The sequence below is a fragment of the Pongo abelii genome, chromosome 11, assembly GCF_028885655.2.
Source record: "Pongo abelii isolate AG06213 chromosome 11, NHGRI_mPonAbe1-v2.0_pri, whole genome shotgun sequence".
In the NCBI taxonomy this organism is placed as follows: Eukaryota; Metazoa; Chordata; class Mammalia; order Primates; family Hominidae; genus Pongo; species Pongo abelii.
In genome coordinates this window covers 42,326,204-42,470,382 of record NC_071996.2, presented here as the reverse complement: position 1 = coordinate 42,470,382, position 144,179 = coordinate 42,326,204, and the positions used below count along the sequence as shown (strand labels likewise).

Sequence of the window (144,179 nt, the reverse complement as noted above, 5' to 3'; positions counted from 1 at the left end):
TCTCCCATTATTAATGTGTGGGAGTCTAAGTCTCTTTGTAGGTCACTCAGGACTTGCTTTATGAATCTGGGTGCTCCTGTATTGGGTGCATATATATTTAGGATAGTTAGCTCTTCTTGTTGAATTAATCCCTTTACCATTATGTAATGGCCTTCTTTGTCTCTTTTGATCTTTGTTGGTTTAAAGTCTGTTTTATCAGAGACTAGGATTGCAACCCCTGCCTTTTTTTGTTTTCAATTTGCTTGATAGATCTTCCTCCATCCTTTTATTTTGAGCCTATGTGTGTCTCTGCACGTGAGATGGGTTTCCTGAATACAGCACACTGATGGGTCTTGAGTCTTTATCCAATTTGCCAGTCTGTGTCTTTTAATTGGAGCATTTAGTCCATTTACATTTAAAGTTAATATTGTTATGTGTGAATCTGATCCTTTCATTATGATGTTAGCTGGTTATTTTGCTCGTTAGTTGATGCAGTCTCTTCCTAGTCTCGATGGTCTTTACATTTTGGTATGATTTTGCAGTGGCTGGTACCGGTTGTGCCTTTCCATGTTTAGCGCTTCCTTCAGGAGCTCTTTTAGGGCAGGCCTGGTGGTGACAAAATCTCTCAGCATTTGCTTGTCTGTAAAGTATTTTATTTCTCCTTCACTTATGAAGCTTAGTTTGGCTGGATATGAAATTCTGCGTTGAAAATTCTTTTCTTTAAGAATGTTGAATATTGACCCCCACTCTCTTCTGGCTTGTAGGGTTTCTGCCGAAAGATCCGCTTTTAGTCTGATGGGCTTCCCTTTGATGGTAACCCGACCTTTCTCTCTGGCTGCCCTTAACATTTTTTCCTTCATTTCAACTTTGGTGAATCTGACAATTATGTTTCTTGGAGTTGCTCTTCTCGAGGAGTATCTTTGTGGCGTTCTCTGTATTTCCTGAATCTGAATGTTGGCCTGCCTTGCTAGATTGGGGAAGTTCTCCTGGATAATATCCTGCAGAGTGTTTTCCAACTTGGTTCCATTCTCTCTGTCACTTTCAGGTACACCAATCAGACGTAGATTTGGTCTTTTCACATAGTCCCACATTTCTTGGAGGCTTTGCTCGTTTCTTTTTATTCTTTTTTCTCTAAACTTCCCTTCTCGCTTCATTTCATTCATTTCATCTTCCAGGGCTGATACCCTTTCTTCCATTTGATCGCATCGGCTCCTGAGGCTTCTGCATTCTTCACGTAGTTCTCGAGCCTTGGTTTTCAGCTCCATCAGCTCCTTTAAGCACTTCTCTGTATTTGTTATTCTAGTTATACATTCTTCTAAATTTTTTTCAAAGTTTTTAACTTCTTTGCCTTTGGTTTGAATATCCTCCCATAGCTCGGAGTAATTTGATCATCTGAAGCCTTCTTCTCTCAGCTCGTCAAAGTCATTCTCCGTCCAGCTTTGTTCCGTTGCTGGTGAGGAACTGCGTTCCTTTGGAGGAGGAAAGGTACTCTGCTTTTTAGAGTTTCCAGTTTTTCTGCTCTGTTTTTTTCCCATCTTTGTGGTTTTATCTACTTTTGGTCTTTGATGATGGTGATGTACAGATGGATTTTTGGTGTGGATGTCCTTTCTGCCAGTTTTCCTTCTAACAGACAGGACCCTCAGCTGCAGGTCTGTTGGAGTACCTGGCCGGCCGTGTGAGGTGTCAGTCTGCCCCTGCTGGGGGGTGCCTCCCAGTTAGGCTGCTCGGGGGTCAGGGGTCAGGGACCCACTTGAGGAGGCAGTCAGCCCGTTCTCAGATCTCCAGCTGCGTGCTGGGAGAACCACTGCTCTCCTCAAAGCTGTCAGACAGGGACATTTAAGTCTGCAGAGGTTACTGCTGTCTTTTTGTTTGTCTGTGCCCTGCCCCCAGAGGTGGAGCCTACAGAGGCAGGCAGGCCTCCTTGAGCTGTGGTGGGCTCCACCCAGTTCAAGCTTCCAGGCTGCTTTGTTTACCTAAGCGAGCCTGGGCAATGGCAGGCGCCCCTCCCCCAGCCTCGCTGCCGACTTGCTGTTTGATCTCAGACTGCTGTGCTAGCAATCAGCCAGACTCCGTGGGCGTAGGACCCTCTGAGCCAGGTGCGGGCTATACTCTCCTGGGGCACCGTTTCCTAAGCCCGTCGGAAAAGCACAGTATTCGGGTGGGAGTGGCCCGATTTTCCAGGTGCTGTGTGTCACCCCTTTCTTTGACTAGGAAAGGGAACTCCCAGACCCCTTGTGCTTCCCGAGTGAGGCAATGCCTCGCCCCTGCTTCGGCTGGCGCATGGTGCACTCACCCACTGACCTGTGCCCACTGTCTGGCACTCCCTAGTGAGATGAACACGGTACCTCAGATGGAAATGCAGAAATCACCCGTCTTCTGCGTCGCTCGCGCTGGGAGCTGTAGACCGGAGCTGTTCCTATTCGGCCATCTTGGCTCCTCCCCCGTCCCCGCTTTCCTCCTTTTATAAAGACATCAGTCATTGGATTAGGTTCCATTCTAATGCAGACCTCATGTTAACCTGATTGTGTCTTTCCAAATAAGGTCTGATTTACAAATAACGTCATGTTTTGACGGTCCAGTTTCCTGACATGAGACAGGAATTTTGGGAATCACTATTTACCCAATACTGATGATAACCGTTTCTTCCACAGTTTAGTTATGATCACTGTGTTATGAAAATTTTATGTGGGAAGGATATATATATACACATAATGAAAACAATTATAAAATTATGTTTTAAGGTCCTATTTTCTGAATCCCTCTGTAAGAGTGGAATAGAATTTTTGATGAGGCTATAGGCTTTGTGATTAGACCTAAAGTCTCCAAATTCTTAGCTCTGAGATCTCAGGAAAGTAACTAAACATCTCCTACTGTTTGATTATCTGTTTATATGGTATACAAAGCAACTGGACAAAATAATAAATAAACTTCTGGGCCTGTAATCCTGGCACTTTGGGAGGCTGATGCAGGAGGATCCCTTAAGCCCAGGAATTCAAGACTGCAGTGACCAGTGATTATGCCACTGCACTCCAGCCTGGGCAACAGAGGGAGACCTTGTCTCAACAAAATTAAACAATAACAAAAGCAAGTGAGTAAACCTAAGTAGGCCATCAATTTTTTAATTGTCAGTTCGGGTTTTCTATTTTTTTTTTTTCTTTTTTTTGAGACTGAATCTCACTTTATCACTCTGTCACCCAGGCTGGAGTGCAGTGGCGCAATCTCGGCTTACTGCAACCTCTGCCTCCTGGGTTCAAGCGATTCTCCTGCCTCAGCCTCCTGAGTAGCTGGGACTACATGCACCCATACCAGGCCCTGCTAATTCTTGTATGTTTAGTAGAGACAAGGTTTCAATATGTTGACCAGGCTGGTCTAGAACTCCTGACCTCAGGCCATCCATCCACGTGCACCTCCCAAAGTGCTAGGATTACAGGCATGAGCCACTGTACCCGGTGGAGTTTCTGTTTGTTACCAATTTTGTGAATTAGATACACAATATATACTTCTCATGTGTTTGTTACTGCTTTCCCCCTACCTCCCTCTCCCTATAAAAATGAGTATATTTATTTCACATACTAATTGATGACTGTGCTCATTATAAAAACTACAGTTTTACAAATGACCCTACTAGTCTGCCACAATATAAAAAAGTTTAATTCAGGACTAATTTAGAAACAAGAACCACAAATTTAATATAGAGTTCAGATATAATATGCTCTGAAGAGCATTAGGAATTGAGTAAGTAAGCTTTGCTAGTCTTATGATATTAACAAGTCATTTCCCCTATATAAGCCCTAGTTTCTTCCTGTATAAATGATAATAACTGTCTTTCAGGCTTGTGAGATGCCAAGAATTAAAGACAGGTGCATAAGGTAGATAGAACAACTTCCAGTGTAACAAACATGGGGAATTGTTGCTCAGTGTCATTGGGGACTCTTTCAAGTGTGTCTTCCTGTACAGAAAAGGTAAAAATAATAACATCACTTACATTTGTTATATACAATATTTTATAAGATAATAACATCTCAGACTTCCGTGCAGCTAGAGTTCTGTTTGTTTTTTAAATTCAGTCAACCAGGGACATTTATTTGTAATTTGAAAGATACATTTGAGGTGAATATCATACTTTTACGATTTCTTCTGACAAGTGTGATATTAACATTGTGTGTGTGTTTGTGTGGTTGAATTATCAGGATCACTACCTTTGTTGTTTGAGTGCTGTGTTAGTCTGTTTTCTGTTGCTTGTAACAGAATTTCTGAAGCTGGGTAATTGATAAGAAAATGGATTTATTTCTTAAGTTCTAGAAGCTGAGAAGGTTGAGAAGCCGTATCTGTCGAGTGTCTTCTTGCTGGTGGAGACTCTCTGAAGAGCTCTGAAATGGCACAGCACATCACATAGCGAGGGGGCCGAGCATCCTAGCTTGGATGTCTCTTCCTCTACTTATAAAGCTACCTGCCCCACTCCCATGATAATCCATCGATTCATCAGCCCATGAATCCCTTAATCCCTGAATGGATTGATCCAGGCTCTGCCCTCGTGACCTGATCACCTCTAAAAGGTGATTAATAGCACCTCTCAATACCACCACGTTGGGGATTACACTGGGAATCAACATGAATTTTGGAGGGGACAAATATTCAAACCATAGCAAGTTCTTATTGTGAGCTATTTCCCTGGCTTTAGTGCTAGGTGTTAGACGTTGGTTCATATCTCCTGTATACTGGCAAGTAGCTTAAAACTTAGGGTGACAACTGATGAGACAGAGAAGTATACAGAGTTTCTTGTGAGCACAGAGGAAAAATAGCACATTTAAAAAATTCCAATAAAAATAGAGAAAAAACCATATCCTTAAAATCAAATAAACCAATTTTGGGACAATAACAAAAATAAAGTAACATACAGGTGTTATAGTTTTAAACTAAACTAAACAGACTAAACAGATTAAAAATTAATTCTAAAATCTTATGAAGCCAATAAAATAATGTTCTGATTCTTTTCCATTACTTCCAAATCCTGTTATTAAGGTTTTCTCTGATTTATTCTGGCGATATCAGTCATTTTGGGGTAGTTCTACTTATTGTCACATATTCAGTCAAAAATCTAATTCTCCCTTGTCTCATATATTTGCAATAAGATATTTAAATCTTACTCAGTTCAGAATTTTAGTCATATTAATTTTGTTCCCAAATTATAATATAATTTACTAAAATTATTTAAATACGTGAGTCTCAAAATGAACTATAAAATTTATTTTCAAAGCATAATCTGCAAGGCCCATCAGCAGGCACAAGCTGTAAAGGTTATCCTCAGCAAAGAGTTTAAAAAGGCAAATCCTTTCTTCAACTCTCAAGGGTTAATGCCACACAATCTTTTTTATGCCTGTGTTAATTTCTAGTAATCTACCAAGTGAAATTTTTTTGTTTCTATATTGTGGTGTTTGTAAATTGCTTTTTAAAACCCTGTAGCCTATAGAAAAGGCTGATTGCTGTACAATATTTAGCAACTTTGTAAACATTTAACATAACATGAAGAATCAGTTTCTCCAGTCAGTCACATGAGAGATCTTACTCATTTTAAATTTTCACTAACAATTTCAAAGTTTGGGATAATTTTGAGGAATAAGTAAGAGCAATGGAGCCATTCTGGAATTCCAACCTACCTCATCAACTCTTCTGCTTCTCTCATGACTTGTTCTGGCCCCCCAGTTAAGAGATAAAGTTTATAAATGAGAAGTGTAGCCTTATTGCATAGATGAAATGAGCTACTTACATCATGAACACCTTCATTTTATCCTCTAATGGCGGCTTGGAGTATGGGGCATTTTCCAGAGAACCATACCTCGTAAATTCAGAGATTTAGTTTGTTTTAACACAAGCAATCCTAAACAACCCAGACATGTTATGCTAAAGACATTCCATAGATAATTTTCCACTTGTTACTGTTGGGTTTTTTTGTTTGTTTGTTTGGTTTTTTTTTTTTTTTTTTTAGTTTTTTAATTCTAGAAGGTCTATCAGTAGCATATTACAAGGAGATTAGACTGAGACTCCTACCTTCTTTTTTTCCTGGGAGAATCTTTTACCTGCATTTGGGTTAACTTTTCAATGTTTAGAGATGTATATGTTTAAAGTTTTGGCCAATAATTGCTCAGTAACTGAATTTTAACATATGTGCATCATGTATGCCACCCTTTAAATATAAATGATTTATATCACTCTTGCTAAAACAGATATAAACTTGATCTCCCAAAATTTACTTATGGATCCTTTCTTATGGGGCCTACATTAAAAAAAAAAAGTATTTAAATTGCTTTGTATGTTCTATCAAAATTGGTAAAATTAAAATATCTGTTGTGTTTTTTAGTCATAAGTCATGTAATTTCTTATGAAATGATCAGTAAATGTTTTATGTCTGGTTCTTCCCAATTCTTTGTTATTACACCTTATTTTTTCCACTTGGTCATAAGAGAAGGTGAATAAACCTTATTTAAAAAGATTTAAAAATAATTGGACTAAAGTGTCGTTTGCGTTATAACTTACATTAGCCAAAGCTAATTTTAACAATGTCATCTTTGGTATGTTACAGAAAAATAAAAAAATTAGAAATAAAGCATTCTAGCTCAGCTTTCTTGAGGGTATGATTTTTCTATAAAAATCCGCTGAAAGATGCTGTTTTAGCAGGAAAGCAGTGCTCAAGTACTACTTTCAAGGAAATAAATCTAGGATTTATTAATGCTATTTCCTCAAGCAATAATTGATTGCTGGCAAATATAACCTGAGTCTCTTATTGAGTTTAGTTTGCTTTATTTATTTATTATTTAAAAATGCATTTTTTAATGAGGTCAGTGTGAATTCGTACCAAATGAACTACTTTAACTCTCCACTTCAAAAAAGTTGCCTAGATTCCTTTTGGCTACATCTGATGGTGTATTAGTAAATAAAAAATTCCAACTGATTTGGACAACTATCCACTTTTAATCTGCTTTTTAAAAATAAGAATAAACAAATAAACACATACATAGATAAAACTAAATCATAGGTGGACCTTTAATGTGTTTTGCCTTCTTTTTGTTTTCAGTTGCAAATGGTTGACCAGTAGCATTTCATCTGAGAGTTAAGTTTTTTTCTAGTTTTGTTCTGTATGTTGTTTTCAAAAATGGGTAAGCGCTTCATCTATTTGACTATCTTCATTTTTAAACACTGCAGAAGAAAAATCAATCACAGCGGAAGTTTATTCAGGCCTTAGAGGTCACTTATGTGTCTTGCAGGCGTCACCTTTTACACTATGGGTTTCCTTTGGTTTTTAAAATATTGTAACTAACAAGCTTCTTACCAAGACTAATTAGATGACTTAGAAACCTCAAATTGTAAGCAATTTCACTCAGTTAATTTAAGTGAGTCTCTAAATATTCACAAGTATTCATGCCTTTCTTAATAGTGTTAACATTTTTAAAACGCATTGAACAAATCCTTAATAAACTGCTTACAATCCTGGCTCTAGCCATACCAGATTTGTAGCTTGCATTCTCCATATCTCTAAGGATAATCTATTTTTTTCCTCCTTTGACCTTTTCATTTGAAATATTACATTAATTTGTACCCTAATTTTAAATATATATTCACTATTATAATATCTTTTCTCATGCTTCTTTTCTTATTAACTTGATATAGAGGTCAATTTGATTTGCATTTTCTTTTTTTATTTCTTTGTTATGTGAGAATGAACTGTACTTTTCTTCTGAAATATCTAAATCATGCTTCAATTTATGGTTATACTAGTTTTGTAAAAGTAACTGGAAAGATTTCATTTGGTTTTATATTTTAGTTTTCCTCATATAATTTATGCTATGAACAATCAGGTCACCCAGGTGGAATGTCTTAACTAATGGACTAATAATATCTGAATATTTACTATTTTTTTACAGAATTTTTAAATCAAAACTAAGATGTTCGAAAATAATTTTCTGTTTGGTATTGTATTTTCAATGATACGAAATGAGAGCTAATTTGGGTATATACATTACCAAATATCAGAGTACAGTTCACATCTAAAATATGATAACCCGAGTGACATTTTTCAAAGAAAACAGTAATCTTGAAGAATTTTGCTGATATAATTACCACTTTAACTTCACTACTTAAAAAAATTATTTCATAAGATCCCTTTCTATATGAGTGAAAATGTCAGATAAATGTCACTTTAGGCAGCTGCCTGAGCAGTAATGAAGTCTTTTTATTTTGAACTCTAGCTAAACTAAAAAGAGTCTCTCTTTCTTCCTGATTATAAAAAGTTAAATCAGCCTTACCAGGAAGTTTAAGCATTACATTCATTATTTTTATTGAGAATGTTGAATACGTTCTTTCCAGCAATGACTCCAAGCATTTATATCATGACTCTTTAATTGTGTTCCTGACTTAACACCTAACATATGTAGTTGTAAAAGGAGTATTTTGTGTTCATAGTGACTATTCATATCAGCCAAGCTATCAACATGCTGTCTCTCTGCTTTGCAATGTAAGTCCTTGGATTTAAGTAGAAATTACTATGAATATTATATGAATATGAATTTTATCATGATATGAATTATAAATGGTTATATTTGAGAGTGAATATTAATGCTCTTACTTAAGCTTTATAGACAAAGTCAGATCACAATAGTATGGATGTAATCAGCTTCTTTAAAAAGTCAGTAGGTTTTATATTAACATTTTTCTGAGGACCCATAGTCTGGAGGATGGAGAGTTTTGTTCAAAATGCACTAAACATTCTTTTCTTGAGGGATATATTGGGAAATATATTTTAATTGGGAAATAAGAACAATTAGAAGTGTAAATACTATTCAAGGTATATCTCACTTGAAACAAACTATCATCTTAATTAATAAAAACGAATTCAAACTAATTTAAAGAAACCAAAAGCATAGGAACTTGAGGCCATTTCATGAAGGAATACACACACACAATTGTTTTATAGAAAAAGTTCATTGATATTTAAGGTGCAGTTATTGGAAAGCTTAAAAGACAGTCACAAGAAGCTGCATAAGAAGGAAGGAAAACACACAAACTTGTTAAGACATATTTTGTCCCCAAATATGCAAAAAATTGCCTTGGCAAATACAGTGTAATACCTTAAAAATGTGGAAAATAGGAATGCACAGTGAAGAACACATTCATTTATTAAATGTTTATCATATGCTTGGACATCAGTGTAAAGCACTTTCTTGTATATTTTTCCTGTTTTACTCTCAAATGAAATGATCTGTTGTCTTAATCTCCTTTAATATATAAAGAACCTGAGACTCACAGAGATAAATAACTTCCTCAAGGACATATGACAGTAAGCAACAAATCGGGGCTTTTTGAGTCTTATGGTTACTTTGCTTTCTAGAGAGTTCTGAGCTGCTGAGCTTTTCCTATAAAAGCAAATCTCAGATTGTGTTCCTTATTATATCAGATTTGCTTTCCTCTCATGCTTAATCCCTTGATTTTGGTTTTGTATTCTATTTATCGTGTTGTATCTACTTTTCACTATGTAAAAACTTCCTTCCAATGAGAAAGAAAATCAGAGTTTTGGCCTTACAATTAACATCCCAAAGCTTTCTAGAGATCAGAGTTGCATGACATTATAAGTTGCTGCCATTTTGAATCACCGTGGACCATGGATATTTAGCAAGAATAAAGGTGCTAATCTCATTTTGTCACTTACATGTTAGATTTTTCAGTGGTTAAAGACCAGTGGTTGAAACAGTGTCAAAATTAATCTTATGTTAATTGTTTTATTTATCAGCTTAAGTGATTAGATTTAAATTATTTGTGTGTGAGTGAGCATGCAAACATCCCTGTGAATTCTTAATAACAAAATGCTCTTTTTGGACACATCATTGTTAATGACTGCTCTACTTTCCTATCTTCTAAAGACTCTTTTACCTCACTCACTCCTACCCCCATTATGATCTCAATTAGAACACTGCCCTTATGCTCACGTCAGCCTCAAACCATTGACTTTAAAACTTCCCCATGTTTATATTTGGATGCTTGCTATTTCCACTTACTCTTTCTTGATCCAAAGCACTTCTTTCAATTCTCAGATCTTCTTTAATCACAAACTGTGTTTTGGCATAGCTCTGACCTGGGATACCTTCCTACTGCATTACTGAATTACAAAACCTGATTTCCTAAAAGCTCACTTGTGAAGAGGAGGAGACATTTCTGCACTTTCATGATAATTATTTCCAATTATAAAACCACTTAGTTCATATCATTGCCTCTAGGAAAACTCTCCTCACAAACCTGGGATCATAAGAATTTACCCATTTTCTTGGATCCTAATTGAATTATTAGTCTCTTTTTCATATTGTTTAATAGGTAAAAATTTAGTTTCCCCAGAAAATCAACATCTTCAGGTCCAAATCATTCCTTTATGCTTTACTTTTATTGCATTTCCTGTTATTTCATATTTGTTCAAAATAATGAGTGAATTATAATTGAGCCAGCTGAGTTTACTCATATTAAGAATTAATATAGATTTTTCATTCTGTTTTTCTTTCCCTTGGGTATTAAGTAGCATTAGCTGCATGCACTCAGAAAAGCCACATATGTAGATAAAGCAAGAGGTACTCTGCTATAATGGTGTAAATTATCTCTTCTGCTGCATTAGCATCTGAGAGTCCAATTGAGGGGTTAGAAAACAGACCTTTCACCTCTTTGTATCTCTTATAAACACTTTTAATCATGGGACAACGAGAACTCTCAATAATTGTTGTTGGATGAATAAGAATCTGTGCTCCTTAGTTTATCTGAAATAGAGTAGCAATGAAGTAAATTTGTACTCTAGAAAAGTACAAAATGGAATAATTACTGCAAAAGTCAATATGTTGTACTAAAAATGGAAAGTATCAGGCATTCTAATCCCTGCAATTAAAAGAATATTATCTTGTGGTCTACTGAGAAAAATGAAGGAAGTTTTAAATTGCTTTCCTAAAACTAATTTGCAATGAAAGACATTTAAGGATTGATAATTATTAGTTTGTTGTATTATGGTAAAATATAGCAGCCTGAAAGAACTGAAAAAAAGAGCAAATTCCTTTTTCCTTTAAACTTAATATTTAAAGTAAATTACGCAAACTGAATAGTAGTCTACTGAGGAAAAGCCTATTGTTTTATTACCCAGCTAAGCCCATAATTGAAATAATAGTGATTGCAACCAAATGCTCTGTAAAGAGCTATCACATTTTTGAATTGGGAAAAAGTATATGAATCAATATATTGTTAACCTGCATAGCAATTGTCCATTTTCTTGTCAGAGAATTTAGCATTGTGTTTAGTCTAAAATTCTACCTAGTGGACCTAGATTTTTATAAAGAGAAAAGGCTGCTTCAAAAAATTTCATTGTCAAGGTTGTATTTGTTATCTTTTTTCCTCTGAGGTAATTGCATGATGAAATTATGTGTGAAAAGAGAATTTTCAGCTACTACCTTGAATAAAGGTTAGGGAAAGGTTATGTTTAGCATAACTCCATTTCCAACACACTGTTGCCCTATAGGCGGAATAATCTAATTTCATTTCTTTTCTGATTCCAATAGAGTACTGTATCCTCAGTCTTTTTTTGTGCATATATATATATATACACTATATATATACACACTATATATATACACTATATATATACACACTATATATACACACTATATATATACACACTATATATATACACTATATATATACACTATATATATATACACTATATATATATATATACATGCTATATATATATATATTTTTAATTTTCCCTTATCCATATTTGCATTCCTTCCACTGATTGTGTGGACAAATAGGATGATATGAATGCAATGTTTTGGGAATCACTCAGTATTTTTTAGAATCCCTTTATTTTCCCATATTTCCGTTTATACTACCATGAGTTACCTCCCAATGATAGTTTTTCTCTTTAAAATCCTAAATTAGTCTCTTTCTAAGATGTTGCTCAATTTGACTGGGAAAGAAAAAAAAAATTTCGGTTTTATTTTTGTAACACTGGAATAACATAGTGTCAATATGGGTATTGACCATCCAGACCAAAGAAATACTTTATGCCTATTATGAATATATTATTTCCTTCAAATAAATGAAATATCTAGTTTTTCATTCATTCATGTGCTACTAATTACTTGCTATGTACCAAGCATTATTTTACAAAGATAGCCTATAAAGAATTATTTTTAAAACATAGGCGTATGAGTTGAGAATTGTTCCACAAAATGACTGAGCAGTACTCCTCAAAACTAACAAGGTCATCAAAAACAATGAAAGTCTGAGAAACTCACAGCCAAGAGGAGTCTAAGGAGACATGACAACCAAGGCAATGTGGTGGTATCTTGGATGGGATCTGGGAGCACGCAAAGATATTAGGCATACAGTTAGAAAATCTGAATAAAGTACAGACTTCAGCTAATCATAATGTATCAGTATTGGTTCATTAAGTGTGACAAATGTGCTATCTCAATGTAAGATGTTAATAATAGGGGAAATGGGTGTGAGGTATATAAGATTTCTCTGTACTATCTTGACAATTTTTCCATAAGTCAAAACTGTATTAAAATAAAAACTTTATTTTAAAAAAGCTGGGGAGAGTCTTAGCCATAATAGATTTAGCCCTAAACTCCTCATTTTATAGAGGAAAAAAACTAAAGGTCATAAAGTTTGTATAGCTTTTCTAGAGTAGTATACAGCTTATGAATTAAGGAACTGAAACCAGACAATAGCACCTAACTGAAATGAATTTATTCTTTAGCATAACTAAAAACAAAAACTGTAATATTTTATTACACCATGAAAATAAATGTATCAATCTTTACAGAAAAAATACCCTTAGTACATATTTTTTGTTCACTAACTTCATTGGTGCATTATATTAATGAGATCCGATAGCCTCTTTAACCAATAGTATCTTGCAGTGGCTTAAAATGTGTGTGTGTTTTCTGTGCCCTCTAAGTACGTTCTGGATGTTCTTTCTCATCTTATCACTGATCAATGATCCATTCATACACTTTCTTTGTCTCTACACAACTGATATCTGTTACACTTAATCTCCTTTATTTCTATTTATTTTGAAAAATTTTAATTTCTTGTTGTATGAATAACTGCAGGACAGAGATTTTATTACAAAGTCAGGATGAATGATCTTTTACACTATATTGAGCTATGTTTGAGCTCTGCTGAAATAAAGCCAAGAGAGTGTGATTAACAAAGCTAAATGTAAAACATATATATATGTATGTGTATATATGTGTGTGTGTATATATATATATACATATATATATATACACAAATTATTTGATCCATATGCCCAGTTACCAAGAAGGTTTAAAAAACATAAAAGGATAATCCCTTCATACTCACTTTCTGATGTCCAACTACAGTTGACCCTTGAACAATGCAGGGGTTAGAGGCGCCAACCTTGTGCGTAGTTAAAAATCTGTGTATAACTTTTGACTCCCTAAAAGCTTTACTACTAATAACCTGCTATTGACCAGAAACCTTACTGACAACATAAACAGTTGTAAAACATGTATTTTTGTGTTATATGCATCATATATTGTATTCTTACAATTAAGTAAGCTAGAAAAAGCAAATTGTTGTTAAGAAAACCATAAGGAAGAGAAAATATATTTACTATTCTTTAAGTGGAGGTGGGATCTTCATATAGGTCTTCATCCTCATCACCTTCACATTAAGTAGGGTGAGGAGGAGGAAGAAGAGGGGTTGGTTTTGCTATCTCAGGAGTGGCAGAGGTGAAGAAGGTAGAAGGAGAAGCAGCAGAGGCAGGCATACTCAACATAACTTTTATCATGCATAAGTGGACCTGTGCTGTTCAAACCCATGTTGTTGTTCAAGGGTCAGCTGTGGTTTATGTTGATCTATAGAAATACCATCTGGCACCTATCAGACATGTGGAAGGATCCTACCAGCTATATTGAGACTATTGTTCATAGGTGATTATGATATTTGTGGGGGGCTCCCTGACTTCCTATTTTATATCATTTATTTTAATGCAAAGAAATGTTTGACGTGCTTGAGTAAATGCAACAAAACTAGAACTGAGTGTGAGTAAAAAAGATGAGATAACCACAGCCTGATAAAGTAAAATCTCTAAGTAAGTGTTTAAAAGACACTAGAGTAAATGGGGGATTGAGGTATAGTTGCAGAATTTACTGTTTTGGCACAGATAATAAACTTTCTCGAGTCTGTCAGTTCAAGATGTACCATTAAATAGTAGAAATTATACTATATCTGGATATAATCAAATCTTATTTTATTGAACAGAACAAGATCCCAACATAGTTGAAACCCAAGACATAGGAAAAATAAACAATTTTTTGATTTTTTTTTTTTGAGACGGAGTCTCGCTCTGTCGCCCAGGCTGGAGTGCAGTGGCGCGATCTCGGCTCACTGAAAGCTGCACCTCCTGGGTTCACACCATTCTCCTGCCTCAGCCTCCCGGGTAGCTGGGACTACAGGCGCCCGCCACCACACCCGGCTAATTTTTTGTATTTTTAGTAGAGACGGGGTTTCACCGTGTTAGCCAGGATGGTCTCGATCTCCTGACCTCGTGATCTGCCCGCCTCGGCCTCCCAAAGTGCTGGGATTACAAGCGTGAGCCACCGCGCCCGGCCAAAATAAACAATTTCAAACAGGTGAAGAAGAGTAATACAGAGAGAGTAACAATACGGTATCAGGCAGAGTTACTCATGTGTCTGTGGAGACACACTGCATGTTAAGTCTATACCTATATTAAGTGTTTTTGTATGTTAGAAAAAAGTGTGGATAGGTTGCATTGCACATAGTGACCAGATGAGGATTACAGCTTTTGATATTTGCAGGGAGTATAATTGGAAAAACATTACCATATGTTATTAGGACCACGGACAGATAATGAGAACTGTGAAAGAGTCTGTGCCGAAGTCTCAGTAATGTGATCAAATTAACAAATGGAGACAGAATAAAATTTGAAATGAGCAGAAAGGAAATGCTACATGTCATTCCAACAGCTGTTTTTACCAGGCATAAGAAAGTGGTTGAGGGTAAGAGGGTTGCTGACAAGCTACTGTCTTGAGGAAAATGAGGGAGAGAGAATTGGTAACTGCACAAAAGATATGTGCACTTACTTTTTCACCCACCCTGGATTTTCAATACTTCTCACTTGACAAGTAAAAAAGCAATAAGGATGTGGGTAAAGCTTTTTATCCCACTAAAAATTATTGGACAGAACTTTTCAGGGACATCTGCTCTCACTTTTAGAGCAGAAAGACAGAAATGTTCAACATTCATAAGCACCTTGGAAAATGGGATATATGACAATTTCTGCCCTGTTTCTCCTCTTTATGTGCGGGTAGCTTAGAATTTGTTGATTTCGCATAGATAAGTTCAACAGGTTTAAAGCTAAAACACTTTTAGATTCAAGCCTGTCTATAAAATTTCCTTGATAATGAGAGAAAAAAAATTTAAAAAGGAAAGGTGTGGCAATTAAATAGATTAGTATACTACTCCATTCCATGTACGCGATTTGGGGACTATTATGAAGTAACCACTTCATAGTGGTAATTCCTTATCACTTAAATCACTGTGGAAATTTGCTCCTTCAAAAATGGGCATACAATTCTCTAGTAATGACAGCTTTAGCACTCAGGAGACCAAAAAAAAAAAAAAAAAAGGAAGATAGCAGGGATTTTCCGTACTGAGTTTTGCTCCAATTTTAGAGCCAATAAGCTAATTTCTCTCCTTCATGCTAATAGGTTTTCAAGTCACTTAGGTATTTAAAATACTACTTTTGGATTACAGAACTGGAAGAGATAATAGATTTGACATTTTTCAAACTACCTTTTTTAGATGTGCCCCCAAACTCATCCTGCCAAACGCAGGTTGAAATAAAAATCTGAAGCACTTTTTCAGAAGAATCACTGATGCTAGTATTGCTTGGGTATAGTTGGAAGGATAAATTTGCAATAGATTCTTATCAAACTCCTTATTGCAATCAATGAGAGGGGGAAGTATGTAGGGGGCAAGAAAGAGATATTTTATAGTATTCAACACTTCCCTGGCAGCCTAATTCTGCAGTAAGTCAGGTGAACCAAGAGCCTCACCTCACCTGCCCTAACTTACTCCTTAACTTCTCAATATTGGCAGGCTGGACCTACCCCAGCCCTTGTCCTGGAAGAACCCTATCCTTTCCCTCATATTCACTCTCTTAGATAAGGTTCCCCAGTGAAATCATATGGTTACATTTTTTAAATCTGCTGCTACATTTTTAGTGCATGCAGTCCCAGGGGGCAAGAGTGAGGAAGGAATGCAACAGGGAGGAATGGAGAGCACATGCCAGAACACAATATTCAAAGGCCACAATTTGGTACAGAGTGTGACTGATTGCTCAAGCTCATAGGGTCAGCATCTGAGATGCTTCAGAAAAGGCTGCTTATGAATGCCATCTCAAGGTCATAGTGGTACTTAAGTAGCAAGTACCACCAGCTTTCAAAACAGAAGCCCAGGAATTTAAAACATCTGTTGTTCTATATTGCTGACACAGTACTAGCAATTTTACAACTGTCTGTTCTCCTGGAAATTAATTTCTCCCAGTTCTCATTTCACAATTTTAAAAACTTTGGCTTTATTTTCTCAACCCATTTTCTGTTTTCCTACATGAATTACCACTAGTTCATGTGTCCACATTGCTTTCTATTTTGATTCATACAGATTGACTTTGTAATTCATTTTTCATGCTCCTCAGCCACCCCAGGTTTGCACACAGGTTCTTATAACCAGAATGCATGAGTTTCGATGTTCTCTAATTTGCTGGCCGTAGGCAAGGGATATTCTCCCAGTTTCTGTTGTGTTCCGAGATAAAATCTTAAAGATCTCTCTAGATAAGTGACATACTCATACAATATTTTTTACCTACTTGAATTGCACATATATATATGTGTGTGTGTGTGTATATATATATATATGTGTCACTTAGCATTTTATAAATTACTTTCATATATTTTCTTTTTAGACTTCACCATCAATTCATACAGCAGATATCATCATACACAGTCCAGGTGTGAAGACTTGGGCTCAGAGAGACCAAGTAAGTGAATTGCCTAAAGACACATTGTTGGTGAGTAACAAAATACGGGGACCTGGAGCAATACTAATTTCACAACCTTATTTACTGTCTTCTGGAAAGTAAGAAAAAAAAAAGGTATGGCTTTGGAAAAAATTGATGAAGTTCCAAGGTGTCAGATTAAAGCATAATATTGGAGAAGGGGAAACTCTGTTCATCACCCAGTGAAGTGGATTTGGGGATTAGATCTTTCTCTGTTAGTTATAGCACATTATTCAGGGCAGATACTGTGCCAGACCATGTTGATCAGATAAAGCAGATGACCATTAAAGTTGCCTATCACAGTATGAAATATGACTGTATGTTCTGCTATTCCTATTTAATGGAGAAATGTGAGAAAGCTGTTCCTTGTTGGAAATAAGCTCACAAAATAAACAAATAACATTGTATCTATCAACACTAGCAAATAAGAACAGAAAATAGATGACTGAAAATCATACTTTTTAGCATAACATATGAATGATGCAAATTCCTTGGGGGTAAAAAAAATTAGCAATCTGTTCATATTGGTTGCCAGAAAGTTCTTGAATTTTAAATATGAATACTTCTATTGTGACTGTGAAGGCTGACAGAGCTGTACATCTGAAATTTAATCTAACCAGTGAGGTTAGGATATAAGAGCAGATATTCTGGACTTGAAGTGGGTACTCATCAATACAAATACCATAGTGAGGTGTAATAAATATCTCCTTGTCAACTTTTTTCTATGATGTCACTATGAGCTTTATGCAAGAATATTTGTTACTTTATATTTTAAAAACCTTTAAAATAAATGATATATGGAATAAAAGATTAGCAGTAGCAGATAAATCATCACCATTTGATCATTTATATTTGGCGATGATAGAGTGATAGCCTTAATGTCATTCCATGCATGTGAAGCACATTTAAATTATTACCAACATATCAAGAATTCTGAATGAAACAACACAGTTAAATCTGAAGTCTTCTCTCTACTCTCCTTATCATTTAATGCTATGTATATCTGGGCTGTCTAATTACAAACTCGTCTAGTTAGATGAGAAACTGTTATTTCCAGATGATGCTGTGCAAAATTCTTGGTTAGATTTGAGTGTAAGGTCTAAATGAATGCTATTAGTATATTATGGAGGGTGTCTGGTTTGGAATACAGTATTGATGTACTTTCTAGAAACAGAATTAGTAGGAACGAAACTTTTCTGTAGGACATCTGGAATCATTGAGAGGTGAGAAATGTCAAGGTCACATGTCCAGTCTGAGAACCTGAAGGAGAGAAGGACCATAGAAACAGAAAGCCTGATTCTTTCCTCTGCACAAACTTGTCCAAGGTACTTCCTAACAACAAGAAATTGGTAGAACCTGAAAAAAAGAAAGTTCGTAAGTTTGAATAGCAGGAATGGAATCAAATTAAACATCAAAATGCAGGGTTCACAAAATTGTTTTAAATATATATATATATTTTAAGCGAGCAACATTTGTCTGCACTGTTGTGTGTGTATGTTTATGTGTGTGTTTTGCAGTAGGCTGGTAATAAGAAAGAATAAAATCACTTGCTTGGCTAAAAGAGTCTGTTAATAAGTAGAGGAGAGAGACATGTTCACTACATGGATAAACATAATATGATGAAGACAGACCATGTGCTAAAGGAAGGATTAGAAGAGTGTCTGTGAGAAAGAATGACAGCCTGATACTAATAAAAAGCATTTATTAAGGAGAGCAATGTCTTTTCTTCAACTTGAGCTACTGAGTTTAATATTTGCTCTTTCTGACTATGCTGAAATCAGAACACTAAACTTTTCCCTAGCCAGATAGTTATTAGAGAAACACTGAGCTCTACTGGTGAATCTACAATCACCACTTGATGATGGCAAATGGGATTTATAATTAGACTATGAAATAGATAAGAGGATCTTTAACTATCTTTGAGGAGTACATGGTTGTGCAGACAGGTAAGGCTGTGGTCCTTACCTGTCTTAGACAGGGATCCTGCCTGAGGAAGACTGAGTTACAGCCAGGATGCCTGTCTAGAACAGCTGCTTAGAAGGAAGAGGTTGGAGTAGCGGACAGGGGTGTTGTGTGAGGTTACAATAAGAAAAATGTCGTTTGTTTGTGATACTCACTGGCCAACCAGAGCAGGCCTTTTCAGTGCTGCTCTGAGTTGTTTTTTATTTCATTTTTAAAGCTTAAAATCCTGTAAGGGACTGCCTAACCATCCTGATTCATACGTACATGAATAAGTAAGCTCTTGTTAACATGTGTGATACATAGTATTTGACAGTGTTTCCAGGAATTTAGGACACTACTCAGAAGCTTATTAGATGTGCTATGCTTCATGAAAACACCCAAATTATTTCTCATTAACTCTCACGTAACTGGAGAGGAATATTGCTGAAAGAAATTAGATTTTCCAGGGTAAACTGAAATTCATTTATTTGATTTTGAAATATCTTTTTATTTCTTTTTCTTCCTTTCTTTCCTTTCCTTTTCTTTTAATTAACCTTTGAGCAAATATTTTTTCTATAACAAATGACTCTAAACAGTAACCTTTGGCTACTTTTTCTCAGTACAAGATGATTTACGCACAGTAAATATATTCAGCCAATGATGTGACCAATTATTTTTTTGAAATGTGATTTTTAGAAGGGAAGGTGTTCTCCAGACTGACTGATTGATGGAGATGAACTACCCCTGGTCCAAAATAAGCCACCGGCATCTTCTGCCAGCCCATGGTGCAACTTCCTGTTTTCTTTCTTTCTTTTGCAGAGCTCTGTGTCTTCTTGACTAACACATGAGGCCACCTCCCAGGGCTGTTTGAACTGTTCACGCTGATAGGGGCGGGCATTTCTCCAGCCCTGCTTCTAGACTCCCTCTTAATCTTCAGATGGCCTCTCACCCAGTTGCACATTGAGTTATCCTTTCAAAAGGTAATTTCACAAAAATGTACAAATATGATCTTTTGTAAGTTATTTGCAATGAATAGGTGGGCCAAAAGCTAAGGTGAAAGACACAGGCTTTGAATGCTAAATCTTGTTGAGTTTTAAGGATATATTTTTATAGTGTACGGATTTCTGCTAAGCAGAGATGGTCTCACAGCAAAAGATTAATGTTCCAGACATGGAGGTTGCTGAACCCAAACTATCTCAGGAAGAAACTATTCTTCACACATAGCTATCCAGGTTGCCAATTTAGAATGCATTTTTATCTAAGCAGAGTATATGTGTGGACATATTTCCCGTAACTTCTGCAACCACAGATATAAATATTTTCTGATTAGTATTTCTGTGGCCAACTTAGTTTCTGACCCTACCTTATCAAGGAATAAGGTTTACGTCTCAGTCTGTGACCCACTTTTTTGCCAGCATGGTCACCTGTGATCTCAATTCTGCTCTCAACCCTCTACAGACATAATTCTGGCCAGAGGTCAGAGATCATAGGCCAGTTTACGAATACTGCATTTATTGTTCTAATTTTTAAACAGTGTATATAGTTATCTGTGGCTAAGCAGAGAGAGAAGAGTAGATGTGACACCAGCTGGGGCAGACAAACTCACCTTGTCAATTACTTGGCAATTTCATGCAGAATAGCTCTTATATCTGATTTTACCTGTATCTTATTTGGAAAACTTTTAACCCAAATTACTGAAAACACTTTCCCTTATTGTAATCAAAATGTAATCTACATGTGTCAAACTGTAAACATTAATATATACAGCTTACCAAATAGAAATAGAACAAGAAATATCAGCAACATTTATTTTTTAATCACATTCTTATCAGCACAAAAATTTTTAGTAACTTTCATATTTGCATATTGCTTTATAAATTATATATAGAAACTTGGGTGTAATATTCATCATAAAGCATTCTTAAAAATAGAAATTAAAAATGTGAGAAGCTAGCAAATGAAAGCGAAGCTACAATATTTTTTTCTTATACTGATATAGTTTGGATATTTGTTCCTACCCAAATCACATGTTAAATTCAATCCCCAATGCTGGAGGTGGGGTCTGGTGGGAAATGTTTGCTTCATGCTGCCTTCCTGATAGTGAGTTTTCTTGTGAGATCTGGTCATTTAAAAGTGTGTGGCACCTCCCCCATCCCCTAACTCTCTTTCATTCCTGTTCTCACCATATGAGATACCTATTCTCCTGCTTTGACTCCAGCAGTGATTGTAAGCTTCCTCAGGCCTCTTCAGAAACAGATGCTGCTATGCTTCCTGTATAGCCTGAAGAACCGTGAGCCAATTAAACCTATTTTCTTTGTAAGTTACACAGTCTCAAATATTTATTTGTAGCAATGCAAGAACAGCCTAATCCATAAAACACAAAAGATTCTGTCCTGGGAAGCAGGTTCCTTCCCTTTGGAGTTGCTTGTATGGATCATCATGCACAGTTGCTTCTTTCTGTCTTACTGATCTCAAGTTGAGGACACTCGTTGTCTTCTTGGTTGCTCTCTATTAACTTGCTTCATTATATCTTATTGATTTCTGAAGTCTGGTATGTAGATATTCAGAACTGATATGCTCTTCATACATTTTTACTTCTCCCATAGCTTAGAAGACAGTTGTGTAGATCTGGAACGTTTTGTTTAAAGTCTCAGACTTCGTTCAGCTCTGGCAGCCAACTTCTTCTAGTCTGCCTTGTCCAGTGGGTGCCAACAAATGGACATGGTATGTGTAACTAAATATTTACAAATTGTTATGTAACAAGTGAAAATCTCAGGTCCTCTATCTCAATGTAAGCTATTACATTATGTAGTGTGGATCCTTTTGGCACTAACTTTTCATTATCCTTTTCATTTAAGTGATGTCAAGTTTTATAAGTCTCTGTTGAAGAGAAACAAATATGGTTTATATCTGCATCCAATCCTGACATGGAAATATAGTCTTTTAAAATATAAAGTTTCAGTTTCTGCTGGTCTTTAAAAATACAAAATTACAGTGTCTGCTGTTTGATACTATTTGTCATATTCATTTGTCATGACATGCTGAGAATTTTTCTCTCTGTGATGACTGACTCTGAGGTTGGCCAATCTTCTGCTGTGCTGTCTTAGTATCACTCCATTATGCTTTGTGATCTAGAGATCAGAACCACTGCTTTGTCTGCATGTCTTACAGATAATTGCCCCATTGCATGTGTATGTGTGTGGGTATTTGTGTGTGTGTGTGTGTTTAACATTAATACTTCTAGATTTTTTATTTTGAAATAATTTTAAGCTTGGAAAGTTGCATAGATAATACTTAGAATTATCATGCAACCTTCACCCAGCTTTCCCAAATGTTGACATTTTACATAACCATAACCAATGATCAAACCCAGAAATTATCGTTGACACAATACTACTAGCTAAGTGAATTACCTTATTTAAGTTATATTAATTATCTCAGTAAAGTCTTTATAAAGTGTAACATCACTTTAATCTCTTTTCATCTGGAACACTTCCTCAAATCTTTCTTTATCTTTCATGGCTCCTTGCCAATTGCTTTGTAAGCTATCCTTCAAATTGTGTTTGACATGTTTTCTCATGATTAAATTCAGTTTAGAAATTTCTGGAAGAAATAACACATAAATGATGGGTTTTTTTTTTCCTTCCTCAGTGTATTACATCAGAAGTTACATGATATAGTTATTTTTTACCTCTGGTGACATGAACTATGATCACCTATTTAGGGTGGTGGTTAGGTCTTTCCTATAAAGTTATTTTTCCCTTTGCTTTTATCTTCAGAGACAGCTTTCTCTCTTCCCATGTTTATTTCTTTGTTTAATTGTTTACTTATTAATATGGGCTCATGGGTATATGCTTGATTTTAGGTTATAATTAATTAATCAATCAGTCAGAGTATAGGTTGTCATGCATTACTATGATCATCTATTTTCTTGCTCTGATTGTCCTAAAATTAGACATGGGAGACTCCTCATGCTGACTTTTGTTTTTTTTTTTTGACATCTCCACCACTTTTTAAGACTTCCTTACTTTCTGAGACCACAAAATGTTCCAGTCTTACCTTGTCCATTCAATGTATCAGTCTGGTAATATAGCTTGCTCTAAAAAGCATTCTTTCTTTTTCTTGGAGAATGGTGTTTAGAAACCATGATCTGGATAACAGGCATTCTTCTTGCACTGGTATGTCATTGTTTCTAGGTCTTCTTAATAAAAAGAGCTAGTAAATATATGTAAAGAAACACATAAACACATGCGTCTCTATATTTTATATTTATCTATTTAAAAAACAATTACTTTATCCTAATACCTGTATTTCTAATCCTATACCACAGGTTTCATTCTAGATTATTTAAAACTCTTTCATTTAACAGTAAGAAATCTGGCTCTCATTATCCACGTTATGTTCACATATTTGCTCAATTCTGTAATACACATAGTCTCAACATTAGGCATTTACATTTATGTAAAAAACAGTTTACTAACTAGAGTATAATAGTTGTGTAGCTTTTTTTTTTTTTTTTTTTTAGATGGAGTCTCACTCTATCTCCCAGGCTGGAGTTCAGTGGTGCAATCTCAGCTCACTGCAACCTCTGCCTCCTAGGTTCAAGCGATTCTCTCACCTCAGTCTCCCAAGTAGCTGGGACTGCAGGCGCCCGCCACCACACCAGCTAATTTTTTGTATATATAAATATATATACACATATATATATAAACATATATACATATATATAAATATAAACATATATACATATATATAAATATATATACATATATATATATATATTTTAGTACAGATGGGGTTTCACTGTGTTAGCCACGATGGCCTCGATCTCCTGACCTTGTTATCCACCTGCCTTGGCCTCCCAAAGTGCTGGGATTACAGGCATGAGCCACCGTGCCTGGCCAGTTGTGTACAGTTTTAATTCACTTAAAATACATAGTCAAAATACTGTTGTCTAAAATTAATTAGGTTAGTTATTTTCTTCTACATCTCCTTCAATGTGTTTATGATATTTATTTGAAATATAGGAACATCTCTTTTTTGGCCTCATTTTCTATTCCTTCATATGACCTGTTGATTTAAATTAATTCTTTTAATTTTTTTGAGAATATGAAATATTAACATGGTTCTAAGAATCATACCACAAAAGGCATATTTACAGAAGTTTCACTCTCCTATTGTCCCTTCTACTGTGTTCCCATTTCTCATTCTTTCCATCCCATTCTTACTCATAAGCTACAGGCAAACAAGCTCATTCATTCCTGTTAGTTTTTCCTATTGTTCTTTTTTTTTTTTCACAAAAGGGATATATGTATATATGGAAAATATATATATGTGGAAAAAAGATAAATAGATATATTCTTTTTGCCTTACATGACAGAGAACTTACTGCAAAGTCTCTCTCTCTTTTTATTTTTTCACTTAATGGTTATGCCGTGGATATTACTCCATATCAGTTCATAGAGTTCTTCCTCATTCGCCTTACAGCTACATTTACATTGTGTATATTGTTTACTAAACCATTCTCCAATGTATGGGAATTAAGATTGTTTCTAAGATTTTGCACTGACAAACAATGTGGGAATAAATAATCTTCATTTTTTAATCACTGGATGCATATCTTCATAGTTTCCCATTTTCAATGTGTCATGTACTGATTCTTCAGTATCTTTCTAGAGTACATGCTTTCTCTGTGGAAGCTGTAGCGAATTTCCAGACTTGGCATCAGGTGGCTTTTGATGATTTTCAAAGATAATATTCATCTAACATGAATATATTTTACTACTCCTGGGGACACTTATAAGAATGCCCCACTGTGGCCGGGCACAGTGGTTCATGCCTGTAATTCCAGCACTTTGGGAGGCCAAGGAGGGCAGATCACCTGAAGTCGGAAGTGTGAGAACAGCCTGACCAGCATGGAGAAACCCCATCTCTACTAAGAATACAAAATCAGGCGGATGTGGTGGTGCATGCCTGTAATCACAGCTACTCGGGAGGTTAAGGCAGGTGAATTGCTTGAACCTGGGAGGTGGAGGTTGCAGTAAGCTGAGATTGCAACACTGCACTTCAGCCTGGGCAACAAGAGCAGAACTCCATCTCAAAACAACAACAACAACAACAAAATGCCCCACTGCCTAAAAATATATCCTAAACACGAAGTTCAAAAATGTTTTAATCAATGAAAGCAAAAATAAAATGTGTGTGGAGTTTCCCAAAGGTAAAACATTGCTTAGCAAGTATTAATTTTCTCATTAAGACAAATTGTAAGTAATTGCTATTTATTTTCTTTGTTATATACCAACTGTTTCGTAAAAGTATCTTTTTCATAATTTTTTAAAAAAGTATGCAAATCTCCCCTCACATATAAAGCTCAATGTATTTTCACAAAGTTATATATATTCAGAAACTGGGGCAGGGTAAGAAATACACTGCTCACATTTGACATCTATCACTTCAGTTCACTTACCAAAAAACTACACAAAAGCATTTTGTGTCTCCTTTTACACTTTGCCAACTAAATTTACAGTCCTGTCCATGTTCTGGTAAATGGAGCCAGATTGTCTCAGCTTTATTCCCAATTCATGTTCACTGAACTACAGCAAAGCTCTACATCAAAATAGACCATAAACATGTTTCTTCAAATGTAAAACAGAAGTAATTATATTCTGCACAGTAAGAAAAGATTAATGAGATAGTGCCCATAAAGTATTCATTTAAAAAGCTCTGGAAAAAAAAATAAATTCAAAAATACATTTTCATGACCCCTTAAAAATAAAATTAGGGAGCTCTCTAATGAAGTTGAATTTTGTATTTGTTTGTTCTTAACTATATATTTGCTGAATGAAATTTCTTTTTCTTTTTTTTTTTCTTTTGAGACAAAGTCTCACTTTGTTACCCAGGCTGGAGTAAGTGGAGTAAGTGGCGTGATCTTGGCTCCTTTGCAGCCTCAACCTCCTAGGCTCAAACCATCCTCCTGCCTCAGCCCCTCATTAGCTGGAACTACAGGAGTGTACCACCACACCCAGCTAATTTTTGTATTTTTTGTACAGACTGGGTTTCGCCATGTTGCCCAGGAGGGCCTCGAACTCCTAAGCCCAAGCCAACCACGGGCCTTGGCCTCCCAAAGTACTGGGATTACAGGCATGAGCCACCGCACCCAGCTGTGAACGGTATCTTACTATTATCTTTCTTTCACATTTAGCGTCTTATTTTCATTACCTCCCTAGGTTTTTTTTTTCCATATCTTTTCTACTAAATTTTCTGTTCAGTGCCTTTCCTCAGACTTTCTTGTCTTTGTCTTGTTTTCTTTCTCATGACCTCTTTCTGCTCCAACAAGCAAGGCAAAACATTTCCCGATTCCCATTAGTGAGCAATTTATTTATGCTTAATTTGAATTTGATATTTTATGGAGCAAAGGACCTTGCTTTGTATTTCATGCTTTTAAATATTCTATCTCTGATTATAATGTATAACAATAAGTAAGAATTTTTGAGGTACATGAATGTTCAGTATTCATTTATTTTAAATTATCCAACCAAATAACAGCACTAAAAACCTGCACATTTTAATAACTATTTACTATCAGATGCATGTAATCTACTTATTACTCTGAAAAAACATCTTTGGTCATTGTCAGAAAGACGGCATTTTTGATATGGTAATCAAAGAGCACTCGCTTGCGTAAAATTATGTCACAAATCACATTATTTTATTCTGGAAACATCTATATTCTGCTGATGATTCGCCAGAAAATCTTAAAACACATTCAAAAATTCTATTTTAGGTGTTTTATAAACAGAAGTTGTGTGTGTGTGTATCAATTAAAAGGCTGCAAAATGACAGTTTGTATAGTACTTTCAAGATCTTCCTTCCCCAGGGGTTAATCAGTTCTAAGAAACTGAATCCTATTTTTGTTGCCAAGTTAATAAAAACAGGCATACCTGTTGCCCAGGGCACTATTATTCCTTCAGACAGCCACAGTGCGGGAAGAGATTTCTTTTCTTTTCTTACCTAATTAAAATGAAACAAATGAGCTATACTAGAAATCATAAAGTCACCATAGGATATTTCCTTGGGCTATCAACTTTCCCAGATGGTCATTAATACCCAGATTATAACACATAACAATTCTCATTATTTTTTTGCTATGCACTACATCTTGAAAACAGGCTTATTAAATATTTGGAAAGTATCTAATATTGGAAAAAATAATCATATCCAGTGATGACTCTTAATTGGTTTAAGGATTTATTATTTAGAATTGAGGAATGCTTGGGACTAAAAAATCAACATACAAACAAAAATACAGGGAACTATTATTATACGAGACAACAGGCAAAATGTTGCAGTGTTTTGGAAGGAATATGAGTAGAGTTAGCCAACTGAGTATGAATTGACTGCTTCTAGTATACCTTTTACTTGCTTTGTGCTTTTGGAGATATAAGGAAAAGAGGACCACAAATTTTCTGTGTTTAAAATCTGAGAAGAGATTCATGTTGTGTACCCGTGTACAATCAAGAGTTAAGTAGGGTACTGAGGAAACTCAATTGTGTAGCTAACATTTTCTCTAGAAGCTCTTGTTCACTTTCTACCTCCAAACAAATGAAGAACCAAAAGTCAAAAAATAGTATGTCAACATTTGATTATAAAAATAGTGAAAGTTTTGCAAATTCACCTGCATGGATAGTACAATTGATTGTTCAGAAATTGGTTATGATGCTAGAAAACACAATTTAATTTAAAAGTTAATCAAAGGTCTGTATATAGAAATTGCTACCATAAAAATACAGGAGAAAGGTGTCTTCAAATCTAGGAATCTTTATTTACATTTTTAGAGGTATATATGTCTATCTGAAGAATTCAGTAGCATTCATCATATTTAAATTGCTTGACATTAGCTATTAGCACTTGGAAACCATTCCCCACTATTGTGGTTCTTAAATGCCTTCAATATTTCACACACTGAATTCAGAAATGCAATTAGAAAGCTGAATAGCATATCAACATTTGATAATTGCACCTAAAATATACAGCAGATTATGCAGTTTTACTCTGAAAAGGCTATTCCTTTATTCACTCCTAGAAACTGTCCATTCTTTTTGGTGTGTTTTATTTTCCTTATTTATGCAAAAGAGATGGTGCTGAATGCTAATGAATTGATTCTTGGTCAAATCTCAAGCAGTTATGTTCAAGTAATTAGTTCAGGCTCTTGCGTTTCTGACATTCTGCAAACATTTTGTTTGAAATCCTAATTTATCTTTCCTTAATAAATCAACAGTTGACCTTTAGTAGATGCTTGTACTAGGGAATATAGAGAACAGGACAAATGTGTCTTTTTTGAATGGGCTAGTAATAAGTTCTGCCAGGTTTTTAGTCTTGAATATTTTCTGTGGATACCCTTGAAAGTTAGCCATTTGGCCAAACAACATGACTGCTGGCTCTAATAGACATGACTCACATTTCCACATTTACCCACCCAATATTGCTCTTTCTGGTGGGTAAAGTGGTTGGGAAATTTACCAAGAGTCCAGGTGTCTTAGTCAATGAAACTCCTTTTGTTTCTCCCGGATATGTTTGAATTGTGCCCCAGTGCTGTGACAACTTCTGTTTTTTGGGTCCCACTTGCTGCTGCCCACACAATTCTTTCTATAGCTATTGCTCAAAGCCAGACCTATAGGACTTCTTACAGGAAACTGTGGTAGTCTTTTCCCTGTTGAGATTCTGAAGATTGACTTCAGAAAAATCACAGATAATCTTTGCAAGCAGCAGAAAGAATATTCCTTTACTGGTATTTTAGTAACTTCAAAACTCATGAACAATAGACACCTTTGGGAAAACATACTATTTCAGATGTTTTCTTCAAAGCTGAGGGAACAAGATGGATATCTAAGGTTAGTGAGAGTCATTAGCCTCAGAAGAACTGCTATTTTTACCCGTCTCCCAGAGACCTAAAAACAAGATTTTCTATTATTAAACAGGCATATTTAAACCTGCCATATTTCTCATTTTTAAATTTTCTCTTATTTGACCATCAACACTGCAGGGTGCCTTCATTCCTCACTAATTCATTCAACAAATTGTTCTAAAGACTTAATATGCCAGACACTATATTATGCATTGGAGTACAGATATCAAGAAGATACGGTTTTTGCCAAAATTTTACTAAACTCATGATCTGATTGACACACAAACAGTTAAAGCGGCCATTACAGGACACTGGTGCCTGGAAGGATGAAGAGCAGCAGGGGGCATGGCAAGATCACAAAGAAGAAACATGTGAAATTAGGCAACAGGGGAAAAGGGAGATAGGTGATAAAGAAGATACCTTTCTTTTAGAGGAGGTGGGTTCATGCATTTAATTTTAAATGATAAGGAAAATAAAATCAGAGAAAGAATATTCTACCCAGAGGTGAAAACATCTGACACCAAGATATGGAGGCACTATGAATCATGGAGATGTTTGCAGCATAGTAAAATAATTGAAAACATGAACTCCAAATTAAAGGTCTCTGGGTAAGATTAACATAATGGGCAAAGGACCTGAGCAGACGTTTCTCCAAAGATGATATAAAAATGCCCACCAGATAAATAAAACAGTGCTCAACACCAGTCCTCATTAGGGAAATACAAATTAAAACTACTTTGAGATATGATGTCACATTCTTAAGATGATTATTATTAAAAAGACAAGTGGTAAGACATGTTGGCAAGGATGTGAAGAAAAGGGAACTGTAATACACTATTGATGGGAATGTAGATTGGTACAGCCATTATGGAACACAGTATGGAAATTTGTAAATAAATTAAAAATAGAATTGCCATATGACCCAGTCATCCCTCTTCTGGGTATATAGCCAAAGAAGATGAAATTGTGTCTGGAATTGGTGGGTTCTTGGTCTCACTGACTTCAAGAATGAAGCCGCGGACCCTCTTGGTGAGTGTTACAGCTCTTAAGGTGGCGCTTCTGGAGTTTGTTCCTTCTGATGTTCGGATGTGTTCGGAGTTTCTTCTTTCTGGTGGGTTTGTGGTCTCGCTGGCTCAGGAGTGAAGCTGCAGACCTTTGCGATGAGTGTTACAGCTCATAAAAGCAGTGTGGACCCAAAGAGTGAGAAGTAGCAAGATTTATTGCAAAGAGCAAAAGAACAAAGCTTCCACAGTGTGGAAGGGGACTGGAGGGGGTTGCCACAGCTGGCTGGGGCAGCCTGCTTTTATTCTCTTATCTGGTCCCACCCACATCCTGCTGATTGGTAGAGCCCAGTGGTCTGTTTTGACAGGGCGATGATTAGTGCGTTTACAATCCCTGAGCTAAACACAAAGGTTCTCCAGGTCCCCACCAGATTAGCTAGATACAGAGTGTGGACATAAAGGTTCTCCAAGGCCCCACCAGAGTAGCTAGATACAGACCGTCCATTGGTGCATTCACTTGGGTGCTGATTGGTGTGTTTACAAACCTTGAGCTAGATACAGAGTGCGGATTGGTGTATTTACAATCCCTGAGCTAGACATAAAGGTTCTCAAAGGCCCCACCAGACTCAGGAGCCCAGCTGGCTTCACCCAGTGGATCCCGCACCGGGGCTGCAGGTGGAGCTGCCTGCCAGTCCCGCGCCGTGTGCCCACACTCGTCAGCCCTTGGGTGGCCCATGGGACCGGCGCCCTGGAGCAGGGGGCGGCGCTCATCGGGGAGGCTCGGGCGGCACAGGAGCCCACGGAGGGGGTGGGAGGCTCAGGCATGGCGGGCTGCGGGTGCGAGCCCTGCCCCGCGGGAAGGCAGCTAAGGCCCGGTGAGAAATCGAGCGCAGCGCGGTGGGCTGGCACTGCTGGGGGACCCAGTACACCCTCCGCAGCCGCTAGCCCGGGTGCTAAGCCCCTCATTGCCAGGGGCCGGCAGGGCCTGCCGGCTGCTCCGAGTGCGGGGCCCGCCAAACCACGCCCACCCGACCTCCCTGCAAGCTGAGGGAGCCGGCTCCGGCCTTGGCCAGCCCAGAAAGGGGCTCCCACAGTGCAGGGGTAGGCTGAAGGGCTCCTCAAGTGCCACCAAAGTGGGAGCCCAGGCAGAGGAGGCGCTGAGAGCGAGCGAGGGCTGTGAGGACTGCCAGCACGCTGTCACCTCTCAAAATCACCACCTTGTAAAGTTATTTACACTTCCATGTTCACTGCATCACGATTCACAATAACCAGAATATAGAAACAAATGAAATGTCTATTGATGGATGAATAGATAAAGATGGGCCTGAAGAACATTATGCTAAGTAAAATAAGCCAGACTCAAAAGAAAAATATTTCACAATCACACTTATATGCACAATATTTTTTTAAAAAGGTCAAATACATGGAGATAGAGAATAAACCAATGGTTACCAGTTTAGGGGAGTGGGAGAAAGAAACAGGAGTGATGTAGGTCAAAGAATACAAAGTAGCAGATATGTGGTATGAACAAGTTTAGATATCTAATGTGCGACATGGGGGTCATAGTTAATAAAATTGTACCATACTAGGGATTCTTGTTAAATAGGTAGATTTTAGCTGCTCATGTCACAAAAAACTGTAACTGTGTGAGATGATAGATAGGTTAATCTGCTTCACTGTAGTAACTATTTTACTATGGATATCTCATAACATCATCTTGCAAACTTCAAATATAAACAATAAAATTTGTTTAAAAAATAAAAATTAGAAGAGAAAATAAATACAGGCCAAAAACAATACACAGCAAGAATAACAACAGAAATGTCTCTGGATTAGATTTTTTCTTACCATATGTTGTACAATTGTAAACAGATTACTTCTTTTTCATATTTGTGTTTCCCCATTGGCAAAAAATAGTAGTCATACCTTCCTCAGATATTTGTTGTAAGAATTGAATGAAATAATGAAATAAAGTGTTTAGAACAATGCTTGGCAAAATAAATGCTACCACGACCTGCAACTGCAACTGTTCAGGTTTCTGTGAAAGTCTCTACATAACCATAAATCCCAGAGTGAAGTTTTCAACTTGGGAGAATAAAAGGGATAAAGACAAATTAGTCATTTATAAATGTGTCAAAGTCATCATTCAAAGATAAAATACAGGATGTAAGTGAGCATAGCTCAATTTTTTCTTCCATTCTTGATACTAAAATTCCTATAGGCTTTGAAGAAAAATTGCAGTCATATTATATCCTAGAGTGTTTAGCAAGTGCTGAGAAATATGGGGAACTCATAGAATAGAATCCCCTCCTTGAGGACTCCAACTTTGGGGAATTTGAAAAAAGGAAAAATCAGTGCTTCAATGAAACTATGTGGCTCTTATACTCCAAATGCCGGATGAAAGCTTTTAGGGACACAGTGGCAGCCCATTGGTAATCCCCAGTTTCTAAAAGGCATGTCATATGGCCGTTCCCATAGGTTCTGAATGAGGCATTGTATTTAAGAAGGGAAACGGGAGGCAGATGGGAGAGAGAGGGGCAGACAGAAACAGGAAGACGGAGAAGATACAGGACACATTTGCCAGAGTGCTGGCTTGGAATATTAATGTAGCAACACAGAGGTCACTCATCAGAAGGCTTTGATGTAGACAATTACCTCTGGAAACTGGAGGTGTGCAGGACTGTCCTCTCCATAGACCACCATCACTGAAAAGCTAATACAGCTACATCAGCATACCTGGACTGTCCAAGTCGCCTAAAATAGATTAGCTCACCTCCAGTGGAGATTCAGAGACCACATCCAGAATTAGAAGGCCAATGTGAACCTGCAGCAGATGGAGCACAAGAAGTTGAAGCCCTTTTTCCTAAAGTGTTGTGTTGGCAATTGCATAAGGCCCTTCTGTCGTCCTCCCTTGTTCTCCCATAGATTAGACTCAACTTCTATAGGAGAAGCAGTGCAAAAAAATGAGAATATGAGGGTTATAGTCTTTGATGTGACTGAAATATAAATCTTAATTGACTGATAAATCACTAAGTCGGATTGAGTTTACATTAAAGTGATTAAATTGATTCTGAGACAGATAGATGTAGTTTGGAATCTGAAAATCAAATGGAGTTATAAGAAAATAAAGTTAAAAACTTGTACAATGGCATTTGTGACTGTGAGTGTCTGTACCCCCTACGTAATAAGAGTTTAAACATCTTCCTAAGGGCAATTAGATGCCATTGAAAGATACTAAGCTGAGAGGTGGCATGATCAGATTTTTATTTTAGTAAAAAATCACTTAGGGAGAAAATTAATTGGATTCAGTGGGAGGAAAAGCAGCAGGGCGGAGATAAGGAGCCAGTTAGAAGAATATTGCTGAAATTCATACAAGAAGATTTAAGTTGCCTAAATAATGCAGTGGCGTGGATGAACCTGAGGGATATTAAGTACAAAGAATTTATAGGACATAATGGCTGCATATGCTTGAAGTGATGTGGGAGGAAATGGAGGACACATTCATTCATTTAATATTTTATCAGCATCTCTTGTGGGCCAGGCACCGTGTTAGATGCAGGGAACACAGGTGTGAGCAAAAAGGACAAATCATGACTTTCAGCAACTTTACAGGCTAAAAAGAGATGCAGCTATTAATCAAACAGTCACATGAACAATGTGACTCTGATAACTGTACAATTTAGGGGTTCACATTGTGAGAAATGTTTTAACCAAGAGAGTGAGGTAAAGGAAGGTTTACCCCAAAAGGGAAAGCTGAGCTTTAAGGAAGGGTAGGGAAGGGTCAATTTAATTACTAGTAAAGAAGTATCTGTCTGGAATTTCAAATAATTCTTATCATGACCATTAGTAGGAGATGCATTTTAACTAATGACTTAGTACTTATACACAGACATAACAGTCTCACACACACATACACAGACACACAGAAACACACAAGCATGCATGCACACAGACAGAACAAAAGTTTTGGATATTAAATTTACTCTAACTACTTGAGTGTACTCTGTTGAGCTGTTAAGTATGCTGTTAGTTATGCTGTTAATAAAATAACTTTATTATTTTAATGTTTCGGACAGCTCATTCAATTGACTTCATGATTCACTCAGAAGTTGTCATCTGTAGTTTACAAAATACTGACTTGCTTACAATATTTATTGAATGCACGCCATGCTGAATGTTCCTAGCGATTACAACAACCCTACCAGTACATAGTATCATTAGTTACAGTTTACAAATGAGTCAACTGAGGTTACTGGGCTAAAGCTTCACAGTTACAAATGGCAGAACTTGAATTATGTATAAAGCTAAACCCACACACTTAATTTTCTTACGGCTTACCTGATGGATGGGAATGTCACTTAATAAAGATAATAAGCCTGGAAGTAGAAGCAAAGAATGTGGTTCCTCTCACAGATTGATTTTACTTTTCCATATCCGTAAGAGCAGACCACAGCAAAGAAAAACTGACCAGTATGACATGCCACTGCCCTTATCAATGATGCTGAATGTTTCCAAAGAAATGAAAAAAAATGGAACTGAAATTATTTGATTTGCCAAATATCGGATTTGGCATAGAAATCTTTCAGATTTCTAATATCTTCTTTATGCTTATATAAAATTATGAAAAAAATAGCCTCAGAAACATGTGAATTGTGATGTGATGAACATAATGACTTGGTATATATATATATTCACCCAAATTTCCGAAAACAATGTTTATTCTAATTTTGTTTGATGTATTATAGTATTTTCCATATTCTTTTAATTTTTCAAGATTCTAGGTCAGAAATCATTGCACTGAGGTTTGCTTCCTTGCATATACATCTTCCTGAGCATCTGCTACCTTTTAGTGTCATTTATTTGAGCCATGGCTGTGTTTTCCGATATCTTCTACCAAAAATTCAGTTGTCCTGTGTGAATAGTGACACTTTCATTCATTATTGGTTGTTGACAATTTAATGGGAATTAGAGTATCAGATTCAATTCAATGTAACAAACACTTATTTAAAATCAACTGTAAGATTCTGTCCAAGTTTTAAATCACTAATTATCTTAGGAAGCTGATTGCAAGGGCAGTGAAGAAACTGGACACAGGTAAAGAACTTTTCATATGGGGAAGGGGAAAAGATGGTTCTGCCCTGCTGTCCGATGGCTAGCTTGTTCAGAGCTGCTAGAGTGTGGAGACCTGGGCATTTTGAGGTCCATGAGATCCTAGGGAATTATGAGGAAGTGCAGTTGGCAAAAAGGCTGGTATCGGAAGCAATGACACTCCAAGAGCAGTGAGCATACTCAATAGTCAGATCTTACTATCTAAGACTATTCCCCCATAAGTGGAACAAGTTCCTCTTGTAGAAATGGCCAATTATGGGGCTGGGGCAAGATGATTGTTGAGTATCTTGTATTTGCAGAAAGTAAGGAAGTATTTCAAAAATTTCTGAAAACTAAACAACCCACAATGATGAGGGGATGTAAAAGGGATATAACAGCCAACTCAATGAACCCCAATGGCCAAAGCTAAAATAATTTAAGCTGTAAAATAAATAGCATAGCATTGGATTATAACCCAAAGTATAAAATAAATATCTTTAAGTCCATATTGGTGTAAATAAGTGAATAAATAAGTAAATGGCTGGGGGGTTGACAAATATCAAGCATTAAAGAATTCCAAATAATTTGTGTAGACATTCTACCCTCAAGGAGATAGAGCAGAAATCCATACAAGTTAACTGACTTCCTTCCTGAGAATGAAGTATGGAAAAGAAGAAGAAAAGGGAAACTTTACAATGTATAAACCTAACAAACGCTGTTTTAACCAGGGAATCACGGTTGACATGCTAAGTCTTGTTGATGGCGTGCACACTTGATATGATATGATGGTGAGCATAGAATGTTAGCTCTGTAGTCCTCCTCACAAATCCCCAAATTCTCAGTCTCGCCATGAGAAAAAATACTTTAAAATTAAAGAAATTCTATTAAATGCCTGACCAGTACTTCAGCTGGCCAAGGTCATTAAATACAAGGAAAGTGTAAAAAACTGTCTCAACCAAAAGGAGTATGAAGAAACATGATCACTAAACAATGTGTATCCTGGGTCACAGGCTAGAATAAAAAAAGAACATTAGGAAAAATCTAAGGAAATCTGAAAATGTATGGACTGTAGTTAATAGCGATGCATCAATATTAGTTCATTAGTTGCTGCAAATGTATCATACACAATATAAGATGCTAACAGTAGGGGAAACTGTTAGATGTATAGTAACTCTCTGAACTATCTTCATAACTTTTCCATGAATCTAAAACTTTTCTAAAATAGTTTATTCTTTAAAAAGTTGATATTAACAAATGGTAAAAATCTGGTATCACAAATGGTAAAAATCTGGTATAACAAACTCCAACAAAGTACGTTCTTTTACCTTACACCTCAGCTTCCAGCTGGCTTTACCTATGTTCAAAAGTAGATTTTCTACGCTTACTTCACAGCTAAGTTGCTAAATTAATTCAAGTTTAAAAAGCTGGCAGCAAAAAAGATTAGCAGTAGAGGTGAGTGACTGAAGTGATACATTTTCAACATCATCAGAGCCCTCTGGCACACAGCACCTTATATAAAACAAATAAAGTGTTATGAGACAGTAAATTAAATACAATATAATGCCAAATGATCAATTCAATGTGCCTTGTCAACAGAAAAATAGCAAGTCTCTGTAGAAAATCATCCAAGCAATTGCCATGTATGACATAGATAGTGTTCTCCTTGGAGCAGCTGCTGATACCTCAGGAGACAACAGGGCAGGTGGTGAGAATGTCACTGCCTCTTTTTAAGTCATTGTTTCATATGTCCCGTAGTTCTGTTTTTTTTTTCCCCCTTCTTTGGTTGTTGTCACTAGTTGGTCTCTGTAGAGAGAGTTGAACAGATCTGTGAAGCTACTCAGCACAGCCAAATTTGAATAGCTTCCAGATTACTAATATTCCACAACAGCATTCCTATTGTAATAGGCTACTTTTATTCAGTCTCTGCCCATTTTTTTTCCTCTTGTAGAATAAAAACTTACTATTTCTAAGAGCTCCCAATGTGCCTGGAACAATGCTAATGCTTTATGTTGAAATTAACTTGTAGAGCCCTCAAAATGGCCTCATGACTGGGGACTTAGTGACCAGTGAGAATATGGAAGTTTAGAAGTTTAAGTAATTTGCTCACAATTAGAGGTTTGCAAATGTCTGAGCCAGGATTTGAACCTACATAATGTGCTTCAGAGCCTGCACATTTTTCCATTTTTCATTCAGCCTGCCCTGTATATCCTGTGCATGAAAGGTAGTCATCTGTATATGTGCTTGCTTCCTCTGCTAGACTGAAAACGCATTAAGGAAATAGATTATAATATTCCCAGCTTGTCTCTTTTATGGTCCCTAGGAATAATAAAAACACTTTATAATTATTTGTTACATAAAGTACATACACTTTCTTAGAAAATAGTATTTATTCCTGTTTTGAAAAGTGTATTATACATTTAAAACTGCATTGACCTGAAAAATGAAGTGAGCTTTCTCTAATGTTTTTGTGCTTTTTTCTTGTTCATTATTGTTCCTGACATAAAAGGGCAAAGTAACCAAGAAAACTTTGCAAGCTGAGATGTTAAAAGAAGGAAATAGTCAATGACAAGTGTTCCTTTTTAGTTGCACAAAATCAGGTCTTAAAATAACATTTCCTTGAGCAAAGGTTTTCAAGAAGGATGTTCTATACTAGATTATTTGCATAGCCAGCAGGGCAGTGTGATTACCTGGAGAAGAAAAATCACTTCCTGAAGTGGCCCAGTGCTTCTATGAGAGGCAAAATATGATTAGTTGTGACACTGAGTACCACGGAAAAATACCCCATCTACCTGGGACTGGTAAGCATCCACATGTTCACATGTCCTGACACTTGCTAATTGTTTGCAGTGCACTGTAACAACTCCCTTAAGGAAGAATATTGCATGTCTTTGAAGACATAAAGATGCCAGAGGATCAATGAAACAGATGCTTCAGCATCTCCAAATGGAGCAGCAACATTGCTCCAAGACTTTGCCAGCAATTCATGTATTTTGTAACATCATAGACTGAGGGGAGAGTTTCTGAACCTTTCAAGCATTCATTGGCATTCACGGATAAAAGGGGATCTTTATCAAATAATTCAGACAGTGGCTTTTGCAAGGTAACAGCTAAGATTATGCCAGACCTAGGAAATCAATTAAGTTGGAAGACATGGTGACTTAAGTAATTTTTAAAAAAATTCTTGCCACTGGTTAGTGAGAGATGAGAGAAAAGAAAAAGAAGGAGTAGAGGAATAAGAAAAGTAGAAAGGAGGAAAAAAGGAGAAAGAGAAAAGAGAGTGAGAAAAAGAAAAAGAAGTATAAAGGTGTATTCATTTTCAAAGACCAAATAACAAATTACTTAAAACTGGGTGGCTTAAAACAGCAGAAATTTATTGTCTCACAATACTGGAGGCTAGAAGCCAGAGATCCAAATGTTAGTAGGCTTATGCTCCCCCTAAAACTTTAGGATAGAATCCCTCCTTGTCTCTTCTAGGTTTCTGTATTTGAAGTCCTTGGTAATCCTTAGCTTGTAGATGCATCACTCCAATCTCTGCCTCCATCACCACTTGACATTCTTCTGCTTGTGTTTCTTCCATCATCTTCCCTGTGTGCATCTCTGTGTCCAAGTTTTTCCTCTTCTTTTAAGGACACCAATCCTACAGGTTTAGGGGCCCACCCTACTATAGTATGACCTCATCTTAACTAATTACATCTGCATCAGCAACTATTTCCAATTAAGATCATCATCTGAGGTACTAGGGGGTAGGATTTCAACATATCTTTTGGGTAGTACATAATTCAACTCATAAAAGAGGGTTTTGCTAATTAAAATTAATTTCACAATGTAGTCTGGAAATAATGAAGTTTGTTATTGAAACCCATGGAATCTTCTGGAAAAAAATGATCTACCATATCTGGGTCTGTTGGATGTGTATTTCCCTTTACTGACTTCAGGGAAAGTCTACTCCTTTACTCTGGGAAGGAAACTTTTTGATGGATCAGAAGCATATGGCTGTATAAGGAAAACTGAAGAGACTGGACACTTAATTTTGTATATGCAACATAGTAACCTTGCACATTGGATTTTATATATTCAAGATAAGGGTGAAGAAATGAATAGAGATTACTGATTTGGGGACAATCCCTGAACCATAAAGTTCAAGACTCAGAGTAGGAGTTCCAGAATGGCTGGGAGTCTTGTTTTTGTTGCTGTTCAACACTGCATCTCTAGTTCCTAGGCCAGTGCCTGGCACGGAGCCATATTTCGCACATTTGCGTTGTATGAATGAATCAATGAATTGATAGGAGCTAGTGATGCGTGGTGAAAATATCAGCAGCTGCTAAATCAGAGATGCTGGTTTCAAATTCTAGCTCTGCTATTAATACATCCAAATCGTGGTGTAGCATATCACTTGTCATTCTGAGACACCATATTCTTGTGTGTAAAAACACATCATTAATAAGGTTTTTATGAATATTAAATCAAATGCCAAGCAGTATAAAGCACTCAGTACTTTGCCTGTAACATGATGGTACTCAGTAAAAAGTAAACTTCCTGAATTTGGTCAGTGAATTTTCCAAAGATACCGCTATAAGTTAAGGAAAGCACATTACAGAATTTTTACCTCAAGGTACTTCTGTTCTAGCTAGCCAGGAATACAAAGATGAAGTATCTTAAACAATAAAATAAAGATTAAATCTTGCAATGCTGATCATAAATAACTGTCCTAGGATGTCAAAAAATAAGATATATGTAGGAAAATCCATCTGCTTACTCTCTCATCTCAGAAGCATACGTTTATTTCACAACCATGTATACATCTAAATACTAACTGAATGACTTGATAGAACCGAACATCATTAATTTTAGTATTATTTTAAACTATTTTCCCCAAACATTTCTGTTCTCAGTTGTCAGCACTAACTCTGTCAGCCACTGATGTCAGTGCTTGCTGATATCACTTGCTTGAAGTCTTTTGATGACAAAACACCAATAATATTCAAGAAACCTCAAATATTGAGAGCTGGTAGGGGCACTGGCAAGATACGTACACCCAAGTAGCCAGAAACATGTCAACCATGAATATTCAGAAAAAAGCACAAGGCAAGGGAGTATGGGTAGCCTGATTTTAGGAAGAATGGGAATCATAAGAAACCTTCCCCAAGGAGAGTTCCCCTGGGAAGACATTCAGAATCAAAGTGATGAGCGGAATCTTAAGAGCAAAAGATCTCTGATCCTCTTAGTGTTCTATGTTTAACTTGCACTGCTGCATTATTCCATTTGCCTGGTTTTTTTTTTTTTTTTCTCTCTCTCTCACTCTCAGTGTTATTTCCTGCTATTCAAATACCATCTGCTTTCTCACTCTGTAATCAGTGATTCTTTATCTGTTGCATATCTTATTCTGAATATCCATAGCTTCTCCTTCCTCTTGACTCCAGATTGTCATGTCTCCTAAGCTTTCCAGCAGAATCTGCAGCTGTTTTATTTTCTCATACTTTTAGCCTCAAGTTCCTGAGAAGAGTTTCTAGAGGGGTCTGAGGGTATGACAAGCACTGTGATTGGCTTTTCCAGTCAAGTCTGTTGGTACTCTCCAAAGGAAATTTAGAGTTGAACATCATCGCATGAGTGAGAGAGCACCAGGAAGCTTCTGAGGGAAGATCATCAGATTGAGCAAGAGGAGACCCGTGTCAATATAGTATTATTCCAAGATCTGCTAATACCCACTGGGCCAAGTGACCCATCTTTCATGGACCCAGTTCCCTGTTCTGTAAAATGGGAATAAAAGAACACATGAGATAATATAGGTCAAAAATTATTGAAAAAGCCTAAATTCCTGTGTATGGATCAGCTATTTCTACTTCAATTGCTGTCCTATTTAGGAGTCAAAATTATTTAACCCAAGTACTTTTTTTGTCCATCAAATCAAGGAGGTAGGGAAGACTTTCTGTTTGTTAGAATGTAATTCCAAATTTTTAAAAAAATCTATAAAATTTTCTCTACGTTCTTTACTGTATATAAAAGTTCTACATTACATGTTAAGTTGAATACAGTATTATAACAGTTGAGTATTAACTGGTCTGCGTTCCAACTAGGGGTGGAGAAACCATATATTAATAGTGAAATCAGTATTCCTTAATTCCCTCCCGCAGTCAGTTGTCACTTTCCTCGGGCTAACAGGCAAAGGGCCATTTGCAGAGCTGCCAAACCTACATCCCCCATGCTGCAATTTGAGCCTATTTCCTTTTATTTTATCCACCATGGAAAAGAACAACAGCTGGACACATCAATTTGCATAATAACCTCTCCTGCTCAGAGATTGTTGGAAGGTCGGGTCTCTATTGCTAATACGTTTCAGGCAGAATCTCTCTCTTTTTCTCTTTTGTTCTTTTCACAGCAAAACTATCTTTTGACTAAAGCTGTACTTCAAAAAATTTTGATTCTCTGACAATATAAGACTCCTTTCACAATTCTTTCACATGTTTCCTTAGTTAGGGAAGATGTTGAAAGAAAAAAACAAAACAAAAAACACTTATGAATAAATCACTCTGCTAGTATGCTGGAGAGGTTTAGATACATTTTTACTTAGGCACTGCTGACACTTCTGTAGCATATCAAATTCAATTGAGATGAAATCCATGGCTAGAAGGGAAATTTGGGGATTAATTTTGTGCTTATTATATTATGAAAAATTTTAGAATCTCAGTGACAAAATGTACATAAATAGCTTTGTACAACATTTTTATACGGACAAGCCTAATGGAACCAGGGAAATAAATTTATTTTCATGTAATACAAATGATATTCAAAACAGGAGAGAATCCTTTCTCACTTCTCCTTGAGGACCCTCAAGATTATTGATTTGTAGTTTACTTATGGAGAGTTAGAGGAGATAAAATACACATATTTTATATTAAAGATGTTTAGGATAGAGTACTGAACTTTAGAACTGAAGACATAGGCTTGTAAATCATTTTAAATTAGAAAAATACATAAATTTCTTACTTTGAATTATTTCTATAAAAGAGTCATTTAAGGAGATAAGAATACATAGCAACAATATGAATTTTCATATATTTTAAAGAAAATTGAAATTGATGGAAGATGGTGAGCCAAGAATTTAAAACAAATTCAATTAAGCAGACTTTCACTTCTTGTCCCAATGAAGTAATAACGTAACTGACACTGGACTAGTCTTCTTACAAAAGAAAAAAGCCATAAAACCAAGAGAAAGAATTTAAGGCAGCAATTTTCTGGTGCTAGGCAACAGGTAAAGCAAAACTGTGACCAATTAGAGAAAGAGAGTTCATGAGATGGAACCCATGCTCTCCCTTCCTTTTTTTCTGCATGGAGACAATTTCATGGCTGCAGACAGAGAGCTAGAATAGAATAAAATATGGTGGGTCTGCTGAACTGGGAACCTCAAGAGTTCAGAATGGCTGAAGTGGCTGGAATCTAATGGGCAGAGCACTGGAGAGCAGGGAACTACATGGGAAGTGTGTGTGAAACCATAGGAGAAGGACTGCCATGAATTCTTCACCAAAGGTAGAGTTGTGCATGCAAAGAGTGAGATTATGTCAGGTTTACCAGAAAGTGTTTGCTACAGAGCCAGAAACACAAGAGATACTAGAATTTGAGCAACTCGTGGAGATGGTGGAATTCTGGTTTAGTCAGAGTGAAGAGAACATTTTAGCACTCTGAGCATGCAACTAAGATGATGGAATATACATGTCTAAGGAGTTAACAACCATGTTCTAGAGGAAGGTCTGTTTTAGACCTGCCATGTGAAAATTTAAAACCATGCCTCAACAAAATCCACAGCAGAAACAGAGTTTAGATTGGAGTCTTGGCAACGTAGAGAGAAACTGGGTAGTACAATAAGGTAATAATAAGAATCAACTACATAAAAATTGGAGGAAAAGAACTAAAATTGTTGCTATTTGTAGATGGTACGATTTTTTATGTAGGAAATCCTAAGTAATCTACAAAGAGGCAACAAGAACTATTAGGTGAATTTAGCAGTTTCATTTACAAAAGTATATAATAATTTAGAAATATCTGTAAAGAAAATTATTCAAGACTTTCACACTTAAAATGACAAAACATTGCTGAGAAAAATTAAAAACTATATAAATAAATGATGTTATATCATGTTCATAAATTGGAAGATTAATATTATTAAGATATCTAGTCTCTTCAAATTGATCCACATATATTGGACACAATGCCAATCAAAATCATCTTAAGTAATTTTATGGACACTAGAATTAGTTTTTAAATTTATCTGGAAATGCAAACATGGAAGAATAGCCAAAAAGTTTTGAAAAAAAATACACAGAACTATGTGATTTCAAGGGTTTTAGAAAGCTGCACTGATCAACACTGTGTGATGATTGTGTAAGAATAAACAAGAGTTCAATGAAATAGAATAAAGCCCATAAATACACTAACATATATATGTTCATTGTTTTTTTGTAAAAAGACACCAAAGTAATCCAATGACAATAGATATGTATTTTATAAATGCTGTTAAAGCAGAATAATTTCTAAAAGGAAAAATAATGAATATTGGTCTCTACCTCACAGCATAGAGAAAATTCATTTCTATTAGACAGTAAACCTAAATATAAAAGCAAAAATTTTAAAAACCTTTAGAAGAAAAAGGTATGAGAAAAATCTTCTGACCTTGCAGTTGAAAACTTGCACATGAATAGCAGCTTTATTCATAAGAGTCAAAAAGTGATAGAACCCAAATATCCACTGGAGATGAACGAATAAAAAGTTGTTGTACATTATTACAATGGAATGCTACATAGCAATTAAAAATAATGAAACAAATTGAATGAGTATCAAAAACATGAACAAAATGAGTCATATACAAAAGCTTACATACCGTATAATTTTATGTAGGTAAGTGTCAATAAAATATAAAAGTAATTCTAGGATAAAAAAAAGTCAGATCTGATTTCCTGGAGAGAAGTTAGGATATGGATTATGGATTGACTGCAAAGTGGCATGAGAATACTTTCTGGGTGACATACATATTTTATATCTGGATTGGTCCTGGGCTTCCTATGTGTAAACATTTGTTAAAACTTATCAAATTGTTGACTTAACATGTGTGCATTTTATTATGTGTAAATTATACTTCATTTATTATATGTTTTTATTTTAAAACATATATTTTATTATATGTTTTTATTTTAAAACATATATTTTATTATATGTTTTAATTTTAAAAGCTGCCATTGAGGTGTAATTAGTTGCTAATCTTGAGAAAAATATTAACTTTTTCTCCATCTTGAGTTAATTCTTTTAAAATACTTTTTATGGCCAGGACTGGTGGCTCACGAACGTAATCCTAGCACTTTGGGAGACCGAGGAGGGCGGATCACCTGAGGTCAGGAGTTCAAGACCAGCCTGGCTAACATGGTGAAACCCCATTTCTACTAAAAATACAAAAATTAGTTGGATGTGGTGGTGCACACCTGTAATCCTAGCTACTTGGGAGGCTGAGGCATGAGACTTGCTTGAACCTGGGAGGCAGTGGTTGCAGTGAGCCGAGATCACGCCACATCACTCCAGCCTGGGCAATAGAGTGAGACTGTTTCAAAAAATAAAACAAAACAAAAAATGGAATGGAATGGAATGGCATGGCATGGCATGGCATGGAATGGAATCTTTTTAAATCAGTATGTGGGTGAACTTTTTTTTTTCTTTTTTTTTTTTTTCGAGACCGAGTTTCGCTCTTATTGCTCAGGATGGAGTGCAGTGGCGCGATCCGTTGCGGCTGGCCGCAAACCCCGCCTCCCAGGTTCAAGCGATTCTCCTGCCTCAGCCTTCCTGAGTAGCTGGGATTACAGGCATGCGCCACCATGCCTGGCTAATTTTGTATTTTTAGTAGAGACGATGTTTCTCCATGTCGGTCAGGCTGGTCTCAAACTCCCGACCTCAGATGATCCGCCCACCTCGGCCTCCCAAAGTGCTGGGATTATAGGCATGAGCCACCGCGCCTGGCCGGTGAACTTTTTTCCCCACAGAGTTTATCTTCTATTTTATATTAGAAATCAATGAAAATATGTTAGAATACAATGCTATAATAATTTATAAATCACGTTCCAGGAATGTGTTCTTCCCATTGTGAGATATATCTTCACTTTGATATCTTTTCAATACATAAAATAAACCTGGGACATTATACAGTTTCTGTCTGCTTCAGGTCTTTTTATATACCTCCCACTTTTGCCTTGTAAACAGCTGAACTTATTGACAGTACTGAATATTATACAGTTCTCACTACTATTTATTTTATCTCATGATAAAGCAACATTGATATATTGGTTCTTGAATCAGTGTGACACATTTTTCTTTCTTCAGTGAACAGAGTCTGTTATTTAATTTTTAAAAATTCATTCTGGTTATTTCTCACCCCTATTTGAAATGCATTCTGTAGATTCACAGTCTTCTGGTGCATTAATACTATGACTTCCATTTATACATATATAACACATGAGATTTTGTGTTCATCCAAACATTGGTTTGTAAGTTAAGATTCATGAATTCACACACGCACCAAGAGAGTATAAAAATGGTTTTCACTCACATAGTGAGGCTTTCTAGGGCAGGGTAGGGCAGGCCTCTGAAGCAGGTCTGAAATGGTTTGAGAGAACTGGGAGAAGAGGCTGACATAGGGTTACTATGGTGGCTAGGAGTTGGAGTTGGGATAAAGGTTCTTCCATATCAGCAGAGGCTTGTGTGTTTTGAACTTCCCACTGGCACCAAGGAAAAGAACACCCAGGCTTTCTTATCACCTTGCCCAGATGTGGAGCCCAGGATGAGAGACAGGGTGCTGCTTGAAAGCTGTCAGCAGTCAAACATCACAGTTGGAGTCAGACTCTATTACATGAAGGAAAAGGAAAAATAGATGTCATTGTAGGCAAAGGCTGTTAGACGAGTAAAGAAATGTGTGTAGAAGGCATCATGTATTTAAAGTACCATTTGTCAAATAGGCCTTGGGAGAAATAATCTGGTCTTTTCTCCTCCTTATCTCTCTTCCCTCCCTGCTTCCCTCCTTCCCTCCTTCCCTCCCTCCCTCCCTCCCTTTCTTCCTTCCTTCATTCCTTTTTACTCTCTTCCTTCCTTTCTTTCATCTTCCTTTCTTCTTTTCCTTCTTTCTTTTTTTCTTAGTATGCTTACTTCAAAGAAAATAGAATTTTATTTCCTAATTAAAATTTTGCTTTATCTCTAGACTGGGAATGCAGTTTTAACCATTAATAGTATAGTCACAGGAAGACCATGGACCGAGTTGTTTGGATGTTCTGAAGTACATTATTATAAGCCCAGACAAGCTCTATTCTATATAGAAGTCCAACCAGATAATTTCTATAGCCTTTTGCAGTTTTCTTTGAGTTTCGAAATTAGGCATGTTGTTAGTTTTCCTGACATAATTGGATTTTGTCAAGGAGAGATGCACTTTTGGATGACAATTATACAGACAATTCTTTCCCTGCAACAAATTCAATTTAATGATGCTCTAATGCCCTCCACTGATGTGTTAGCTATCTTCTGTTTATTGGACCAGCTCTTTCAGGGACTTTCAGGTGGTTGTTTGCTTTTGTTCAGAATAATTGTCAGTGCTGGCTATACACAGGAGGGAATTTTACCATCTAAAAAGAGTCCCCAACCATAAATTATTTGTTGGTCAGAGGTCCAAATTATATTTGACATCTGCAAACATTAAAATAAAGTAACAAATACTCAGGTGGCAAAACATTCATGTGACTTTGAGTAGGAAAACAGAAGCCAGAGAATTTGATAAATCGTTCCTCTTTCTTAAACTTAACCGTGGCTGGTCAAATATTTCTTGTTTCTATCTCTTTAAGGGGGGATTTTGAGAAATAGCCATATAGGGGAAAAATTACAAGTAAAGGCTAGTATGTAAATTTTAAGAGAACTGGAGACGTGGATATTACAAGTTTAACTTGGAAAAGTACGTTTTATCAGGAGTGAAAATAAATAAATTCTGAATCCTTCCGGACGGAGAATATTTACAATAATATAGAATTACCTTTGTACTGTTTATGACATGTGTTTTCAGGATTTAAACAAAAGATGACTTTGTTTCTCATAACTTGTTCATATGTTGTTTCAACAGTTATTTATTGAGAATGTATTGTGAGATACACATTGTGTTAAATACTTTGTGCATGATTACCAAAAAACGATAACCCATATTCTTAATATGAAGGGTTTAGAGAAATGGTGGAGAGAGATAAGCAAATAGGCAGTTGTAACAGAAACATGTAACCTGGATAATTACTAAAATATGTATGCTGTGGAAATCTTAGGAGGGGATATTAACTTAATATTAAAAAATCAGGGAAGTCTTATGAGAAAAGTCAGAATTTGGAAGGCCACACTATGATAGAATTGAGTGTGGAAATATCAGACAAAGATGACTGCACATGTTGAAGATAAAAGAGAGGATAACACATACAGAGAGCTGAAGTAGAATGTGAGAAAGGCAGTACTCAAAAATAATACTGAAGGGATATGCACAGGACGGAGGATAAACCTTCAGAAATGACTGGGGACTTTATCCTAACAGAAATAGGGAGTCAGTACAGGGTTTTAATGTCAGATTGTAATTTACATTTTAGAATGCTCACTCTCTGTTTCAATCAGGAGAATGGATTGTATGGAGACAAGACTGGCTTGTGTAAGAAGGCTTGTGTATATCAAAACCAAGCTTCAACTTATCCTTTCCTTAAGTCATTGAGTCAGATTTCCTACTTTATGAAAGATGCAAAATCTAGACTCTAAAGTTAGTGCTTCTATTGTAAAACAAATTGGTGGTAAAATGCTGCTACCAATTACTGTTGGCCAACTGTCCTGCATCAATACAAAATGTTGCTTAAAAACATACCCAAAAGGAATCTTTATTAAAGTAAACTTATTTGTCCTATATAAGTGTGAATGGAACTCAGGCTTTTTTACAAAGTGAATTTGAAAATTTCAGATATTTATTTTAAAGCACAACTAACGTGTCTTTAATATTTAATAATCTGAATATGTTTTTTCTTATTTTAAAGCCTGTAGAAGTATTTTAGAACTTAGGATTTCATTTTAGAAAATGAAATGATACATTGCTTTTATTAGCTTGATTGTAATTGTGCATACTGCATTACTATAATAATTTCGTAGGCACCTCTTGTTGCTATCCTGGTGAGCTCAAATGCTTCAAGTATTCACTTAAAATGTCTTGTTACATTAATCATCTTTGTGTTAACTCAGCTCCTCTCTCCAGTAAGTTGGGTATCCAGTAAGTTGGGTAAAAAATATCTCTCACTGTTCTTATGTCTTTTTCGTCGTGTTTAGTGCAATACCATAAACCTTGAATAACACCAGGGGACCCATATGAAGCACTTCTAGTGATGCGGGAAGTACTCCCAAGAAGCAGTGTAAAGTCATGACATTATAAGATCAATTTGAATTGCTTGATACGGACTGTAGATTAAGGTCTGAAGTGGTCATTGCCCACCATTTCAAATAAAGGGTTCATCTTGTAAACAGATGACATTACATGTATTAATACATGTAATGTAACATGTATTAATGTAACAATAAATACTGTACAGTATTGTAAATATATTTTCTCTTCCTTATTATTTTCTTAACATTTTCTTTCACGTAGCTTATTGGAAGAATGCGGTAAATAATACATATAACATTCAAACTATGTGTTCATGATTTATTTATGTTATCAGTGAGACTTCCCATTAAGGGTAGGCTATTAGTAGTTAAGCTTTTGAGGAATCAAAAGTTATACATGGATTTTCAACTGCAGGAGTGGGGGTAGGGTGGCACCTCTAACTCCTTCATTGTTCAACAATCAACTGTAGTATGGAAAGTCAAATATGCATTCATCCCTTGGAACTGGCTACTCACAGTATTTGTGTGTGTGTGTGTGTGTGTGTGTGCGCGCGCGCACGCGTGGGTGTGTGTGTGTGCGCGTGGGTGTGTGTGTGTGTGTGCCCGTGGGTGTGTGTGTGTGTGCGTGGATGTGTGTGTGTGTGTGTGTGTGTGTGTAGTCTTCTCTGGACTTGTTTTCTAAATGCTTTTCCTCAAGATTTCTTTGAGGATAAAGCCAAGCGATATATTGTTTCCAAATACATTGTTTCTTGGAGAAAGAAGACACGCCTAGTAGCCATTCTCCCTGTTCCCCAGTTCACTTTCCTTTTTTTCCAATCTTACAGTTTTTATCATTCCTTTATTTTTAACCTCCTTGTGTCATTTTCCTTCATCTATCTCTTTGAAGTACCATAAAGCCACTTTGGGGTTTTTTGTTTGTTTGTTTTGTTTTATTATTATTATTTTTTATTATTATGCTTTAAGTTTTGAGATACATGTGCAGAACGTGCAGATTTGTTACATAGGTATACACGTGCCGTGGTGATTTGCTGCACCCATCAACCTGTCATCTAGGTTTAAATAAAACATACTCTTGGCTACCTGGAAGGAAAGGGCTCATGTTTATGATAGAAGAAAGTACAAAGAAATGAGTGGAATGGATGAGATTATTAGGCAAAGACATTTGCCTCACAGAGAAGACAACATTGTTACTTTCATACCAGGGACCTTGTTTTGCTTAAGGAAGTGATTTGGGCTCCTAAGAGAGGAAGAGTATAGAGCCAGAATAAACTAAAGCCAGATTTTATCTTTTTTTGCACTTATACAACACAACCACAATCTCCAAATTTAGAGTTGGAGATTTTTATTATGCCTTATTTTCGCAACGTAATTACCTTAACTATATGATGAAGAAATCCAAGGACTGCCACTCCAAAATATGGTACGCTGGTATGCACAGTATTTTGAATAAAATGATCTTGGACACCAACAGATGCTAGAAGAATCTTTCCCTTCTCTGCAGAAGGGCTAGAAGTGCCAAAGAAGAAAACAATTACCTTTTGTCCCTTCCCTCAGATTTCAAAACTGAACTCATGTCACAGGAAGGGAGACTGAAGAATGTAACCTCACCTAGACAGATTTTGTCATGAGCCATTGTATATTTCCTCCAGGCCCATTCAGTTCTCAAAGATATTCATTTACTAACCATTGTATGAATGCCAGGCCTATTTGTTCCTCCTAAAAATTATTACCACCGCTCAATGTTGCTACATTTCCCCTCTCCCCTTCCCTTATGAAGAAAGGTACATGTACATTAACATCCGGATCTGATTGGTTATGGAATAATCACTCTCCTGTGATTTTCCCCTGTACACATAAATTTTGGTTGCCTTTTTCTCCTGTTAATCTGCCTTTCATCGGTTCATTTTTAGGGAAACTTCAGAGGGAAAAAAGGAAGCTTTCCCTCTTCAACCCTAGAGTGGCCTTTCAGGTTCAATCATTATTTCACTTAGCAAATGCTTATTGTGTGCCTACTATAGGCTACGCACTGTTCTAGGCACTTTAGTTATATCAGTGAACATCATGTTCAAATATGTTAACTTTTCAGAGGTTATTTCATGGTGGTATTAATCTCAGATCTAGTAATATATCTGCAGGTAGGAAGTTGTTCTTTCGTTTTAGCTTTTTACCTATGTTTTACCTTTTTTATTATGAAAAGATTTCATTTTACACAAAAGTAGGAAGAATGTAGAGTGAACTCTTAGTTATCCAACACACATTTCAACAATTATGAATACAAAATGAAATTTACCTCATCATTAACTGTGTCCTCCTCTTTCTACCCTTGCTAAATTGTTATATTTTAAACTTTTTATTAAAGTGTCATAAACATAATGAAAATTATACATAAAATGTCAATGAATTTTTATAAGTTGAAAACATTTGTGAAACCAGCACCCAGATGAACAACTAGAAACTCCTCCAAAGAGCCCCTATCTCCACCCAAGAATGTTCTTCATCTAACAGCATAGATGAATTTTGCTTATTAACATAATTTTTACAGTTTATATGAACAATATATTCACAGAATTACATAAACCGCAGATTTTGTGTTTGTATTCTTTTTTTCAGTGTCATATTTGTGATATTCTTTCATATTTTTGCATGTAATTTTAGGTTATCTGTTTTCATTGCTGCATATTAATGTATCCTGTGAATATACCATACTTAAAAAAATCCATTTTATACTAGAGTATTTGAATTATCTCAGGGTGGGGCTGTTAAGTGCTTCTGTGAGCATTCAATACATACCTTTTAATTCAAAAAATAATAATTTTAGGTATATACCCGGGAATTGAATTGCGGGGTTTTAGAATGTGCGTATGTTTAACTTTAGTAGAGACATAGCCAACGCTTTTCCAAAGTGGTTTACAACTTATTCTCTCACCAGCAGAGTATGCATTTCCTTTTTCTCCATGTCCTCATCAAAATGTGTTTGTTTCAATTTTGCCATTTGAATAAGTGAGCAATGCATCTCATTATGGTGTTAATTTGTACCTTCTGGAGATTAATGAGATTTTTGTACCTTCTAGAGAATTTCTTTATCTCTGCTTCCTCCTTTCCTTCCTCCTCTTTCTTCTTCTCCTATTTGGATGGCTTATTTCATAAGAATTTGTTCAAATATTTTAGCCCACTTTTCTTTTTGTCATGATTTGTATTTCTTTAATCTATATGCACTCTTAAGTATTTATTTCCATGATGTGGGTTGCCTTTCAACTCTCTTAACAGTGTTATGATTAACAACATTTACAGAGTCTATATAGGTTAAATTATCTTTTTTCTGATTGACACTTTTTATCTTTGGATTAAGAAATATTTAACCATTTCAGTGTCACAAGGATGCTTCCTTTGCTTTTTTCTAAAAATTAAATTGTTTGCCTTATGCACCAGATCTATAATACATCAGAATCTACAATCCACAGGGCCTGGCACCTTTTAGAAACTTGATTTTTAATGCAGCCTTTTACAAGAAAAAAAATTACAAAATAGAAATAAATTTCTGCCTAGTAAATTTAACAAAATGGCTATTACTATTTTAAAAAAAAAATTCAGCATAGCAAATAGAGAACACATATTTGTTTCTCTCCACTCTTTATACATCACACCTCACTGAAATAAATGTTTAGAGGCTAACAAAAAGTAATAACTCAATAGCACCAAACAAAAATTAGTAATTTTTTTAATCAAATGGAAATCATGTGTCATGCATGGCAAATGAGACAAGCTGAAGTTTAGAGTAGGATATGCGTGTGCGGAGGGGAGGTGGACATTTCTGCCATGACATGGAGCACCAAACTCAGCAGGTATAACAGACAGTAGGAATGAGAATTTGTTCTGACAAGAGAAAAAAAATATTTAGGAAGACAACTGAAACAGTCAATTCCCATAGCTCTTGTCTCACCCTATTTACCAAGGTAATTTTATCTCTGACCTTTTCCTTTTTCTTTACTGAAAAAGAGTGAATATACTGAGCTTAGGGGGCTGAGAGAAAAAGGTGCTGGGCTGTTTCACAAACTTTTTGGGTAGCTAAATGTTTACCAAGTATCTATTTAGAGTATCAAAGTTTCTCTGAATTACAGCAAAAGCACTTGTTTGAAAGCCGTTTCATAGAACTAATCTTTTAGGTCTACACACTAGCTGCTTACAGTTTTTTGTGTGTCAAAATACTTATAAATAAATTGATTCTGATTTAAACTAAATAAAACTGCTGTTGTACAAATTAGAGAAATGCTCAAAATTCCAAATTACAAGATGTTCAGAAATGTACTCTTGAACATCCTTTAATAGAATGTTTCTTATTCAAATAATTGTTTACTTTAAACAATTTTCTGTTATTTTTGACCTTTTTGAAAAATGACTTGCAACATAAAGACTGATTCAATGTGGTAGATATACCATTAACAAAATCTATATTATAAATGTTTACATCCAACACTTAACTTTTAAAAACAAATATAAGGTAGATTAAAATATTAAAAATATTTGTTAAAAAGCTACTTGGGCTTTTGGTTGAATTTGGAATCAAGTAGCATTTTATGGCCCATATTTATATTAATATATTTGGGACAGCTTTGAGATGATGAAATATTATAATAATATAGTAATTCCCCCCTTATCAGGAGTTTTGATTTCTGTGATGCCAGTTACCTAAAATCAACTGTGGTCTGAAAATTTTAAATGGAAAATTCTAGAAATATAAAATTCATAAGTTTTTGAGTAGCATGATGAAATCTCACATCATTCTACTCCATCCCAGTGGATCCATGATGTAGACGCTCCCCACCAGTTGGTCACTTAATAGCCTTCTTGGTGATCAGAGAGACTGTTCTGGAATTACCATGATGCTCGTGTTCCAGTAACCCATATTTTACTTAACAATGTCTCCAAAGCCCCAAGAGTAGTAACACTGGTAGTTCAGATATGCCAAAGAGAAGCTGTAAAATGCCTCCCTTAAGAGAAAAGGTGAAAGTTCTTAATTTAACAAGGAAAGATAAATAATCATATGCTGAGGTTGCTAAGAACTATGGTAATAAGAAATCTCCTATCTGTGAAATTTTGAAGAGTATATCGTTAAACTTGTTCTATTTTATTATTAATTGTTTTAATCTCCTACTGTGCCTAATTTATAAATTAAACTTTATCATAGGTAAGTATGTATAGAAAAAAAATAATGTATATAGGGTTCAGTCCTACCTATGGTTTCAGGCACCCACTGAGGGTCACTGAACATATCCCCCCAAAATAAAGAGGAACTACTCTAATACAATTGAAGCAACAAAGATAAGGAGGAACTACTGTGATACAATTAAAGCAAAATATTCATTTCAGAAACCTGGAGGATTTTTTTTTTTTAACTATAAGACCCATAGAGCTGAAGTGGATATTATAAAGATCTCTGGTTAGAAGGAGATAAAATCCTTACTGTTAAGAAAGTTTGAAGAAGCATGATATTCATCAATCTTGACTTTCTTCCATCTATGACATGATCACCCTAAGAAATAATTATTCACCATTATTATTATTTAAATCATTTTCTGCATTAGAAACTTAAAACTACAGTTTCTAATCACTTCAGTTATTTGGCAAATAAAATACAGTAGGAGAAATAGTTAATATGACCATGAAAGAAATTTTAAAACTGTAATTATAAACCTTTCCACAAAGAAAGCTCTAGGACAAATGTTTTATATATGTACACTCTATTGAAAGAAGAAATAGTATCAATCTTATATGTTTTTTTCAAATAATTAAAAAAAGATGGAATATACTTTGTATCACAGTAGTGTCATTTAACGATGGGGATATGTTCTGAGAAATGCCTTATGAAGTTATTTCATCATTGCATGAACATCATAGGGTGTCCTTACACAAACCTGATGGTACAGCCTATTATACACCTAGGCTATATGTTACAGCCTAATGCTCCTAGGTTACAAACCTGTATAGCATGTTGCAGTACTGAATGCTGCAGGTAATTGTAACACAATGGTAAGTATTTTTGTATCGAAACATATCTAAGTACAGAAAAGATACAGTAAAAATGTGGGTTAAAAGATTAAAAAATGGTACACCTGTACACTTGCCATGAATGTAGCTCAGAGGACTGAAAATATTTCTGGGTAAGTCAGTGAGTGAAGTGTAAGTGAATGTGATGGCCTATGACATTACAGTACATGACTGCAGACTTTACAAACACTGCATACATAGGCTACACAGATTTATAAAAAATTTTCTCTCCTTAATCGTAAATTACTCTTAGCCTACTGTAACTCTTCTACTTTATAAACTATTAATTTTTTAAAACATGTTGACTTTTTTTAATAACACTTACCTTAAAACACAAACACATTTTACAGCTGTACAAAACTATTTTCTTTAACCTTTTTCTATAAGCTTTTTTGTGTTTTTAAAATTTCCTACTTTTTCATTTTTACCTTTTAATCATCTTTATTAAAAACTAAGATGCAAACACACATTAGCCCAGGCCTACACAGAGTCAGAATCATCAATATCACTATTTTCAATATCACTGTCATTAGTTATGTGCCCACCTCAGCCTCCCAAAGTGCTGGGATTACAGGCATGAGCCACCATGCCAGGCCAAATTTTTTTTAAGTAGAACGGGTACATTCTAAAGTAAGTAGAAGGGGTACACTTTAAAATAAAAGCAAAAAGTATAGTAGAGTAAATGCCTATACCTGTAACTTTGTCATTTATTATTATCATTAAGCATAATTTCATGTCTTAAAACTTTTCTACAACTGGCAGTACAGTGGATGTGTTTACACCAGCATCACCACAATCATGTAAGTAGTGCATTGCAATAAAATATTATAACTTAGTAGGCAATATGAATTTTTCAACTTCATTATAATCTTGAGGAACCATCGTTGTATATGCAGTCCATCACTAAGCAGATATTGCTATGTGGTACATGACTGTAGTTATCTATTGCTGTAGAAAACATACCAGAACTTAGAAGCATGAAACATCAACATTAATCATCCCACGGTTTCTGTGGGTCAGGAATTTAGGCAAGATTTAGCTGAGTTCTCTGGCTCAAGGGTTCTCACAAGACTGCAATCAAGGAAGAGTTGCCGTTAATTATGAGAGAAGACTAGAATAAGAGTAATTGAGTGGGTAAAATCAGGGCACAAGTTTGGACATTTTAAATCTGTGATGCCTATTGAATATTTAGGTGGACACATGAAGTAGCCACTTGGATACATGGGTCTGGGATTTAGGGAAGAGGTCAGAGCTGCAGATATGAAACCATGAGGCTGGATGATATCACCAGTTAATGAGTGAAAAAAAGAAAAAAAGAGTGTAGACTGAAAAGACACCAGGGCTGATCACTGGGGCACTCCAGGGAAAAAAACGTCAGATGAATGAGGAGGACCTGAGTGGAAGCTGCACAGAATGAAGAGGTCACAGGGAAAACAGCACAGAAGAGGCTGTAGTCTGGGAAAGGAACTTACGAATTGTATCACATACTGCTGAAAAGACAGGAAAGATAAAGATGAAGACGTTATGCTTCTTAATTATGCATGCTACGAACACATTGTATATCAATTCAAAGTTTAATGGAAATAGTACTTTTAAAAGTAACAAAAACTACAAGAATGTAAAATTATCAAAAAAATGGAGTAAGTACTTCACAATTTCCCCACTCCATCATCCTCAAAAATATCCACCAGATGCAGGAAATTCTATGAAACCTTCAAGAAACAGATAATCTTTTTCTATAGTGGAACACTTCCCAGACACCTCCAAAATGCGCATATAATTCTAATTCAAAACGAGAAACAAAAATTCAGATAACCAAAATTATGTGCCAGTTTCAGGTATAAACATGAATACTAAATAAAGTAGTAATACTAAATAAAATAGTAGAAAATTCAATTTAGAAATATATTAAAAATCTAAAAAGTATTTATCTCACAAGGCAAGGATGATTTGATTTTGAAAATTTATTAAAGCAATTCATCACATTATCAAATTAAAGGAAAAAACCAAATACATACGAGTAAAAAGTGTTTTTGATACAATTCAGCACCAGTGTATGACATAAATATTAACAAATGTAGTACTAAAACAGAATTCCTTGAATAATATATATCTAATCAAACCGGCAAAATATAATATTTGATGGCAAAATATTAGTCATTTTTTTAAGTCAAGGGCAAGAAAAGCATCTCTTTCTTTTTTCCTAGTCATAATTTTACTGGGCAGTTGAGCAAGTCAAAATAAGACAAAGAAAGAACATGTATAAGAATTTAAAAGAAAGAAATAAAAATTGCCATTATTCAGAAGTAATTGGTCTGTATACAAAAATCAAAGAAGTTCTGGAAATTACTGCAACCAGTAGAAGACATTAGAGAATTAGACATGGATTTGATTTGATTTGATTTTTGTATTTATTTATTTATTGAAACAGACTCACTCTGTTACCCAGGCTGGAGTGCAGTGGTATGATCTCTGTTCAATGCAACCTCTGCCTCCTGGGTTCAAGCGATTCTTCTGCCTCAGCCTCCTGAGTAGCTGGGATTACAGACGTGAGTCACCATGCCCAGCTAATTTTTGTATTTTCAGTAGAGGTGGGGTTTTGCCATGTTGGCCAGGCTGGTCTCCAACTCCTGAACTCAGGTGATCCACCCACCTCAGCCTCCCAAAGTGCTGAGATTATAGGTGTGAGCCACTGTGCCCAGCCTAGAAGTGGATTTTAAAATTCACAGAAAAGATTATTTTTTTGAGCCAAGATGGCCGAATAGGAACAGCTCTGGTCTACAGCTCCCAGCGTGAGCAACACAGAAGATGGGTGATTTCTGCATTACCATCTGAGGTACCGGGTTCATCTCACTAGGGAGTCCCAGACAATGGGTGCAGGTCAGTGGGTGCGCGCATCGTGCGCAAGCCGAAGAAGGGTGAGGCATTGCCTCACTCGGGAAGTGCAAGGGGTCAGGGAGTTCCTTTTCCTAGTCAAAGAAAGGGGTGACAGATGGCACCTGGAAAATCGGGTCACTCCCACCCAAATACTGCGCTTTTCCAACGGGCTTAAAAACCGGCGCACCAGGAGATTATATCGCGCACCTGGCTCAGAGGGTCCTACGCCCACAGAGTCTTGCTGATTGCTAGCACAGCAGTCTGAGATCAAACTGCAAGGCAGCAGTGAGGCTGGGGGAGGGGCGCCCGCCATTGCCCAGGCTTGCTTAGGTAAACAAAGCAGCTGGGAAGCTCGAACTGGGTGGAGCCCACCACAGCTCAAGGAGGCCTGCCTCCCTCTGTAGGCTCCACCTCCGGGGGCAGGGCACAGACAAACAAAAAGACAGCAGTAACCTCTGCAGACTTAAATGTCCCTGACAGTTTTGAAGAGAGCAGTGGTTCTCCCAGCACACAGCTAGAGATCTGAGAACGGGCAGACTGCCTCCTCAAGTGGGTCCCTGACCCCTGACCCCTGAGCAGCCTAACTGGGAGGCACCCCCCAGCAGGGGCAGACTGACATCTCACATGGCTGGGTACTCCAACAGACCTGCAGCTGAGGGTCCTGTCTGTTAGAAGGAAAACGAACAAACAGAAAGGACATCCACACCAAAAACCCATCTGTACATCACCATCATCAAAGACCAAAAGTAGACAAAACCACAAAGATGGGGAAAAAACAGAGCAGAAAAACTGGAAAATCTAAAAAGCAGAGTGCCGCTCCTCCTCCAAAGGAACGCAGTTCCTCACCAGCAATGGAACAAAGCTGGACGGAGAATAACTTTGACGAACTGAGAGAAGAAGGCTTCAGATGATCAAATTACTCTGAGCTACGGGAGGATATTCAAACCAAAGGCAAAGAAGTTGAAAACTTTGAAAAAAATTTAGAAGAATGTATAACTAGAATAACCAATTCAGAGAAGTGCTTAAAGGAGCTAATGGAGCTGAAAACCAAGGCTCGAGAACTACGTGAAGAATGCAGAAGCCTCAGGAGCCGATGCGATCAACTGGAAGAAAGGGTATCAGCGATGGAAGATGAAATGAATGAAATGAAGCGAGAAGAGAAGTTTAGAGAAAAAAGAATAAAAAGAAATGAGCAAAGCCTCCGAGAAATATGGGACTATGTGAAAAGACCAAGTCTACATCTGATTGGTGTACCTGAAAGTGACGGGGAGAATGGAACCAAGTTGGAAAACACTCTGCAGGATATTATCCAGGAGAACTTCCCCAATCTAGCAAGGCAGGCCAACATTCAGATTCAGGAAATACAGAGAACACCACAAAGATACTCCTAGAGAAGAGCAACTCCAAGACACATAATTGTCAGATTCACCAAAGTTGAAATGAAGGAAAAAATGTTAAGGGCAGCCAGAGAGAAAGGTCGGATTACCCTCAAAGGGAAGCCCATCAGACTAACAGCGGATCTCTCGGCAGAAACTCTACAAGCCAGAAGAGAGTGGGGGCCAATATTCAACATTCTTAAAGAAAAGAATTTTCAACCCAGAATTTCATATCCAGCCAAACTAAGCTTCATAAGTGAAGGAGAAATAAAATACTTTACAGACAAACTAATGCTGAGAGATTTTGTCACCACCAGGCCTGCCCTAAAAGAGCTCCTGAAGGAAGCGCTAAACATAGAAAGGAACAACCAGTACCAGCCGCTGCAAAATCATGCCAAAATGTAAAGACCATCGAGACTAGGAAGAAACTGCATCAACTAACGAGCAAAATAACCAGCTGACATCATAATGAAAGGATCAAATTCACACATAACAATATTAACTTTAAATGTAAATGGACTAAATGCTCCAATTAAAAGACACAGACTGGCAAATTGGATAAAGACTCAAGACCCATCAGTATGCTGTATTCAGGAAACCCATCTCATGTGCAGAGACACACATAGGCTCAAAATAAAAGGATGGAGGAAGATCTACCAAGCAAATGGAAAGCAAAAAAAGGCAGGGGTTGCAATCCTAGTCTCGGATAAAACAGACTTTAAACCAACAAAGATCAAAAGAGACAAAGAAGGCCATTACATAATGGTAAAGGGATCAATTCAACAAGAAGAGCTAACTATCCTAAATATATATGCACCCAATACCGGAGCACCCAGATTCATAAAGCAAGTCCTGAGTGACCAACAAAGAGACTTAGACTCCCACACATTAATAATGGGAGACTTTAACACCCGACTGTCAACATTAGACAGATCAACGAGACAGAAAGTCAACAAGGATACCCAGGAATGGAACTCAGCTCTGAACCAAGCGGACCTAATAGACATCTACAGAACTCTCCACCCCAAATCAACAGAATATACATTTTTTTCAGCACCACACCACACCTATTCCAAAATTGACCACATACTTGGAAGTAAAGCTCTCCTCAGCAAATGTAAAAGAACAGAAATTATAACAAACTATCTCTCAGATCACAGTGCAATCAAACTAGAACTCAGGATTAAGAATCTCACTCAAAACCGCTCAACTACATGGAAACTGAACAGCCTGCTCCTGAATGACTACTGGGTACATAACGAAATGAAGGCAGAAATAAAGATGTTCTTTGAAACCAATGAGAACCCAGACACAACATACCAGAATCTCTGGGATGCATTCAAAGCAGTGTGTAGAGGGAAATTTATAGCACTAAATGCCCACAAGAGAAAGCAGGAAAGATCCAAAATTGACACACTAACATCACAATTAAAAGAACTAGAAAAGCAAGAGCAAACACATTCAAAAGCTAGCAGAAGGCAAGAAATAACTGAAATCAGAGCAGAACTGAAGGAAATAGAGACACAAAAAACCCTTCAAAAAATTAATCAATCCAGGAGCTGGTTTTTTGAAAGGATCAACAAAATTGATAGACTGCTAGCAAGACTAATAAAGAAAAAAAGAGAGAGGAATCAAATAGATGCAATAAAAAATGATAAAGGGGATATCACCACCAATCCCACAGAAACACAAACTACCATCAGAGAATACTACAAACACCTCTACGTAAATAAACTAGAAAATCTAGAAGAAATGGATAAATTCCTTGACACACACACGCTCCCAAGACTAAACCAGGAAGAAGTTGAATCTCTGAATAGACCAATAACAGGCTCTGAAACTGTGGCAATAATCAATAGCTTACCAACCAAAAAGAGTCCAGGACCAGATGGATTCACAGCCAAATTCTACCAGAGGTACAAGGAGGAACCAGTACCATTCCTTCTGAAACTATTCCAATCAATAGAAAAAAGAGGGAATCCTCCCTAACTCATTTTATGAGGCCAGCATCATCCTGATACCAAAGACGGGCAGAGACACAACCAATAAAGAGAATTTTAGACCAATATCCTTGATGAACATTGATGCAAAAATCCTCAATAAAATACTGGAAAACTGAATCCAGCAGCACATCAAAAAGCTTATCCACCATGATCAAGTGGGCTTCATCCCTGGGATGCAAGGCTGGTTCAATATACGCAAATCAATAAATGTAATCCAGCATATAAACAGAACCAAAGACAAAAACCACATGATTATCTCAATAGATGCAGAAAAGGCTTTGACAAAATTCAACAACCCTTCATGCTAAAAACTCGCAATAAATTAGGTACTGATGGGACGTATCTCAAAATAATAAGAGCTATCTATGAGAAACCCACAGCCAATATCATCCTGAATGGGCAAAAACTGGAAGCATTCCCTTTGAAAACTGGCATAAGACAAGGATGCCCTCTCTCACCACTCCTATTCAACATAGTGTTGGAAGTTCTGGCCAGGGCATTTAGGGAGGAGAAGGAAATAATGGGTATTCAATTAGGAAAAGAGGAAGTCAAATTGTCCCTGTTTGTAGACGACATGATTGTATATCTAGAAAACCCCATCATCTCAGCCCAAAATCTCCTTAAGCTGATAAGCAACTTCAGCAAAGTCTCAGGATACAAAATCAATGTACAAAAATCACAAGCTTTCTTATAAACCAACAACAGACAAACAGAGAGCCAAATCATGAGTGAACTCCCATTCACAATCGCTTCAAAGAGAATAAAATACCTAGGAATCCAACTTACAAGGGACATGAAGGACCTCTTCAAGGAGAACTACAAACCACTGCTCAAGGAAATAAAAGAGGACACAAACAAATGGAAGAACATTCCATGCTCATGGGTGGGAAGAATCAATATCATCAAAATGGCCATACTGCCCAAGGTAATTTACAGATTCAATGCCATCCCCATCAAGCTACCAATGACTTTCTTCACAGAATTGGAAAAAACTACTTTAAAGTTCATATGGAACCAAAAAAGAGCCCGCATCGCCAAGTCAATCATAAGCCAAAAGAACAAAGCTGGAGGCATCACACTACCTGACTTCAAACTATACTACAAGGCTACAGTAACCAAAGCAGCATGGTACTGGTACCAAAACAGAGATATAGATCAATGGAACAGAACAGAGCCCTCAGAAATAACGCTGCATATCTACAACTACCTGATCTTTGACAAACCTGAGAAAAACAAGCAATAGGGAAAGGATTCCCTATTTAATAAATGGTGCTGGGAAAACTGGGTAGCCACATGTAGAAAGCTGAAACTGGATCCCTTCCTGACACCTTATACAAAAATCAATTCAAGATGGATTAAAGACTTAAACGTTAGACCTAAAACCATAAAAACCCTAGAAGAAAACCTAGGCATTACCATTCAGGACATAGGCATGGGCAAGGACTTCATGTCTAAAACACCAAAAGCAATGGCAACAAAAGCCAAAATTGACAAATAGGATCTAACTAAACGAAAGAGCTTCTGCACAGCAAAAGAAACTACCATCAGAGTGAACAGGCAACCTACAAAATGGGAGAAAATTTTCCCAACCTACTCATCTGACAAAGGGCTAATATCCAGAATCTATGATGAACTCCAACAAATTTACAAGAAAAAAACCAACAACCCCATCAAAAGGTGGGCGAAGGACATGAACAGACACTTCTCAAAAGAAGACATTTATGCAGCCAAAAAACACATGAAAAAATGCTCACTATCAATGGCCATCAGAGAAATGCAAATCAAAACCACAATGAGATACCATCTCACACCAGTTAGAATGGCAATCATTAAAAAGTCAGGAAACAACAGGTGCTGGAGAGGATGTGGAGAAATAGGAACACTTTTACACTGTTGGTGGGACTGTAAACTAGTTCAACCCTTGTGGAAGTCAGTGTGGCGATTCCTTAGGGATCTAGAACTAGAAATTCCATTTGACCCAGCCATCCCATTACTGGGTATATACCCAAAGGACTATAAATCATGCTGCTATAAACACACATGCACACGTATGTTTATTGTGGCATTATTCACAATAGCAAAGACTTGGAACCAACCCGAATGTCCAACAATGATAGACTGGATTAAGAAAATGTGGCAGATATACACCATGGAATACTATGTAGCCATAAAAAATGACGAGTTCATGTCCTTTGTAGGGACATGGATGAAATTGGAAATCATCATTCTCAGTAAACTATCACAAGAACAAAAAACCAAACACCGCATATTCTCACTCATAGGTGGGAACTGAAGAATGAGAACACATGGACACAGGAAGGGGAACATCACACTCTGGGGACTGTTGTGGGGTGGGGGGAGCGGGGAGGGATAGCATTGGGAGATATACCTAATGCTAGATGACGAGTTAGTGGGTGCAGCGTGCCAGCATGGCACATGTATACATATGTAACTAACCTGCACATTGTGCACATGTAACCTAAAACTTAAAGTATAATAATAATAAAAATAAAATAAAATAAAATAAAATCCTACCTTATCTGAAAAAAAAATTCACAGAAGAATGAAGGATAATAATATATAAAGCAATGAAGAAAAAACATGAAAAAAGATTTTCCTTACACTATATTAAGATGTAATTAACGAAAAAGTGATTGAAAACATCATGATGCTGTCAAAAATCTAAGGAATTCAGATACCAGCCTACATGTATCTTGGAACAAGGTAATTTTTTAAAAGGCATTTCATATGAGAGGAGAATATAAGCCCCTTAAAAATAGCATTGTACTCATATGGGGAAAAAACAGATTCCTACCTCACTCTATACAATAATTAAACTCTTACACACATATAGCAGAGTATCATTATGACTGTAGCAGAAAGAAATATTTCTTAAACAATGCTCAATAAATATGAACCATAAAGGTACAAATATATGTGGAATAAACTTTTAAAACTTTAGAAAAAATCATAAGCATTGTAGAAATACAAGCTACTGACTTACAAAATATTTATACACAAATGCAATAAAATATTTTTAATCAGAATATACAAAGAACTCCTAAAACTTAAAAAGGCAAAGCAGCATAATTGTAAAGTGGGAAAAGATTCGAACAATCAATTTACATGGGAAGAAACCAAATGGTAAATATGCATATTAAAAGATTCTCCATCTCACTGTTAATCAATGAAATGTAAATTAAAACTGTGATATACAATTTCTGACCTATCAGATTGGATAAATATTAATTCAATAATGTCAGTTGCTGGTAAAGGTGCAGGGAAATAAGCATATTTGCACATTACTTATAAACAACATGAGATTGTAAGTTGTAATGATTGTGTGATAGTAGTAATATTTGTGAATACTGGTAGTAGTTATAATTTGCAGTAATTGTACTTGCAACTTTGTAGTAATTACTAAGTTATAACTGCTACAAAACACAATTTAGCAAAACAATAATATTGAAGATGCTTGTATCTCATATTCTAATATCAAAAAATGAGTTATCTCAAACATGGACAAACTTGAAAAGCATAAGGTATATAGTATGAAAAATAAATTGCAAATAGAGTTGACCCTTGAACAAGCCCACTGAGCTGCCTAGGTCCACCTATACTTGGATTTCCTTCTGTTTCTCCCACTCCTGAGACTAACCCTTCTTTTTTCTCCTCCTCTTCAGCATACTCAATGTGAAGATGATGAGGATGATGAGTTCTATGATGATCCACTTCTGCCTAATGAATAATACATACATTTTCTGTTCCTTATGATTTTCTTAATAATGTTTTCTTTTCTCTAGATTACTTTATTGTAAGAATATAGTATATAATACATATATTATACAAAATATGTGTTAATTGACTTTTTAGGTTAAGGCTTCCTCCAGTCAACAGTATACTATAAGTTATTAAATTATTGGGAAGTCAAAACTTACATATGGATTTTCAACTGTGTAAGAGATTGGCACTGCTAACTCTCATGTTGCTCAAGGATCAACTGTATATATTTAATATTATATAGATATTGTGAATCTTCAAAGCACAGAAAAGTTGCCTTTCTAGTCAGAGTACAAAAGTCCAAATGTGGTAGAATACATACCCTAGTGGAAGTGAGGAGACATTTCATTGTGCTGTTAACTTGTATTGTCCTAATAATTAGTGATGTTGTGCATCTTTTCATCTGCTTTGATTAGGAGAAAATAGAGACTGCAAAAAGGAGGAAGATAGTGAAGCTTCTGTTCCCAGTCCAATACCATGAATCGGGAAATAATCCCATGGAGAAGAGGCCATTCTCCCCATTTCTGCAGAGATCATGTTCTGTTAGGATCAACAGGAAGTAGCAGGATGTTTGTTGGGCTTTGGGAGAGAGCAGGCTCAGTGAAACAATTATTTCTTAAAGAAGAATTAGCTGAACACACATGTGAGGTGGTGTTTGATTCAGTGAACCTGAGACAAGCCAGTACAGCCTGGCAGAAGAGCTCCTATGCAAGGTAAGTATAGGTTTGTTTGTAAGCACATCCTGAAGACTTTTTGGGGACAACTGTAATAGTGGAGATGTTTAAGAGATGAGAATTAACAAGTGTTTTGAATTTCTAATTTAATTTATGTTTCATCATAGGGATAACTCTGCATGTATACTGTGCAACATACTGACTACATAAATAACACAGGGCTGAAAGTCAAGGCATCCAGGTTTATTCCCTAACATACAATTACCTCAAAGTTTGACCTTACAGAAATCATTTGACCATTTTGGATTTTAGTTTCTTTCTATGTAACATTTGGGGAATAACATGCATCATTTTTTTAACAGGACTATTATACAGTTACATAAAGATAAGAAGTGGGAAATCTTTGAAGCAGTAGAATGCATGTAAGGTATGATTAATGCTTAAATTGACAACCAAAGGAAGACATGGCAAACTCTAGTTTGCACTCCAATGCCTTATTATTTGTTTGAGGAGGTTTGGAGAGCAACTTTTCATGCTGCAAGTCTACTGCCAGTCAGAATTAGACAAAAAATGACTCTCTGCTTTCTAAAGAGTAAAGATGGGGTACTTTTTATCAGGAGGCAAAATCTAGAATTTATAGGTGAAGAGCAACTAAGATTTATACTTCTTAATGTAAAATGTTCTTTCAACTACCTGTGACATGGAGGGGGAATTGGCCATGCAACACATCACCTGGACATTCAAGGATTATTTATTTCAAGATTTTTAGTTCTCCAAATGAGTAATGTGTAGGATTTTAATTTTCTCCACATCATACCAATGACAACATCTCCAATGTGCATTTAAATGAAAATCAGGCAATCAGCTATATGTGCAAATAAAACTGACATACCAAGAGGAAGCAAAAGTATAGCAGTCTGTCATCCAGTGTTCCAAAACTGTCAGTCTCTGACAATTGATTTCAATGAAGAAAGACTGATTCCTTGTGCAGGACAAAATGACTCAATGTCACAATTCTTTCAGAATCAAATAAATATCAATATTTTAGTATTAATAGAAATGTTAAATATTTGGTAGGGCAAATTGTGCCAATATAATTCTATTTGATTCATGTTTTACAAAGGCCCAGTTTCTTCGCCTCAACTGATGATAGATTTTGCTAGTTAAAAATATTGTTGACCTCTGGTCCTTATCAGAAGAAATGGAGTGGGTAGTAATATAAAATGTGAGTATTTTACATTAGTTTACTGTTCTGTTGTTCATTTGGAAAAAAAATTAAATACTCTGCTTACATTATCTACTATTGTGGCCATCAACCAGAAAGTTGTAATTTATTAAAAATATAGCAATAGGGATTAAAAGGCTTTCTTTTTTATTACCTGTAAGGCTGTGTACTTGGTAAAAGACTGAATGTAGTGTTGGGGAGCAGACTAGTGGGGAAGGTGTCAGAAATTCAGCAATTTGATTCAACAAATATTTTCTGTGACTAATATTTGCTGGGTTGTATTCTAGGTGCTGGGAATGTCAGATAACAAGGATCAAAGCTTCCTAATCTTGTGGTTCTTAAATTATACCTGGGGAAAAAACAACAATGACAGCAAAAAGGAATACACAAGGACAATTGAAACAGAGTAGGAGGACCCAAAATTTAAGTATACGGGTTGAGTGACTTCTCTGTTAGTCAGTTCTTGCATTGCTATAGAGATATAACAGAGGCTGGGTAATTTACAGAGAGAAGGTGTTTATTTTGGCTCACTGTTCTGCAGGCTGTGCAGAAAGTCTGGTGGTGGCATCTGTTTCTGGTGAGGCCTCAGGGAGCTTACAATCATGGCAGAAGGTGAAGGGGGTGCAGGTGGTTACATGGTGACAACAGGAGCAAGAGAGAGATGAGGAAGTCCTAGGCTCTTTTAAACAACCAGATGCCACCTGAACTCATAGAGGGAGAAATAACTTATTACTGTGAGAATGGCACCAGGCCATTTATGAAGGATCGGCCCCCATGATGTAAACACCTCTCACCAGGTCCACTTCCAACATTGGGGATTACGTTTGAATATAAGATTTATAGGGGACAAAACATCCAAACTCTATCACTATTTTAAAGCAAGTATTCAAGGTAGCATCCTGGGGATGGTGACTCCTGTGCAAATATCTAAAAGAGTTGAAGAAGTTAGCCATGCTGGGTTTGGCGTAAGGAGCTTTCTCAGCAGAAGGAATAGGCAGCGCAAATACCTTGAGGCAGGAGTGTGCCTAGTGTCTTCTAGAGAAAGCAGTGTCTATAGTGGCAGGAGCAGTGTGAGAGAGGAAAAAAATAACACAAAAGCCAGAGGGAGAAGAAAGAGGTGTGCAAGATGCGGAAGGCCTTGAAGACCTTTTGAAACTCTTGGGAAGGTTTGAGAAGGTTTAGGGAGATTTTTGAGAATTTGGGGAGGAACAGAGGATGCTGAGCAGAGATCCCATGGTCTCACTTGCATGTTAAAAATAACTACTCTGGCCACAGTGTTTAGGGTAGATTACAGGGAAGGGCAGAAGCAGGAAGATAAAGCAGAAGGCCTGTGCAGGAGACATGATAATACCTCACACCAGAGGGGTGGGAGGAGAGGGGTGATGCACTTTATGAAGTTTACTTTGTGGGTCCTGGGAAATGATACTTGGATCCTGACTGAAATAAAATCTCAAATTTAAGGTAAAATAAATGGTGATATATTTTGGAACAGAAGGCCTGGGGAAATATTTTTATTTTTGCCCTTCTTTCAAGTTTTCTCTTCTCACATCAGGATCTATTTTTTTTTTCAGCTTGAAAAGTCATTATGAATTTGGAGAAAAGATGCAGAGTCATCCATAAACTTTTAATAGATGTCCTTGCATTCACAGAGCACTGCCCCTGTTCCCCTGAAGCTAACAGCAGGATGCATAATGCATAATACACTCCATGCCTTACATAAATACACATAAAACTTTAGCAGTTAAGAGGATGGGGCTATTAAAGAAAACAATGTGAGTGTAAAACAGTTTTGCAGAGATTAAAATTTTTTAAGCCAGGAGCATTTTCTAAAAGAACAGATTGGATTTCTGATTAGAGATTGGAGGAAATGATAATTGAAATACTCATTTCAATACCAATAGCATAAAACATGTGAATCAGTCCAACTCATATTTGGTTTGGCTAGAAAAAGAAACAAATTATGATCACACAATTTCTTTAAGTCTATAACTATTTATTTTTCTCCACTTCATAGCTGCATTCATCTGAAATGGATAGATTTTATTGCTGTTGATTTAAACCAATTTACAGTTTAAATCTTCTATTTTAGTTTTTCATAATTTTGCTTTAAAGCTCATGGAGACATGACTTAAATGATGAAAGAATGTGCATAAAATGACAAAAAAAATGTGTGCAATAATATGCTGATTTCTTCATCTGCCAGAGCACCCATACTTTTAACCACACTGATTATCTTGTAGCTATTATTGAAAATGGTAGGCAGGCATGGACTTATGATTAATCAGCATGATTCATCTGAGATCAAAAACCTCTAGGTTGCATATTCACATTTCAGAATAGTCTGTTCTAAGTCGAGGACTTTTTTGAACAATATGATGTACAAAACCCAAACATCCTGCTCTGCAGGATATATTTTTTATATTTCTGTGTTTTTCCCATTCTGATTAAACCAAAATAAAGAGCATAGTGTATCTTTCAAATTTCATAGTTCAGCTTTCTTCTCATTCTTTTGTAGTTATTGAAAATTGCAGTATAAGTCTTTCCTGTCAATGTGCTGAAACCAAGTCTGGGAGATCTGGTAACTGAGTCTGGATACAGAAAAGTAAGTCAGACAAAGTTGCTGGAGGAAGATGCTCTCACACTTTACCTGGAACTTTCAATTTTTTTAGTGGTTGACTAAAGTTGCAATACAAATGTACCACTAATCTATGGGACTAGCAGATAATACTGTACTGCATCCCTACTAGTGCAAGTACCTTGTGACAGTATTCCTAATTCCTCATTCTTATCCCTTATTATATTGCTGTCTTGCATTTCATTTATCCATAGCTATAATCACCTAATACATTCATTATTATTTTAAACAAACATCTATTCAATCAATTAGGAGTAAGAAAAATAAAAATTTTTATTTAATCTTCACTTACTCTTTTTCTAATACTCTTCTATTTGGTACATGGATCTTAGTTCCTGACCTATGACATTTTTCTTCTCTCTGAAGAACTTTTAATGTCTGTTGCAAGTCAGATCTACTGGTGACAAACTGGCTCTATTTTTATCTGGCAAATTCTTGATTTCTCCTTCACTTATTTTTACATCTGACTATCCAACTATTTAGCTAGCTAGCTATCTGTTTTGTATATGTATGTATCTATCTATGTATCTATATATCTATTCATGTATGTATGTATGTATGTATGTATGTATCTATCTATCTATCTATCTATCTATCTAATCTACTTGTCATCTATTTGTAATTTATTTGAGATTGGGCCTCATAATACTGCCCAGTTTGGCCCTCCTGAGCCCAAAGAATTGATCCTCTTGCCTTAATCTCCTGAACAACTGGGACTACAGTCACATACCACCATGTCTGACTGTCTTTCACTTTTGAAAGATAATTTTACTGGATACAGAATTCTAGATTGTTTGTATTTGTCTGTTCATTTTTTTTTTTTCAAAACTTTAGTATTTCACTCCATTCTCTTCTTACTTGCATGGTGTCTGAAGAAAAGTCAACTCATACTTGTTACTCTCTAGGTAACGTACCCTTCACCATCTACCCTCAATCTGGCTTCTTTTTAAGGTTTTTCTTTTTGTCTTTGATTTTTCTGCAGTTTAAATATAATATGCTGATATGGTTTGACTCTGTCCCCACTCAAATCTCAGCTTGAATTGTAATAATCCTCACATGTGAAGGGCGGGGCCAGGTGGAGATAATTGAATCATGGGGGCAGTTTCCCCCATGCTGTTCTCCTGGTAGTGAATGAGTCTTATGAGATCTGATGGTTTTATAAAAGGGAGTTCCCCTGCACAAGCTCTTTTGGCTGCCACCATGTAAGACACCCCTTTGCTCTATCATCTTCTGCCATGATTGTGAGGCCTCCCCAGCCATGTAAAACTGTGAGTTCATCAAACCTCTTTCCTTTATAAATTACCCAGTCTCAGGTATGTCTTTATTCGCAACATGAGAAGAGACTAATATTGTAAGTTTTACTGGTAGTGTAGGGCGCTGCTGTAAGGATACCCAAAAATGTGAAAGCTTTGGAATTGGGTAACAGGCAGAGGTTGGAACAGTTTGGAGGGCACAGAAGAAGACAGGAAAATGTGGGAAAAATTGGAACTTCCTAGAGACTTGGACAGCTCAGAAGACAGGAAGATGTGGAAAAGTTTGGAACTTCCTAGATACTTGTTGAATGGCTTTGACCAAAATGCTGATAATGATATGAACAATAAAGTCCAGGTTGAGGTGATCTCAGATGGAGATGAGAAACTTATTGGTAACTGGAGCAAAGGTGGCTATTGTTATGTTTTAACAAAGAGATAGGCAGCATTTTTGCCCCTTCCCTAGAGATCTGTGGAACTTTGAACTTGAGAGAGAGGATTTAGGGTATCTGGCCAATGAAATTTCTAAGCAGCAAAGCATTCAAGAGGAAGCAGAGCATAAAAGTTTGGAAAATTTGCAGCTGACAATGTGATAGAAAAGAAAACCCCATTTTCTAGAGAATAATTCAAGCCAGCTGCAGAAATTTGCATAAGTAACAGAGTCAAATGTTAATTACCAAGACAATGAGGAAAATGTCTCCAGGGTATGTCAGAGGTCTTCATGGCAGCCCCTCCCATCACAGGCCTGGAAGACTAGGAGGAGAAAAAAATGGGTTCCTGGGCTGGGCCCAGGGCCTTGCTGCTTTGTGCAGTCTTGGGACTTGGTGCCCTACATTCCACCCGTCACTAAAAGGAGTCAAGGTACAACTCACGCCATGGCTTCAGAGGGTGTAATCCCCAAGCTTGGCAGCTTTCACATGGTGTTGAGCCTGTGAGTGCACAGAAGTCAAGAAAGGAGGTTTAGGAACTCCTGCCTAGATTGCAGAGGATGTATGGAAGTGCCTGGATGTCCAGGCAGAGGTGTGCTGCAGGGACAGAGCCCTCATGGAGAAGAATTATCTCCACCTGGCCAAGCCCTTGACACATGGGGATTATTAAAATTCAAGGTGAGATCTGGGTGGGGACACAGCCCAGATCTAGCGCTGTGTGGAAAGGAAATGTGGGGCAGTGTGGAAAGGAAATGTGGGGTTGGAGCCCCCACATAGAGTCCCCACTGGGGCAGGGCCTAGTCAAGCTGTGAGGAAAAGGCCACCATCCTCAAGACTCCAGAATGACAGATCAACCAACAGCTTGCACTGTGCACCTAGAAAAGCCACAAGCACTCAACGCCAGCCCGTGAAAGCAGCCATGGGAGCTATACCCCGCAAAGCCACAGGGGCAGAGCTGCCCAAGACCATGGGAACCCACCTGTTGCATCAGCGTGACATGGATGTCAGATATGGAGTCAAAGGAGATCATTTTGGTGCTGTAAGATTTGACTGCCTGTCTGGATTGCAGACTTGCGTGGGGCCTGTAGCCCCTTCATTTTGGCCAATTTCTCTCATCTGGAATGGCTGTATTTACTCAATGCCTATACCCAATTGTATCTAGGAAGTAACTAACTTGATTTTGATTTTACAGACTTGTAGGTGAAACAGACTTGCCTTGTCTCAGATGAAACTTTGGACTATGGCCTTTTGAGTTAATGCTGAAATGACTTAGGACTTTGAGGGGCTGTTAGGAAGGCACAATTGGTTTTGAAATATGAGAAGATGAGATTTGGGAGGAGCCAGGGGTGGAATGATATGGTTTGGCTGTGTCCCCACCCAGATCTCACCTTGAATTTTAATAATTGCCATGTGTCAATGGTGTGGCCAGGTGGAGATAATTGAATCATGGGGGCAGTTTCTCCCATACTGATCTCATGATAGTGAATAGGTCTTGTGAGATCTGATGGTTTTATAAACGGGAGTTCCCCTCCACAAGCTCTCTTCCCTGCTGCCATGCATGACATCCCTTTGGTCTTCCTTCATCTTCCATCATGATTGTGAGGCCTACCCAGCCATGTGGAACTATGAGTCTATTAAACCTCATTTCTTTATAAATTATCCAGTTTTGGGTATGTCTTTGTAGTAGCATGAGAACAGACTAATATATATGCCTAGAGGTAAATTTTTTATACCTGCTTGGTGTTCTCTCAGCTTCTTCGATCTGTGCTTTTGCGTCTGTTATTGATTTTCAAAAATTCTCAGCCATTTTTACTTCAAATATTTATTTTGTTTTCTTTTCTCTTTCTTCCCCTTCTGGTATGCATCGTACATAAAATATACTTCTTGTTATTGTCCCATGTTTCTTGGATAATCTGTTCTAGTTTTTAAAAATATTTTGTTATCTTTGTGCTTCAATTTGAGAACTTTCTGTTAACTCTCCTCAAGCTCACTGATTCTTTCCTTGACTCTCCTTTCCATTTTACTGATAAGCCCATCGAAGCATTCTTCAGTTTGGTTACATTATTTTTGATGTTCAGCATTTCCTTTTGATTCTTCTTAGAATTTTCATCTTTGTTTTCATTACCCATCTGATGTTGCGTGTTGTCCACATTTTCCATTAGAGACCTTAACAATTATACATATCTATATCTATCTATAGAGATGGATAGATAAATAGAAAGATCATTTCAAACTTTCTGTCATATCTGTGGCTTGCTTTGTCTCTCCAGACTATAGTATGTCTTGTGATTTTTTTTTTTTAAAGCCATATGTGATGTACTGGTAAGAAGAACTGTGGTAAATAGGCCTCTAGTGTGAGGTTCTTTGTTTATCTAGCTCAGAATTAAGTGGTATTTATTGTTTCCTGTAGCTGTGCTGTCTGAGACTGAAATTTCCTCTGGTGTCCTTGCTTTTGTCTCTCCTGTTGACTTTTGGGTTTCCCTAGAGACTCCTTATTAAATAAGGTGTAAGGATTCCAGTTCTTTCAGCTGTAATATATAATCATACAGGAGCCCTACTGATGTGGTGGTAAGGTGCAGAAAGAGAAGAACTCTTCTATAATCCTATTAGACTTCAGTCTTTTAGTGAGTACTGTCCTTAGGCTGATCCTCCCAGGCGTGTCTCAATTCCTCTCCTCAATAGGTGAGATAGGATGATCAGAGGGAGCTGGAATTGTAGTTCCCTCCTCCAGGTTGATTAGGTTTTGGTAAAACTCAAGTGTGTTAGCTCTTGGTAAAACAGTCTTCCTTGAGGGCAAACCTTGTTAAGATCAATGTACTCTGGGAATATTTTTAAATAGTTATTTTTCCCTCTCCCTGGGCAAAGCAAAATAAGATTTCTCTTCAGTCTTCACAGTGAGAACCTCATGGGATTCCTTGAGGTAAAATTTACAAAAATGTGGGGTTTCCTAAAACTGATTGCCCAATTATTAACTCTCCAGCTGCTCCACACTGAGCCTCTAGACAGTAGAATTACACCTTAAATATTCCCTCTGGTGCTAGCTCTAGCTGCAGAAATCTGTGTGGACCATCTGTCCCCAGTAAGCTGTGATTCTCTGTATCTCCTTGTCTGTCTTTCCAATTTTGGGGGTAGCAGTGTTCTCTTTGCCCACAATTCTTTCAATAATCTAAGAAGATTTTTTTTTGGCTTTTAAGCTATTCAACTTTTTTTTTTTTATTGCTGTAAGGACAGGTGTGATAACTTCAAGTTCTTTAAATATCAGCCTGGAAACCAGAAGTCTTCATACTGAGACTTTTGAGTGTCAGCAGGTCATAGCAATACCTTGCTCTATCACTGAGAGGCAACATGACCTAATGGAATGTACCTTGACTTAAAATACAGCCTAGTTCTGGTATTTGCTAGCTGTTACTAGTTTTTCATCTCAATGTTTATATTACTTACCATAAAGATTTGTGTAAAGGTGAGACACTAAAGAACATTTATACAGTCATATGAAAGCCAACATGGAGACTCCTCAAATATTAAAACCAACTACCATATGATTTAGCAATCCCACATCTGAGTATGTACCTAGAAGAACTGAAATAAAGTCTCAAAGAAATATCTGCACTCCCATGTTCACTGTAGCATTATTCACAGTAGCCAAAGTATGGAAACAACCAAAATATCCATAAACAGATAAATGGAAAAAGAAAATGTAGTATATATACATAATGTAATATTATTCAGCCTTAGAAAGGAAGGAAATTGTGCCATTGGCTATAACATAGATGAACATGGAAGACATTATGCTAAGTGAAATAAGCCAGATACAGAAGACTAAACACTACATAATCCCACTTATATTAAGAATCTAAAGTATTCCTTGGGGTATATGCCCAGTAATGGGATTGCTGAGTTGAATGATATTGCTGTCTTTAGGACTTTGAGGAATCTCCATACTGTCTTCCACAATGGTTGAACTAATTTATACTCCCACAACACTGTAAGTGTTCCTTTTTCTCCACAACCTTGCCGGCATCTGTTATTTTTTGACCTTTTAGTTATAGCCATTCAGACTGCTGTGAGATGGTATCTCATTGTGGTTTTTATTTTCATTTTTCTAATCATCAGTATTGTTGAGCTTTTTTCATATGATTGTTGGGTGCATGTTTGTATGCTTTTGAAAAGTGTCAGTTCATGTCCTTTGCCCACTTTTTTATGGGGTTGGTTGTTTTTTTCTTGTAACACTATTTAAAATAGCAAAGACACGGAATCAACCTAAATTCCTATCAGTGATAGACTGCATGAAGAAAGTGTGGTACATATACACGATGGAATAATATTCAGCCATAAAAAAGAATGATTTCATATCCTTTGCAGGAGCGTGGTTGGCGCTGGAGGTCATTTCCTTTGGCAAACTAAGACAAGAACAGAAAATCAAATACTGCATGCTCTCACTTATAAGTAGGAGCTAAATGATTAGAACACATGGACACTTATAGGGGAACAACACACACTGGGACCTTTCAGAGGGTGGGGGGGGTGGGAGGAAGGAGAGGATCAGCACAAATAACTAATGGGTACTAGGCTTAATACATGGGTGATGAAATAATCTGTATAAGAAACCCCATGATGCAAATTTACCTGTATAACAAACCTACACATGTACCCCGGACTTAAAATAAAAGTTAAATTAAAAAACAAAGAACCTAAAGTAGTCAACCCAGAGAAGGGAAAAGTAGAATGAGGTTTAGTAGGAGGTGGGGGAAGATTAAACCAGAAAGGTGTTTATCAAAGAGTTCGAAGTTTCAGTTACGCAAGATGAATAAGTCCTAGAGAGCTAATGTGCATCAGAGTGCATATAGTTATAATTAACAATACTGTATTGTATGCTTAAAGATACATTAAGAGAGCAAATTTTATATTAAATGTTCTTATCCAAAAAACAAAAAGAGGTAGAAAACTTTTATAGGTGACGCTTAAGTTTAGGGCATTGTATATAGTAATAATTTCAAGGGTACATACTTCTCTTCAAAGTCATCAAGATGTATTGATTAAATATGTACAACTTTTTCATATGTCAGTCATAATTAAAATAAAATTAACTACAATAAAAGGAACAAGAGAAAAAAAACACTAAATAAAGTATACATGCATTACTGGCATTCAGTAAGTGTTCAAAACCATAGCTTATTTCTTTCCTTCTTGATTTTTGCATGAAGAATGAATTCAAAGTTATTCACAGTATGGAGGCAGACACATACACAAATGCTGGTTCTGGTTCTCTCTCTCTCTCTCTCTCTTTTTTTCTCTCATTTGCTTCTCCTCTCAGGCATTGCTTCTGTAGTTCTAGCACAGAATAGCAGTCTTTACCACAGCATGCCTCAGAGCTGAGTCTTTTAAATATTCTTCTTCTTGGGATTTGTATATTTATTTTCCAAGTTTATATTTTTGGAGTTCATTATGTGAGAGTAGAAGTGTCTATACCCTGATAGTTTGTCTCTGTCTCTCCATTCTCTATGGGGTTTCTGGGCTTCTCCTTAATTAGAGTATGAACTACATGAGCTCTCTATCACCAAATCAGTGTTAGGTTGGAGTTGTTCTGGGGAATACTTGCAAAAAATTCACTGAGTGTTAATAACTGTGCTGTGACAGCCTTCAGTGGCTGTTAGAAGGGACTTAGAATTTCAAGATGAGAGTAACTGCAGAAGAACTCTATATTATTAGGTGGTGAGTGATAATTACGATCATTATCACAACATGGAATGATTTTTAGGTAATATAAAAATTATCTCCAAAAGGCATAAGCTCTGTGAATCCCAGTATATATTTAAGTGTAAAATGAACATATGCAGTTGAAATAATCTATTAGCTGAAGAGCTTTAAGCCATAAAGTATAAAATTAAAGCAATATGAAATTAAGGCAGAAACAAAATAGCTCCTCTATGATATTTGTCTAGAATCATCTGAGACTATACAGTCATGATGATCATTTTAATAGAAGAATGTAAATGCTGTGGACTTGTAGCTTTCTCAAATGGGGGACTGAAATTGCTGTGGGTTTAGGGGAGGTTCTGCAAATATTATAGAGAGTGAAGCAAAATATTTCTGTTGCACAGGTCAATAGAGTAACTCCTTTTCAGCTCTTACCACTTTTCTAAGCTCTCTGTTATCAGTTTTTCTTTTATTATAATGGTCTTATTTTGTCACTTATTCAACTTCCTTGAAAGTGCTTTTCAAAACAGTAGAAATTCTTAACAATCTTTAACTGACTCCCTTTCTTCTAGTGGAAGAGGGATTTTCTTTGGTATTGCTATTTAATGGAATAAAATGGGACAATATCCAGAGGATGGAGCTTGAATAGAGCTGGTGTATGTAAAAAAAAAGACACCAGATTTAAGATAGATGCATTTCCTTGGACTGACGTAAGTGGATTTCAAACTTAGTTGTTACCTATTGGCTTTAGAACTGGTGTTGCATCTTCCACATAACTCATTTTTGTTTGTTTGTTTTGCTTATTTCCACCTTGGGGAACATTCAAAGTTTTGATACAATAAAATATAATTATCTCAAAGTAGCAACTCGTAAAAGAGGCTAATATCTTGAATGTGCATTCATGGAGACTATTTATGAAAGTCACTTGTTAAGCAGTAGTATATGCCCAAATAAAAGACTATTTGTCATCTATTTCCCAAGTATTAATTGAAGTATACCAAAAATTAATTTTCTACACATATAATATCTTATCTGCCTAATAGTGTATTTTATTTTGCTGAAAGAAACTCTCTACATAATACATGTAAATATAATCAAATCTCCATTATTATCAGTGCTAATCAGGAAAGGGATAGTATGAAATATCTCAAATGCTTATAAATAAAAATACTCTTTGTATATGGCCTTAGCAAAAGGTTTTGAATTTGCATGCCAAATATCTGTGTGTCTAAAATACTGGAGGATCATCTTATTTTAAATTAAAGCATTGTGATGAATAGACAAAGGTAACTAGACAAGGTATAATGGGGACTATTTGTTTTTAATTTCCATAAAGGACATAGGTAGGCCTGCTTTCCATAAAAAACTAAAAATAAAATATGACCTAATAAAAAGAAATAAAGGAATAGAGAAAGGAATGGAGAGAGGGAGGAAGACAGAAATAAATGCTGAACGCCCTCTCTCGAAAATTACAACATCATCCTCATGCATTTATAAGCTAGATAGGATTAAGAGATTGCTAATTAATTATTTCGGTTTCTAAGGTCCACTGCCAGACAAAAAGCTTAAGATGGGGGGAAAATATAAAGTTAAATAAGACTAAAGGACAATGTATTAGTCCATTTTCATGCTTCTGATAAGGACAAACCCAAGACTGGGAAGAAAAAGAGGTTTAATTGATGGAAGGTCTCTGACATGCCCTGGAGACATTTTCCCCATTTTCTTGGGGATTAACACTCTCCTCATTACTTATGCAAATATCTGCAGATTGCTTGAATTTCTCCTCAGAAAATGGGATTTTCTTTTTTATCACATTTTCAGGCTGCAAATTTTTTGAACATTTATGCTCTGACTCCCTTTTAAAACTGAAAGCCTGGCTGGGTGCAGTAGCTCACGCCTGTAATCCCAGCACTTTGGGAGGCCGAGGCAGGTGGATTGCCTGAGCTCAGGAGTTCGAGACCAGCCTGGGCAACATGGTGAAACTCCTTCTCAACTAAAAATAAAAATAAAAAAATTAGCTGGGCGTGGCGGCGTGTGCCTGTAATCCCAGCTACTTGGGAGGCTGAGACAGGAGAATCGCTTGAACCCAGGAGGTAGAGGCTGCAGTGAGCCGAGATTTCACCATTGCACTCCAGCCTGGGCGACAGAGTGGGACTCTGTCTCAAAAAAACAAAAACAAAAATAAAAACAAAAATCTGAAAGCCTTTAACAGCACACAAGTCACCTCTTGAATGCTTTGCTGATTAAAAATTTCTTTCACCAGATACCCTAAATCACCTCTCTTAAGTTCAAAGTTGCACAAATCTTTAGGTCAGGGGCAAAATGCCACCAGTCTCTTTGCTAAAACATAACAGTTTTAGCAAAACTTTGTTCCAGTTCCCAAGTTCCTCATCTCCATCTGAGACCACCTCAGCCTGGATTTCATTGTCCATATCATTATCAGTATTTCTGTCAAAGCCATTTAACAAGTCCCCAGGAATTTCTAAACTCTCCCACATTTTCATGTCTCTAAGCCCTCCAAACTGTTCCAACCTCTGCCTGTTACCCAGTTCCAAAGTCACTTCCACATTTTTGGGTATCTTTTCAGAAGCACCCCATTCTATTGGTACTAATTTACTGTATTAGTCCATTTTCAGGCTGCTGATAAAGACATACCTGAGACTGGGAAGAAAAAGAGGTTTAATTGGATTTACAGTTCTATATATGGCTGGGGAGGCCTCAGAATCATGGTGGGAAGTGAAAGGCACTTCTCACATGGTGGAGGCAAGAGAAAACAAGGAAGATGCAAAAGCGGAAACCCCTGATAAACCCAACAGATCTCATGAGACTTATTTACTACCATGAGAACAGGATAGGGGAAACCACCCCCATGATTTAAATTGTCTCCCACCAGATCTCTCCCACAACACATGGGAATTATGGGAGTACAATTCAAGATGAGATTTGGGTGGGGATACAGAGCCAAACTATATCAGAAAACATCATAGTAAAACAATTTGAAAGCAATATCATTATGTATTATCAAGGATTGACTTTGTATTTTTTAAATTGCATATTCAATATAATTAAGTGCCTACTGTGCAAAAGCACTGTGCCAGGTTTTAACCATAATCGTTATATTTTTCACATTTCATTTCAAAGGTTTCGCTAAGTCTCAGGCAAAACATAGCAGGGTGAACTTGAAAAGACTTCTTGTGCTCTTCTATGCTATTAAAATAAATTACACTAGCAATGTTGAACAAACTTCCACTTTCCATTGAAGAGAACCATGCTGTTGCATAATATCTGTCCTTGTAGCCTTGTAGCTGAGTTGTTCTCTCTCTCTCTCATACAAAAGAGGAAGAGTTAGAAACCAAGGTTTCTATCTACTTTGTCTTTAAGTATATGAGCAATAAAAAATGCGCTCATGAGGAGGAAATAACAACAGCCTACCAGGCATTCTTCAGTATACTTTGAAATTCTCTCCACTATTTTCTCCCAGTTGTTTAATCTGGAAACAATTTTTTTTTTTTTTTTTGAGACAGAGTCTCTCTCTGTCGCCAGACTTGAGTGCAGTGGCACCATCTCGGTTCACTGCAACCTCGACCTCCTGTGTTCAAGCACACACTTGAACTCCTGCCTCAGCCTCCTGAGTATGTGGGACTACAGGCACTCACCACCACACTCAGCTAATTTTTTTTGTATTTTTAGTAGAGACGGGGTTTCACCATGCTGGTCAGGCTGGTTGTTCTTAAGATACCAGGAGAGGATGGTCTCAATCTCTTGACCTCGTGATCTGCCTGCCTCAGCCTCCCAAAGTGCTGGGATTACAGATGTAAGCCACTGTGCCTGGCCCAATTTGTCGTTTTTATTATTCCCAGTTTTTAAGAAAAGCTGAAATAATGATTGCATCACTATGAATTTCACTATTATTCCCTGTGAACCAAGCATATGGGAAAGATGGTCATTAAATGATATCTAATGTAAGTCCAAAGATGAAAATTATGTGCAGGGCTAAATAACTATCTAGTCTCATTCACCACCATCTTGACTGGGACAAATATGTGTAACAATTTTTTTTTAAATTTTGGGGCTATTGAATGAAAATGACCTAGAAGCATTTTTTGTTAGGAAAATAGCGTGTTATCTTATTAAATAAAGCTTACAAAGAGCTATAACGTTAAGTCCTTTTTATGGACATAGCAGACTTGTTTATTAGAAAACTCACATAATTTTTATTGTTACCACTAACAGAGTTTTTATTGAAAAAATAAAAATTTCCCCAAAACAGAGGTTGTAATGTTTGCTCAACTGATTTCTTAAAAGTCAAACATAGTTAGAACCGTAAATATCTTAGGAAACAGAAACTCTACAGAAATCATGTTAAAACAATCTTGTCATTTGGTGGAATCACAATGCATGTCATTAACAAATCTGCTTTTCTTTAAAATAACTGGAATTATCATGGATATCCTGGTACTTTCTTTAAACCAACATAAGCAGGTTCTAGATTATGAACAGGATACTTAGATAGCAATCCTGTGTAGATTTGTGTCTTTGGTCCTTTTACTTAAGCACCTTGAGACCTAGTCTCCTCACCTGTTGGATTGGACACTGTCAGGTTCTACCCAGATTGCCTTGGATCCTTTACCACTTTTGTATGCTCTTTTCTGCCCTCAGTGTTCTTTAATTTCTAACAACCTGCATCTCTGCCTGTCTTTATGAGATACTATACAATTTGTAAAAATATGAACACCCAAAAGTGCATGGGAATTTATGCGTCCCTGATGTGGCCCTTAGCCAAAGACTACTCCATGCAGAAAAGTAAAGTTTCAGCCTCCTCATTCTAGGTGAAATAGAGTCCGAGGTGTTATTTACTCCCCAGACCTCCCCTTCATGATCAAGTTGAGGCTTGGAATTTTGCCTGAGAGCACATCCTTTCTTGGCTTCTTCTTGTTTCTATCCCCCCCATTTCCTTACCAATTTTCCCTGAGAGCACTTCCTTCATACGGCCCCTGCTGCAAATTCTCATCTAAGTTTTTTTTTTTTTTCCTAGAGAACCCAACCTAAGGCACCTATAAAATAAGATGCTGGGCTGAGGTCCCCTTCTTCTTTAATATTTTATAATCAAAATGTAGGTGTATATAAGACGGAACATATTAGTATGCTCTATTCATTGCTAGTGAACAAAGAGCAGTGACAGCAACACCTTCCAATCAACTTGATTTCTATGTCATAGAGATGAAGCTGCAGTTGCACTTGTACTTACCATAATATTCATAAAATTTAAAAGGGCATGCTGCTTTGGTAGGGTATCTGTTTATATGAAACTTTTATTTGGATTCTTTTGAAATTAGGGGAAAAAGAAATTGTGTATGTAATTATCCAAAATTGATGCTAAATTATCTGAGGTTGAAGGAAAACAGATTTTCTATGTAGTTTTCACATACTGGTTATCAAGAAGAAAGAAAATAATGATAAGCATATGTGGGCAGCTTTTTTGTTTTCTGTTGTTTTGAGTTGTGATGTTTTTGTTTCTTTAAAGAGGAGAACTGTAACAATTTACTATCAGAGAAAAGTGTCCATTGACTAGAACACAAAGGCACAGTAGGTGTGTGCACTCATACGGTTACCATCTAAATGAAATGTGGAAACATAAAGTCAGATTTTAGTTGGACTGCATAAATGAGAGCAGCTTCTTAGAAGTGAGTGGTGATATTTAGCCATCTGAGGCAGTCGTCTCCGATATTTTTAGTACCAGGGACTGGTTACGTGGAAGAAAATTTTTCCACGGGGGTAAGTGGGGGGTGGTGGTGATGGTTTCAAGATGATTCAAGGCCTTCAAGGGCATTACATTTATTGTCCACTTTATTTCTATTATTACTACATTCTCACCATAATGTAGAATCAGTGGGAGCCCTGAACATTTTTTCCTGCAATTAGACGATCCCATCTGTGGGTGATGGTAGACAGACGGTGACAGATCATCAGGCATTAGACTCGTGATTTGCATAAGGATGTGCAGCATAGATCCTTCACGTGCATAGTTCACAATAGGGTTTGTGCGCTTGTGAGAATCTAATGCCGCTGCTGATTGGATAGGAGGCAGTGCTCAGGCAGTAATGCTTGTTCATTGCTGCTCACCTCCTACTGGGCAGTCCAGTTTCTAACAGGCCATGGACTGCTACCAGTCCATGAACCAGGGCTTCGGGACCCTGATCTAAGATATATATGCTCACAGTATATATGATTATATTTATGATCCTGATGTTCAGAAATGAAAGAAGAAAAATATATCAATAATTTAGACACCATACATTTAGTTAATATAGGATGAGTGTAGAGCATTCTCATAATAGTTTTCAAAGAATTATTTTCTCAGGTTTGTCTAACAATTCTGAATATTCAAAGAAATAATTATGATGAGCTGGATAACTATAATGCAGATAGTTTCTATTTATTTAGTTCTTACTGTCAGGCGCCTTATAAAGCCCTTTACCCCTATTATCTAATCCTATTCTTTCAACAATCTTATGAAGTAGGTATTATTTATCTCATTTTGGTTTAGAGAATTAAATTCGTTTATTCAATAATTTTTTTTTTGAACTTCAACTATATAAATATTATGCTAGTCCTTGGTAATCAGTGGTAAAGAATACAGATGCAGCCCTTGTTCTCATGTGGCTTACAGTGCAGTAGCTACAGTTGTCCTCATCTAAGGAATAGTGGTTTTGGAATTTAAACCAGATCCATCATTTGCTAAAGCTTATGATCTTAAACATTATGTTATATTTTGAGCAAAATGATAATTGAAATTCTACAATGGGCCACAAATATATTTCCATCTAATGAACCCATGATAGAAATAACCATTTATGAGTTTAAGATTATCTATTATTTTCCTCTTGAATCAAAGTGCAATTGAAATAGTAGATAAGAATATTAGTTGGCAAATCATGAGGTCAGGAGATCGAGATTATCCTGGTTAACACGGTGAAACCCCATCTCTACTAAAAATACAAAAAATTAGCCAGGCGTGGTGGCGGGAGCCTGTAGTCCCAGCTGCTCAGGAGGCTGAGGCAGGAGAATGGTGTGAATCTGGGAGGCGGAGCTGGCAGTGAGCTGAGATCCCACCACTGCACTCCAGCCTGGGTGACAGAGCAAGACTCCATCTCAAAAAAAAAACAAAAAACAAAAAATCAACATTAGTTGGCCAAGCGTGGTAGCTCACGCCTGTAATTCCAGTAAGTTGGGAGGCTGAGGCCAGCAGATTACCTGAGATCAGTTCAAGACCAGCCTGGCCAACATGGTGATACCCCGTCTCTACTAAAAATACAAAAATCAGCTGGGGGTGGTTGTACACACCTGTAATCCCAGCTACTTGTGAGGCTGAAGCAGGAGAATTACTTGAGCCCATGAGACGGAGGTTGCAGTGAGCCGAGATTGCATCACTGCACTCCAACCTGGCTGACAGAGCAAGACTCTCTCTGAAAAAAAAAAAAAAAAAAAAAAAAAAAAACATAGCCTGTAATCCCAGCACTTTGGGAGGCCGAGGCGGGCGGACCACGAGGTCAGGAGATCGAGGCCATCCTGGCTAAAAAGGTGAAACTCCGTCTCTACTAAAAATACAAAAAATTAGCAGGGCGCAGTGGCGGGCGCCTGTAGTCCCAGCTACTCAGGAGGCTGAGGCAGGAGAATGGCGTGAACCCGGGAGGCGGAGCTTGCAGTGAGCCGAGGTGGCGCCACTGCACTCCAGCCTGGGCGACAGAGCAAGACTCCGTCTCAAAAAAAAAAAAAAAAAAAAAATATGTAACTTACCTGCACATTGCGCACATGTACCATAAAACCTAAAGTATAATAATGATAATAATAATAATAATAATAAAAGAAAAAAAGAAAAAAAAAAGAAAACAAAACAAAACAAAACAAAACAAAAAATATATATATATATATATACATATATTAGTTAAAGATTGATGCTACCTTGTTCTCTTCGGAATTTAAATATTCTATACAAAGTCCAGGGATTTTCCCAGGGCCTCATAATTAGGAAAATGAACAGAAATGGAAAGCACTATTGATTCTCAGTCTACTGCTTTTTACCAAGGAGGGTTGTTGCTCGTGTGGTTAAAGTATTTTGTTTTCTTTTATTAGATAATGAAACCCATGTATGTCATTTTTTTTCCCCCAGACAGAAACTCTGGGCAATTTTTGGATCTCAGTTGCAAAACTTTCCATTTCATTGATTTTCTTAGTTTAAATATCTTCGCTTCAAAAACAATTCCCATTTTATTTGTATGATAAATAGTCCCATTACTATGTTTCTTTCTTTGTAAGTTCATTTACACGGAATAATCATAGTATGGTATGTCACAAAGAGCCCTGGACACCGCAGCATGACACAACAGACTTTGAATTTGGGGGCTATCCTTTATATATTCATATAATTGACCTTGAGACATAATTACTTAATCTAGAAGCTTCTTTTCACATTAAAAAGAAATGGAGATAATGAAATATATACAATCAGTTTTTGTGAATAATTGGTATTTGGTTATATATGTAAAGTTTATAATAAAATTAAAGAATCCAGTTAATTCTTCTAGTATCAGAGTACCTGGCATATGATAAACATTCCGTGAATAATAGCAATTATTTATATATGAAATTGTGACAAATAATGATTCACTGTTCCCCATATCATTGAGGTCAAACATGAGAAAATACTATAGTCAGACTAGGCAAGTTAGAAATCTCAGTGTTTCTCGTTTGTCATAACTTAGCTGAGTTTAACAATATTGATAATACCTCATGCATATTTCTAATAATTTGAGTATTTAAAAAATATTATTTTGAACTCAGTGATAGAATTGGCTTTTAGCTTTTCTCAAGTATTTTGTCTTTATTGATCATTTACATTCCAAAGTAATAAAAATATTTCTTTATTAACACTGCACTTGGAAAAATGTTCTACATTTTTGAGCAATATTGAATAATGGGAGAAAAGGCAAAAGCTTGGGACTGATTTTAACTGAACAGGTAAAAAGTAGATTCTAGAATAGATATATTTTGTCTTCATATATATTTCTAACTGAAATAGAAACAATGTAGTTCTTTCTATTCCAGTTATTTTTCTGCATATACTCTGTGTATATTCTAAACATTGTTCCAGTTCAATAATTATGCACTTACATTATCATTATTTTTGTATTTGTACAAACTTTGTGCACATGAGAAGTTCTGTTACATGTATATAATGTGTAGTGATCAAATCAGGATATTTAGAGTGTCCATCACCAAGTACTACACTTTTTTTGTTAAGTATAGTCACCCTACTTTGCTATCAAACATTGCATTATCTTATCTTCATCCGAATTACTATTATTAAAATGACAAAAAAAATGGATGCTGGTGAGGATGTGGAGAAAAGAGAGCCCTTCCATATAAGTGTGATTTTTTTTTACATAAGCATTAGAATTATTTTATCATTTTTCAAATAAAATTGCACTGAAATTTATATGATATGTATACAACTTAAAGACTAATTTTTCTGAGAGTGCATAATGTAACTTTATTTCTAATAGATGTTTGTCAGTATCTCATGGTAATCATGAATACAAGAGAACACGGATGGGAATCATTGCTTGTAGGACAATCATTTCCAAAATGGGATTATTGCTGTGATCCAAACCATGTTCTGAAGTTCTCTAAAGATCCCATGGAGGTGTTTTGGAGGATAACACTGACCCTAAGAAGGCAGAATATTAAAGAGAGAGTGTGTGTGTATGTGTTCACATGAACAGATCTTCATTCAGATAAGCTCTGCTTTTATCTGCTTTAATTGTTTTGCTTCACACTATATTTTAATTGAAGAAAAGTCTATATGATTGATGAATGGATTGTAGACTAAAGAGACGTCTTTAGTTATGTATTATAACACTTTATACTTAGTTGACCCTGTTCTGTTCTTTTCATTCTTTTTAAATGAATAACTAAATAAAGAAATAAATCAAAGATGTGGTCATGATACACTGGTGGAGCATAGTGGAGGGATTAATAAATGTCTTGACCAAATCAAGATGTCCATTCCTCAAAATAAGACGAAACTCAAAGATCAAATTTTAAAAGTAAAATTTAAGGTGAGCTCATAGATGTCTACATTTGGCTCTGAAATTCCAATGGCAGAGATTCAGGATTTGAATCTCTTAATGTACTGTGAAGCAGCAGGGAAGATGCAGCTTAGCAGTAGCATATCTAAAAAAAGATATCAGAAATTTGAGCCAATTAGCAAGTTTCATGTGAATCATTAGTAGGTGGTAATTATCAAAACATCAATTGTGACTTTAGAGTCTATTGTTACACATATATTAAGTGAAATATTTGGTACTAGGCAGATAAATCTGTAGAAAGTTGTTTTGTTCTTTATATAATACATGAAATGAGTTATGAACAAATTGGTTTGTTGCAGAGAACAGAAATTAGGTACTCACAAGAAATAAAGGAGAATCTAAACCTTATTATGTAAGAGTAATTGAGAAAAATAAGAATATTTTGCTCAGAGAAGAAATGATTCAGAGTGAACAAGACAACTGTTTGTAAATATTTGAAGTGCTGACATGTGGCTACATGGCCCCAAGAATGCAAAAAAGGACCAGGTTTTTGATGCGACAGAGACATGGATTTCAGCACAAAATAAGGAAGCACGAACAGCCAGAGCTATTTGAACATGAAACAAGCTCTCTCAGGAGGTAATATGTAGCCTGTCACTGGAACTATTCAAATGGAGGCAGGGGACAGCCACTTCAAGAGGGAAACTGTAGGAGAGATTCAAGCATAAGAAGTAGCTAAATTAGACTATAGTTAATGTCCCCATCTGAACCCAAGTTGGGTTTTTTATTTTTATTACCAGAAGTTTTTTTGTTTTTTTTTTTTTCTGAAAACCTAGTGTAAATTAAAATTGGAGTTTTTTCAAATAGAAACTAAAAACCCGATGTTAAAGAGGGAGAGTGAAGGAAAGTAATAGTTTCACTGTGCTTTGTTCAAGTCAGGTAGAAATGATTAACTGAACTTGAAATGCATAGAATAGATTGGGGACAAAAGGGAAGGGACAATTAGAAAAGAACAAATACACATCAAATATGTCTTCATAGATATAAGAGTTCTCATGTGAAGAAATGTGTTTAGGTTAATTTTGTGATGACTATGAACATTTCAGAAAATGAGATTTATACTCAATATAATCACCATGTGAACCTATGATATATTTTATAATAGATTGTTTCATTCAGAAGCATATTTAATGTTTATAAAGCTATTATTACTAAAATCAGAATAAATAGATTCTAATTCCTGCTTCCCTTCTACCTAGCTGTGTGATATGAAATATATCTGTTGCCCTCTCTTGGCCTCAATTTCTTCACATGTGGTGAGAAGCAACTTAAAGTAAGTGACAGCTAATTTTCCTTCCAGTTCTGAAATGCTAAAACTCAATGTACAGATGCAAGTCTGTTTTTGCTAACTCATTCCCCTAAGACCCACTTCTATCTTTTCTTTATTATGTCTAACTCCAGTGATGATTATCATCTTGTTTCAGAACCTTACTGTGATTGCCTGCTCAGAAGTCCAGTGAATTTTATATCAACTTGATTTGGGGACCTTTAAACCCCATTAGTCAGTCTAGCAGAACTGTTTTGAAACTTGAAAGTGACTGTTGCTCATTTGTAGTGTCCTTGGGGATCCTTATGTGAAAGACATTCAAGTAAGGTAAGGTACTTTAAAAACATGACTCAAATGCAATTAATGACTGTTGAAACACCCACACAAAGCCCTTTTGGAAATTGAAATAAAATTCATGGTTTTGACATGCTATGACCTTTGGATATGATGTTTTCTACACTATCTTTTATCACAGTTGGAGAGAGAGAATGAAGACAATGAAGCTGACTCCAAACATCACTGAGTTAGGAATGTTACTGCTAGTAATCTGCTCCATGAGCTACTGTTGTTGGCAACTTCTTGATGTATATAACAGAATTAGATATAGTGCACACTCTATAGATGTTTGTTGATTGATTGTGTATTGATTTTTATTCTGAATAGCAATTTAAAATGTCTTATTCACCACCTTCACTTTTTGGCCAAACTTTAGCATAGACTGTAAATTGAAGACAGAGGCTAGAGGCAGAGGTAATGTTTCATTGCTATATATTGCATGGATTGTGAAAAATAAAGACCTGAGTAAATAACTGCATTTCTCTGGGTCTTAATTTCATCATATATGAAATGAGAAAATTATGTTAAATGAATCAAAAAATACTTTCTGCATCTGAATTTTTATTTACACTCTGTTGATTGGATTATGCTTTGAGGCTCAGTCCAGGAGGACACACATGGTTTAAAATCAGCTAAGCTTTACCAACTTCCCAAAATATAATGTGGCTGTAAACTGAACAGTCACGTTGTATTTTGGAAAGTTGATGATGCAATTATGGTGACACCATCTAAAGAGTTACTTAAGTTAGATGATTTCAGAATCAGAATCAATGTACTTTTTACTTTTTTGTTCTTATTTTTTCTTTCTTGTCATAGGGATGGGATACAAAATTTTTAAATGCTGAATTTGATCTGAAAACTTTACATTTTTTCTTGAAAAAAAGCAATAAATTAATACTTGAAATGAATACTAGCAATTGTATCTTTTTATTCCCTGTACAAAAATAAACATCAATAACTTTTTTCCCATAACCTCTTGGAAGAAGTAGCCATTTTGCTGCAGCCCAAATTAGAAAAAATGCAACATCAATGAAATTTAAAAGTAACACAGCTTCTGCTTGGAATATTAAGTATTCATCTTAAATCAGTTGCTGTGGAAAATTTGGCAAAGCCAAAGGCATGCCCTGATGGGGATTTTTAACACTCTCGCATTATTCCTTGAAGATAACAAAGATAATCAAGAATTATGTGGAGGAAAAAAAGAAATCATAAAATATTTAATTATGCCATAAAAGGGTATTTTAGAGAGATAAAAGTATTTTATAGCATTTTCAGAGTGATTAACATTGTGGAAAGACTTTATCTCTGTGACCACTTTGAGTTTCAGGTATTCTCATTGGCGAAATGGGGATAACAGCTCATATATTATCAGATTGTTGTGGACTTCAAGGTAAATAGTAAAAAATTATACACAAATTATGTAATATTTCTATCTCTGAAAGGCAAATAATTTTACAAAAAGAACCCATTAAAGAAGTTGCTGTATGATATCCTGTAAATGTAACATTAGACATGATCCTTATATTTTACTGATTTAGTATATGAGGCAGAATATTAATCTATGTCAAAATTATTAAATTCTTAACACATAATCTACTGAGGAGATATGGAAAGTTGAAATTCCTAATCAGTGTAACAGACATAGCAGCTCAGAAACTGGCAGTCAAGAGGAGCAATGATTTGATAGGATGACAAAGAGGGTGTGCCTCCATTTGAGTAAGACAGAAGCAATTCTAATGATTATGTCTGCAGAACCAGTCAGACTTTTTTTTCAACTTCTCTCAGGTGAAACAGAGCCCACTTAAGTATCCAGACTTCCTTCTGTTTTTTAATTTTATGCAAATGGTTTGGAATGTTGGCAATATTTGGAAACTTAAAATTATAAGACTGCTAAACTTAATTTATAATTTTAGGATTAACCAGGATAACCTTTGAGAGAAGGAGTTGAAAACATACTATTATCTTTATAAAGAAATAGAAATTCATAGCCTCCTTTTATAACCCTTTCCAGAATGAACTCGCCCTCCCTTCATTTGAAATTACCTTCCATTAATAGATCACAATGTGTAGGCACTAAAAATTTAATTCTCCCGCAAACCTTATCCTCTTGTATATTCTGTATCTCTCTTGGAGACCCCTCCATTCAGTGAGTTACATTGGAAATATACTTGACTCTTTACTCTTCTACGCATCCAATAAAATGCCAAATATATTAGATACTGCCTCTGAAATATTTCTTAAAAATTACCTTTTCATCATCATCGCTGCTGCTGATATAGCAGGCTTTATATGTAGGCTTTAATCATCCTTCACCTTAACTATGGCAACAACTTCCAACATAACTTCATGTCCTGTCTGTGTCGTATTAATACGCTAATCTATAATCAGAGCAATCATTCTGGAAATTCAAATATTACCTCATCATTTCACATTTGAACTTCTAGTTGTGCAAAAAATATTTTCAGAATAAAACAGGCATTTATTTTAATGACATGTAAGGCAGTTCATGATTAGTCTTCTGCCTCTTAACATTCTCTGCTTTAAGTATTATCTTTCATCAACATTGAATATTTTGCACTTTCTGTCATTTTTCACACTGATTCATAATCCTGTTTGTTCAGCACATGTAATTCTAAGTATCAAAAATGATTGGATAAGGGGATGAAGTTTTCTGATGGGTCAGCTAAGTCCCGTGAAAAATAATTAGACAAAGCATTTCTGATTTTGTTTTCTTAGTGCACCCAACATCTTTTGCTCCAAAGACATTGATTTTTCTGCATTAGTTGGTAATTCTGGAGGTCTGTTGATGCAACAGCTAAGAAAATAAGACAGAGAATTTAGGATTCTTAAATCCTAAATTTCTGTTTGTTAAGCTAAGAATAGGGGTTTCTAAAACCCTAAAACTCATATTACTAGGCCAATTTGTTGAGTAAACTTTTATAGGTATAGGAAGAAATGATAATGTCCTAGAAGAGGTATGTGGTATTACATAGAAGTTAAATACTTGAAGCATGGAGGTGGAAAGCCTTGTGTTGTATTTTCAGCCAGCCATTTACTACATAGGTGACCTGAATAGTTATTTGACTGGAGATTGTGTGCGTGTGCGTGTGTGTTTGTGAGAGAGAAAGAGAGAGAGAGAGAATGCAAGAGAGATAGACACAGAGAGAGGGAGAGAGAAAAATTGCATTTATAAATTTTCCTGACATATGTAAGTATTACTATTTTTATCACTACTGAAGAAAGACAAAAAAAACAAAACATGTGTTTTGTGTGTCCATGAATGAGATTGGGATGATGCCATAGAAAATTTAATTTTGGCTATCTGTAAAAGAAAATACTAAATTTTCAGTGTTCTGAATAAATTCCTTTTACTGAAAATGAGAAATAATAATTCTTTGCCTCTCATATTTGTGGCTCTTTTTCTTATGTATCTGCATTATGTTTGATTTTAAGAGGAATAGAGAGATGTATATTATGAAATAAGAAAGACTGAAATGAATTGTAAAAAAAAAAAAAACCTTTTCACACAGTGAAAAAGATGCAAACGAGAGTCTGTCATAAATTGTCTGTACACCCCCGTAATTTATGTAGCAGCAAGACTGAAAATTCAAGGTTGCCTGGGTACAAAACCAAAATATACAAATGAAAACTAAAGAAAGTCGAGTAGCATGTTTTTCTCAGAATACATTTTATTTCAAACAACCCTGTAATGTGTGTATGTGTGCGTTTGTATCCTTTCTTTTCCTTCTTTTCCTTTGAATGCTCAGAGATTTATACACATACACACAGTCTGTGACCCTTGTAAGCCATGGGAGTGTTTTGCTGTCTCAAATCAGCATTACACATTCTGTTATTTTCTGAGGAGGTACCTCAGTGCCATAGAACTGAAAGTCACCAGAGCATCTGCTAAATCCAGGATTATCAAAGGTGTGTCCCATAACCAGTATTTTTGGCAAGGGTTTGTTTGTTGTGCTTGAGAAATTGTAGCAGAGCAGTAGAGCTGAAAGATTGTGCTAGATTTAGTGACAGGGTTTTGTATTTTAGCCTTAGTTTTAAGAGCAGCCATTGCCAATTTTTTAATAGAAGAACAACAACTTGATCTGCAAAAATGGAATCATCAGGACATACTTATAACTGGCAGAACTATCCACCTGGTTGTACAATCTGGTCCACAATCCACACTGTTGTTCTTGCCAGAAATATACATACCAGACTCTCCTACAATGCTTCAGCCAATCAGTCACAAAATCTACATTGTCACATTTCCTGATTTTCTTTCAAATACATCCATTATAATTTTTAACAACTCTTTTGATATGTAACTTATATCATAAAATTCACTCATTTAACTGTAAAAATTACCTTTAGTAAATTGTTGAGATGTGCAACTGCCACCATAATCTAGTTTTACAAGATTTTCATCACTCTGATAGCATCCTGTATGCCCACTTAGAGTGGTCACTTCCACACCCGTCCCCCAGGAAACCACTAATGTAATTTGTCTCTATATATTTGCCTTTATTCAATATCTCATATACATTGAATTATACAATATGTGGTCTTTGTGTGTTGCTCTTTTCACTTAGCATAATGCTTTTGAGGTTCATAGGTTATATTAGGTTGTAGAATATATGAGTACTTCATTCCTTTTCATTGCTGAATAGTATTCTACTGTGTGAACATAGTACATTTTGTTTCTCCATTTATCAGTTGGTGGACATTTGAGTCATTTCCACTTTTTTTGTTATTACGAATAATGCTAGCTTCTTGTGCAAGAGTTTTTGTAGACAGATATTTTTATTTTTATTGGGAACCTACTTAAGAGTGGAATTGCTAGGATGTATGGTCATCCACATTGATTCTTGACCCATTTTCAATTCATTCTCATAACCATAAAAGTGTTTTTTTGTTCAAGTGGGACCTTTGTTCAAGCCTCTCAATGTTTATTCATGTTCTGTCTTAACATCTAGAAACCCATACAAAACATATAGAGAGAAACTGCTTGATCTTAAATCAGTCTCATTCTTGTTCTCTTCTCTCTAGCAATATTGGCTTTTTAGTAGCAAAAGAGGTTAGATCTTATTGTGCTGCAATGATCTTCAGACGTACTCCCCCTTATGCTTGGCAGCCTGCAGTGTTATTTCCACTACATTCAGGTGACTAGTTTATCTCTGAGATCTCAGTTTCCTCACAGAAGCTATCCTTGAGCCTCCAGACTTTTAATATTTCATTTATATGTACATCCATTGCTCTAATTTTACTATCATTTCTTACTGTTGATATCTATTAATTACATGACTAAATATTGTTTAAAATGTATTTCCCAATAAATCACAAATTCTGTGAAGCCAGTGATCACATTTTATCCTGGCCATCACTATGTCTTCTGTTACTACACTCAATAAATGTTTTCTAAACAAATAAGTGGACTCCAGGAGCAATCGATGATTGATTGGATGATATGGCACACACTCAGGATCATCTTTAGATAATGTAAATGTTAGGGGGAAATAGGTTGTCAATCTTCACTAGGTCATAGGGAAGAAAAGTAATTGTAAAGGGCCAAGAAAAGAGTTCAAGAAGAGAAAAAAATGTTATTACTTGATAGCATGCATGCAAATCATTCTTCTTTTCCTTCTCCCTTTCTCTCACTTTTTTTTAACTGAGAATAAATATAACTCCATATTACATGCTCCCCTGCTTCCCTGAATAATTTACTTTATTGAGAAATATGGTAGTATGGGGGCCTGATTTAAATTCTGAATTATCATATACAAGAAATAGCCACAGGGGTTGGTAGAAAACATATTGTGGAGTTTGCTATGCATCAATGCATAGTGAAAAGAATAAATTTTGAAATAAGATGTAGAGAAAGAAAATCAGTATGGAACAATATTCTAGGATGCTTGATAATGAGAAAGTGATGACTAATGCTATCCAAGAGATATCTAGTTTTTGCGGGGATTGCAACAGTCAAATTCAAAGCAAGAAAGGGCAGTTTATAAAAATGATTTTTTTTTAACTTCAGAATGCTGTCAAAGTAAAGTGATTACAAGCTCAAAATTTGTTCTTAAAAGTTCTGTCTCTGAAAGTAACGCTGTAATATTATGGCATTGCCCCACAGTAAATTCCAAGGATGGTTATGATTTTTAAAGTATCTTAACATATAGCTGAAATCATTGTGTTTTTAAAACACAGTAGAGCTTTTTATATAGACATGTCATTGATTTAGAAGAGGGCTCTAATTTTATATAGAGTTGGCAAACTTTTTTGACTGTAATGAGCAGACAGAAGTGAACCAAGAGTGTGAAGAATGAAAACAAGAGGTAGAGTCGCAAGTACCAGTTTAAATAATGACTACAATATGAGGAGCTGACTGATGGTAGAAACTGAAATTACGGTTCTGCCTTGAGAAACTAATTAAAGTTCCACGAAACTGTGACAAAGGAGTGTTTGGCTTTAGAGAAAGAACAGAAACAAATGCCTCAAATATAAAGGGAACTGAACAAAAGATGTTCCCAAGAGGGTAACTCCTCCAGGCAGTTGGACAGGGCACAGTAAAGACCCATGTACAGAAAGTCTATGACCGAGAAGCTTTCAGATATAGGATGAGCTCCACATTCAATCAAGGCGTCACAAAGGGAGCATTAGTCTTCTCAAATTCTGCTGAAAACATGTAGGCCTAGAACTAAATAACTCACTAGAGCTTCTAGCTTCTGCTGCCATAGCACCCAACTTTTGTGCTGCCTTAGCCCTAATCATAGTTCTGCTGCCCGTGTTACTTTTTATACAGCTATCCCACAATATCACTAATCCCTTAAAAGAGCAGAAACTGCAGTTTTTATGTCTAGGCACTTAGCACCTAGCACGGTTGCTTATCCCATAGTAGACACTCAATGTTTCACATGAATGAACGATGGATAATTGGATGCATAAATGTGTGAATACATTTATAGTTGCAGTTGATCAATAGAGATGACTTTGTTCGGCATGCAAACTGATATCGCACATTGAGAGGTAATCAGGAACAGTAAAAGCTTGAGTCTGTAATATTTTACTATCTGCTGCCACAACTTAAAAATAATGATGTGTTATCAGACTCTTATGCACTCTGTGAGGATGTAGTAAGTCTTAAATGATTTGTAGTGTTTACAATAGACTAATTTTCAAATATTTGGGGTACATATTTTCTTGTATAAAGACTATTTGCTGGCAAATATAATTCTCAAACTAATGTAATGTTCTTGTGTAGTCTACTGTACCTAATTTAAAAAGTGGAAGATGGTGTGGAACTTTCTGGCAGGAAGTTGAGTTATAATACATATTAATGAAGGCAAAGTGTATGACATATCAATTTAGGTCTCATTGGATCAAAGCATCACTTTCATAAACATTCAGTGTCCTCATTCTGCTATTCCTTGACCTAATAGTCTCAGTACTGAGATTGGAAATGGGGCATTCTTTTTGTGCTAATGTTGGCAAATAATGTTCATTGCTATCAATATACCATCTATTTAGAAAGCGTAGAGATGACATTTCACCACTTTTACTTAAAGGGTTATAAAACTGCAAACTGTCTCTGGATGTCTCTGCTTCAGATATTGACATCATTAAAGAAATCACTCCCTTAAACCCCCAAGAGGCCCCTTTCCTTTGAAAATATGGAAATCATCAGTGATGAGAAAAGGAAAGAATAAATGAAATTCAAAAGTATCTTTGAGTGTTTTAAGTCCTTTTTGACAGATTTAGCACTCCCTTTGATTTTGTGGTGTGGATTAATAGCCAGAGGAGACATGTTAAAAAAATCCACAGTACATTTTTATTTGATTTTCAAATTAACATATTGCATTGCTTTTTATCTCCCTTTGTTTCAAGGAACACAGGAACTTAAAGGATTTTGTCTCTGTGTCTTTCTTTGCTCTATCAGCATCAGCTTGGAAGTACACAGTATGGAGGCTGGCATATCAAGAAGTGTAAAGGACTACAGTGCTAGATATTGCCTCTGGCACAGAATGTACAGTACTAATAATACCTCATTTATCCTACTATTGCCCATAGAAAACCTGTAAGTGCTAAGCATAATTCATTTTGTCTGCACTAGCTCCCTAATCCTTAACATTAGTGTTTCCAAGGCATTCATTGTTGGCAATTGTCACCTAAGCAGGAGGCTCTTCAAAGTTCTAGGTGCCAGGGAGTTAAAGCAGTATGGAATTATTAAATCATTGAATTTCCTATGTGAAGAGATGCTTGGGTAAATAAATCCTTTTGCTTATGCAGATCTGGTTCATCAGGTATTCTTGGGAAGTCTGTCATCATTAAAAATGTAGAAGCAACTTTGCCAAGCATGTAATGCTTTGTTTGTCTTTTTGGCAAATTCAGTATCAGAGTTAGAAAAGTTTTAACTTCATGGAAATTTGTTAAAGTAAAATAGAGACAAGGTAAGCATGTTTAAGTGCAATGGGAAGTTTGCCTTTGCCACTCGCTAGTGTAGATTTGGATCAGTGGTTTTGGGTTTTTTACATTTTTTAAGTCTTGGAAACATTTATTCAACTGAAATATTTGAAATAAGTCCAATATGTAAAGTGCACACTAGGGGATTTTCTCTGCTTGAAATTCATGTGAGTAGCCTGAAGCCCTGCATGCTTGGTCCTCCTTCTTATCTTTCACTCCTGCTTCCAAAACACCCACATCACCCTCTTGAATACTCCATAGGGTACAATTCATAAAGCATTGTCCTAGACCATAACTACCTAAAGAAAAGTTGACTTGAGTAACAGTGTCAATTCATAAAGCATTGTCCTAGACCATAACTACCTAAAGAAAAATTGACTTGAGTAACAGTGTCAAAAATCACCTTATGGTGACCAAGGTAGCAATAACAAATTTATTTAGTTGTTCATTTATTTAATTAAGTTTACAAAAATACATATTTTTATGCTAGGCATAAACAATTTCTCCCTTCAAGATGAATTAATCAAAGGAAATAATGTCAATACAATAACTGACTTCAGGTCTCTGCCATTTATATGGAAAGCCCTAGTGCTTTTTCTAGGCTAGGATTTAGGACTCTAGACTATGTGTTAATGGTTGAGTTTCTAACCCAATAGGGACATCAAAAAGACAGAATTCGGGGCAGGGCGTTGTGGCTCACGCCTGTAATCCCAGCACTTTGGGAGGCCAAGGGGGGCGGATCAAGAGGTCAAGATATGGAGACCATCCTGGCCAAAATGGTGAAACCCCGTTTCTACTAAAAATACAAAAATTAGCTGGGCTTGGTGGCACACACCTGTAGTCCTGGCTACTCAGGAGGATGAGGCAGGAGAATCGCTTGAACCCAGGAGGCAGAGGTTAAAGTGAGCCCAGATTTAAAAAAAAAAGAAAGAAAGAAAAAGAGAGAGACAGAATTCAAAAGTTCAAGCTAGGAGTAAACCAAACAGAAAGTCTAAAAAAGTCTCAATAGAAAAGGAAATGTCAATATAAGACTACAGAACAAGTAGTGGAAATAAAGACTGGAGCATCTAGGTTCAGAAGAGATATGAGAGTGCTTTTACAAAATTTCTGGAGTTACTTTAGCAATTGGAGTCTCCAGTGGAGAAATGACCTTACTAGATGTAGATATTTAGTATGTTATGAACACTCAATATACGGTTTTTTGTTTTGTTGTTTGTGTGTGTGTTTGTTTTTGTTTGTTGGAGACGGAGTCTCACTCTGTCGCCCAGCCTGGAGTGCAGTGGTCCCATCTCCGCTCACTGCAAGCTCCGCCTCCCGAGTTCACACCATTCTCCCGCCTCAGCCTTCCGAGTAGCTGGGACTACAGGCGCCACCACCACGCCCAGCTAATTTTTTATTCTTTTAGTAGAGACGGGGTTTCACCGTGTTAGCTAGGACGGCCTCGATCTCCTGACCTCGTGATCTGCCCGCCTCAGCCTCCCAAAGTGCTGGGATTACAGGCGTAAGCCACCGTGCCTGGCCAACACTCAATTTATGTTTATTAATTTTGTAAATAAATAAGATATTTGCTATTACAAACATATTGTAGAAAGTATTGAGGGAAAAGAAAAAGAAACATAAAGGGAAGGGCACTGACCAGTTTAGGAAAGTAATTAAGAACATCTAGGCCGGGCCTGGTGGCTCACGCCTGTAATCCCAGCACCTGAGGAGGCTGAGGAGGGCAGATCACTTAAGGTCAGGAGTTCAAGACCAGCCTGGCCAACATGTGAAACCCCGTTTCTACAAAAAATACAAAAACTAGCTGAGTGTGGTCGCAGGCACCTGTAATCCAAGGTACTCGGGAGGCTGAGGCAGGAGAATTGCTTGAACCTGGAAGGCAGAGATTGCAGTGAGCAGAGATCATGCCACTGCACTCCAGGCTGTGCGACAGAGTTAGACTCTGTCTCAAAAAACAAACAAACAAACAAACCTCTAAAGAATGATAGATGTGGGTCATGTAGATAGCTTGTACTAAAACATGGACAAAGATGCAAACATTTGAGTGCTATTGAGATTCAAAGTAAAACAGGTAAGAGTGCAAAGGTATAAAGTTAGATATTTGGGAGTGGCCAGATCATGAAAGGCATTGCCTGTCAGGTAATCAATTTAGTTTGTCTTCTAGCCAATGGAGAGCCATTGAAAAATACTAGGCAAGGGATTAGCAAAATCAGATTTGTATGCTAGGAAAATGTAACAGAGCAAGGAAAGACTAAAGACACATTGACTGATAGAGTGATTCTTATAATTGGCAAAGAGAGATTCACTAAATTATTTCAACTGGGGGCATTCCAACAGAGTAACAGAATTCTTCATAGACTTCTTGGTAAGATGGTAGTCAGGTAACTATGTTTAATTCATATTTCCTGTTGAATGCTCATAAGAGCAGAGGAAACAATGCAACTGTTAATTCAACAAAGGGAAATGAGTATATAAATGTCAATCTTCCAGCCCCAGAATGAAATTTCTGGATGTAATTTTAGTAAAATGCAATTCACTCTTAAAGGCAAACCAAAGCAGTTAAGTGGGAAAGGAAATTTTCACCCAACCCTACTTTGTACTTGTAACTCAGAAGATGTGGGGTCCATAGAGAGGGTAAGCATCAACACCTGCAGGATGGATGTGGCTTTCTGAGACAGCAAAACAATCCAGTTCTCTAATGCCTCCAAGCCATGCTTTTGTTTGAATGCTTACTTGTACACATAATAGTGAACAAGTTATTAAGCCTTACTTTTATGCTGTAAAATATAGTTAATATCAGTATCTACTATTTGAGGTTGTTGTAAGGACTAAATGAATTAATATAGGTAACACTTTAGAACTGTCATTGGAACACACTAAGCATTTGTCATGATCATGTATTATTGTCATTACTTTATGCACATTAATGGACTACCATTTTCAGAAATGTATTCATCTTTTAAAAAGGGAATGATACCTACCTGACAGAGTCTAAGCATTTAATTAAGCCATGTATGTGACCTTTTTTGCTGGTATCCAGAATGTATTGTTATGTGTAAATTGTAGAATTAGTGGTAGTAGTAAGTGTAGCAGCAACTGTAGTCATGGAATTACAGTTAAGTATTGTGACATAATCAAAGCAACTGGACGATGAGCATTAAATTCTGATATAAACTTGATAATAAGAAGCTGCAACAAATAAAAGATGCCACTCGGTAGACCAAAATTTTCCATTCAGTCTTTCTGGCAAAGATAAGGCTATTACACTTTCAAATAATTCAAAAAATTTAAAAAAAAATGTCAGCAGTGTCAGATGGTAACAGAATAAGAAAATGCCTCATTTCTCTTTCTTGCAATTACACTAAATAAATAAATGCAGACTCTGAATACAGATTTTGCATATTGACTATATTTGTAGTCTAAATGTAAGAGTTTAATAACAAATAATATGGAGAAAACGTAGGAAAAGTACTTGTGTCATTCAAACACTAAAGCTAAAATTGACCTTTCTTTTTTAAGATTTTAACACAATTTAAATAAAATGTACTCCAGATATAGAAAATAATTAAACTTTTCAGATTTTTCAAAAGAAATGGGACTAAATTTAAAAAATCATCTGCATCATATAATTAACAAAAGTCAAAGAACTATGGACTTTAAGAAGAAAAAGAAAAAACTATTGAGATGTTGACATAAAATACAAGGTAGCTGAGACGCAGATAGACATAAATAAAAAGCTAGGATAGATAATTAAAGATTGCAAAGAAATTAAACATAGTTGAAAATCTGACAAACAGTAAGAGGAGAATGAGAGTGCAGAAATTGAAGAACAATTCACGTGTTCTTTCAAAAATACAGTAGAAATGGATAAAAAGATGAAACGGTGGAATAATAACAGATATAAAAGCTTAAAAACTGGTACTTGAACCAGTCAGTGTTTGGCTAGGCTGAAGAATAAATGAAAGTGAATGGTTTAGAAGTAATCAACAAACATATACTCAAACTCAAGAAAGAGCCATGACAAAACCACTACCCAAACCACTTTAAATCCAAGGCCACCCTATTCTATCAGGCCTTATCAAATACAACTGCCCCCACAGGAAGAGATCAAATCTGTAATCTCTGGTGAAGTGTTACTGTTCTCTTTACTTCTTTCAGTTCTGCCATAGTATTTGAGGCATGACTTGGGTTATCCTCAAAATATCCACTTAAAATACTCAGACCTTTCTGCTTTGGTATGAAGCTTTTGAATGTATCCTCATTCTAATTCATACTCTTCATACTTTCACTTGGAAATTTACTTGGGTAAATGTTTAAAATAATCCTCTTTGACCAGCTTCGACACTTACGTGCTTACAAAGTATGTTAAACCTACAGACAAGATCTCAGTGCTAATCATTATGGACTTCGACCTGCAGCACAGATTTGGCCATCTGGTACTTTGACTAAGAAAACTGCCTGGTGTACTTTGTGTTCCATCACTCTTTTCTTATGACCATCGTCATCATTTTGTCGTAATACTTCACCATTTTGTCATAATACTTTATACACTGGACATAATACTTATCAAATTTTTATTGTACACATAAATCATCTGGGAGATATTGTCAAAATGTAGTCTCTGATATGAGTTTGAGGTGAGGCCTGAAGATTTGCCATTTTAGCAGCTTCTTATGTGACAGAGATGACATAAGAGCTACACTGATATTAGCAAAGTGCTGAGGCAACCAGACTAATGATTTGGAACCAGGGACGCATGTTAGAATTACCCAAGGAACATGTAAAACCATTTATCTATAAGCCCTATCCCAGACTTTAAATTAAAATGTCTTTGGATAGAGCTCTGGTATTAGCATTGAAAAAAAAATAATCTGCTCCTGAATGACTACTAGGCACATAATGAAATGAAGACAGAAATAAAGATGTTCTTCGAAACCAACGAGAACAAAGACACAACATACCAGAATCTCTGGGACACATTCAAAGCAGTGTGTAGAGGGAAATTTATAGCACTAAATGCACACAAGAGAAAGCAGGAAAGATCCAAAATTGACACACTAACATCACAATTAAAAGAACTAGAAAAGCAAGAGCAAACACATTCAAAAGCTAGCAGAAGGCAAGAAATAACTAAAATCAGAGCAGAATTGAAGGAAATTGAGACAAAAAAAAAAACCCTTCAAAAAATTAATGAATCCAGGAGCTGGTTTTTTGAAAGGATCAACAAAATTGATAGACCGCTAGCAAGACTAATAAAGAAAAAAAGAGAGAAGAATCAAATAGATGCAATAGAAAATGATAAAGGGGATATCACCACCAATCCCACAGAAATACAAACTACCATCAGAGAATACTACAAACACCTCTACGCAAATAAACTAGAAAATCTAGAAGAAATGGATAAATTCCTCGACACATACACGCTTCCAAGACTAAACCAGGAAGAAGTTGAATCTCTGAATAGACCAATAACAGGAGCTGAAATTGTGGCAATAATCAATAGCTTACCAACCAAAAAGAGTCCAGGACCAGATGGATTCACAGCCGAATTCTACCAGAGGTACAAGGAGGAACTGGTACCATTCCTTCTGAAACTATTCCAATCAATAGAAAAAGAGGGAATCCTCCCTAACTCATTTTATGAGGCCAGCATCATCCTGATACCAAAGCCTGGCAGAGACACAACAAAAAAAGAGAATTTTAGACCAATATCCCTGATGAACATCGATGCAAAAATCCTCAATAAAGTACTGGAAAACCGAATCCAGCAGCACATCAAAAAGCTTATCCACCATGATCAAGTGGGCTTCATCCCTGGGATGCAAGGCTGGTTCAACATACACAAATCATGTAAACAGAACCAAAGACGAAAACCACATGATTATCTCAATAGACGCAGAAAAGGCCTTTGACAAAATTCAACAACCCTTCATGCTAAAAACTCTCAATAAATTAGGTATTGATGGGACATATCTCAAAATAATAAGAGCTATCTATGACAAACCCACAGCCAATATCATACTCTGATATCATTCAATATAATACAATTCAATATAATCATTCAATATAACACAGCCAATATCATTCAATATAATACTGAATGGGCAAAAACTGGAAGCATTTCCTTTGAAAACTGGCACAAGACAGGGATGCCCTCTCTCACCACTCCTATTCAACATAGTGTTGGAAGTTCTGGCCAGGGCAATTAGGCAGGAGGAGGAAATAAAGGGTATTCAATTAGGAAAAGAGGAAGTCAAATTGTCCCTGTTTGCAGATGACATGATTGTATATCTAGAAAACCCCATCATCTCAGCCCAAAATCTCCTTAAGCTGATAAGCAACTTCAGCAAAGTCTCAGGATACAAAATCAATGTACAAAAATCACAAGTATTCTTATACACCAATAACAGACAAACAGAGAGCCAAATCATGAGTGAACTCCCATTCACAATTGCTTCAAAGAGAATAAAATACTTAGGAATCCAACTTACAAGAGACGTGAAGGACCTCTTCAAGGAGAACTACAAACCACTGCTCAAGGAAATAAAAGAGGATACAAAGAAATGGAAGAACATTCCATGCTCATGGGTAGGAAGAATCAATATCGTGAAAATGGCCATACTACCCAAGGCAATTTATAGATTCAATGCCATCCCCATCAAGCTACCAATGACTTTCTTTACAGAATTGGAAAAAACTACTTTAAAGTTCATATGGAACCAAAAAAGAGCCCGCATCACCAAGTCAATCCTAAGCCAAAAGAACAAAGCTGGAGGCATCACGCTACCTGACTTCAAACTATACTACAAGTCTACAGTAACCAAAACAGCATGGTACTGGTACCAAAACAGAGATATATATCAATGGAACAGAACAGAGCCCTCAGAAATAACGCCGCATATCTACAACTATCTGATCTTTGACAAACCAGAGAAAAACAAGCAATGGGGAAAGGATTCCCTATTTAATAAATGGTGCTGGGAAAACTGGCTAGCCATATGTAGAAAGCTGAAACTGGATCCCTTCCTTACACCTTATACAAAAATTAATTCAAGATGGATTAAAGACTTAAACGTTAGGCCTAAAACCATAAAAACCCTATAAGAAAACCTAGGCATTACCATTCAGGACATAGGCATGGGCAAGGACTTCATGTCTAAAACACCAAAAGCAATGGCAATAAAAGCCAAAATTGACAAATGGGATGTAACTAAACTAAAGAGCTTCTGCACAGCAAAAGAAACTACCATCAGAGTGAACAGGCAACCTACAAAATGGGAGAAAATTTTCTCAACCTACTCATCTGACAAAGGGCTAATATCCAGAATCCACAATGAACTCAAACAAATTTACAAGAAAAAAACAAACAACCCCATCAAAAAGTGGGCAAAGGATATGAACAGACACTTCTCAAAAGAAGACATTTATGCTGCCAAAAGACACATGAAAAAATGCTCATTATCACTGGCCAGCAGAGAAATGCAAATCAAAACCACAATGAGATACCATCTCACACCAGTTAGAATGGCAATCATTAAAAAGTCAGGAAACAACAGGTGCTGGAGAGGATGTGGAGAAATAGGAACACTTTTACACTGTTGGTGGGACTGTAAACTAGTTCAACCATTGTGGAAGTCAGTGTGGTGATTCCTCAGGGATCTAGAACTAGAAATTCCATTTGACCCAGCCATCCCATTACTGGGTATATACCCAAAGGACTATAAATCATGCTGCTATAAAGACACATGCACACGTATGTTTATTGCGGCACTTTTCACAATAGCAAAGACTTGGAACCAACACAAATGTCCAACAATGATAAACTGGATTAAGAAAATGTGGCACATATACACCATGGAATACTATGCAGCCATAAAAAATGATGAGTTCACGTTCTTTGTAGGGACATGGATGAAATTGGAAATCATCATTCTCAGTAAACTATCGCAAGGACAAAAATCCAAATACTGCATGTTCTCACTCATAGATGGGAATTGAACAATGAGAACACATGGACACAGGAAGGGGAACATCACACTCTGGGGACTGTTGTGGGGTGGGGGGAGGGGGGAGGGATAGTTTTAGGAGATATACCTAATGCTAAATGACGAGTTAATGGGTGCAGCACACCAGCATGGCATATGTATATGTATGTAACTAACCTGCACATTGTGCACATGTACCCTAAAACTTAAAGTATAATAAAAAAAAAAATAGGCAAAGGACATAAATAGACATTTTTCAAAAGAAGACATATAAGTGGCCAACAAACATGGAAAAATGCTCAACATTGCTAATCATCAGAGAAATAGAAATCAAAATCACCACGGGGTACTATCTCACACCAGTCAGAATGGCAATTATTAAAGTCAAAACGTAACAGATGTTGGCGAGGCCGTGCAGAAAAGGGAATGTTTGTACATTGTTGATGGGAATGCAAAGTTGTTCAGCCACTGTGGAAAGCAGTTTGGAGATTTCTCAAAGAACTGAAAACAGAACTATAATACCATTTGACTCAGCAATCCCACTACTGGGTATACACTCAAGGGAAAATAATGCATTCTATCAAAAACACACACACTCGTATGTTCATCGCAGCACTATTCACAATAGCAAAGACATGGAATCAACCCAGGTGCCCATCAGCAGTGGATTGCATAAAGAAAATGTGGTACACATACATCATGGAATACTATGCAACTATAAAATGAATGAAATCATGTCCTTTGCAGGAACGCAGATGGAGCTGGAGACCATTATCCTAAGAATTAATGCAAGAACAGAAAACCAAATACTGCCTATTCTCACTTATAAGTGGGAGCTAAACACTGATCACACATAGACGTAAGCGTGGGAACAACAGACACTGGGGCTACTGAACAATGCAGGGGGATCACGGGCTCAAAAACTACCCATTGGGTACTACGCTCAATACCTGGGTGACAGGATCATTTAGATTCTAAACCTCACTGTCATGCAATATACCCATGTAACAAACCTGCACGTGTACCCCTTAATCTAAAATAAAAGTTAAAATTTATCAAGAGAAAAAAAAATTACACAGGAAAGAGGCTATTCATTAATGCATCCTTTCAAAATTCATCTAGTGTCTATTCTCTGTCAGGGGTTTCAGGGCAACTGAGAACCTGCCCTCAGGAAAATTGAAGTCTAGTGAATTTTAAGCATTTATTGTCATATTGCCTCATATTCATACTAAATTTTAAGTCATTATTTAGGCAGTTTCTAATAGCATAAACATAATTTAAAAATAATAAAATAGACAACTAGCAAATTAACATTCTTAAAGTAAGGGCTATCAAATAAGCCAACTGTCAAACTATGTAAATTTGAAAATCTAACAACCTTGGTAAAAGTCCTTTAATTGGATAACTTGTGTAGGAAATGAATGAACTGTCATTTAAAAGTTTCTTTCCATAGCCAGATTTAAAATAAAATAGTAGCTTAAAAGGCTCCAGATTGAGAAAAAATCAATAAACTACAACATATTTTTACGTACCTATAATATATGCATTTTAATATATTATACATTATGGTTTTCTTAACAAAAATAAAATTCTGTTTCCTACACTAACATAGGATATAAAAATTTGATAATACTTTGAATAATATTTTTTGTGGTATTATTGAGATATACTGGCAATACATAAAATACTAATAATATTTATAATATTTATCCCTAGATGTTGAATTTATACATAACTGTTCCATTTTTACCTTTTCAAATTCTGTAAACTTTCTATGGCCTCTGTTTATTAACAATTAAGACATTACTAAACTAATTTATTTAAATAGCATTCTTATTTTATTACAAACTGTATAGTAGCAATAATAAAACTATTTTTTGCAAGTATTTGCACTTTCCCTTTCGTAAGATTTTACTGTCCTGTCCGTTGTTTTGTAACTTGGGTTTGGAAGAATGACATGCTTTGGTTGAATGATGAAGTTTTGGCATTAGGGTGAAGTTTCAAATCTGATTATGTGTTTGAGCTAGCTAGTGCTCTCTCATTCCTGCATGAAATAGGGGCATATTCCAGAGAAGTGCTGCTTTTTCAATCTGGACCCTGGAATGAGAAGATGTAAGGAATAGAATTGCAGTCTGCCCACAGCCCAGCTGAAGCTGGGCAGATGAGCTAAGTCCAAAATGAACAATGGCTTCACTTGACTAAGAAGTAAATCTTTGTTTTTTATGCCACTGAGATATTACAGTTGTTTTTTCCGCAAACAAAAACTAATAGGAATGAAAATATGAATCGATATAAATCAGATTATTCAAAATATAAATCAGATTATTCAACTTCTTTAATGATCTTGATGGTTATGCAGATAAAGGAATCAGTGGAGTGGAGATTAGACAGGAAGATATCAGAGATTAGAGAAGATAGAGAGAAGTACTACTCAGTGGATAGCTTTATTTAGGATAAAATACCTTAAATTAATAGCCTAATAAAATAGTCCAAAAGGATCAGAGATGCAAAAGTAAAAATAATGGAATCATACAAGCACTAGAAGAGAACATCAGTGACTCCTTTTATATATTTTGTGTGTGTGTGTGTGTGTGTGTGTGTGTGTAGGGAAGAACTTTATATGACTTGAAATCAAGAAACCATAGAACAAAAATCTGATAAATTTAACAACATAAAAATGACTTTTGTGTAACACTATAAGCAAAATCAAAAGGCAAAAACATACTGAAAGAAAATATTTGAATTTATATCAGAGATAACAGGCTAATATCCACAATACATAAGAGTATCTAATACATGAGTAAATATAGCTAACCACTTTTGAAAAATGAGCAAAAGACCTAATTGTTCACAGGACAAGAGGCAAATTTTCATTAAACGTGCAAAACAATATCCAAATTCATTCAAAATAAAGAAAATAATAATAAAAACCTTTTTCACTATAAAATTGACAAAATGTTAAAACTTGGCTGTTTACTTTCTGGCAAATCTGTGGGGAAAGAGAAATTTCATTCATTGTTCTAGAAATACAAAAATGGTACAATTCTTGTGAGGGAGAATTTGGCAATGTCTAACAGAATTTCATATACATTTACCCTTTGACTCAGTAAACTCACTCCTAGGAGGTTACCCTGAATAATATAACTACAACCATATGAAAACACATATGCAAAAGAGATTCCCTGCAGCAATATTATACCAGTAAAACATTAGAAATTCAACATAATTACACATAAGAGATAGTTGAATAAGACCTGGTACATTCTTACAGTGGAGAACCATACAGCTATAGAAACAGAATGAGAAAGAGTCCCATGAACAGATATAGAGTAATTGCCAGGATATATAATTAAGAGGAAAAAACATAATGTTAGTGTTACATTTCTGAAAATAAAAAGGACATTATTTTCTTTTGTTTTTTCAAAAAAATAAAAAGAAGAAAGGATGAACCACAAGCTAGCTAATGAAAGTGAATAAATACATTTCGTGAATGTGTGGATGGACCTTTCTGAGTACATCTTGTTTTATACTGGTTAGACTTTTAAACTATATTAATTCACTAAGTTAATTTGACAAATATTGGAGAAAAGCCTTAAAATAAAACAAACAGGAGGTGATGAACATAAAAACATCTTCCTTGGTTCTAGATTCTCATCTTACCATAATGTCTTGGAACCTTGTGCTAAGTAGAAGACTCCTTCGACCTGGGTCCTTGAATGACTCCAGTGAGCAAGGCCCTCTGACAACTGACATTTGTCATGTACCATGAGTGAGAAATGAAGTCCTACTTAGTTCAGCAGCTTAGACTTTTTTGTTTCCACAGCATAACCTAGTTTATGATGACTAATGAAACAAAGTATGAAGAGACGGTAATGCCATAGCCTTTTAAAATTGGTCCATAATTGTACATATTTGTGGGTTACATGTGATATTTTGATACATGCATATAATGTGCAATGATTAAATCAGGCTATTTAGGGAATATATCAACGCAAACATTTATAATGTATTTGTGCTGAGATCATTTCCAATTTTCTCTTCTAACTATTTTGAAATATTCAAGAAATTATTGTTAACTCTAGTCATTCTCCTGTGCTACAGAACACTGGAACTTTTTCCTCCTATCTAACTATACGTTTGTACCCATTCACCAATGTCTTTTTATAACCACTCGCCCTCCCCAGCCATTAGTAACCATCATTCTTCTCTACCTCCATGATATCACATTTTTTAGCTCCCACATATGAGTGAGAACATGCAATATTTTTCTCTCTGTGCCTGACTTATTTCATTTAACGTAATGATCACCACTTCTATTAATATCACTGCAAGTGGCAGGATTTCATTCTTTTTTTATGGCTGAGTAATAGTCAATTGTGTATATATACCACATTTCTTTATCTATGCATCTGTTGATGGACACTTAGGTTGATTCCACATCTTGGCTATTGTGAATAGTGCTGCAATAAACATAGTGATGCAGGTATCCCTTTGATATAATGATTTTCTTTCTTTTGGGTAAACCAGTAGTGAGATTCCTGGATTATATGGTAGTTACTTTTTTGGGTTTTTTTGAGAAGCTTCCATGCTGTTTTTTAAAATGGCTATATTAATTTACATTTCCACCAATAGTGTATAAGAGTTCCCATTTCTCTGCATCTTTGCCAGTATTTTTTATTCTTTGTCTTTTTGATAATAGCCATTCTAACTGGGGTGAGATGGTATCTCATTGTTTTGATTTGTATTTCTTTCTCTCTTTTTTTTTTTCTTTTTTTTTGAGATGGACTCTCACTCTGTGTGCCAGGCTGGAGTGCAGTGGCACGATCTTGGCTCACTGCAACCTCTGCTTCCCAGGTTCAAGCAATTCTCCTGCCTCAGCCTCCCAAGTAGCTGGGATTACAGGCATGTGCCACCACACCCAGCTAATGTTTGTATTTTTAGTAGAGTTGGGGTTTCACCATGTTAGCCAGGCTGGTCTTGAACTCCTGACCTCAGGTGATCTGCTCACCTCGGCCCCCCAAAGTGCTGAGATTACAGGCATGAGCCACCACACCTGGCCCTTGATTTGTATTTCTGTAATAATTAGTGATGTGGAGCATTTTTTTCATATATCTCTTAACTATTAATATGTTTCCTTTTGAGAAATGTATATTCAGGTATGTTTACCACTTTTTAATTGGATTATTTGTGGTGGTGTTGAACTGAGTTCCTTGCATTTTCTGGATATTAGTCCCTTGTCATATAAATCATTTGCAAATATTTTCTCTCATTCTACAGGTTGTCTCTTTACTCTGTTAATTGTGCAGAAGTTCTTTAGTTTAATATAGTCTCATCATTCTAAACACAGATTATTAGCAACTCTTAATTCTTTATTACCTCTTCCAGTACTATAGAAAACACTGAAATGTAGGTGTTACTCAAATTACCATAAATGTATGTGCAGTGTTAGACATTACAGTTGGGGTAGGGGATGTGTGTGGATGAGCAAAAGCACAATTCAGCACCAGACTGAGGATCATGAGAATCAGACTATTTGAGGTGATGCAAAGGGACTCTGGTATTCACCCAGAAAGCAGGACAACCAAGGACTATTTCCACTTGTTGACTGCCATGCTTAATAGAAATAGAGTGCCTTTTGGAAGCTGAGAGCTCACTGGGGAATTACTAGAGGATTAGAACAAAAGATAGTACAGAAAATGGAAGAGAGTGTGCAAATGAAGAAAGAAAATTAATGGGTGACCTAAATGAAAGGAAAAAAAGAAATAAAGCCAATATGAAGCTGGAAACCTATGGGGACATATGACTAGCAGGTGCTTTAATTTCTTTTTCTGGCCACTGTTTTTATGATTTTTAAAAAATTTCGATGCTTGTTATTTAACTGGATGTACTAAATCCAAGTTATGATATTCTATTTCAGAATTACATCTGTAATATTAAGGCCATTAAATAGTTATGATCATTTATCACAAATAAATCATTAGGCACTAGGAATTCTTATTAAATTAATCCAAGTGGTCAGCAGCTAGTGAAAACACATTTAGTTGATGTTAAATATTGCATGGCACATTACAAATGGCTGATGCTCCATAACTGGTCCATTTATAGTTTATGGTGCAAATTTTAAAGTCAAGTAAATGGTGTTTTCGGCAGTAGTTCATGTGTTATGACTTGTCAGAGCTGTAAATAATTTGAAGAGCATTTATGTATTTCCAGATTCCATGTACCTCTTGCTTATAAATCTATTTATTAACCCTGATAAATAATTGATGGCCATATCTTAAAATGAATCATTCCTAAAATTGCTTAACTGTCTGGAATTTTTCTTTAGTAATCCAGTCTTTCATTCTCTTTTCATATCTCAATCAGATATAAATAGAAGAACCTTGCATGCACCTTTTTCTTCTCATTCCCCAATCTAAGTGTCTGTGTCATTATTCACCTTTATGGTGAGAAGCTATGGATTCATGCCATCAATTTTCCTTCTGGCATCTTCAATGAATAATTGGTTTTCTTCACCACCCCCAACCCATCCCAACTTTACAGCTAGTTTCTCTCTCCTCTCTCTCTTCTTTATTCTTTAATTCCTCACTGGTTGGATACTGTATCCATGTCTTTGAATTTCTTAATATCGGGGGTCTGAATGGCTAATTTCATCACATCCCTGTGATGGATTTATATCCGAACATGCTGTCAATTAACACAGAAGCCTTACAAAAGAGAGAAATGAGATATAAGAAAGGGGCCACAAATGGTTAAAAAATGAAAAATATATATATATATGACAGGCCCTTGGAAAAATTGTGAATGCGTTGATTTGTTCTGGGCATTTGCTTCTGCCTTATTTTGCACCATTTTTCTTATTGAAGCTCATATCCTCTCACCCTTTCCCCATCTACTAGGAAATCCATCGATGAAGTAATACATTTTATTTTTATTTATTCTTCTATTTGTATATTCATTCAGCACTATTTATTATTTAATTATTAATATTAGTTATTCACTTAGGTAGACTGACATGTTTCTTGACCTGTTTCTGAAGGAATGGAGGTTTACAATAAGATGAAATAAAAATTTAAGTAAAATAAAACAAGTGGCTGAGACAATCTAGACAAAAACAACATGGGGAGGAATAAGACAAAGATAAGTGAGCTTATATCAATCCTAATTTCTTTCATATAATGTAAAATGCATATTCCAGAGTAATGTTCATCCTTAGGACCACAGAGTTGCCATTATTCTCATCTACATTTGGGAAGTCTTATAATGCTAACCTGTATAGCTAATGTTACTTCATCCCTCTGAAAAAGTCCTCATGGAAATAAGTTTTCCTGGACTCTCCTTTGGATGTCATTATCATCTCTGTGTATTCCAAATGCACTAATACTCTGGATTTAATGGCTCAATAGAGCAGAGAAGATTGTTCATAAATCAAGCTGGATTTCAAGGGAATTATCCACATAAACATCCCATGAATCAAATAGATAAGAAGACTTGCTGTCCACACTAAGGGTGGTCTTTGTCATCGGAACACAGACAGATGCTTTTTTTGTGTAGGTGCATTGGGAGTTTCTCCATAGATCAACACTTTTCCTGGAGTAGATCTATTTGGGGGAGATGATAAATGACTGTGTTAGTGCAACTGAAGTGTGATCTGCCCCCAAATTACATTTTTTATTATGCAGTATTTGAATTTGCTCCTATTTGAATGTAAAAGTTTCCACTGGGTGAGAGGTCAGACACAGGTAAACTGGTTTTGCTAAATCAGAAGAGATTTCAAACGACGTGGCTGAGAGGTAAGAAAAGCAGTGCAAAGATTTATTGAGAAAAGTGTTTAGTTGATAAACGATAACATTTATTTGTAATTTGAGGATTTGACCCAAATGACCCTCATTAGCTCAGCTTGTGTGGAGCCAATTGGTTTTAAAAATTTATTATTTGACCTCATGCTATTTGTAAAAGAATCTTATAGCACTAAAAATGAGATTTGTTTTAAGACAAGTGTGAATTATTTCCTTAATTATGCTATTTTGCTTTCTTTATAAAATTATGAATATTATATTTTCATACAGAAGGCTTATAGATGATAAGCTTGGTAAAAAAAAAAAATGTTGACTAACAAAAACTCACCCTTTGCACTTGAGGCATATTTTCATAAGCATAGGAGATAATGATTTACTTACCCATAATTGTTTTTTAAGCATGTATCTTGTCACCCATAACCCCATTGATCTTAACAACAGGAGCTAAAATTTACTGAGAATTTCCTATGTTCCGGGTATTGTGCTATTTGCATGAATTCTCTCTTTAATTTTCACAACACAGTAAAGTACATTGTGTTACATTCACCATTTTGAAGATGAGAGAGTAGAATTTGGCAATTGTAAATTCCTTGTCTGTGGACATATACTGGTAAGAAGAGGCACTGGAATAAATAGATGCAGTTTGATTAGGAGATTTTATTTAGTCTTAACTACTATTTTGTTATTTTTGTCTTCAGTGCCATTTGAGATGTTATTGTATTCTTTACTGTTCATGAATAAAGTTACTATTACTTTACTTAGCACAAAAGTGTTAGAAAACAGATAGTCTCAAATATCTGTCTCAATTTGTAAGAAAAGTACCTTAAATATACTTGAGGAAGGCATACCTATTTAAAATAGGTATCAAACCTAAGTTTTTTTTAAAAGGAGTCTCAAATGTATTTCCTCTTATAAGTTAGTTCTGATCATTGAACACCAAGATTCAATTGTTAGAGTAGGTGCATTATGATGCCATCGTTTGATTCTGTGACGACTGAATATAAGAGCTTCAGTTTATTTGGCAACTGGTAAAACAACACTTTAGAAAATAATTTTTTATTGAAGAATGTCTAATGTTGGATGAGTAGACAGCATGAATATATCCAAATGAAATACTCTGTCAACCACTGAAGTGTAGTTATTTATAACCAAAATTACCTTTCATATTTGGAATTATTAGGAAAATAACTATCTGTTATGTTGGCTTTCAATGTATTTTTATGGGCTATCAGGCAACAGCCATTGAAATAATGAGAAGCACACTGGTTAGGATCTGGGCTTCTCCACTTCTCTTCTAAAAGAAGAGCTTTACATTAATTTGTCTGGCTAAAGAGTATTTGCCAACTCTTTTAGAATATTGTGTGATGTTATTCACTCTCTTTAACACTGTAAAAATAATAATTTGCCCATTTTTGCACGGTTTATGACACACATGGTACATACTCTATTTCAGTATCAGCATTACTTACATATTCTATCATTATCAGTCTATTTGTAGAAACAGGAGCAATACACAACTGGGTGAAAAATAATTTAAAACTCGTTGATGGTTGAAAATTATAACAATGGTATAGTCACCTGGATGATCAATTGATTAAGCAATTTAATTATGAACATGCTCACATGCTGTCCTATAATCCTATGCATGCTTACTGTATGAGCACTTGGGAGTTCTGAGATAATTATGTTTAAACACAAAACCTTTAAAATAATTACGGTACTTGTTAATATGAAAAGGGAATGAAATTTGAATTTTTTCCAACCTCAATGGTGTAAATTCTCTGAAATAATTCTGAAGTCCACTGGCTGAGAAATGATAACCCAGACAGTGATGGTTTCATTTGTTGTTATCTGCCTCATTGATTATATTTTTTCAACACTCAAGGGTTTCAGGAAAATTTAATATTTATTTTCATACTCAATTCCCACAGCAATGAGGAAACTGAGGTTCACAAGAACTAAATGCACTTTCCGAAAAAAAAAAACCTCCTAAGTGGCTTTTTTAACCTGAGCAATGGCTACATTATTTACAAGAGTGTAGACAATATATGGAAACAATTTTAACTGAAGAACAACAAAGGTAATTTGGCCATACTCCTTAGTAAATAAAAATACAAAAATACATTGACTAAACATACTAGTGAAATGATTGACTTCATTAAAACCTACTTTTTTCAACACTTCAACCCAACAGATATATATATGTTATATATATATATTAGTCTATCCCCTTTTTCTTCAAGTCAATCTATCTATCTATATATCATGTTAAAGTATTTCTTCACAATTACTGCCTTTTTGAAATTTTCCTCAGTGTCTGCTTCCTAAACTAATCTAGCAATTAAAATCTACACAAAAAATATAGAAAGACCTCATTATATTGCTATCTTAAAGCATTTGTTTTTCACTTGCTTATGAGTGCAATCAAATATGTATGTCTAAGTTTGTCATTGTTGTGAAAAAAGGTAAGATTGGGGCCTCATTTCTTCCCATATGTAGAATGTGTGTTTGTGGAGTAATGTGCCTTTATCAGTGAGTGAAGGTTGAGAAAAGCAACAGACAGAATTTGGAGTTTAAGATATAATCCCTGCTCTGTGCTGCTCAGAAATTCAGTTGATTTGGAGTATGTGGGCAGGCACTGATTGTCATATAAAGGGAAAAGTAAAGGACAAGACATCAGGAATATGAATGAAGGAGGGAAAACACCCATCTCCTAAAAACCCTGAAGCTCAGAATTATAGAAATGCATATGTCAGTATAAGATTCAGCAGCAAAAAGAGAAGGTGAGCTATGAGGAGAAGAAATCTTATGAAGAGGAGCTCTTCTCCTCCTTGCTCTTAATCCTCACTGGTTGAAATATATCTGAGAGACTGAAAGAGAGCTGGGAAATTGCTGATCACTACCCAAGTTGTGTGGCCTTTTCTCTTCTTGAGACAGAGAAAATCTGGAAATCCTACCAGGCAGCTCCTTGAATGTGAAGAAAGAGCTATTCAGCTGAAGAACACCTGAGGGCATTAGTTAGTAAAAGCATTGGAGGACAGTCTTTTAGACCAGAGCACTGTCTTTTGAGGTAGGGGGACATGAACATCCAAAGATGGAAATTAGACAAGACATGACGGGAGTCTTCGAAGATATCAGGTAGTAACTTGGCTGGTTCTGATTAACTTTGGGGGGAAAACAATTCCCTAAAAGCAAAGAACACAGTTTGCTTAGTGACCAAGAAGAGACATGTTTTCACCTCCATCTCCACCAAAACCAAACTTTTGAGCTTTATTTTAAACTCCAGTAGACATATTGGTAAGGAAGTAAGTGAAGGAGATTGTAGAATTTGGTTTTTTTTCTGGTGAAGTTGAATTCCTTCTCCTGGATATAGTATCATTGTATAACCAAAGGGAAAGAAGGAAAGAAGGAAAGAAAGAAAAAAAGAAAGAAAGAAAAAAGAAAGAAGAAAGAAAGAGAAAGAGAGGAAGGAAGGAAGGTAGGTCAAGAACAGCAATTCCATATGAAATCATTTTAGTTTCAGGAAGTAATTTACAAATATCTTATTAGAATATTTAACAATGCTTCTAAAATAGGACATAATTAATGATATTATACAAAGAGGAGCTCTTATTTTTATTTGGATAATCTTACATTTTTCCCAAAAACATTCATTTATATTTTCAAAATTAATCATGAACTTGTCAAAATAGGAAAAAAAAATGTATTTGTTAAGTATGTTTGCTTTTTCATTTCCAGTGTAGATATGACATTCTTTGCCAATGAGTACATATTTGGGTATTTTATTTATCACTAATTCTTCTTAAGTTTGAATTCTCAGGCTATGTACATTTAAGTTTACAATGATTTGCCCAAATCATTCTCATAATTCAGAGTATAGGAACGAGAACACAGTATTGTATAACTTTTGTCAGGATTTAATTTAAATAACAAGTATTAAAGACATATAATACAGCACCTGGAACCTAACAAATACTCAGTCAGTGTCTGCTGAATAAGAAAAATGAAACAGAATTTATGGTTACAGATTCCTGGCCTTCTGAAATCAAGAGAAAAATATGGAAACTGAATGGTTTCCTTAAACAAAAAGACAATTCCAGCATGAAAATGTTGTCTGGATTCTGAATTACTTGACTTTGTAAAGTATTGTTTTATGCATCTTCCACAGCTGGCCCCATATTAATTTAATTATTTAAAAGGTAAGACACTTATTTTAAAATATTATAACTGATTAAAATGAATTAATCATGTTTATTCATCACTTTGCCCAACTTCCAACTACCAATACAGGGGCATTATTTCACAAACACATTCTACATGTGAGAATAAAGTGAAGCCCAAAGTTTACTTTATTTCTGAGAACAATCATAAATTTATACATTTACATTCTATTCCATTTATAAGCAAATAAAAAAGAACTGCTTCAGTATAGCAATATGTGAAATTTTCATATTTTTTATACAGATTGATTGTTAGGTTAGTTTAAGAAACTAATGCTGAGGAAAATTCCAAAAAGGCAGTAATTGTAAGAAATACTTTCATTTTATATACATTTACTTGAAGAAAAAGGAAGAATAATCTGTGTGGAGGGGAAGGTTTGCAGAGGAGTCAGTTTTAATAAATGCAAACATTTTACCAGAGTCTCTAATAAATGATTGCTTTTTTAAAAAATATGTATGTATTGATAAGTATGGGGAAATTACCTCTGCAGCTCTTAAAATACCCATAGTTCTGTACTTAACTGGTTCATACAGTCATTCATTTCTTTAACATATTCGTTTTATGCCTAGCAAACGCTGGGTGGGGGGACCAATCCCATTGCAATTCAGCCCTGCTCCAGCAATTACTATTCCATAGAATGCCATGGCGATGAATTTGTGGAGTGTGGCCCCTGGTGCCAGGCATTATTCTAGGTCCTGGTGATAGAGCAGTGAGCAGAACAGACAAAACCCCACTCTCTGGATCATAAGTTCTGGATGGAGAGGCATACAATGCATGAGTTAAGTAAATAAAACATATAGTGTGTTAGGGCTACAAAAGTGCTAGGGACAAATCTAAAGCAGGGGAATAACCTGAAAGTGCAGGAGCTGAGCAGAGGGACTTTAGATATGGTGTGAAAGAACTCTGAGAGAAGGCATCACTTTAGTAAGGCTGTGAACAAAGACAGCGAGCCATGCTCCCTCATCTAGAGGAAGAGCACTATCAGGAGAGGGTGAAAGGGCCACAGGAAGGGTCCTAACATGGGAGTGTGTCTGGAGTGGAACATCCTAGAAACAGTGAAAAGGCCAATGTAGTCAGAGAAAAACGAGGCTGGATCAGAGACAGTAGAATCAAGTTCAGAGAGGTCAGGGGAGGGAATCAGCTAGGGTCTCGAACCTCATCAGGACTTGGGCTTATACTCAGGGAGAAAGAAGCATTCTGGGATATTAAAAAAGAAACATGAAAAGGTCTGATGTGTTTTAACAGGGTAACTCTGGCTGTTGCATTGAAAATAGTCTGTAGGGTGACAAGGGCAGAAACAGGAAGAATAGTTGGAAGCTTCTGTAATAGTGCAAGTCAGAGACAATGAAGACTCTCACCAAGGCAGTAGCTATGGAGTGAAGAGTAGCAGCTGTCCCCAGAATATATCTTGAAATTAGAATCTACTTATGAATTAGATATTTAGTGTCAGAGAAGGAGCAACATCAATAAATAACTGAACAACTGAGAAGCCGAGTTGCCATAAACTGAGAAGAGGAAGGTGGAAGAAACAGATGAGCCGACTCTAAGGAACACTGTTTTGCACATGTTAAATTTTAGAAGCCTATGAGATGTCTATGTCAGGTGCTGACAATAGACACAGAAATTTGTCTCTCTTTTTGTGGTGATCCTGAGTTAAACTCAACTTATTAAATTGGTAATTGATACTGTTAATATATATTTCATTTTCTTAGGACCTTTTGCATTCTACAGAAACTTCTGTAACCTGGAATAGTACTCAGCCAAAATTATAGTCTTACTACCACTGGGTTTTTCATACAGAATACCCAGAGAGAAATAAAACCCTGGAAAAAGTCAAAGCATTTTATTGGTAAAATTTACTGCTTTTTCTTCCTTGTGGAAAAATAAAAGCTCTTTAGTGTATTTTAAAAACAAAATGTCTATACCATAACTTATATATTTTGCTATATTTAACTATACCATAAATTAATATATTTGATACTTTATTAAAATACGTTTGCTTCTAATGCGAAAATATTGCTGATTCCTTCCTTCCCAGACCCCCCTACACACACATACACAAGTTCACATGTTAATCTACAGGAATTTTAAAGAGTGATATTTGATGCTATTTCCTCATTAGAAAAAACTTTATATCAGAATTGCTTCTATAGTTAATCCACTTCTAAAGCAAGTATTTAGGAGTTTTTAAAATGAGACGGTAAAAACTAAACTTTGAGTCCGAGCTTACGTCACCAAGATATAATTAGAAATGCCAAGTAAAATAAATATGTGCTGTCTTGACTCTTTTAAATTAGTATATTGTTTAATATTTTATAACACAGATGTCATTGATAAAAAATGACTTTATTTTTAAATATTTTCATTCAACTGATAACTGTCAAATCTATAAAGGTTAAATAAGATATATACTCTCATCTCAAAGACATAGTAATAGACATTAATAATAGACGAAGTGTGATAAATCCCACAGACAAGCTTTTAAGAGACAAGAGTTTCAGGGGATAGAAAGATCATACCTGAGAGGGAAGATTAAATAAGGACACAGAAAGTTGGCAAGACATATTTTAAAATACAAGTGGATTTTCAACAGGCAGAGATGGAGGTAGGGGAAAAATTAGCTGGAGAAACTATATATTCTAATAATTCAATATTATATATTTATAACACCTGAATAACTCAAATACTTTGATAAATAAAATGAATCATTCTCCAGATATATTATATGACAGAAATATTTTTATGCTATTGTCATGGATTGCCCATTTTTTCTTCACTGTATATGTTCAATGAAATATTCATCTGCCTAATTATTGATGAAAACATAGCATCTTTAAAGCAAACATACAATTAGAATTACATACTAAACTTACCGAGGACTAGCATTAGTAGTTATGGTTTCATCTGAAAGTAATGCCTACTTGGTTTTCATCCACTCGTGACAAGCAGCCCCTACCCATGATCCTATCTATCTGGTATTCATGTCTTTCAGTAATCCCCTCCCCTTGGAGCTGCTGATTGGCTTGTAATGAATAGAATGTAGCAAAAGTGTTGGGATGTTACTTCTGAGAGTAGCTCATATAAAGGTTGTAGTCTCTATTATGGACACTTTCTCACTGGCTCACTCTGAAAGAAGCTAACCACTATTTTGTGAGCAGCCCTATGAAAGGAATACCTGACAAGGAATGAACAGGTGTTTCTGACCAAGAGCAGCAAGGACCTGAGGCCTGTGGCAGCAACATGAATGAGCTTGGAAGAGAATCCTCCCCAAGTTGAGCCTTGAGAGGACAGTCTCCCCAGCTGACACCTTACTGAAGCCTGTGAGAAAGCCTGAGCCAGCTGTACCCAGACTCCTCCTCCATGGAACCTGGGGGAAAATAAATATTGGTTTGTGCTAAGTTGCTACATTTTGGGTTAATTTTTTACATAGCAATTGATAAGTAAAACAGTATAATTTTCTCTAATAGCACAGGATTTTTTTTTTTCCAGAGTCTCACTCTGTCACCCAGGCTGGAGTGCAGTGGTGCAATTCCAGCTCACTGCAACCTCCACCTCCCAGGTTCAAGCGATTCTTCTGCCTCAGCCTCGTGAGTAACTGGGATTACAGGTGTGTGCCACCATACCCAGCTAATTTTGTATTTTTAGTAGAGACGGGGTTCCACCATGTTAGCCAGGCTAGTCTCGAATTCCCGACCTCAGGTGATTCACCCGCCTCGGCCTCCCAAAGTGCTGGGATTACAGGCATGAGCCACCGTGCCCGGCCTAGCACAGGATATTTAAACCAACATTGTAACTTTATCTTGTGTCTTGTTCCAGTAATCAATTTATAGGTTACAGGTCCCTGAAATATTTTCTTTCTAAATAAAATTTTCCTTCTAATTTGGACATATGCATAATTATATCAGAAATTATAAAGAACAAATGGAATGTCACCCATCACTCACAGATAATATTTCTTGGTTATTATATAAAACTTGGTGGAGTGCCAAGATGGCTGACTGCAAGCAGCCAGTGTAGGCTGCTCTCATGGAGAAGACATAGGGTGGTGAGTAAACATTGGCTCTTTGGCTGGATTGTTCCAGGTGGACATGTTGGGATTCATCAAGGAAGCAAGGCAACCCATGGCGAACAGAGATGAGCAAAACAAGATACGTGTCCACATGGGATTGGTGCAGAGCCAGTGGGGAGGATCCCACTGTTGAGAAACACTGAGTAAGTGAGAGCCCCAGGGCACCCACACTTTCCCCATGGACCTTTGCAACCCTGGGCTCAGGAGCTCCTCCACGATGCCCCTCCACCAGGGACCCCAGACACACATGGAGAGCTACATGAAGTCTGGGGTGAGCCACCACTCAAGCACACGTGGGGTCCTGGGGCCTTGGACCCGTGGGCCACCATAGCACCAGTGGCAGCTGTAGCTCTGAAAACAGGGAAGGCCAGGCTCCCTCGCACAACCCCAGGATAGGGGCTATATCCATGGGGCTGAGGAGCAGACAGACTGCAAACCTCACTTCCACTGCACTTTGCCAGACAGGGCCCATTGGCCTGGGACCCTAGCTTGGCCAACCCAGCCCCACCTGACCTCTCTAACAGGTAGCAGCCCTGCCCTTCCCTGGGACAGAGCTCCCAGCAGTAGCAGGCAGGCCACCATTGTTGTTGCTCCACAACTCCCACCCCTGCAGCCTTCCTGCTCGGAAGGAAGCAAAAAGATTAAGGACTAACACAGGCCTCCAGCACAGTGCAACTGCCTTACAGAAGAGTGGCCAGTCTGTTTTCCATGCAAGTCTCAGCTCCCGCTACTCCTTACTAGACAAGGCCTCCCCACCTGGAACCCCAGCCACTGATAACCCTAGCCCCTGAGAACCTCAACAGGGCTCTCAGGCCAGTAGCAGTTCTGCGGCCCTGCACTTACTTAGAGTGGAGCTCCCAGCAGTAGCAGGCAAGCCATCATTTTTGCTGGTCCGCAATTCCTGCCCCTGCTGCCCTCGACCTCGAGAGGGTGCAAAGAGATTGGGGACTGACACAGGTCTCCAGCAGTGAAGCAGCCTTACAGAAAAGCGCTCAGACTGTTTTCCACATTGATGTCTGCCAGTGTTACTCCTCACTGGGCAGGACTTCTCAACCTGGGCCCCCATTACAACCACTCTGCACTCACCTGAACATTTCAGTAGGTGGCAGCTCTGAGTTTCTCTGGGGAGGAAATTCTGTAGACAACGCACAGTCCCTCTCTCATTGCAGCTGCAGTAGTACTGTCCTCCAGCTGGTGAAGGAACAAAGGGCCTGGTCATATTGCTGGCATATCCAGCATGCCACAGCCACCATAGGAGGAGGAGCCCAGTCTCTGTTCCCTGTGAGTCCCCACCCCCTCCTCGTCACTAAGCAGATCCCCAGATTGGGAGTGCAGAACAGCCGCCCCACCCCCAACTAAGCATTCCCACTGGTAGTGGCTCTGTTTCCCTGGGGTGGAGCTCCCACAGGTAACTGACACCTCCTCTGCCACTGCCACTGTGGCTATTCTGCTCTTGCTGCCCTCTAACTGAAGAAGGAACGAAGAGCCCGAGGACTTTGGTCACACCTCCAGCACATGAGAGTCACCATATGAAGAGCACAGTCTTTCTGTGAGCCCCTGATTCCCTGCTCTTCATCAAGCGGGGCCCACAGCTTGGGCCCACAGCTCAGGCCCACAGCTGCCCTATCCCTGCCTGAACGTTCCCATTGGAGCAACTCTGTATTTCTCTGGAGTGGAGCTCCAAGAGGCAACTGAAAGCCCCTCTGCCACTGCCAGCACAGTGGTACTGTCCTTGCTGCCCTGTACCTAGGAAAGGAGCAAAGAACCCGAGTGCTTTCCTCACACCTCTAGCACACCAAAGCTGCCCTAAGGAAAAGAGCCCAATCTGTCTTCCCCGTGAGCCTCTGGCAAACCCTGCTCATTACCAGACAGGGGCCCCTGGCTAGGGTCCACAGTGCAGCTGTCCCACCACAGTTTAATCACTCTGATTGGCGGCCGCTCTGCATTTCTGAGGTGGAACCACAAGACACAAGTGAAAGGCCCTCTGCTATTTCCCCTGCTAAGGTCTCTGCCCCTGCTACCCCCAAGCTGGGGAGCGAACATAAAGCCCGAGCTCACCTTAGGGCTGTGGTGCACAGCCCAGCAGTGCCAAGCCAAGTTCTGTAGCCAGCACTCAAGTGGGAGAGGAGCCCATACTCTCACAGCACTGAGAGAGAGTGAGAGGTGACAGCGTGCTGGCAGTCCTCACAGCCCTCGCTCGCTTTCGGCGCCTCCTCTGCCTGGGCTCCCACTTTGGCGGCATTTGAGGAGCCCTTCAGCCCGCCGCTGCACTGTGGGAGCCCCTTTCTGGGCTGGCCAAGGCAAGAGCCGGCTCCCTCAGCTTGTGAGGAAGTGTGGAGGGAGAGGCGCGGTCGGAAACCGGAAACCGGGGCTGCGCGCGGCGCTTACAGGCCAGGGCAAGTTCCGGGTGGGTGTGGGCTCGGCGGACCCCGCACTGGGAGCGGCAGTCCGGCCCTGCCGCTCCGGGCAATGAGGAGCTTAGCACTCGGGCCAGCGGCTGCGGAGGGTGTACTGGGTCCCCCAGCAGTGCGGGCCCACCGGCGCTGCGCTCGATTTCTCGCCGGACCTTAGCTGCCTTCCCGCAAAGCAGGACTGGGGACCTGCAGCCCGCTATGCCTGAGCCTCCCCCCGCCTCCTTGGGCTCCTGTGCAGCACAAGCCTCTCCGACGAGCGCCGCCCCCTGCTCCAGGGCGCCCAGTCCCATCGACCACACAAGGGCTGAGGAGTGCGGGCGCAGAGCACGGGACTGGCAGGCAGCGCCACCTGCAGCCCTAGTGCGACATCCACTGGGTGAAGCCAGCTGGGCTCCTAAGTCTGGCGGGGACGTGGAGAACCTTTATGTCTAGCTAAGGGATTGTAAATACACCAATCCGCACTCTGTATCTAGCTCAAGGTTTGTAAATACACCAATCAGCACCCTGTGTCTAGCTCAGGGTTTGTGAATACACCAATCTACACTCTGTATCTAGCTACTGTGGTGGGGACTTGGAGAACCTTTGTGTGGACACTCTGTATCTAGCTAATCTAGTGGGGACCTGGAGAACCTTTGTGTCTAGCTCAGGGATTGTAAACGCACCAATAAGCGTCCTGTGTCTAGCTCAGGGTTTGTGAATACACCAATCTACACTCTGTATCTAGCTACTCTGGTGGGGACTTGGAGAACCTTTGTGTGCACACTCTGGATCTAGCTGATCTAGCTAATCTAGTGGGGACCTGGAGAACCTTTGTGTCTAGCTCAGGGATTGTAAACGCACCAATCAGCGCCCTGTCAAAACAGACCAAGGGGCTCTACCAATCAGCAGGATGTGGGTGGGGCCAGATAAGAGAATAAAAGCAGGCTGCCCCAGCCAGCAGTGGCAACTTGCTGAAATCCCCTTCCATGCTGTGGAAGCATTGTTCTTTTGCTCTTTGTAATAAATCTTGCTGCTGCTCACTCTTTGGGTCCACACTGCCTTTATGAGCTGTAACACACACTGCGAAGGTCTGCAGCTTCACTCCTGAAGCCAACGAGACCACGAACCCACCAGGAGAAAGGAACAACTCCAGAGGTGCTGCTTCAGGGGCTGTAACGCTCACCGCGAAGGTCCGCAGCTTCACTCTTGAGCCAGTGAGACCACGAACCCACCAGAAGGAAGAAACTCTGAACACATCTGAATATCAGAAGGAACAAACTCCAGACATGCCGCCTTTAAGAACTGTAACACTCACCGCGAGGGTCCTTGGCTTCATTCTTGAAGTCAGCGAGACCAAGAACCCACCAATTCCGGACACAAGAGCGCGGTTGCAAACGGGAAATACAGAGGAGCCACAGGGCTGAGCAAAAGCCTACCTACTGACCATTATGTTTAAGCACCATCTACTGGATCACAGTCCAAACTTTAACACCAAAAATACTTTGCTAATATACCCCCGCCCCATGAAACCAAAGACAAAAGTTCACCTACAAATAAAGACCTTGCACAAAGGCTTGGCCCTTTGAAAACATCCAGAAACAAAGTCAACTGACAATACTCAAATTGTGCTACCGTTTAAGGAACATCGGCCCACCACAGATGAGAAAGAACTAACACAAGAATTTTGGCAACTTAAAAAGTCAGAGTGTCTTCTTTCCTCCAAAGGATTACACTAATTCCTCAGCAATGGTTCTTAACCAAACTTAAATGGTTGAAATTACAAAAATAGAATTCAGAATATGGATGGGAATGAAGGCTATTAAGATTCAGGAAATTGTTGAAACCCAATCAAGGATTACAATACAGGAGATGAAAGACAAAATGCCCCATTTTAATATAAAACAAAATTAATAGGATAGAACTGAAAAACACACAACAAGAATTTTATAATTCAATTGAAAGTATTAACAGTAGACTAGACCAAGCTGAGTTAATAAACTCAGAGATCAAAGACTGGGTCTCTGCATTAACTCACTCAGACAAAAATAAAGGAAAAATAATTAAAAAAAAAAACAATGAACAAAACCTCTGAGAAATATGTGATTATGTAAAGAAACCAAATCTATGACTCATTTGCATCCCTGAAAAAGAAGGAGAGAACAAGCAAGTTGGAACACGTATTTGAGGATCGCATCCAAAAAAATTTTCCCAACCTCATTATAGAGGCCGATATTCAAATTCAGAAATTGCAGAGAATCTCCGCCAGATATTATACAAAATGACAATCCTTATAACACATAGTCATCAGATTCTCTAAGGTTGACATGAAAGAAAAAATATTGGCTGGGCATCCTGGCTCATGCCTGTAATCCCAACACTTTGAGAGGTCAAGGGGGGCAGATCTATTGAGTCCAGGAGTTCAGGACCAGCCTGGGCAACAGAGAGAAACCCTATCTCTACAAAAATTAAGCAGGTGTAGTGGCATACACCTGTAGTCCCAGCTACTCAGGAGGCTGAGGTGGGAGGATCACTTGAGCCTGAGAGATTGAGGCTTCAGTGAGCCATGAGCATACCACTGTACTCCAACCTGGGTAACAGAGTGAAACCCTGCCTCAAAAAAAAAAAAAAAAAAAAAGACAAAAAGAAAAGAAAAAAGTAGCAAGAGAGAAAGGGTAGCTCATCTACGAAAGGAAAACTTATCAGGCTATCAGTGGACCTTTCAGCAGAAAAAGTACAAGTTGGAAGATATTGGGGGTCTAAATTCAGCATTCTTAAAAAAAATAAACTCTAACAAAGAATTTCATATCCAGCCAAACTAAGCTTCATAAGCTAAGTAGAAATAAGATATTTTTTCGACAAGCAAATGCTAAGGGAAATTTTTACCACTAGACCTGCCTTACAAGAGATCTTTCAGGGAGTGCTAAATATGGAAATGAAAGGCTATTACCAGCCCCCACAAAAACACACTTAAGTACATAGACCATTGACACTATAAAGCAACTACATGATCAAGTCTGCATAACAACCAGCTAACGACATGATGAAAGGATAAAATTTGTGCATATCAATACAAACCTTGAATGTAAATGAGCTAAATCTCCCAATTAAATGGCCCAGAGTGGCAAGTTGGATAAAGAAGCAAAACCAAACTCTACACTGTCTTCAAGAGTTCTATCTCACATTCAATGACACCCATAGGCTCAAAGTAAAGGGAAGGAGAAAAATCAGCTAAGCAAATGGAAAATATAGAAAGGCAGAAACATTCTAATTTCAGACAAAACAGACTTTAAACCAACAATAATGAAAAAGACAGAGGACATTACATAATGGTAAAGGGCTCAACTCAACAAGAGGACTTAACTGTCCTAAATATCTATGCACCAACACAGGAGCACACAGATTAATAAAACAAATTCTTAGAGACCTGTAAAGAGATGAGATAACCATATAATAATAATGGAAAACTTCAACACCCCACTGACAGTATTAGACAGATCATCAAAGCAGAAAACTAACAAAAATATTCAGGAACTGAACTTGACACTTGAACAAATGCACCTAACAGACGTATGCAAAACTCTCCATCCAAAAACAACAGAATATACATTCTTCTCATCTGCACATGGCACACTTGCTAAAATCAGCCACACGATTGTTCATAAAACAGTTCTCAGGAAATTTTTAAAAAAGACAAAATCATACCAATCACACTCTCAGACCACAGCATGATAAAAATAGAAATCAATACCAAGAAGATTTATCAAAACCATACAATCACACAGAAATTAAACAATCTGCTCTTGAATGACTTTTGAGTAAAGAATGAAATTAAGGCAAAAATCAAGACATTCTTTGAAACTAATGAGGACAAGAGATAAAACATACCAGAACCTCTGGGACACAGCTAAAGTAGTGTTAAGAGAAAAGTTAATAGTGCTACACACCCACATCAAAAAGTTAGAAAGGTCTCAAATTAACAGCCTAACCAACACATTTTGAGGGACTAGAAAAACAAGAGCAAGCCAACCCCAAAGCTAACAGAAGACAATAAATGACAAAGATCAGAGTTAAACTGAAGGAAACTGAGATGTGAAAGGCCATACAAGATATCAATGAAACTAGAAGTTGGTCCTTTGAAAGAATAAGTAAGACAGATAGACTGCCAGACTGCCAGCTAGACTAATAAAGGAAAAAAAAAAAAAAGAGAAGACCCTAGTTGACACAATCAAAAATGACAAAGGGTACGTTACTGCTGACTTCACAGAAACACAAAGAACCATCAGAGACTGTTATGAATACCTATATACACACAAACTGGGGAACCTGAAAGAAATGGACCCTGTTGATTTGGGGTGGAGAGTTCTGTAGATGTCTATTAGGTCTGCTTGGTGCAGAGCTGAGTTCAATTCCTGGGTAACCTTGTTGACTTTCTGTCTCGTTGATCTGTCTAATGTTGACAGTGGGGTGTTAAAGTCTCCCATTATTAATGTGTGGGAGTCTAAGTCTCTTAGTAGGTCACTCAGGACTTGCTTTATGAATCTGGGTGCTCCTGTATTGGGTGCATATATATTTAGGATAGTTAGCTCTTCTTGTTGAATTAATCCCTTTACCATTATGTAATGGCCTTCTTTGTCTCTTTTGATCTTTGTTGGTTTAAAGTCTGTTTTATCAGAGACTAGGATTGCAACCCCTGCCTTTTTTTGCTTTCCATTTGCTTGATAGATCTTCCTCCATCCTTTTATTTTGAGCCTATGTGTGTCTCTGCACTTGAGATGGGTTTCCTGAATACAGCACACTGATGGGTCTTGAGTCTCTGTCCAGTTTGCCAGTCTGTGTCTTTTAATTGGAGCATTTAGTCCATTTACATTTAAAGTTAATATTGTTATGTGTGAATTTGATCCTGTCATTACGATGTTAGCTGGTTATTTTGCTTGTTAGTTGATGCAGTCTCTTCCTAGTCTCGATGGTCTTTACATTTTGGCATGATTTTGCAGTGGCTGGTACCGGTTGTGCCTTTCCATGTTTAGTGCTTCCTTCAGGAGCTCTTTTAGGGCAGGCCTGGTGGTGACAAAATCTCTCAGCATTTGCTTGTCTGTAAAGTATTTTATTTCTCCTTCACTTATGAAGCTTAGTTTGGCTAGATATGAAATTCTGCGTTGAAAATTCTTTTCTTTAAGAATGTTGAATATTGGCCCCCACTCTCTTCTGGCTTGTAGGGTTTCTGCCAAGAGATCTGCTGTTAGTCTGATGGGCTTCCCTTTGATGGTAACCCGACCTTTCTCTCTGGCTGCCCTTAACATTTTTTCCTTCATTTCAACTTTGGTGAATCTGACAATTATGTGTCCTGGAGTTGCTCTTCTTGAGGAGTATCTTTAGGTGGGAATTGAACAGTGAGAACACATGGACACAGGAAGGGGAACATCACACTTTGGGGACTGTTGTGGGGTGGGGGGAGGGGGGAGGGATAGCATTGGGAGATATACCTAATGCTAGATGACGAGTTAGTGGGTGCAGCACACCAGCATGGCACATGTATACATATGTAACTTACCTGCACATTGCACACATGTACCATAAAACCTAAAGAATAATAATAATAATAATAAAAATAGAAAAAAAAAGAAAAAAACAAAGAAAACAATTTGAAAAAAAAAAAACAATTACATGTAGACGAGGGTAGGGAATTAACTGCAATGAGACACATGAGAATTTTGTGGGGTCATGAAAATATTTCATATCTTATTTTTAAAGAGTTGCATTAGGCATTAGTTTATATAATTGTCAAAACTCATAAAATTGAACAACTGAAAAAAAAAAAAAAAAAAAAGAAATGGACCCATTCCTATGAGAAAAAAAAAAAAAGTCCCAAGACTGAATCAGGAAGAAATTCAAACCCTGAACAGACAAATAATGAGTTCTGAAATGGAATCAGTAACAAAAATCCTGTCAACCAAAGCCCAAAACCAGATGGATTCACAACCGAATTCTACCAGATGTAAAGAAGAGCTGGTACCATTCCTGCTGAAACCATTCCAAAAAATTGAGGAGGAGAGGCTCCACTCTATCTTATTGTATGAGGCCAACATCATTCTGATACCAAAACACAACAAAAAGATAAAACAAAAGAGAACACTTCAGACCAATATCCTTCAGGATCATAGATACAAAAATCCTCAACAAAATACTAGCAAACCAATCTGAGCCACACATGAAGAAGCTGATCCACCATAATCAAGTAGGGTTACCCCAGAGGGATGCAACGTTGGTTTAGCATATGCAAATCAATGCAAGTGAGTTATCACATAAACAGAACTATCCAAGCCGAGTGCCAAATCAAGGATGCTGTTCTATTCACTACAGTTACAATAAATAAATAAATAAAATACCTAGCAATACAGCTAACCAGGGAGGTGAAAGATGTCTACAATGAGAATTACAAAACACTCTTCAAAGAGATTAGAGATGACACAAACAAATGGAAAAACATTCCATGCTCATAGATTGGAAGAATCAATATTGTTAAAATACCCATATTGCCCAAAGCAATCTCCAGATGCAATGCTCTTCCTAGCCCAGAAATAAAGCCACACACTAACGATCATTTGATATTTCACAAAAACAAGCAGTAAGGAAAGGACTCCCTATTCAAGAAATGGTTCTGGGATAGCTGAGTAGCCATACTCAGAAGAATGAAACTGGACCCCTTCCTTATACCATATACAAAAATCTACTCAAGATGGATTAAAGACTTAAATGTAAAACCTAAAAATATAGAAAACTTGCAAGATAACGTAGGAAATATTGATACCATTCTGGACATAGGCTCCAGCAAAGATTTTATGACAAAGAAGACAAAAGCAATTGCAACAAAAACAATTGCAACAAAAACAAAAATTGACAAGTGGGACCTCATTAAATTAAAGAGCTTCTGTAGAGCAAAGAAAACTATCAACAGAGTGATACGGTTTGGATCTGTGTCCTTGAACAAATATCACGTTGAATATAATCCTCAATGCTGTAGGTGAGGCCTGCTGGGAGGTAATTGGATCACAGGGGTGGTTTCTCATGAATGATTTAGCACCATCCCTTTTGGTGTTCTTGTCATGATAGTGAGTTATCATGAGATCCAGTAGTTTAAAGGTGTTTAGCACCTCCCCCGCCCTACCTAACTTCTGCTCCAGCCATGGAAGATGTGCCTGCTTTTTGTTCATCTCCCCCCATGATTGAAGTTTCCTGAGGTCTCCCAAGCAGCAGAAGCTTCTACGATTCCTTTATAGCCTGCAGAACCACGAGGAGCAAATTAAACCTCTTTTCTTTATAAATTTGCCCTGTCTCCAATTTTTTATAGCAATATGAAAATAGACTAATACAGAGAGTTAATAGCCAACCCACAGAATAGGAGAAAACACTTAAAGACTAGGCATCTGACAAAGGTCTACTATTCAGCATCTATAAGGAACTTAAACAAATTTATAACCAAAAAACAACTCCCTTAAAAAGTTGGCAAAGGATATGAACAGATGCTTTTCAATAGAAGATATATTTGAGGCCAAGAAAAACAGAAAAATGTTCAACATTGCTAATCATTAGAGAAAGACAAATCTAAACCGCAATAATCTACCATGTCACACCACTCAAAGTGTCTACTCTCAATAAGTCAAAATATAACAGATACTGGCCAGCTGGAGGAGAAAAGAGAATACTTATACATTAGAGGTGGTAATGTGGATCAGTGCAGCCACTGTGGAAAGCAGTTTGACAATTTCTCAAAGAACTTGAAGAACTATCATTCAACCCAGCAATCTCAGTATTGAGCATATACCCAAAGGAATATAAATCATTCTACAGAAAGACACATGCATGCATATGTTCATTACAGCATTAATCACAATAGCAAAGATATGGAGTCAATCTAGATGCCCAACAATGATAGGCTGGATAAAGAAAACATGGTACACAAAGGCCATGGAATACTACGCAGCCATAAAAAAGAATGAGAACATGTTCTCCTCAACAACATGAATGGAGCCAAAGGCAATTATACTAAGCTAACTAATGCAGGACTAGAAAACCAAATACCACATTGTCTCACTTATAAGTGGGAGCTAAACATTAAGTACAGATGGACACAAGAAATGGCACAATAGACACAGCACCTACTTGAGGGCAGAGGGTTGGGGGAGAGCGAGGATCAAAAAACTACCCATCAGGTTCTATGCTTATTACCTGGGTGGTGAAATAATCCATATACCAACGCCTGCATTACACAATGTATCTATATAACCAATCTGCACGTGTGCTCCTGAAATAAAAATAAAAATTTAAAAATTAAAAAAACCTCTTAGATATCTAATGCTTATGTGTAGACATTTATAGATCTGTGTGTGTACATGTAACTACGTATGTTTGTGTATGAGTGTGTATCTACATGTAATATGCTTCATCTATTAGCCACAAATTCTTGTAATTTTATTTCCTCTTTAAATTTATTGCCTTTTTTCACTTTACTTACATTTTAATTTTTTGAATTTAGACACTGCAGCAATCACTCCTTAGCAGCAATTTCACTTTCTCTGTTTTCATTACTCAAAGTCAATTACAGTCTGAAAATACTAGGTGAATATTGTACAACATAGTATTAAAGAGAGAGAACATGCAAAACTTTATTATAGTTACAATTATTCTATTTTATTGTTAATATTGTTAATATCTTACTGTGCTTAATTTATAAATTGAAATTTATCATAGGTATGTATATACAAATATAAGAAAAATTATAGTACTCTATATATAAGATTCAGGACTATACATAGATTCAGGCACCCCCTGGAGGTCTTGGAACATACCGCCTGCAAATAAGGAGGGATAACAGTACATTTTATTCTGAAAGATTTGACTTATTGCATAGTGACTTAAATTTTTTCACAACATGATAGTGAAAGCTGTTTTATTAACATAATTTATCAGCACGAGAGTTTTGGCCTGCTCTGTTTTTGACCTGTGCTGGTTTACCCCTCCTTAGGCAACTTGGTGATCCCCTGCTCTCAGGGGGTTACCATATTGATGCTGAACTGAGTGTAGACATCCAATTTGAATAGTGCACTGTAGCCCAGAATTCCTGGGCTCAAGCAATCCTCCTACCTCAGCCTCTTGAGTAGTTTGGACTTCAGGCACACACTACTGCATCCAGCAAATATAATTTGTCAAATGATGAAATAGAAAAATGAAAAGTTTCAAATGATAAGGGACAAAAGTTGCATTGTTTGTTTAATAAGGTATTATTAGGTGACATCCCCATAAATATCACTCACATCAAGAGATAAAACATTGTTAGCCACACCAGAACCTCTTTATTTACCCCATTTCAATGTTCAACCCTTCCTAAACTTCAAAAGTAACTACTACTTGGAATTTCATAGTAATCACTTCCTTGACTTTTCAAACAATTTTATCCTTATGTGCATCCATAAACACTGTATTTTATACTTATTATTAAGAGTAAACTAAAGTGAATGTAAGAACAAATAAAATATAAAATATACAATTCATTATGGCAATCTTCCCTTTCTAATTATGGGCTTGGATGTCATGCCTGGCAATTATTTTCTTACTTTGATCATATATATATGTGTGTGTGTGTGTGTGTGTGTATACACATATGTATATATATAAAATAAATGTATTGTTACCTTGAGTTGTAGATGATCTTAGAAATGAGACACCAGTTTTGTTGATTGTTTTTCGGTGTTAACTAAGTTTTAAATTGACAATGTCAAGAACAAGACAGAAACTGAAAGTCAGTGTGTGGATCTGCCAAAGCCATAGTGGCATAAAACAATGTTACTCTTTATACATTGTTAAAATATAAAAAATCAAACCCAAATGCATAATAGAATAAATGCCAGGAAAATAGGCATGAACAGGTGTGTCCAAGGCATACCAAGATGTTTGATAAATCTAATTATAAAAGATAGGTGAAATATAATGTGTTTAGTTTTAGAAAAGAAATTGAATTGAGCAAGGGAAAGCAAATAATTATTCATGCAGAAAAGTTAAGGCTACTTAATAAGGATTTTAAGTTAAAAATTGATACAATTGAATAACATAAAGTGTATATTTTTCCGTGTCAAGTTCTAAAGAGTAAAGAGGAACAAATACTTCCTGATTAAGGTTTTCTCAAAGGAAACAAAGCAGAACAGGAATGAACTATTTTCCTGGTATTACTCTAAAAGCTAATAGGACAATAGCTATCCTATGGAGAAAAGGGAAACCTTGTACATTGTTGGTGGGAAGGCAAATTGGTAAAGCCTTTTGGAAAACATTACAGGGGTTCCTCAAAAAATTAAGATTAGAACTACCCATGATCCAGGATCACCTGATGCATTTGGTTGTCATGTCTCTTAGTCTCCTTTAATCTGGACTATTTCCTGTCTTTGTCTATCATGACCTTTACAATTTTCATGAAGACTAGTTATTTTGTAGAATGGCTGTCAACGAGAGCTTGCTTCCTAATGATTGCATTCATTATGCAGTTTTCACGAGAATACCAATATTTATAACTGTACTATTTGTCATATAAGATGTTAGCATCTGGGTGAAGGCCATATGGGAGTTCTTTGTATTATTTTTGCAACATTTTTATATGTCTAAAATTGTTTCAAAATGAAAATAAAAACAAACATTAAAACGGTAAAAAAAAAAAAACAAAAAACTACCCATGATCTGTCAATTCCTCTTCTGCATAAATACCCAAAACAATTGAAAGCAGAGCTTTGAAGAAATGGCTGCACTCCCATGTCCATTGCAGCGATCTTCACAATAGCCGTGATGTGGAACCACTTAAGTATCAATGGATGGATAGATGGATAAAGAAATAGTGACTGACACACACACACACAAACACACATACAAATACATACACACACATATAATGGAATATGGCTTAGCATTAAAAAAGAAAAAGATCCTCCTATTTGAAACAACATGGATGAAACTGGATGACATTATGATAAGTGAAATAAGTCAGATGCAGAAGGAAAAATACTAAATGATGCCACTTTTATGAGTTATCTGTAACAGTAAAACTCATAGGAGCAGAAACACAATAGTGGTCACCAGCAGTTGGGGGCATGGGGAAATGTTGGTCAAAAGGTACAAAGTTCCCGTTATGTAGGATAAGCACGTTTTAGAGATCTAATGTATAGCATGGAGGTTATACTTAATAATACTGTGTTGAATACGGGAGTACTTCATTATGTTATGCTTCATTTTATTGTACTTCGCAGATACTGCATGTTTTGCAAATTGAAGATTTGTGACAACCCTTCATTAAGCAAGTCTATGGGCAATATTTTTCCCAACAGCATAAGCTTTACTTCATGTCTTTTTGTCACATTTTGGTAATTCTCATAATAATTCAAACTTTTTCATTTTTATCGTATCTGCTATGGTGATCTGTGATCAGTAGTAATTGTTTTGGGGTGCCTCAAACCACACCCACATATGATGACAAGCTTAATAAATACATATTGTGTGTTTTCTACCTGTTCCTCTCACCAAGCATTCCCTCATCTCTCTCCTCCTCAGTCCTCCCTATTTCCTGAGACAAAACAATATTGAAATTAGGCCAGTTTAGAACCCTGCAATGGCCTCTAAGTTTTCAAGAGAAAGAAAGAGTTATATATCTCTCAAGTTAAATCAAAAGCTATTATAAAAATCATTAAGGTTTGTGTGGAAGACATATCAAAAGCCAAGGTAGGCCAAAAGGTAAGCCTCTTGTGCCAACACACACACACACACACACACACACACACACACACACACTCTCACACATGGCAACTATGTGAAAAGATGAATATATTAATTAGCTTGACCTTAGATATCTGTTCACTGTATAGATTTATATCAAAACCTCATGCTGTACACCTTAAACATATAAAATTTTAATTTTTTGAACAAGCTAATAGTGAAATAAATCTTCTCAAAACTGTAATTATGTAAACTAGTGTTTGTGTGACTGTATATTTACTCTCAAAAACAGAAGTTAAGAGATCATGTAAAAAATAAGATTTAACATTTAGTTATGATGATTCTACATCATTTCAGCAGTAGCCAGAAATAAGATAAAATACTTGGGTTATAAAAAAAATAATGGAAAATGCCTGAAATTGCTATCTAGTACTGATAACAATATAACAACTTACACTACAATCAGTTAACATGCACTTACTTGTGCCAGGTACTGTGCTAAGCACCTTATTAGCATTATGTTATTAAATCCTCATAGGAATCAATGAGGCAGTGTATAAAACTGAGAAACTTAAAAGGATGGCTGCTTTACTTAGGAAATCAATGAAAAGCAGCACGATGACGTATTCTAAAAATGAGAACAATAGCTGTAATCAGGAAATTAATTCAATAATTCTTCTTTAACCCTTTCCAGTAAATAGGAATTGAGTTATTCTACTTGTTTAGTATAGCAAATGGTCCATGAAAACCAGGACTCTATATAAATTTTGGAAACAACTTGTGGATCTTGAGGGTGGAGAAATATATTGCCAGTGACAAATGAGAGCAATAGAATTGAGATAAAATTAATGAGGACGGGCTTGCTTCAGGTCCTTTTCTGTCCTGCAATTCGTTTTCACCAGGTGTCATTATGACCTATCCCAAAGATAGCATAATCTTATGAAAAAGTCTACTCATTTCCGATTTCCATGGATACACAGACTACCAATGTCTTTTTAAGTTACTAGTCTGAAACTCCACAAAAACCTTTCATTAATGCTGATGCTGAAATTTTGAAAAGATAGCAGAGAGATTGACTTTAAGCTATTAAATAATTTGGCTTAGCTTCACTGAAGCAAAAATATAAAAGCTCTAAAGTTCCATGTAGGTTTGTTCACTTCTGTCTTGATATTGCACAGAAATATGATAGAAAGCTGTTTAGAAATTATTGTGCCCAGGGAACATTAGTTGACCTACAAAAGTTACTTCCAGTAGTTTGTAATTTTTGATTCCTAAGATTTGACAAGTATGTGGCTGAATTTATTAATAAACTCAGAAAATATTTATTAGCACCTACTTAGAGCCACAGAGTGTGTTGGTGCTGTAGGGCAGGGAACTGTGATGTATACTGCAACTTCAGTGGCAATATGCCGTTCTGGAAATCGTGTCAGTGTTTGGTGTCACTGATCAGAAATGTTAAGAAAAATATTACTTCTGGGTAACACTTGAAATGAATGCAATTGATAGAAGTTTTAGTTTGAAGAGATTTTTTTCTCTGGGTCATTCAGTTTCTCCAGAGCAAAAATCTTCCATATTTTACTTGGATCTAGTTGGGGTAGGGATTGTGATTTGCCTGGATGGCAATCTTCCTGTAAGGTAGTGAGGGTCAGTGAGGAGGTTACTGGGAGTCCACAGTTACTAATGAACGTTTTCATAAAATCTCTCCTTATTTCAGTCCCTACCTCCCCTCTTCTTTCCCCTGTGCTTGGGGATCTCAAGTCTCTGCTTCGTTTGCTTTACGGAGTAACACATCTGTCTTCCACAGCACTGAGGAGGAGGAACAGTCATCTCTTGCACGAGGGCTCTGGAGGGCTGAATACTCTCTAGATAGGCACTAATCTAGAGAGTGACAATTAAATTTCCAAATGGAGAATAGTTTCAGTATGGAGAGAATTGCATTGAACTCCTAGCATATAAAGCTCAAGTGGCCGGGCTTCCTGTACCACAGCCTCTAGTCACCGTAGCATCCTTTCTTCACCCAGGTTCAATCAGAACCTAAAGTTGGCTGAGTGTGGTGGCTCATGCCTGTAATCCCAGCACTTCGGGAGTTCAAGGCAGGCAGATTGCTTGAGCCTAGGGGTTTGAGACAAGCCTGGGCACACATAGTGAGACACCATGCCCACAAAAAAACACAAAATTAGCCAATCATAGTGGTGCATACCTGTAGTCCCAGCTACTTGGGAGGTTAGTGTGGAGGATCACTTGAGCTCATGAGGTCCAGGCTGCAGTGAGCTGTGAGCACATGACTGCACTCTAGCCTGGGTGACAGAATAAGACCCTGTGTCAAAACAAACAAACAAACAAACAAACAAAAAACAGAAAGAATGAGAGAAAGAAAAGAAGGAAACAGAAAGAAAGAAAGAAAGAAAGAAAGAAAGAAAGAAAGAAAGAAAGAAAGAAAGAAAGAAAGAAAGAAAGAGAGAAAGAAAGAAAGAAAGAGGGAAGTCTTACTAGTTGTGTAATGAAATATAGATAGTTGCATCCAAAATCCAAAAATCAGTATAACAGATGCATAGATAGGTACAAAATCTTAAATGCATAACCCATTAATTTATACAGCACTAGTAAATGGCATTATATCATTTTCCAAAAACTCCAGAATATACCTTTCCTGTGGTCCTGCTTGCCCAGAGATAATCACTATTTTGACTTTTATTGGCCATTGGCACATTGTATTTTTATGAAATGCCTGTGCAAGTCTTTTTGTCTTTTATTTATTATATTGTTGCTGTTTTCCTTATAGGTTTGCAGAAGTTGTTTATATATATTCTGCACAATATATTTTTAGATATATGTATTGTAAATATCATCTTTCAGTATTTTACTTCCTTATTCACTCTTTGATATCGTGTCCAATCGGAATCCCCCGTGTTGGAGGAGGAGGCTGGTGGGAGGTGATTGAATCAAGGGGGTGGATCTAGTGATGGTCAGTGAGCTCTCATGAGATCTGGTTGTTTAAAAGTGTGTAGCACCTCCCCGTTCTCTTTCTTCCTCCTGCCACAACCTTGGAAGACGTACCTACTTTCCCTTCTGCCGTGGTTGTAAGTTTCCTAAGGCCTCCTCAGCCATGCCTCCTATAAAGCCTTCAGAACCATGAGCCAATTAAACCTTTTTTCTTTATAAATGACCCAGTCTCAGAAATTTCTTTATAGTGGCACAAGAATGGACTAATGCACTCTCATAATAGTATTTTTTAATGACTACAAGTTCTTAATTTATATTATGCCAAATATAAATATTTTCCTTAAATTTTTGTATCCTTTAATTTTTTTTTTCTTATGGAAAAATTATGAAGGTATTTTCACAAGTTTCCTTCTGGAAGTTTCATTGTTTCAGTTTACATTTGGAAAACATTTACATGTTATCAATACTCTCTCAGTCCATGGACAAGATATATTTCTTCATTAATTTGACTACATTTTCTTTACTTATCTATCAATGAATTCTTGTTTTTTTCTATATCTTGGTCATTATGAATAATGCTACAGGAACATGAGAGTGTAGATATCTATTCCAGATCTTGACTTCAATTATTTTAAATATATATAGATAAGTGAAATTTCTGAGTTATATGGTAATCATAGTTTTAATTTTTTGAGGAAACTGCATACTGTTTTTCATAGATACTGTACCATTGTACATTTCCACTGACAGTGTATAAGTGTTCCAATTTTTCTGCATTCCTGCTGGTACTTATCCTTTTTTTTAAATTATTGTAGCTATCCTGTCAGGTGCAAAGTGATATGTAATTAGTTTTGATTTGCATTTCTCTAATAATTAATGATGTTGGGCATCTTGTCATGTGCCAACTGGTCATTGCAAATCATATATCTGATAATAGGTTAATTTCCAAAATATATTAGAAACGGTTACAACCCCACAGCAAATAATAATAATAACCTGATTAAAAATAGGGCAAAGAACTTGAACAGACATTTTTCCAAAGAAGATATACAAATGGACTTCTTTTTTTCTCAGCAATGTTTGTAGGTTTCAGAATAGAGGGGTTTTAGTTTTTGGTTAGAATTATTTCTTAATATTTGACTTTGGTGCTATTATAAGCTATATATTTAAAAATCAGGTTCTGATTGTTTATTGCTAGTGTATAGAAGCACAATAGATTTGTATATTTTCCCTTTTATTTATATATAATAATTTTCATATTATATATGTATATATTTATGTGTGTGTATATATATATCAACATATACATGTGAATGTTGTATAGAATGTGTAATAATCAAGTCAGGTTATTTGGAGTATCCATCATTTTGAGTGTTTATCATTTTTATGTGATGGTATTTAACATCCTCTCTTCTAGTTACTTGGAAATATACATAATATTTTTGCTAAGTTTAGTCACCCTAGTCTGCTATCAAACAATAAAAAAAAACTTCTTCTAGTTAACTGTATGTTTGTACCCATAATAAACCTCTCTTTTTCCGCCTCCCCAGCCTTGCCCAGACTCTGGTATCTGGCATTCTATTCCCTATGTTCATGAGATTAAGATTTTTAGTTCCTACCTATGAGTGAGTATGTGTGGTATTTGTCTTTCTGTGCCTGACTTATTTCACTTAACACAACAATCTCCAGTTTCATCTAGATTGCTGCAAATGATATCATGATTTCATTCTTTTATATAGCTGAATAGTATTCCACTATGTGTGTGCATACCATATTTTCTTTATTCATTCATCCATTGATAGGCTTTCTGTTTTCCCCATTCATTATAATGCCAGCTGTGAGTCATTGCATATGGCTTTTATTATGTTGAGGTATGTTCCTTCTATCCTCAGTTTTTTAGGGTTTTTATAATAAAGAGATGTTGAATTTCATCAAATGCTTATTCAGCATCAATTAAAATTATCACATGGTTTTTGTCCTTCATTTTGTTAATATGTCACATTGATTGATTTGCATATGTTGAATCATCCTTGCATCCCAGGGATAAAGCTTACTTGATCATGATGAATGATATTTTTAATGTATTGTTGCTTTTGATTTGCTAGTATTTTGTTGAGGATTTGCTAGTATTTTGTTGATTTGCTGTCTGGAAGATCTGTCCAATGCCAACATGGGGTGTTGAAGTCTCCAAGTATTATTTTATTGAGTTCTCTCTCTCTCTGTCTCTCTCCTAGCTCTAGCTCCAATATTTTCTTTACATAGCTGGGTGCTCCAGTGTTGGGTGCATATATATTTACAATCTTTATATCCTCTTGCTGAATTGACTCCTTTATTATTGGATAATGATCTTCTTTGTCTCTTCTTACAGTTTTTGTCTTAAAATCCATTTTTTTCTGATATAAGTATAGCTACTCTTACTCTTTTTTGGTTTCCATTAGCATGGAATATCTTCTCCCATTCCTTTATTTTCAATGTATATGTATCTTCATTGGTGAAGTGTTTCTTGCAAGCAACATATCATTGGATCTTGTTTTTTTTAATTAATTCAGCCATTCCATGTCTTTTGATTGGGGAGTTTAGTGCATTTACATTCAATATTATTATTGATAAGTAAGGACTTACTCCTGCCATTTTGTAATTTGTTTTCTGGTTGTTTTGCAGTTTTCTCCTTTTTTCCTTTCTTCCTGTCTTCATTTTAATGAAGGTGATGTTCTCCGGTGTTATGATTTAACTTCTTGCTTTTTATTTCATGTGTATTCATTGTATGTTTTTTTTGTATTTGAGGTTACCGTGAAGCTTGCAAATACTATCCTATAGCTCATTGTTTTCAACTAATAACAGCTTAACATTGTTTGCATAAACTAACAAGCAAAAAGAAAAAATAAAAATTCTAAACTTTAACTTCCTCCCCAATTTTTAAGTTTTTATTGTTTCTCTTTACGTTTTATTGTACTGTCTGAGTCTTGAAAATGTGTTTTTATTATTGTTTTTGATTGGTTCATCATTTAGTCTTTCTACTTAAGAGTAGTTTACATATCACAATTACGGTGTTATAATATTCTGCATTTTTCTGTGTGCTTACTATTTCCATTGAATTCTGTACCTTTGGAGGATCTCTTCTTGCTTATTAACATCATTTTCTTTCCAATTAAAGAACTGCCTTTAGCATTTCTTCTAGGAGAGGTCTGATGTTGACAAAATACCCCAGCTTTTGTTTATCAGGGAAGATCTTTATTTCTTCTTCATGCTTAAAGGATATTTTTGGCTGGATGTACTATTCAAGGGTAAAAGTTTTTCCTTCAGTACTTTAAATATGTCATGCCACTCTCTCCCGGCATGTAAGATTTCCACTGAAATATCTGCTTCCAGATGTATTAGAGTTCCACTCTATGTTGTTTATTTCTTTTATCTTGCTACTTTTAAGATCTTTTCTTTATCCTTGACCTTTGGGAGTATGATTATTAAATACCTTGAGGTAGTCTTTGGGTTAAATCTACAACATTCTTGTACTTAAATTTTGATATGTTTCCCCAGGTTTGGGAAGTTCTCTGATATTTTTCCTTTAAATAAATTTTCTACCTCCATCACTTTTTCTCCCTCCTCTTTAAAGCCAGTAACTTTTGCCCTTTTAAGGCTGTTTTCTAGATCTTATAGGTGTGCTTCATTCTTTTTCATTCTTTTTCTTTTGTCTATTCTGACTGTGTAATTTCAGAATGTAAGTGTAAGTAGCCTGTCTTCAAGCTCACTAATTATCTCTTCTGCTTCATTGTTTATGCTATTAAGCAATTGATGCATTTTTCAGTATGTCAACTGCAATTTTCAACTGTAGAATTTCTACTTGATTCTTTTTATTTTAATCTCTTTGTTAAATTTGTTGAATAGAATTCTGAATTCTTGGTCTGTGTTATGAATTTCTTAAGGTTTCCTCAAAGTAGCTATTTTGACTTCTAGGTTTGAAAAATCACATGTCTCTCTTTCTCCAGGACTGGTCTCTGGTGCCTGATTTAGTTTGTTTCATCAGGTCATGTTTTCCTGGATGATTCTGGTGCTTGTATATGCTTGTTGGTGCCTGGGCATTGAAGAGTCAGGTATTTATTGTACTCTTCACAGTCTGGGCTCATTTGTGCCCATCCTTCTTGAGAAGGCTTTCCAGGTATTTGAAGAAACTTGGGCCCTAAACCCATTGTGTTTTTTTTTTTCTTTTCTTTTTTTTTGCAGACTTACACAAGTAACACTTTAGAGGTCTTGGATAAGATTTTGAATAATTCTGTAGGTTACCAGGCAGAGACTCTTGTTCTTTTCCCTTGCTTTCTTCCAAACAAATGGAATCTTTCTCTGTGCTGAACCACCTGGAACTAGGGGTGTGGTGATGCAAGCACCCCTGTGGCCACCACCACTGGGACTATAATGGTTCAGGTCTGAAGCCAGCATAGCACTGGGTCTCATCCAAGGCCCACTGTAACCACCACTTGGCTACTACACATGTTCCCTCAAGGCCCTAGGGCTCTAGGATCAGAGGTAGTGAAGCCAGCCAGGTTTATGTCCTCTCCAGGGTGGCAACTTCCCCTAGACCTTAGGCAGGTCCAGAGATACTGTCTTTGAGCCAGGAATAGAAGTAAAAAACCTTAGAAATTTACCTGGTGCTCCATTCTACTGTGGCTAGGTTGGCACTCAAACCACAATACAAAGCGCTTCCTGTCCTTACCTCCCCTTTCCACAGGCAGAGGAGCCTCTCCGGGGAACCACCACCACTACTGGCCAATGGCAGATTCTGCTAGGCCAACACTGATGTTTTCTTAGAGCCCAAGGGCTCTTCAGTCAGCTTGCAGTGAATACTGCCATGCCTGAGACTCACCCTTCAGGGCAATGGGCTCCCCTCTGATCCAGGGCAGGTCCAGAAATGCTGTCCAAGTGCTTAGTCCTAGACCCAGGGTCTGCAGGAGACTGCTTGCTGCTTTAACCCACTGTGGCCAAGGTGTTACCTAAGGTGCAAGACAAAGTCCCCTTTACTTTTCCCTCTGTTTTTTTCAGGAATCATTTACTGTAGCTGCCACAGTTGAGAATGTGCTGGGTCATGCCTGAAGTCAGCACATCTCAGAGCCCAAGGCCCACAGCATACTACCTGGGTATTGCTGCTGGTTATTTAGGGCCCAAGAACTCTTTAGTAAGTAGGTGATGAATCCTGTCATTACTGGGTTCTTCCCTTCAAGGTAGCAGGTTGCCTTTTGCACCAAGGTATGTCTAGAAATAACATCCATAAGCTAGGGCCTGTAATGGGGGTCTCACAACTCTGCCCAGTGTGCTAACTACTATGGCTGAGCTGGTATCCAAAATGCAAGAAAAAATCCACTTTACTCTTTGCTCTCCTCTCTTTAAGCAGAAGCAAGGGGTTACTTTCATTGCTGCAAACTTCACTGCCTGGGGTTGGGGCAGAAGTGGTGCTAGCAGTCCCTTAGCTGCCTCTGGTGACATCTCCCTAGGTAACACGCCACACTAGTCCTCTGGTTCTAAACCCAGCCTAACACTAGGATTGCCTAGGAATTTCAGTCCTTGGGTCCTATTCTGCCTTTCAAGGACCCCAGAGCATTTCAGCCTGCAATGGCAAGACTTGTTTCATGTAAAGTTCCCCAGTCTCTGTGCTCTCCCTCCTCTAAGTGAACAGACTCTCCATGCCCCAGGACAATTGCTGGGGGATGTGACAGGGTGTGGGCATAGGATCAGCTATACAAGACTGTCTCTCTCACCCTCTTCAATGCCTCATTGAGTGATATGAAATTAAAACCATGCTGTGATTGCTCACTTGATTTTTGTTTCCTGTGATGGTGCTTTTCTATGTGCAGATAGTTGTTAAAATTTGATGTTCCTGGGGCAGGGAGGGGCCAGGGACACCTTCTATTCTGCCACCTTGCTCCACCTCCTCAATTTTAAATGAAGTGGTAAATATGGCATTTGAAGAATGTCATTCCTTCAGGAAAAATAAAAAGGAAGAACAAATCCTAACTAGAGTATCTAAAATTGTTAGAAAATTCATGACATTGCCTTACTTTTATTGCACATTATGCATTGTGTATACACTGTATAGACTCACTTCAACATAAAGCACAATGAACATTTTTACACGGAATAAATTATGGTAGCAAAATCTCATTTGTACATCAATAATTTGAGAAATATCATCTGATTAGACTTGCAGAGTGAACAACAGTAAGGGCTCAAGTTTCCAGCATCGAAATAATATCCATAATTTTTCACATATTAACATTTTAAATCCATCCAAATCTCAGCATGCCTATCACCTATGTAAGACACATTCCTTTAATTAGAACAAGTATGGAGCACTGTCCATAAAATTACCACAAAATAAATTGTTAGAAG

At 36.7% G+C, this 144,179-nt stretch overlaps 1 long non-coding RNA gene across 1 annotated transcript; it reads right to left on the bottom strand.

Annotated features, from left to right (window-relative positions):
• Positions 1 to 49,794: 49,794 nt before the first annotated feature.
• Positions 49,795 to 99,737, bottom strand: LOC129057976 (uncharacterized). The gene is made up of 3 exons (XR_008522758.1): positions 99,628 to 99,737; positions 53,919 to 53,987; positions 49,795 to 49,963 (listed from the first exon to the last, which is right to left on the bottom strand). It is a non-coding gene; the product is annotated as an uncharacterized LOC129057976 (long non-coding RNA).
• Positions 99,738 to 144,179: the final 44,442 nt, after the last annotated feature.